The sequence below is a fragment of the Anabrus simplex genome, chromosome 1 (assembly GCF_040414725.1).
Source record: "Anabrus simplex isolate iqAnaSimp1 chromosome 1, ASM4041472v1, whole genome shotgun sequence".
Taxonomy (NCBI): domain Eukaryota; kingdom Metazoa; phylum Arthropoda; class Insecta; order Orthoptera; family Tettigoniidae; genus Anabrus; species Anabrus simplex.
In genome coordinates, this window is record NC_090265.1 from 216,011,028 (window position 1) to 216,155,206 (window position 144,179).

Genomic DNA, 144,179 nt, shown 5'->3' on the forward strand with positions numbered 1-144,179 from the left:
TGATCGACGACCCTCAACCTCTGATCGCCAAGGGCATCAGACAGTTACCCATTATCTTCACTAGGATTGGGAACTTAAAGATACGCTCACTTATTGATACAGGCGCTAGCATCTCCGTAGTTTCACAAAATTTCATGGATGAATTAAAATCAAAATTTAATATCCCTATTATTCCAGTTTCGAATATCAAAATTCGAGGGATAGTTCCGGACAAAAATGTCATTTGTAAGCAGCAAGCGTTATTAGAAGTCGAAATTGGTCAGTCGACCTTTCCACACGCATTCGTGGTGATGGCTAAGATTAACTACAACCTTATCATTGGAGCTGATTTCATGACGGAGTATCACGCTTTGATTGACATGGGAGACAATACAATCAAGTTCAAGTGTGAAGATAGTATAGAGGACGCATCAATGGACACTCAGGAAGCGACAAATAATAATGAAGAAACTGTCTGGAATACGGAGGTTCAAATTTGGGACAACGAACTAGTAGACGCAGCCGGCGTTGAAACAGAAGAAATCGTCGGAACTGTGGGAGAAGATGATGGAAATTGTGAGAAGAACATTGAGGGAAAAATTAATGAAGCAAACATCGATCTAGAGGGCAAGGCAAAATTAGCGGACATTTTGAGAAAACATTGGGACACATTTGGCGCGAAACCGGGGAAGATACAAAATTTTGAATATGAATTAAATGTTAACGACTGGTCCCCGTATAAGAGAAAGGTATACCCTGTCGCGGAGAAATTCTATCCGCAAGTCAGGGAGGCTATTAGGGACATGGAGAAGGAAGGTCTTATATCTAAGTCCCCGACTCCATTCTTGAACCCGTTAGTGGTGGTCAGAAAACCCGATGGTTCCGTGCGCATTTGCCTGGACGCACGGGCCATAAATGAGAGACTGGTACCAGAATATGAACAAGCGCCAGCCATTAAAGAAATTTTAAAGAAATTTACGGACATGAGGTTCTTCTCGACGTTTGATCTCACCTCGTCCTTTCATGACATAGTATTAGAAGAGAAATCAAAATTGTTGACTGGATTTTTGTTTGACCAGCAAACATATGTGTTTAACAGGCTCCCATTTGGTATTAAGAACGCTGGATCAGTTCTTATCCGCGCTCTTGATCGAAACCTCAGCCCTAAAGTCAGAGACACAACCATTCGGTATGTGGATGATATTTTGATAGCCACAAAGACTCTAGAGGAACATTTAGAAATCATCGACGAGGTCCTCACAGATTTGGGGAAGAATAACTTCAAAGTAAATCTACCTAAGTCCCATCTGTGTCAAGAAGAAGTTCTGTTTTTGGGTCACTTAGTTGACGGAGAAGGAGTACGACCGAATCCTTTGAAAATAGAGGCAATCAGGTTATTCCCAAAACCTACCAAAATTAAACATATCAGGCAGTTTCTCGGTATGTGTCAATTCTTCGCAGATCATTGCCCAGAGTATACATCAGTCGTGGCACCATTGCAAGACCTTCTCAGAAAGAACAACCGTTGGAAGTGGGATTCAGCATGCGAACAGGCTTTCGATCAAACCAAGCAAAGGCTATTGCAGAGCGTAAAATTAGGATATCCAGACTACGAAGCTAAATTTATCATTCAGACGGACGCTTCCACCATAGGGATCGGAGCGGTCCTATTGCAAGAAGAACCAGAGAACAATAGCAAGAAAACATACATTGCGTTCATGAGCCGAAAATTGCGGAAACATGAGACCAAATACACCATCACCGAGTTAGAGATGTTGGCCATCGTCAATGCCTTGCAATATTGGAGGAAGATAATCTATGGTTTCCCGATTATCATTCGCACGGATCACAAGGCATTGACATTCATAATGAAAACCAATATGGCAAGTGAGAGGGTCAGCCGTTGGGCTTTCTTTGTTCAACAGTTTGATCTTACCGTTGAACACTGCCCAGGGAAATTGAATATCTTGGCGGATACATTAAGCCGTAACCCGAATCCGGATGATTTCGCGATACACCGTTTGGAATTGGTCGATGAGGATCGTGAGGTACTTGAAAAATTGAGAGAAATCGGAACGCTGCAGAAGAGAGACGATTTTACCAATTTAATGATTGATTTCTTTACCCAGAAACTTCAACCTGGCAGTCCCGAATTTGTTAGAGCAGGAAAAATGGCTCCAAATTACCATTACTACAATGGGACCCTGCACAAGTTCGTGGACGAGAACCATACGAAGCTGAGGATAGTCGTGCCTTCGGAGATCCAAAAGGCACTTGTTAATCACGTTCACCGAGTCATAGGCCACGGTGGAATCGGGAAGGTGTTATCCACGATCCAAGAAACTTTCGTATGGAATAGAATGAACAAAATTGTCAGAGATGTATTGCGAACATGTGACATTTGTCAGCGCATTAAGCCGAATCCATTCTTGCTCAAACAATCACCGCGTCCATTGTTACCAACGGAGCCAAAAGAGATGTTCGCAATGGACCTATACGGCCCTTTGCCAAAGGCCCGCAGGGGAAACAAATTCATTTTAGTAAGCTTAGACGTGTTTTCCAAATTCGTGGCTCTATATCCCATGCAGAAAGCAAATTCTAAACTGGTATTGAGGGGGATAATATCTCACATAATCCCAACCATGGGAAAGCCGAAATTCATCTTGACTGACCATGGAAGTCAATTCACATCCTTGGCATTTGCAAACGAACTACGCAGGCTAGACATCAAACATGTACTGAGCTCGATACGGCATCCTGAAGCCAACCCGTCAGAACGAATCATGAGGGAGATCGCCAAATTCTGTAGGATTTACTGCTCAGAAGCACACTGGCGATGGATCGATGTGGTGCCGATAATCACAGAATGTATCAATACCACTATGCACGAAGCTACGGGACGGATACCTTCGGTGGTTCACCATAACCAATTTCCAGCCAGACCATGGCATGAAGTCGTCGATTGCCCGACGGATCCGCGAGAATCACAAGAAATGTGCGTAACTAAGACACGTGAGCACCTGCAAGCGCAAGCTGATAGAAGGTTGAGGAGGCTGAGGAACAAGCGGTTTCATCGCCCATTGAGGGTAGGCAAGCTTGTATTAGTCAAAAAGCCGACGCCATCGAATCCAGAGCAAAAGGTATACCACAAATTTTCTCGACTTTATGTGGGACCATTCAAAATTATTCATACTTACGAGAATAATTCCTACAAGGTCCAGAGCATGGATGGCACCACAGAAAGTGTGTACAACGCAGCAAACCTTAAATTGTACCACACTCCAGCCGAGGGTATGGAAGAAGGCGGAGAAGACGAGGCAGAAGAAGAGGGGGAAGGAGATGAAGAAGAAGATGCCGTAGGAGAAGAAGAAGCCATGGAAGTAGATGTAAATATGATCCGGCCTACACCAATAGCCAGACCATGTTCAGAATGTGGAAACCTAGACAGCGACGTCCTGGAGTTCATAGCAATGATTCGTCAGATAGAACAAGAGAACGAAGCACTTCGAAAGGAGAATCATCAACGACGGAACGAGATTGATGAAGCCAAGGAACTGCTTGAGCTTAGAAGGATGTCAGAAATTAATTGATGACGCTATAGTGATTCCAAAGTTATTAAAAATTTCATGTATGCACAAAATTTTTAAACGTAGCGTGGGAAATAATGCACCCTGGTGGGGGTATGATAAGCGTCATGCAATTGAAACTATGAGGAATTAATGAGGAATATATATTTCATTTTCAGAATAAATAGTATCTTACTGTACGTACAGTAAGAACAGGCCAGGCCGAGATGGCAGGTTTCACCATACCACAGACTCTTGTCTCCAGTGAGATTAACAAACACAATGGGGGGACAGAATTAGGTTTCTCAGAATTTGTCACAACAAGGAAAGAGAGAGGCTAGCTTGTTGCCAAAGTTTTCCTAGCCCGGGGCGGTCTTGGTAGTAGCAACAGCGCAGGGAGCCGTGTGCAAAATTCGGAGAAATGATGGCGAGGTATCTCCATGTAACTAGCCGGAGTGGGACACGGGGTTGGCACTAGAAGAAAAAAATATGAGCCTTCCCGGTCACGTGGGTAAGGTGGACCAATGGAAAAATTCACTTGACCAAAGCAAGGTGACAACTTCGTATTGTCAGAAGCACTAGCGAGGCTAACTCCGTGGATTAAACTTATAGAAAAAAGTGAAGTATCGATTCAGAATAAAGTGGAATTTAGGAGCCTTACTATACCATAAAACTTATATAAAGTTAATAATTGCGGGAGATTGCATGGTGTAATTCTGAGAATTCATGGACGCTATTCGTTGATTGGCTGAAAGCAAAGGACGCCACAATAGAGCGCGAAACCCCGAGCCGGGTTACGGCAGCTAAATTCGCGAATATATCCATTACCAGCGAACGATGATAGTTGAGAATTGGTATAGAGCATTTGAGAACATAATTACATCATTGGATCATATATTTAAGCCACCGGCCAAACCGCAAGCTGTCGTATGAAGATATCGGGACTGTGCGTTCCAAGATGACCTCCGTTGAACTCGGAAGAGAGGGGATACAAGTATAAATATGAGGTCGTACACTAGGACGGAAGTACTTCTGACAAAGTGTTCGGGCGGATACCATGCCCGTGGTACGTGACTACTTTTGACAGTGTGTTCGAGCTGATAGCACGCCAGTGCTGCGAAAGTACTTCTGATATTGTGTTCGAGCAGTGACTACGCCAGGGGTGCGAGTGTGTACTTACTCATGGAGTAGAGTTCGAAGTATTATATTGTTACATAGTACAGTGATTCATGACGTGATGTAGCTCATAGTACAGTATGGAGCAGTATACTAGTATGAAGTGTTTCAAATAGACAGGACTCAGTAAAGCATAACTTACGGAGTGTGAGATTCTACCAACAGATTAGGAAGTGCGTTACATGAGAACGGTCACGAGTGTTTATGTCACCTAGTAAACAGTCGATTCTAAACTGATACCTGGTCAGCTACACGAACGTGAGACGGGAAATTCAAGTGCGCGCACAGGCCGAGGTATCCCACGTTCCTAGTGTCCGGGAAAGGAATGAAGAATGTAAATTTACATTAAGTGGGCTAGATACAAGGCCGAGAGTGTAAAATTTGTGAATAGAATTTAGGGTGGAATTTATTCCAAAGTGCAACAGTTAATTTATTTGTTTTTATTCAGAATGTGTAAAGTTGGAAAGGGTCAAGGATTAATTCTTCAAGCTGGCATGAATACCAGCGAGATGCATTGCTAAAAACCGGAGGGGCTATGGCTTCTCGTCCGGTTTTAGCAGACTACAATGGCAGAGTTGAGTACCTTTTAATGTATTAATAGATAGCTATCGTTAGGGGGAGGAAATCATATTTTATCATGGTAACTTGATTGTGAAACGAGCCGTTACGGCTCGTATAAATTCAAAGATAGATAGACAAAGGGACAAATTAATATGTAGATTAGATCAAGCACTCATCATAATTTTGATTATTAGATAGAGTATAGTAGGGTTGAGTTGTTCATTCAAGTGCTTGAGTTGTTTGCCATGATTATGGAGCACGTTTCACATAAAGATAATGTAAATATTCATTTAGAAGTGCTTCCAAAGTGGGTTTCCGTTATCGGAACTTTTATAGATATTAAGGCATGTTGTTAAGATAATCCAGAGGTAGGATTGCCAAGTGATTTAAATTGTTGTGGGACGGAATGAAGTCCATTGATATGTGTGTAAATATCGCGAAGTTCGCCAGTGGACAAAATAATAATAGTCTGTACAAGTGTCGAAGTAGGACATTAGAATTTGGTAATGTGTAAAGGCGTGTTTAATAATAATCTTTGAGAATAAAGGCACGGGCCTAGTTGGATAGTATGATTGCAAATTAAAGTAATTTAAATGTGGAGATCACCTGTGCCGTGAATAATTATAATTTGTGCAGTGAATCCGGTTTTAACACTAAATGTTTGATTTAACGTTTTTTTGGACTCCATAATAATCATAAATAATTTTGGTAGAAACGAGATAGGCACTGTTATAATATGGTCACGCTATGTTTGAGATCCAGAGGGATTTGAGCCAAAGGTTGAGATTTGGAGTTTTGTGGGACAGAAATCCGGCCCGAAATGAAAGTGAATTGTACTGGTGTTGATGAAGAAATAGATGGATCTTAAGGCCCACATAGAGGTTGTATTTATATACCGGTGTATTGAGTGGTAGAATAGAGTCCACACACCGAGGGTTAATTGGTGAAAATGTTTTGAAGAGTTCCAATGGATAAATGGACTTCAAAAATGGAAAAAGGAAGGAATAATTTAACACGTGCAGAGATTGGAGGTATTTGCCCAACTGCGAGGTGTTATGGGATTTGAGAATTGTCTTAGGAGCATATGGTCTCCATGAATTAACGGCAGTACGAAAATGAGGTGGCGGATTCGAACACTAGTATGTCCTGACCGATGTGAATTCGGATCTTGGTGATTTCTGTTTGGGAGAGAACGTATGTGACCAAATTATAAAGATGGGGAATAAAAATAAAGATTCTCGAAAGAAGTAATAATAATAATAATAATATTCCAAGTAAATCATATCTGGATTGATTAGTGCCAAAATAAATAGGAATTGTAAAAGGGGTTATGCGTTAAACAGATTAAGGGTGGACTACCGTGTAACAGGCGAAAATAATATTTTTTAAATAATAATAATAATAATAAAAATAAAAAATAGGTACTTTTTTTTTAAGAATTTACTTTTTTTAAATTTGAACATAATTATGATGTTGGGAGTTGAAATGAAAAATTTGAGATTTTTAACTAATAATAATAATAATAATAATGAGAATATTTGAAGAAGGAGAAGAAGAATAATCAATGAAGGTACTTTTATTTATTTCAGATAAAAATAAAATAAAATCGCGAAAAGTTGAAATATTAGTCCGAGGATGATTACGGGTTACGATAATCATGATCTCCACAGATAATAATAATAATAATAATAATAATAATAATAATAATAATAATAATAATAATAATAATAATAATAATAATAATAATAATAATAATATTTAATAAAATATTTTATTTTTTTATTTATTTTTCTTATTATTTCGGATGCTGATGATGGATGATACTAGGGAAGTCAGCTGGCGAATTAACGGAATAATGTCAATTGGTTGTAAATAATAAGTTAAGTTAATATGTGTAAATGAAGGCAAATCCATACATCTGGACCATTAGGTTAGAGTCCCTTTGTCGTATTCCTTCAACTAACGATTAGCATATCTTGGTTAGGAACCCGGGGAGAGTTTGTAGTTTCCCGGGTTGGTCTCATCTCAATTAAAGTAGAGGCGATAACATGGTCCATGTGATCGCGCCTACTTAGCCAACAGGTTCTCGGTCCATGATCAAATATGGTCATGGTGTTAACGAAGGTAAATCTGATACCTTCAGATATCAACGGTTCTACCACCAAAATGGGAGGGTGGTCAAAAGTGACAAATATTATGTAATCATTTTTCAGGAATAATTTGCCAAATTACCGGCAAATCAAGGGTCAACAGATTTTGATTTGATTACTTAAATAAAATGCTCCTTTAGCATTTGCAAGGAAACAGCTCCAGGTTCTTGTTCTTGTAGAATAGTAAACCCTTGGTGACCGTTTAAATATCCGTCCCCATTCCTAGGACGGAGCCTTCATAATTTCCCTTTGATCTGAATATATATATATATATAAATTTGTGTGTTTTATGATGAGCCTTAAAGATAAAGATTAGAGTGTCCCGTTCAACCCTGTAGTACTGATTGGATGGCGCCCTTACATTTAGTTTGAGATCTTATATCTCAAAACATTATATTTTTATTGAGTAGTAGTTGCGATGGATTCGGACCGTAACACTCCCTGAGATAAATGCTGGTTGGGACTCAGGCTTTGAGCGGGTACAATATACTATCAAGTTTACAGTCGTAGTTACTGGTACGTCGCACAGCTTGCACTACAGGAGGATCGGCCTCGAGACTCTCGCGAGCCGTTGCCCTTCACTACGGTATACTCTCTGGCATGACAGGTAGTAATCAAACACGGCTGCTTGCTATGATATTACCAAAGGTGAAAATCACATATATCACAAGATTAATGAAAGTGTTCGTCACTTAGCAACCTACTAAGTACAGAATGTATTGTGGGTTAGGATAAGCGTTCACCTGTAATTATTGGGGTAATCATTTAATGATTTGATTTTATGATTAATCAAAGTTGGCTGAACTTAGAGACCTATCCATGTCTCATGACTCACCGGCGGGTAATTTCGGAGAGAATAAAACAAGCATGAAGGAAATCGGTCGAGTAGAATGGATGGACAGATTTGCCAAAGCTGCTTTTAATAAACTATTTTAATATATGGACATCAGTCATTGGCAGAATGCATAGTTCATTGATAGGGCATTGTAGTACCCCTTCACAATCTTAACAGTAACTACTCGATAAAGCCCATATGATCATTGATAGTGATGGGCAACACTCTCGCTCGAGACTCTCGAGACTGACGTCGCAGATCTCGAGACTCTCGCGAGAATCTCGAGACCGATCCTCCTGTAGTGCAAGCTGTGCGACGTACCAGTAACTAAGACTGTAAACTTGATAGTTTGGCATTGGCAGTTATTGCATGAAATAACGTTCTCATATAAAAACTTGTGAGCCAATATATTTTGTCAAAAGCCTGGAAAAGTACTGCATGTTCAACTATGAACCCCTTAATACCATTAACGAAAGTGAAAACAGAATGTCAGTATCTTAAACTGTTCACGACATATTTGGGGTGGGCATCTTAGCTGAATAACCATGCATAATTTGTGAATAACTGTAGATAGGATGCACACCTACTTGGATAATAGCGGCGTGCATTATTCGAACTTGGGACGGGGAAGATGTGCTTTGTAACATATGCAACCCCCATTACACATGAGTGGAACGTGTAATCTAAAATGCGCGACTATGCTCCAATTCTTTCAGCAGGGGTGATGGGCAACGCTCTCGAGACCGATTCTCCTGTGCTGCGAGCTGTACGACGTCCCAGTAACTACGAGTGTAAGATTGATAGTTATCATCAGCAGTTCTCATATGGAAACGTGTGTGACGATAAATTTTGTCAAAAGCCTAGATAAGCACTGCATGTTGAACTATGAACTTCTTAATACCATTAACGAAAATGAAGACAGAATGCCAGTATCAAACTGTTCACGAGTTATTTCAGGTGGACTTCTTAGCTGAATAACCCGTATAATTTGTTAATGATTTTTATTAGGATGTAAACCTATCTGGATGCCTCACAATCGTTGTCGGCACGGTAGCTTCTTGTGATTCAGACCAGGCCGGAGGTGTTCTGTGACAATTCCTCTTCATTGATAGTATGCGTTTGTAAGTGCCTGATCATCCCAGAAGTATTTCTGCCGGCGTATTTTACTTCTTTTGAACAAGCAACACAGCAGCCTGTGCTATGTGACATCTCTTCAAAATAACCGACATCCACGACTTACGTTGCGTTTCGTACATCGTCTTCACGTTGTCGCGTACAACTAGACACAATTTCACATTGCACCGTCATATATCCAAGTACCTAATAATGACGGGAACACACTATAACACTGTAAGGAATTATTTCGTTCGTCACCAAAATATCGGTAAACACAAGGAGTGGTCATACATTATTGAATGTGGGGTCTGATAACGATGTACACCTACTGTACCTATCGAAACTGGAGCAAACTGAAGCATTTTAGATTATACATTCTACTCATGCGTAATGGTGGTTGCATATGCAGCAAGGCGCATCTTGCCTCGTCTCGAGTTCGAACAATGCACGCCTCTAATATCCAGGTACGTGTACCTACAGTAGCCGCCGGGTTCTGTACTTAAACCACTCATTCGTGTACCTACCAGTGAATACAGCGCCAGAATGCGTATCCTTTATAATGACGTTATACTGCGTCAAAATAGACCTCGGTAGAAATGAAAGCCCTAGTCGCTTGTTGACACGTATTTACGAAATGGAGAAGGCCCGTGGTTGGCTATTCGCATACTCGGCACAAACAACATTCAGCTCCGACAACCTGTAGGCCTACGACACGCTGCTCGCCGCACAATGCGGGGACAACGCTTTCGAGATCTCTCGAAATTTCTCGCGAGAAATAGTGCCTGCGCTAGTCTCGAGAAATCTCGAGACCGCGTCTCAGACTGCCCATCACTCTGGGACAGGAATGAGCTAGAAATGGGAAGGAAGCGGACGTGGCCTTATTTAAGGTACAGCCCCAGCATTCGCCTGGTGTGAAAATCGAAAAACCATCTTCAGGGCTTTGGGTTGGGAAGTCTCAGGAGTAAGAAGACGAGCTGCTTGACTATGTAGTACCGGTATGTTCCTAGCTGTCAGTGGGGAGATGGCCTGGAATAACAGTAGACAAATAAGCTCGGGTGGAGCTTTGAAAAGTAGGAAATATCATGATATGAAGATAAAGTTGGAATTCAAAAGGACGAATAGGGGAAAATATTCATTTATAGGATGAAGAATAACAGATTGGAATAATTTATTAAGGGAAATGTTTGATAAATTTCCAAATTATTTGAAAATATTTTTAAAAAATTTAAGGAAACAATTAATAGGGAATCTGCCAACTGGTCAACAGCCCTAAATGCAGATGATTGATTGATTGAGTGAGTAAAGAAGTGGAATCACAGCGAAGCTGTTTTGCAGATGATGATTTATTGAGTAATAAATAAGTTACAGGATTGTAAGCAACTGCAAAAAGACCTTGATAATTATGTGAGATGGACACCAGAAAATGGTATGATCGTAAACAAGGTTAAAAGTCAGGTTGTAAGTTTCACCTCAGTTTTAATGACCCTGTTGATGGGGTGAAAGCACCTCGTTGGGATCACTGCAAGTACCTAGATGTTAATATAAGGAAAGATCGCCCAGCAAATTGGCCATGCAGTTAGTGTCGTGTAGCTGTGATCTTACACTCGGGAGATGGTGGGCTCGAATCCCACCATCAGCACACTTGAAGATGTTTTTCCATGGCTTCACACTTTCTTACCAAGAAAATGCTGGGCCACGGTCACTACCTTTCCAATCCCATTCTTGTGTTGCCGAAAACATTTGATGAATTAGTACTAAATGTTAAACAACAAGCAAAAAGAAATTAAGTGGGAAAGATCTTTGTTGGGGTAATCATTATACAGAATTGTAACATAATTGTAATATAAAGGTTACAGATCTCTTTGTACGGTTATGAGGGGGGTATTTACTTATTTTAGTAAGGATGTAAAGGAAAGTGTGTTCAAGTCGCTGTTAAGATCCCAATTAGAGTATGGTTCCAGTGTATGGGACCCCTCACCAAAATTGTTTGATTCGAAAACTAGAAACAGTCCAAAGGAAAGCAGCATGATTTATTCTGGGTGATTACTGACAAAAGAGTAGTGCTAAGAAAATGTTGGGAACTTTGGGTTGGGAAGACTTGGAGAAAGGAGACGAACTGTTAAACTCAGTGGTATGTTCCCGAGCTGAAATGAGTGGACTATTGAGCTCAAGTGTAGTTTTTGAAACTAGGAAAGATAGTAATTTGAAAATAAAACTGGAATTCTAGAGGACAAATTGGGCCAAATATTTATTAGAGATTGGAATAATTTACCATGGGAGATGTTTGATAAGTTTCCAACATCTCTGAAATCAAGTAATGAACTTCTTTCCGGTTCCGTAATGACTTTAAATATCTAAGATAAAATTATAAAAGAATTTAATTGTATAAAGCCCACACGTTCAATACACGTTTGCCATTTAATAAATGGTCTGTCTAAAAGGCTACATAGTAGTGATGGGCAACGCTCTCGCTTGAGACTCTCGAGACTGACGTCGCAGATTTCAATACTCTCGCGAGAATCTCGAGAACGATTCTCCTGTAGTGCGAGCTATGCGACGTACCAGTAACTACGAGTGTAAACATGATAGTTATTGCGTGAAATAACGTTCTCATATGGAAACGTGTGGAGCGAATAAATTTAGTCAAAATCCCGGCAAAGTACTGCAGGTTTAACTATGAACCCCTTAATACCATTGAAATGAAATGGCGTATGGCTTTTAGTGCCGGGGGTGTCCGGACATGTTCGGCTCGCCAGGTGCAGGTCTTTTGATTTGACATCCGTAGGCGACCTGCGCGCCGTGATGAGGATGAAATGATGATGAAGACAACACATACACCCAGCCCCACGAGCCAGAATAATTAACCAATGATGGTTAAAATTCCTGACCCCGCCGGGAATCGAACCTGGGACCCCTGTGACCAAAGGCCAGTACGCTAACCATTTAGCCGTGGAGCCGGACTTAATACCATTAAAGAAAGTGAAAACAGAATGTTAGTATCTTAAACTATTCACGACTTATTTGGGGTGGACATCTTAGCTGAATAACCCTGCTCGTCGCCGTAAGACCTATCTGTGTAGGTGCGACGTAAAACAGCTAGCAAAAAAAAAAAAAAAAAAAAGAATAACCCTGCATAATTTGTGAATAACTGTAGATAGGATGCACACCTACTTGGATACTAGAGACGTGCATTATTCGTACTTGAGAGGGGGAAAGATGTTCTTTGGTACGTATGTAACCACCATTACACATTAGTGGAACGTTTAATCTAAAATGCCCGAGTTTGCTCCAATTCTTTCGACACGGGTGATAGGCAACGCTCTCAGACCGATTTTCGTGTGCTGCGAGCTGTGCGACGTCCCAGAAACTACGAGCGTAAGCTTCATAGTATATCATTAGCAGTTCTCATATGGAAACGTGTATGACAATAAATTTTGTCAAAAGCCTAGGAAAGCACTGCATGTTGAACTATTAGTTCCTTAATATTATTAACGAACGTGAAAACAGAATGTCAGTATCTTGAACTGTTCACGAGTTATTTCAGGTGGACTTCTTAGCTGAATAACCCGTATAATTTGCTAATAACTGTAGATAGGATGTACATCTACCTGCATACCTCGCAATCGTTGTCGACAGGGTAGCTTCTTGTGATGCAGACCGGGCCGGAGGTGTTTTGTGACGATTCCTCATCATTGATATTATGCGTTTTTAAGTGCCGGATCATCCCAGAAGTATTTTTCTTATTTTGAACAAGCAACACAGCGGGTTGTGCAATGTGACATCTCTTCAAAATAACCGTCATCTACGACTTACGTTGCGTTTAGGACATCGTCTTCAAGTTGTCGCGTACAGCTAGACACAATTACACATTGCACAGTCATATATCGAAGTACCTAATTATGATGCTAATTCTCTATAACATTGTAAGGAATTATTTCCTTCGTCACCAAAATATCGGTAAACACAAGCCGTGGTCATAAGTTATTGAATGTGGACTCTGATGACGATGTACACCTACCTGTCGAAAGAATTGGAGCAAACTGAAACATTTTAGATTACACATTCCACACATGCGTAATGGTGGTTGCATATGTAGCAAGGCGCATCTTGCCTCGTCTCGAGTTCGAATAACGCACGCCTCTAGTATCCAGGTACGTGTACCTACAGTAGCCGTCAGGTTCTGTACTTAAACCCCTCATTCGTGTACCTACCAGTGCATACAATGCGTATCCTTTATAATTATGTTATACTGCGTCAAAATAGACCTCGGTAGAAATGAACGCCCTAGTCGCTTGTTGACACGTATTTACGAAATTGAGAAGGCCCGTGGTTGGCTATTTGCATACTCGCAAAAACAACATTCAGCTCCGACAACCTACGACACGCTGCTCGCCATACAATGCGGGGACAACGCTCTCGAGATCTCTCGAAATTTCTCGCGAGAAATAGTACCTGCGCTAGTCTCGAGAAACCCCGAGAAATCTCGAGACCTCGTCTCAGACTGCCCATCACTAATCATGGATGAACGTCATTGACAAAGCCTTTCTTCCACCCAAGTGGCGGAACATTATCTTCCTTGATGACGACTATAGACCCCACCATGAGATTTGCTTGCATTTGTGACCATTTATTTCTCTGTAGCAGTTGGCAGAGATAGTCTGATGACCAAGACTCCCATAAATGTTTTACCATCTGTTGAACATACTACCAGTGAGGCAGGAGGTTAGGTTTGGAATCAATTAAGTTGTGGTCCGGGACAGACAACATGGATGATCCAATGAGAAAATGAGCAGGTGTCAGAGTGTCTATGTTATCAGGATTGGTGGACAAGGGAACAAGTGGCCTGCAATTCAGAATAGCTTCGGTCTGACATGAGTCTTGAATTATTTGAGGTTCAAGTTGGCATTGTTAGTTGCAAGTGAAACTTCACCTGCCTCCCATGTGAGGGGAATTCAGAGGAATAAGATGAAAATTAATGTCTTGCTCCGCAGCATAACTGGTGATGTCAGTTTCCAAGTCCAATGAACCTAATAACTCTGTTAGTTCATTACGTACTACAATAAAGTTAGTCCCATTATCACTGAAAATGTCAGAACATAGTCCTCTTCTCGCGACAAAGCGTCCAAGGGCTCCGATAAATATTTCAGTTGACAGATCAGTTACTTAAGGTATAAGGTCTACACACTCAAGCATACGAATAGAGTCATGTATCACTTGGTCTTCATTTTGCTTCGTCTTCCTCCTTGTTTAATATAAAATGGACCACAATAGTCAACAACCGTATTGGTATAGGGCCGTGAAGGTTTGACTCTTACCTGACCCAGGAACAGCTCCGTTGTTGTAGCCTTCTATCTGAAACAAATTCCGCAATACAATTTGCCTTGGAAGGTTTCTAGCATCGGAAATCCAATACATTTGCCTGAGAATAGAAAGTATTTTCCTCTTGTATGCTGATGTTTCTTGTGAGTGTACTCAACAATGAAGCATTGAGGGTAATATTAGAGGATGTTGTAGCTTGCAGCATAAGTTTGAGTGTTATAGTGTACCGCCACCCTGAGCACTAGTTTTTTGTCAACAAAAGAATTCAGAGATCTTGGTAGATAGTCCTTTGTTTTTAGTCGAAGTTTCTACGTCTTGTTTGAAGAAGTCCATTTTAGCACACACATCATGGTCCGTGTAATCTACTCTCCTTTATCCGACAATTATGAGTAAATCTTAAGCAATAATGCTAGAGCACCATTGCACTCATGATAATGGTCGTTGCTTCCAACTTACAATTTCTGTTCTTCCTTCAGAGGATTCTGTTGGCTTCTGCATTTGTGGCTAGTGCGACGCCTGTTTTCTTAACCAGTCTGGGCAGTTCCACCGTAAGCTGAAATCTTTAAGTTTCCTAGGATCAACTACAACTACGTATAGGAAAGACAGAATCATCAAATTCGACACGCACATTGACACGACCAGTGGCCATATGACTTACCGTTTAGGAGCAGTAAATCTCGAAATGAAGGTTTGCACTTATAAACGTACTCATGCTTAATATACAGGGTGAAGCGTAATTCGCGCACTCGGGCGTCGCAGCGCGACTCCTCACATGCCAGCAATAAAAAAATGTATCTTACAAAATTTCGTCTTGCGAGTATATCCGGTAGAAAACGGACGTTAAAGAGTAGCAATCTGGCAACACTGTAACCATATGTAGGGTAACTACCGCTGTCAGCACATCCACGTCGTGCTGTACAGTTGGTGCAGTGGGTAGAGTTTTTGGTTGGCATGCAGGAGGTCGATGGTTCGATCCTGGGTTGAGGCGCATTTTTTATTTGCTAATTTCCATCTGACATTACCTACTGTGATACAGAAAGGCACCGTTTCTGAGGTCACATGTATCCTACATTTACAACATAATAATAATAATAATAATAATAATAATAATAATAATAATAATAATAATAATAATAATAATAATAATGATGGTTACCAGACGCAACACGCAATGTTGAAAGGCAGAATTATTGGGACCATGGTGGTAACACATACAAATTGTAACCGAGTTTGGACATTATTCGCAGAGCACGTTGCTTGGCCTACTGGTAACGTAAGGCCCTAACGAAATGTAATGGACCTGAACGAGGAAAGAATAATAGTTGGTACTAATCTATGGGACCATTGGAGGTGGGAAAGAAAACAGGTTTCACATCTAGTAGATGAAATGGTGCAAATAAATTCACGCCCACGACGTGGAAAGGGCGCCTTTCAAAGCTGACCAATGAAAACGATTGTTCGTCCATTTCTAGGATCGTAGTATGTAAGTGCAAATGGTTTCTAGAGGACCCACTGCAATCGCTGTTGACGATTAAGATGCCAGATGCCAGATACCATACCACCTGTACTACATTTACGAAATAAAAAACATACGCCTCAACCCAGGATCGACCACTCGACCTCCTGCATGCTAACCCAAAACTCTATCCATTGCACCAACTGTACAATACGAGTAATGTCTGCTGACAGAGGTAGTTACCCTACATGTGGTTACAGTGCTGCCAGATTGCTAATCTTCAACGTCGTTTTCCTGCCGGATATACTCGCAAGATGAAATTTTGTAAGATACATTTTTTTATTGCTGGCATGTGAGGAGTCTCGCTGCGACGCCCGAGTGCGCGAATTACGCTTCACTCTGTATATATCTTACTGTATATAAAAATGGATGGGGATTTATAGGTGAAAAAACAATCGATAATAGTGTCGAATCCATTCTTTTCGGGGTCGCTGAGATTAATATTAAAACTCCAGATTTTTCAGTCCAAGATCCGCCTCAGTTTGCATAGGGGGACGAGAAAATGTGAAAAAGAATATTTCAAAAATGACCGAGATAACGGGTGTATGTGTGTATATTCCAGCACAGCCTTCAACCAAAACTGATAAAAGTACGACTTGTTATCTGGAAAAAGTATTGTGGGGGTAAGAGACCCCTAGCCCACTAGGGTAGGGGTGACATGTAAAAATAATAATAATAATAAATTAATATTTGAGTCGAATCCATAGTTTTTGGAATTGCTGACATGAACTGCGACACTCTGGATGCCGTTTAAGACAAATTTCAGTCCCAATCGGCAGGGGAAGGGGGTAAGGGGTGAGAACGGGTGAAGAAAAGAAAATGTCCAAAGTGATCAAGTTTACGGATGTATGTGTGTATGTTCTAGCAAACCCCTCAATCATACTTGGTACACATATGACTTATTATCTGTAAAAAAAATATATATCATGGGGGATAAATATAGCTAGCACTGTAGGGGCAGGGTTAAATTATAGACAATACGGAAAGGGGGTGAAGTAATAAAATAACAGACAAATATTTATCTACTGTCCATAGTTTTCGGCGTCGCTGAAGTGAATTAATGACACTCCAAATGTCATTAAAGGTCATGTTCAGCCCGCATCGGCACGGAGATGAGAAGGGGTGAAAAGGGCAATCTTCAAAATTACTGAAATTACTCATGTATGTGCGTTTCTTTCACCATAGCCCTCATACAGTAATCTATTGGTACACATATGCAGGGGCGAAGCGTCAGGGGAGACAGGCTAGACAGCGTGTACCCTTAACATTTTGTGAACGAAATACTGTCTAGTTAATTCAGTTATTTTTAGGACATTAGTTATTTTCACATTCATGACATTATTATAATATCCGCTTTACTTATTTTCGTCTCACTTCGACAATGTTAGGGCTCGCGTCAGTTACACGAAGCACGTAGGCGAAGGTAGACGCTGTCCATTCTGTGTATGGTCCCTTTGATTTCAGATAGAGCAACACTAACGCTATCTGTAGGTGCTGACTGTGGAACTATGACTTTCCTATAGCGAGATTTCTCCGCCCAGTAGACAGACTTGCCAGCGTCTCTTCTTGCTCTCATTGGCTAGTATTTGGATCCCAGGTATAAAGGTGCTCTTATTGGCTATCATCTCAGACATGCATTTAATGTAGTTAATTTGAATTTATTTTATTATAAGACAGTCTAAAAATAAAATAATCATATTCGAATACGAAATATAGCAAACTTTTTTTATTTATTTATTTATTCAGGATCAGCAACAGCATAACGCCGAATTACAACGATCTGAGCTATGTACAACAGATATGAATCTAAAATGAAAGATATATAAATACTTACAAAGGACACGAATATACACAATAAAAACTGTACAATCATATATAATACATATTTACATAAACAACGTTATTAACAAAGAAAAATACATTTACAGTAAATACAGGAGCAGAACGGGAAAGAACAAGAAGGAAAATTAAGTTATATGATAAATATCATGACAGAAGGAAGGAAACGTTACGAAGAGATCTAGGTTGTTGTTGATAGATAATGTATTAAACAATGCTGGAATACGTACCGAAAGGGACCTTTGGGTGAGAGAAAGCCGGGAGTAAGGAGTATGGAATAGGGTCTTCATTCTGGTATTACGGGATGGGACGTGGAGGGGAAATAAGGAAGCTAAATCTGGAGACCTAAACAGACCATTAACTGCTTTGTATAGCAGCTTTAGGTCGGCTACTTTCCTCCGAACAGAAAGAGTCTTGACTTCAGTTTCCCAAGCACTTGGATAGTGCTTAGATTGCGACATGCAGGGACCCTGGCTCTGACGATAGCACAGAAAAAAGATTGTACACGGTCAAGGTGGCAGAGGTTTGAAGAAGCAGAAATGGACCAGACTGGAGAGGCGTATTCAACAATAGGTAAGATACAGGAAACGTAGAATGCTCGGAGGGCATTCACATCTGTGATGTCAGAAAACCTGTACAGTAAACCAAGGAGTGACATAGCACGTGAGGTAACCCTGTTTATGTGCGAGACAAACAACAATTTACTGTCAAAATGCACTCCTAAGTCTTTTTGATTGTCAACAAGAGCAATCGGTTGGTTCAGTAGGTGATATTGTTGTAGAACGGGGGATTTACGAAGTGTGAACGAAATGGTGGAACACTTGGAGGGATGAGGTTTAAGACGCCATGTAGTACACCAACCTGATAGTGAATCAAGTGCATTTTGCAATTGGATCGTATCTGTAGGAGAATCGATCTGCTTGAAGATTTTACAATCATCAGCAAAGAGCAGTATTTCACATGAATGGTGGGAAACAGTATCGATAAGGTCATCAATAAACAGGGCAAAAAGAAGTGGACCAAGGACACTACCCTGCGGGACACCAGAGAGGGTGGTGGTGAGAGAAGAACTGCATCCATCAAGAACAACGCGCTGTAGTCTTTCGCTCAGAAAGCTATTAATTAGAGCTAGGAGTCTCCCATGCACGTTAAACCGTTCAGAAATTTTGTGCACAAGAAGGGAGTGATCCACGGTATCAAAGGCCTTCGCGATGTCGATATAGCATACATCAAGTTGAGAGCCCGCGTGGATGGCAGACGTGGCATGATGGAGGAGGATGGCCAAGTTAGTTACGCAGGAGCTTCCAGGAAGGAAACCATGCTGCTGAGGGGATATATAGGGATTTGTAAACGCAAGCAAATGCTGATGGATGATCCTTTCACAAATGATTGATAAAGCAGGTAATATAGAGACCGGGCGATAATTTGCAATATCCGACCTCTGTCCACCTTTAAGAACTGGTGTGATATACGCAAGTTTCCAGGAGCTCGGAAAGTAGCCGACTGAGAATCACCGATTGAATATCACACTAATAGGGTATGAAAGACTTACTGCTGTATTCCTAAGGAGGATAGGACTGAGACCATCAGGACCAGTGGGTTTATTTTCTGACAAAGACGAAAGTAGGGAGTACACTTCAGATTCAGTGGTAGAAATATTACTGAGGCTATGGGAAGTAACAGGTTTACATTTAGGAAACTCAACATATTGCACAGGTTTAACAAAATTAGAGGTAAAATATTCATTAAATAATTCAGATCTATCTGCTCCACTGGCTACAGACTGGTCCCAGGTTACTACTTCCGGTATTCGTTTATTGTCTCTTGTTATTTATAAGTGACCAGAACCTTTTACTGTTGTGTTTTACTTCAATGCAGGCTCCGTTAATATAGTCAGAGTAATCCCGCCTTAATAAGTACTTGTGGTGTTTGCGAAGGTCCGAGAATATTTTATAATTACTCTCGGAAGGTGCATTCTTCCATTGTCTCCAGGCTACCGATTTTTGTAGTTCAGCACTTTTAGTATCACTCTTCTTCCATGGAGGGAATTTTCTGGACATCGAACGAGTAGGAATGAGGTCCCGAATCACAGCAAGCGTCCAATCATAAAATAAGTCCACCGCATCTTGAACTTCACCCACATGCAACAAATGCCATGGTAACAGGGACGGTACGATTCACAGTCTGCCAGTCAACTTTACGCCACACAGGCACAGAGCTCCTAAGGACAGGTCGATGACATCTCGGAGCACGGGGAGGGGTGAGAGTGAAAGTTGCTTCAAAGGACTTGTGGTTGGATTTAAAAATATTTCGTCCCACAGAAACAGATGAGGGCTCGTTATAGGAAAGCAGGTAGTCAAGAAGACTATTTCCGCAGGTGTTTTCCAAGACATGCTGTTTGAAGTTCAGTCCAGTAATATAGTGGTCCATATACCATTTGTCAAGGCTATTAGAAGGCTGACCTAATGAAGGGGAAATCCAGGAGACAGACAGATTAAAGTCTCCTAGTATGACAATGTTATCTTTGGAATGAACGGCTTTAAGCACAGAGGAAAGAAAAGCTTCAGAATAGCCGAGATAAGAACGAGGTGGTCTATAGAAACATGCAAAAAGATATTTTATGTTATGAAATGTAACTTCAACCCAAACAGCTTCACAGTCATTCATCAGGTCGGAGCGCAGGGTCGCATGCCATTTAGATTTGACAGCGATTAAAACACCCCCTCCCCGGGATCCTGTTCTACGATCGGCACTGAATAACGAAAACTCTTTTGAGAGTGGGATTTCAGAGTCTAACACAAAATCCGTCAACCAAGTTTCACTTAAGGCGATAACGTCGAAAGCAGCTAATTCTTGAACATGAAGTTCACAGTCTGTAATCTTATTTTTTATGGACCTGATATTTTGACAGTACACGGAGAACTCATTATTCATTGTCGGCCCAGGATTAATTTGCACATCACCAGACAGTAGTAACAGTGTTAGTAAGAAACTTAACGGGGAACGGCGCGCATGACAGCGTAATTTCAACGAATCGTGGGTCGATGTTGGGACCTTAAGAAAACAAGACAGGTTAGCCGTCGGTAAGGAAGGAAAATAAAACTTACGATCCGAAGTTAACCAGACTCCTGCCTGTGAGAGGGCGAAGGAAGTTTCCACGTTCCATTGTGTACCTGCAGGCCCTGAAGGCGGATCACTCGCAGCAGTTGAGGACGCCGGCCCCGTAGTGTGCGTAAGCTTGTCACACCCCGACCACGTGGCGCACAAACACAATCTCATTGTTTTCACCATTATATCGTCACAGATCGCACACTCACTACACTCCACATCATCACTAAATTCCTCGGAAGAAATTCCAACACAATTCGAGACAGCAAATCCTTGATTAACCACACATATTACTAAAGTAGCACAGAGGACACCCACACTGAGATATTCGCTCGCCGCCATCTTGAATTGCACCTAATAAATGAATGACAGCATGAAAACCCTTCAAGTACATGCACTTCCTTGCCCGCCATTATTAGTTAAGGTATTTTAACCCCCACAACTACTGGCTTACATTCTGAATAATGAACTCCAGCGTGTGCCAGTGGCGGCGCGTGACTTTCGTCACTGGGGGTTCAACAGAAGGAAATATCCCCCCTGAATATCTCCTCTCCCCCCTGTCACCTGTGCCATGACTAAGTTCATAGAATGGGCATAACGGTGCACATAATGTGCATGCCTAAAATCTTCCCTGATTAGAACTTGCACCCTGAATGGTGACCACTCATTACATTTGCTCCATCGTAACCTTGTGAAATCAACTTATCTCTATTATCCACAACTTCGCTCAAAGAAAATTTTAAATACTCTGATATTGTCTTAGCATCATGACTAGAGGGTAGAGGAAACCCCAGAATCTTTCAACTGGCTTACCGTTGGGAAGAATGATAACAAATTGTGCTGTAGTTGATATATCGGTGGTCTCATCTGCGATTACCGAAATGAAGTGCGCTGTGGTGATTTTTTTTTTTCCTCACGACAGATTTCATACCTGCACGAAAGCAAATCATTCTGAATGTCTTTCGAGGTGCCTTTGAAAACAGTAGCTTTGAACAGATGGTCTCTTAATGCAACGTCAATTTCAGAATTAAAATTGACGAGGCCTCGAAATATGCCAGGATTCCATGATTCACTTGTTTCGTCATGCCCGCGCAATGCCATCTCAAACGCGCCACATACTTTACACAGCACATAACGAATTTTTCGTACTTGGTCGTTGTCTCTTTCCACAGACTGCCTGTAAGCACAGTCAAATTACTGACGGTTATCGTGTATTCCCAGGAGATCGAATTGTAACTGGGCAAGCATATGAGATTTAGAACTTCTGTGCTTCTTTATTATTATTTTTTGGGCAGATATCCTATATCTACCACTCCGACTTTGGTCCAAGTCCCTTTGCTTTCATCACTCATGAATCATAAAAAAGGAAAACAAATCAACATGTTAGTAATTTCGCACCCACAGATCCATTCGATTATTTTATACGGTATAAATCCAATCTGAAATTTACGCACGATTTCATTACTTTTAGGATGCCTCGTTATATCAAGATCAGGCATTGGGCGTCCGGCATCCTTAATCTTAAGTTTACGCTCAGAGAGAGAGAGAGAGAGAGAGAGAGAGAGAGAGAGAGAGAGAGAGAGAGAGAGAGGGGGGGGTTGTCTTCTTAAGTGTCATATCACTCTTCAAACTTATTATGTAGCTCCTTACCTTTCCCGGGAACAAAAATTATGGACGCAACTACAGTGCACAAAAATACACACACGGAGAAAATATTGTTACTTCTTTATGTCCTAAAAATTATGTTTTCGAACGGCACAACAGTGCAGAAAAACACTCACACGCTTGTACAGCGTACAATAATATTACGAATTGTGATAACTATTGCAAACTGTTGTAAACACTAGCATCACACTTGAAAAACAGAGTAAACTTTATGGATGCATGTTCGCAATGTTGGTACCGTAACTTAATTTTAAGAACTCCTGTGGCTAGGCAGTTAGCGTTTTCTTTGGTATTACATTCCCGCTACTCTTTGCCTCGGTGATTTTTAAGTTAATTTTCTCTCCAAAAAGTAATTATTTCAAAGAAGGCAAAATTTGGGAAAATACATCAATTGGAATTTGGCAGTTTAATGTGACTGCTGGCAGTAATGATGCTCTTCAGCACTAGCGCTAATTATGTGCACTATTTTCTGTTACGTAGTTGAAATCCTGTAAGGGCAACAGATGGCAGGCACATGCCCCAACACCCCCCCGACAACACTAGAGAGAGTGGCATATTGCGCATGCGTAAAGCAAGGATATCTGTTTCTGCGATATCCTGGTCTTGTCTACGTGCCGGCCGATGTCCCCCCCGCACCTCACCGCTAACTTCACCCAGGTACGGACGGAGAGAGCGCCTTCGAAGGGGGTTCATTCCAGACAAGTATCCAGCCACGGAACGTGCGCAGTTCACATGAAATGAAAGCCAATACGAGTATATTACGGATAGATGGGCTAAGCAAGAGCTTCGAGATTGACAAGGGAGTTATGAATATTAAGTAGTTGAATAAAATTTGATATAAACTGGACGTTCATTGCTCCATTGCGCTATACCAGAAACCGCCACTGGTGTGTGCATACGGAAACAACAAAATTGCTTAACTAGATGCCGTATATTCCGTTAACGTCAGTTTCTAGTGAACACGCTATTAATGCCTTGAAACGAATTAAAACCTATTTAAGGAATTCGGTGACCGATCAGAGACTTCAAGACGAGGGGTAATAGATATATTTGCTGAAATGAAGGACAGGCGGATTGAACTCATTTACAAGAATATTGTTTAAGGTGACTTGTACGAAAATCTATTTATTTCTCATTTCTGTTATTAAATCTACATAGCAATATATGACAACTCCCACTGCCCATTTAGTCTATACATACATTACATACATTATCATTATAGACTGTTATGCCTTTCAGCGTTCAGTCTGCAAGCCTCTGAGAATTTACTAAACGTCGCCACAATCCTCGATTTGCAACTAGTGTTGTGGCCTCATTTAGTTCTATACCTCTTATCTTTAAATCGTTAGAAAAAGTCTGACCATCGTCGTCTTGGTCTCCCTCTACTTCTCTTACCCTCCATAACAGAGTCCATTATTCTCCTAGGTAACCTATCCTCCTCCATTCGCCTCACATGACCCCACCACCGAAGCCGGTTTATGCGTACAGCTTCATCCATCGAGTTCATTCCTAAATTAGCCTTTATCTCCTCATTCCGAGTTCCCTCCTACCATTGTTCCCACCTGTTTGTACCAGTAATCATTCTTGCTACTTTCATGTCTGTTACTTCTAACTTATGAATAAGATATCCTGAGTCCACCCAGCTTCCGCTCCCGTAAAGCAAAGTTGGTCTGAAAACAGACCGATGTAAAGATAGTTTCGTCTGGGAGCTGACTTCCTTCTTACAGAATACTGCTGATCGCAACTGCGAGCTCACTGCATTAGCTTTACTACACCTTGATTCAATCTCGCTTACTATATTACCATCCTGGGAAAAAACACAACCTAAGTACTTGAAATTATCGACCTGTTCTAGATTTGTATCACCAATCTGACATTCAATTCTGTTGAATTTCTTACCTACTGACATCAGTTTAGTCTTCGAGAGGCTAATTTTCATACCATACTCATTGCACCTATTTTCAAATTCCTAGATATTACACTGCAGGCTTTCGGCACAGTCTGCCATTAAGACCAAGTCATCAGCATAGGCCAAATTATTTACTACATTTCCACCTAACTGAATCCCTCCCTGCCATTTTATACCTTTCAGCATATGATCCATGTAAACTACAAACAGCAAAGGTGAAAGATTACAGCCTTGTCTAACTCCTGTAAGTACCCTGAACCAAGAACTCATTCTACCATCCATTCTCACTGAAGCCCAATTGTCAACATAAATGCCTTGGACTGATTTTAATAATCTACCTTTAATTCCATAGTCCCCCAGTATGGCGAACATATTTTCCCTCTGTACCCTGTCATATGCTTTCTCTAGATCTACGAAACATAAACACAACTGCCTATTCCTCTCGTAGCATTTTTCAATTACCTGGCGCATACTGAAAATCTGATCCTGACAGCCTCTCTGTGGTCTGAAACCACACTGGTTTTCATCCAACTTCCTCTCAACGACTGATCGCACCCTCCCATCCAAGATGCCAGTGAATACTTTGCCTGGTATACTAATCAATGAGATACCTCGATAGTTGTTGCAATCCTTCCTGTTCCCTTGCTTATAGATAGGTGCAATTACTGCTTTTGTCCAATCTGAAGGTACCTTACCAACACTCCACGCTAATTTTACTACCCTATGAAGCCATTTCATCCCTGCCTTCCCACTATACTTCACCATTTCAGATCTAATTTCATCTATTCCTGCTGCCTTATGACAATGGAGTTTATTTACCATCCTTTCCACTTCCTCAAGCATAATTTCACCAACATCATTTTCCTCCTCCCCATGAGCTTGGCTGTTTGCAACACCACCATGATGATTTCCTTTTACATTGAGTTGATGTTCAAAATATTCCCTCCACCTCTCCAGTGATTCCCTGGGATCTATTATGAGTTCACCTGAATTACTCAAAACACTGTTCATTTCCTTTTTCCCTCCCTTCCTAAGATTCTTTATTACTCTCCAGAAAGGTTTCCCTGCTGCTTGACCTAGCCTTTCCAGGTTATTACCAAAATCTTCCCATGACTTCTTTTTGGATTCAACAACTATTTGTTTCGCTCTGTTTCTTTCATCTAAGTACAAAACCCTGTCTGCCTCGGCCCTTGTTTGGAGCCATTTCTGATAAGCCTTCTTTTTACGTTTACAGGCTGCTCTCACTTCATCATTCCACCAAGATGTTCGCCTTTTCCCATCTTTACACACAGTTGTTCCTAGGCATTCCCTTGGTGTTTCTACTACAGCATCCCTGTATGCCACCCATTCACTTTCTATATCCTGAACCTGCTTACTGTCTACTGTTTGAAACTTCTCACTAATCATATCCATGTACTTCTGTCTAATTTCCTCGTCCTGGAGATTTTCTACCCTTATTCGTTTGCAGACAGATTTCACTTTCTCTACCCTAGGCCTAGAGATACTTAGTTCACTACAGATCAGACAGTGGTCTGTATCATCGAAAAATCCCCGAAAAACTCGTACATTCCTAAAATATTTCCTGAATTCAAAGTCTGTTAAGATATAGTATATTATGGATCTGGTACCCCTAGCCTCCCATGTGTAGCGGTGAATAGCCTTATGCTTGAAGAATGTATTCGTAACAGCTAAACCCATACTAGCACAGAAGTCCAGCAAACGCTTCCCATTTCCATTAGCTTCCATATCTTCCCCACATTTACCAATCACCCTTTCGTATCCTTCAGTTCTGTTCCCAACTCTCGCATTGAAATCGCCCATGAGCACTATTCTATCCTTGCTGTTGACCCTGACCACAATGTCACTCAATGCTTCATAAAACTTGTCAACTTCATCCTCATCTGCACCCTCACATGGTGAATACACGGGCACAGTTCTAGTCCTAATTCCTGCAACTGACAAATCTACCCACATCATACGCTCATTTACGTGCCTAACCGAAACTATGTTGCGTGCAATGGTATTCCTGATAAAGAGCCCTACCCCAGACTCTGCCCTTCCCTTTCTAACACCCGTCAAGTACACTTTATAATCTCCTATCTCTTCCTCCTTATCTCCCCTTACCCGAATATCACTTACTCCTAGCACATCCAGATGCATCCTCTTTGCTGACTCAGCCAGTTCTACCTTCTTCCATAAGCCCCATTAATATTGATAGCTCCCCATCGAATTCCATTTCGTTCGCCAAGTTGTTTCCAAGGAGTCCCTCGCCTGTCAAATGGGAGTGGGACTCCATTACTCCCATAGGTCCGAGGCTTGCTTAAAGTGTTCTGAGCTCGGTAAATTCATGAAGCAGGATGCTGCCCTACTTGCACATAGCCCAAGTGAGGATCTCTCCTCTAACGGGTTATGGACCACCGGTGAATTGTATAGTCCTAGCCGCCTGAGCACAAGGAGGGCCACGACTCAGAATATGTCCGAGATGCCCACTCCCATTCCATAACAACTGGTATCCCGACTCTCAGGACCACTTACTAGGCCACTCAGCCGTTGCCCATGGTTCACGAACTAGGACGTGACTACAGTAACCCACAAAAATATTTAAAAATAAAACGAGTGCATATAGGATTATAGGTTGTTATAGCATTTGTCTTAGTTTCAGTCATTAATATAATATTGAATGTAGATCTGTATGCGTCGAAAACAAAATTCCATATATACACTAATGTCATTAAAATAGTTTTTTTTTTTTTTAAATCTGTCTCCCCCCTTACTTAGTTCACGCTTCGCCGCTGCACATATGACTTACTATCTGAAAAAAATACTATTGGAGAAGGGGTTAGGAAGGGGGTGAAATATAAAACTAAACTATAACAACTGATATTAATGTTGAATCCACATTTACAAGGTCGCTGAATTGAACTGTGATATACTGTATGCTGGTTAAGTCATACTTCAGCTGCAATCAGCATGGAGGTTAAGAAGGAGTGAAAATTAATGTAAAAAAGACCGAGATTATTGATGTATGAGAGCATGTTCCAGATTAGTTATCAACGAAACCTGGTACACATATGACTTACCATCTGAAATATATATATGGAGATGAAACATCCCAACCCACGCTAGGGGTAGGGAATGGGAGGGGATGACATGTAAAAATAATGGGAAATAACCTCTTTTAATGTCACATCCATTGTTTATGTGTTGCTGTAGCTACCGTTTAAGTACACGTTGAGCCTCCACTAAGACGTGGAGGCTGCGATGGGCTTAAAAGTAAACAGCCTGAATTAACCAAGATTAGAGTTGAATCCACTGTTTTTAAGATCGCAAGGCTAATTGGTGACAATCTCAATGACAGTTGAAATTGTGTACATCATATCTATATTGCGACTTATTTTTTCGACAGGATCAAACACTTCCCAGTCAATTCGAGCTCCTATAGGACAAAGTTTTACTAAAAAATTAAATCATCTAAAACTTGAAATCAACCACATCTAAATAACTCTGAAACTACATAACAGATCGTAAAAAGCAATCAACATGTCGAAAAGGGATTCTATAAAAATTCACTTCAAACATAACTGGTAAAACTAATCTTAAAGGTAAACATTCAAAAATTATCCGGGCAACGCCGGGTTCTACAGCTAGTATGTATGTATATATATGTATACTAGCAAGGTACCCGTGCTTCACTACGGTATTATACTGGAATTTATAATTGAATGCTTAACATTTTATATATAATCCACCAAAATTCACGATCTGACGACAAAGTACCTCCCATTCTTCAATCTTTCCTTCCAGCAATCAACTTCCTACTTCCCGGGCTAGCTCAAGGTATTCTGCCCGGTCAGTTGGGTCCCTAAATCTTTGCCACCTTTTCCTATAAGCATTCTTAATATGGCCAAATCCTTGAGGAGATCCGGCGTGGTGTCGTCTTGGGTGCCATGGCGGTACTGAAACCGCGGCTGGACTGCATTCGTAGTCGTTACGCGATCAGGACCCGTTCCCAGCACGGTCCATACCTTTTGATGACGGTTCAGTGAAATAATATTATTATTATTATTATTATTATTATTATTATTATTATTATTAGGGTGGGTGATATTAGTTGAATTTAGGTTATTATTATTATTATTATTATTATTATTATTGATGTTCTGGACGCCGTAGGAAGATGCAAGACCGCTACCTAGCGGTAAATTACATATGCTGCCATTGTCATTGCTGACAATGTGACCAGCACCATTGTCACACGTAGGCAAGTGCACGGGATTTCTGGCGATACGAATTATAGACTTCTGTGAATTATTGACCTTATTATAGAGATGAACAATTGTACGATCAATATCATACCTATCATTTATTTCAAATGTGTTTAAATTTTTATTTATGTGCCAGGAGAGTCTACTATAATCTAACCAGGAGAGTCTACTATAATCTAACTTTAAAGTTCTTTAAAGGAAAAAATGGCTCTTGAAAACGAACCCAGGGAAGATTAAAAATTATCGGCTTATGATCAGAATCAAGTACATTATAAACAATAAAATCAATTGGTCTCAACTCCTTTTCCACCCCACCGCCGTTGATACCCCCCCCCCCCCCAAAGGAAAAAAGAATTGTTTCTTTATGCTTAAAGGAGATGCCAAATACAAATATTCACGTCTGTTACCTTCAGTTTTCAGATATAACTTACCCCATAAAATGAATTCTCTTTCTTTACTTCCTTTCACACTCCCCCACCCCATTAAGTGAATTTTCCAGAAAAAGTACTTGTTTCTTTGTTAGTAAATTATCTTCTAAATACCAATAATCACGACTGTAACATCTTCAGTTTTTGAGATACGTGTCCTCATAAAAGGAATTCAACTCCTTTTCACCCCCGTCACCCAAGATGATATATGCCCAAAAATGAGTTATTATTTGTTTTTAAAGGAAATCCAAATACGAATTTTCACATCTGTAACAACTTTAGTTTTTATTAGATGTGTATCCTCATACAATCAAGTCAGTTAATTTTTCAATTCTTTCACTTCGCCCCCCACCACCATTGGATTTTCCGAAATCAAAGGAATACGTGTTTCCTTACTTTGAAAGCAGATTCCAAATACCAATTTTCACGTCTGCAATATCTTTTGTTTTTGAGATAACAGTTACTTCATACAAATAATTCAACCAATTTTTCAATTCTTACCCCCGTCAGTTAAGTGGATTTCGGAAAACAAAAATACGTATTTCTTTATTTTTGAAGGAGATTCCAAATACCAATTTTCACGTCTGTAAAATTTTCAGTTCTTGAGATATCAGTATCCTAATAAAAAGAACTCACCCCCCCCCCCCTTCCCAAGTGTTTATTTCTGATAAAACAAAATACATTGTTTCTTTATTTTAATAGAGATTAAAAGTACCATTTTTCACTTCTGTAACATGTTAAGTTTTTGAGATATACTGTAATATACTGTAATATTTTTACGTCTGTAACATTTTACATTTCTGAAATATACTGTAGATGTAGTCTTTCTAAAAATTCACCCCATTTGTCACCCCTGTTTAACCCCCATTAATTGGATTTTCCAAAAAAAAAAAAAAAAATGTTTTTCTTTACTTTTAAAGGAGATTATATATACCAATTTTCAGGTCTGTAATATATTCAGTTTCTGAGATATAAGTATCCTTATTAAATGCATTCAACCCCTTTTTCACCGCTCCTATTGGGATTTTCCGACAACAAAATATGCATTTCTTTATTTTTAAAGGATATTCGAAATACCAATTTTTACACCTGTAAACTTCTAACGTTTTGAGATATAGATACACTCATTTTAAAAATTCACCCCCTTAGCGACGGAACAGCCAAAAATCCTCCCTTCGCGAGCACCTACATTCCAATATAAATGTATCCTCAAAATTTCATTTCTTTATGTCCAGTAGTTTTGGCTGGGCGATAATGAGTTAGTTAGTCAGTCAGTCAGTCAGTCAGTCAGTCAGGACTTTGGAGTGATTTATCTATATAAATAAAGTTGTAGGGGGTCCACTGTCTTTAATTTCTTTTGTTTTACCAATTTTTCAGATATTTACCTGTTTTAAGTCAACTCAAGACCGAATCGGTGGTTTTTACTTCTCGTGTCTGTCTGTCTGTCTGTTCCACCGCCACGTCGAAACGGCTGGATAGATCTCAATCAAACTTCATATTTAGCGTATAATCATCCTGGGGAAGGATTCGATATGCATATCATTTTAAAATCTTTGAATAGACAGGGGGTTTATAGGAAAACCAGAACGGATTTCCTCCATTTTCTCTTATACTATTGATTTTCTGTAAATTCCGTGGACCGTACTTGAAAAGTCTCTTCATTATAAACAACTTTCGTCATGTTAATAATTTACCTTACTCTTCAAATGACTGAGAAATATACTATTTTCTGCAGGTATCCTACTCTGCATTCAGTGACCAACAATGAACCTACAGGTTACCATGGCAACGTCCGACTGCTTGCCAGCAGGGAAATAACATATTGCCATTTTCATCATCATGTTTTTAAACTCGTGGTTGTTCCTTGGGTAGAAGGCAAGAGAGGTATCAATCGGCCTATCTGCGGGATATTGGCGGAATATCGTTGGAGTTTATAACCGCCCTCGAATAGATTAAGTAATAACACCATTAGTCATCATCTTATCTGTTTACCTAAGAATCACTGCACCTACATTTCTCCCGTGTTACCGCTTTATTATATCCATAACTCACACCAGCATAATTTATTGAGGGGCATTCGATTTTCCAATACATTCACTTGGCATTTACATATTTGTCGTTATCCGGCTGTCCTGAGTTATAATCCATTTTCTAATAATTTCAACTTTCTTAACTGTATTATTTTCTTCCTTAATTACTCCGTATGTATTTGAGTGTTAGAATCTACTGGATATATTTCCACCAAACTTCATATTTAGAATCCACCTGTCCTTCGGTAGGTCTTAGGGCAAATATTGTTTCTAAATTGCTGAACTGACTGGGGGTTTATACGAAACCGAAACTGTGATTTTGCACTCCCACAAAATATACACAACCGAACTTAATGGAAATCTACCTACCTTAATGGAAATTAATTTCTAAACCTTTTTTCTCATGTGCATCATTCCAGTACGAGGATTAATAAGGCAGATATCATTAACAGACCGTTTTTCGGTACAAGTCCCATCGGACTTAACTCAAGAGCGGGTGCGTGTAAAGCGTTCTTCTTACAACTTGAAAACTACTGAAGATATTCGAACCAAACTTTACATTTAGCATCCACCTGTCCAAAGGTAGGTTTTTAAGGTCAATAACATTTCATGTTCCCGGAATGGACTGGTGGTTTATAGGGAACCGAAATGGTGTTTTTACTCTTCCACAATACATACAGTACAAGACCAACCTGACTGGAAATCGACCAAACGTGATGGAATTCCATCTCTAAAACTTTATTTTTTTCATGTGCCTTTTTTTGTCAGGAGGATTAATAAGGGAGATATCATGAATGGTCAGTTTTGCAGGTTAAGTCCAGCGGACATAGCCCAAAGGGTGTTGTACGTGGAGCAGATTCCTTATCTATATAAATAAAATCTTAACGACTGTGTGCCTCTACATCGACTATTTTGGTGGCATTTTCGCACAGCTATCCGTTTAAGGGGTAATAATAACCATCTGCATTTTTTTTGGTTTAGTTTCCTGAAAGTCCTAACTTTTACCATCTCCGCCTAAAATCCAGATTGCGGCATAATCTGCCAGACGAAAAAGAAAATTGAAATTTGACAAAATTATACGTTTTAGCCTGTAACGGACGGAAAACTTCCAAGATCTTTAAATTTTTCACTTTTTATCCACGAACAATATCGAAATACGGAGGCAATTTTAATGACGGTGCAGACCTTCGGGAAGTCCTATTACATAACGGATTGCACAATCCCCGTTCACTTTGGAATGATCTACAACCTTGGTCTTATGAGTTTTTGTCATATCTATATCTCTTTTACATTTGATTTTTCTCTATTAATCGATGTTAAGTAAATTTGGACTTTTCACATGCATAATTCATACTTTCAATCATTTATAGGAAATATAGAAACATCAAACTCTTCACGAAATTTGGCCCACCCAGCAGCCATATGCAAGCCAAATGCTATGTATGTAGCTGTCACATAATTATCTGAAAAGTAATGCAATGTGAGATAATCTTGCAAAAACTTTACCCTGTTCAACGTTTCTAACTCAATCTGACCCAACAATAGATGAGATATCATAGGACCAGCCATTTAGGCCACTAAATCCGGCGTCTTATTGTACAATCCTTTTTCGATATGACGTACGTTTAGCAGCAGTTAATCTTTAAATGAACGTCTGTAATATTGTAAACACGCATATACTTTCATATGTCGATCTATGTATATTCACTGATGTCGATTTGTAGTGATCGAGAAAGGGTGTGTCTGATATTGTAATCATTACTCCCCACATCGACTTTGACTGGCAGTAGGAATGGGGTCATTCTCCAACTGTGTAACTGGCATTAGTAAGGAAGGCATACCATTGTACTTCTCAATTTGACTTGCAGAAGGCAAGGGACATGTAGTTTTGTTTAAAACTCCCCTACCCAATTGTGTTTGGCAGTAGGCAAGGGTGCCCACAATTATAAACAAATGTCACCATATAAAATGTGACCGACATTAGGCATAGTGGCCTGCTATTTTGATGGAATTTTGACCGCGCAGTAGGCAATGGGGCCTGCAATTATAATGTGAACTTCCCAACTCTATTGTGAATGGCAGTAGGCAAGTGAGCCTGCCGTTATATAACAAATCCGTAACAAACACTTTACATTGGAAAGAGCGTGTGGGGACCTCCTCATACTGTTTCTCGGATTACGCTAAAAGACATGCAATTTTAAAACAATCTTATTTACTGCATGTACAGTATTTACTTCGATATTCGAATGCAATGTAGAATACCGTAGCAAAGCATGGGTACATTTGCTAGTTAAGACATAAAAATGAAAATAGACATGAATTAACGAGGTGCTTGAGGCATCTTAGAAACTTAAAACCAAGTTCGATAGTTGCAGTCGTTTAAATGCGGCCAGTATCACTGTCGGCAACCCTGAAGATTTCCATGGTTTCCCATGTTCACACCAGGCAAATGCTGGGGCTGTTCCTTCGTTAAGGCCACGGCCATGGCATTAAGGTACAGGCCCAGCATTTGTAGGGGGTGAAAATGAGAAACAACGGAAAACCATCTTCAGGGCTGCCGACAGTGTGGTTCAAGCCTACTGTCTTCTGAATGCAAGCTCACAGCTCTGCGATCCTAACAGCACCGCCATGAGGCGAAGAAGTGATGATCTCGAAACTGCACAAGTTTGATTGTAGTGTAGTGTACTGTACGGTGATAGCAATAGTGAATGTGAAAATATCGTAACTATGTCCATGGCCAGCTGTGTGGACAGACAGTGACATTTCAGTGTAGTATGCTGTACTGTGATAGCAATAGTGAATGTGAAAATATCAACTGTGTCCACGTCCAGCTGTATGGACAGAGTGACACTTTATTAACAATGGTACATTTACCAGTAATTCTAAAAATTAAAAAAAAAAAAACTGATATGACTCGCGTAAGTGTACCATTCTCTCTTTCTCAAAATAATCCTAGATTGGATTTAGTAAATGCAATCGCCATGGAAACAAATTACTATGCATGCAACAATTGCTCAGTTTACGCGAGTTATCTTTTGACTCACATGATCATACTTATGGGGATGTTGCAAGAGATATAATAAGGTCATACTGAAGAATTGTGTTTATGGTAAGAATGAGCCAATGCGCTGACACTGTTCCGTAAGGCCCTTCTTTCATGCGTGTTACAAACAAATCTATTTACAGCGACGTCAACGATAGCAAAATTTATTTTTTGGATACGGTACTCAAGCACAACCAACTGAAAAAATACTGATCAGAGAGAGAGAGATTTATTGAAGAACTAGCTGATGTACCCGTGCTTCACTACGGAATACTACATTGTATACAGAATTGTAGGTTAGGTAGTGTACATGTGAGCAAGATTGTATTAAACTGCATAGTTCTTAACATTACCCTAGAAACACAACGGGGAAGTCACTTAACGTCTATGATCCCGTATTTCGGACGCCACGGGTGTAAGCAATTCAACCGCGGCAAACCAATTTGTTTCGGCTTCAAAGGCTGGGTAGCCGCTCAGTGGAGAGGCTGCTGTCTCCAGGCTGGCATTTACCAAGGCTATAAAGGAGAAAGGAGGGAGAAAGTGGGATTAGGTGAAGCAGTAGTGATGACATTTGTGGATATTCTTCCTGAAGCATTTCCTGGGACTGCTTTTTCTATTTCGACAACTTTTTTACGTCAGCTAAGCTATGTAGGATCTCTGAAAAAGGTCATCATGCTACAGAAACTCTCAGAAGCAACAGAATACTAAAGTGCCCTACTTCTGGTAAGCCTGTCATTGAAAAGAAAGAGTGTGGTTACTTTGAATCTTGTTTTGATAAAAAGCATGGTGTGATGGAAAGACAATGGTGTAGTGAACATTATGTCAAATCAGTCTGGTGTAGCTCCCCTTCAAGAGGTCACAAGATAGTCAGCCAACAGGGGAAAACAGAAGTCAAACAGCCAAATGTTTTCCGTAAGTACAACCAAAGCATGGGTGGAGTTAATCTCACGAACCATTATGGTATGTCTCTTGATGCACTCATTTTCCGTCGGGAAGTAACCAAGGCAATTCTCTGCAAATATGGGACAGCTCCTAAGGGAAGAGGTCGACTTACATCGCTTGACATTATCAAGGAATGCCAGAAGGACCATCGAGGGCACCTGCTGATAAGTCAACAACCTAGACACTGATGAAAGATTCATTGCAATAAAACAGTGAAGGCCTGTGCGAGGTATAATATTCCTCTTCATGACAGGAGTTTTGTAAATTACCATGAGCGAGTCTTAGTTCCACTGTCAGTTATGGAATCTGAAGTTACGTGTTTTGGGTACTAAATATTATTATAATTAAAAAGACCAAGGACAATTATTGCTTTTTGAGTTATTATAATAGTCGTTTCTAAAGGTAAGTGAACTGTAAGTCTGTAGAAATAAAGTATAGCTAAGGTTGATGTTCAGAATATTCTCTTTCCCTGTTTCCCGAGCAAGTGCTTAACGGGTCGTTAACGACCCATGTGTTTATACGGGTTCTAGACAAGTAAATGTGTTTTCATTTGTACATGAATAATGGGTCATGTTAAGTATTTATATATACAAGTTATCAATAACAGAAGAAAATAATTTGGGCATAAATGGGTTAATTGTGATTTGTCCACTTCCAGCCTTCTGCTGGCTTCGCGTGCGATGCGATTCGGCCGCGTCTTTACCATCTGACCGTCCTCGCGAGCAGGTGTGCTCCAGGACTAACTCCGTCGGAATCTCCAGTTCCTCACGGTAAGCGCTAATTTTCTAATTCTTTCGTATTTACTTCAATTTAAATTAATTCTTATGTTTCGGCCTTTGTCACCTTTAACGTAACTTTCCAAGAGTTTATTTTGTGCACCGGAGTTTCCTCTAGATTACCAGATTCACCAGTTTCTGTAGAACTTTGCTGATAGACTAATCCGTCACATGTTGTCTTCAGAGGCAAACCTTTTCTGGCTCCATGTTTTGTTATTACAGGTAAATGTATCATTCTCTCTTGAATAACATATTGTGTTAATTTTGATTCTTTCGAAGATGCCTCCATTCACTATGAAAGTTTAATGCATTTATTTTAAAAATTTATTGTCAACTACTCTGCCATTTATTCGTGTCTGATTCGTAACTGTATCGATTTGTCAAATGTATATAAACTCCTCTGCCTTTATTAACTTTGCTTCTTGTAATTTTTTTTTGTTATTTTTAATAATATTTGAGTAGAGGGTGATTTTTGTAAACCTTTTCTTTGTTATAACAGCATACTTTCCCATGGATCTCAACAGGGCTCCTTCACGTTCCACTCCTGTCCGTAGTAGTCATTGTTAGGCCTATAAGTTGATTACCTTGTGTTTGATTTTGCATGATATGTTAACCATCACGTTTCCAAGCTTAGATGAGAAATCGCCGCTACATGTTATTTTTCTGTTTTCCCTATTTATTTTACTATTATTGTGTGTTCACTCTCATTGCCTAATGCGTGTTATTAAATTCTTTATTATTACTATTAGTTCGTGTATGTGTGATAATTTACTCGAGTGCAGCTACAAGCTTGAATGTGGAAACATCATTTAGCGGGAACACGTGATTCTGACAACATTAGTTACAAAAAGTCTTAGAAATGGATGTGCTCTGATTAATTTGCAAGCTACTGTATCTGCTAAATAAAGAGTGAAGGCTAGAGGTGAGGTTTGCTCACAGTAGTATGCAAGCACACAGCACTGGAAACACAGTCTCAATGTCGGCGTTTACAACAAAGAGAAAGCATTTCAGAAGATACCGTAGTGTTAGATATACACAACACAATCTCTGACAGAAATAAATAACAGAACAAGTCCACTGCTGATACCTCTTCTAAGCTAAGAGAAGCGAAGGGGTTGAGCAAGGAGGGGTAGCTGCGATGACCGTGGTCAGGGGGCATGTTTCATAAAACTACATTTTGAAACCAGTGGTACATGCTGTGAGTTTGTCCTGAGGTCATTAATTACAAATTATGTCGATGATATCTTCTACATTACTAAATTAACATGCCACTAAAGATGTCAGGTGGCCTACGTTGCACAAGCTGTTATAAAATAAGAATCAAATCAAAAAATACACAGAAGTTTTTATAGGCATAGAAACATAAATGAACTAAAAGAATAAAAAACAGTTATATACAAGTTTTGTAATTATCTACATTACAATACAACACTTTATACAAATTTAGTACAGGAGATACACTTCATGATTTTAAAATCTATAGTACAGACAAAAGGATATGTAAGCACTAAAAGAACATGCAAATCACAGTTGTGAAACATCTCCTTCCGATACAAAATTCATTATGAAATATTTCAATAGATTAAAACTTAATTTTCAGTAACTAACTCAAAGTTATGAACACTGTTGAAGAATACTAGAAATAGTAAAACTTCCAATAGGTGAGGACCCACTGAAGGTAAAATATAAAATATATAAAAGAAATACTTATAAACCTGCCTAATACAATGCAAGATGAAGTTAGAATAAGAGATGCATCTTGTTTCAATACGAAGCATCAACCTCCGCCCCACTTTTCATGATACATTCTTAACTATAAAATCCTGACAACCATCAGGACTGACACAAAGTAGGTATGATATTTTGTAGCTAGATGCTTGGGTATTTGCATAATACCAGAGGGATTGGAAAATATATGTACTTGCTTCTCGGTAGTATGTTATGATGTATGCTGAGGAAAGTCAATGAATCAGTTAAGTTCTAGATTAATTATAAACAAAGCAAGGCACGACAAGATAGGCTTCGCTGCATGTCATCCATTGGTCTGTGACAGTAAGGTTCTGGTTAAACAAAGATTGTCAATTCATGGCAGAAGAGCAATAGGTCCCCACCTATCACAAGTTTTACCCTAAAAAGTAAAATGACAATAATTTCAGAATGACTGATAAAAGACGAGATGCAAGCTTTTCATTTGTAACATGTTCGAAGACAGAATACAAGTAAGTTTTATTCATACAACATGAGATCATTTAGTCTTTCAAGACTGGATGAGGGGAGTAACATGGAAAAAAATTCTCATTGCTGAAGATCACATTTTAAATACGAAAAACTTGTTTCAAGGAGAGGCATGACCTAGAAGTTGTGAAACGGTCACAAATTATTTTCTCACAATTATTTTCATGAATGTCCCAGAAAAAAAAAAAAAAAATCCACTTGGAAAGTAATAGCACTGATAATTTTTAAGTATACATTTAAACTGTTTGAACACACAATTTGGCTTTACTAATAAGTGACATTATAGCTAATCATCATAAAGGAAAACTGATATGCACTCACAGAGGTAATGCTGCCATCAGACCGTTTTTCAAGTGTACTTAAAAATGAGAAACTGTCAATATTGGCCAAATAAACAGAACAGAATATAGTACCTCTTAGCTTGATTTACCTTCAAACAGCTATCACTCAAGAACTCTTCATAGCATGATTGTTTGAACATTCTTAGCTAAGAATGTATAGATCTCACAAAACATGGACATTTTCTCCAGGAAAACTTGTATATAATAATCATGGTAAAAATTAAACAAAACGCTTACCAGTTATGAAGAATCACAAGAGGATAAAACTTTACTGAAGAACACAGCATGAAATTTATGTAAGTAGAGGTTCTTTTCTATCAAGTAACAGCTCCCATGAAGTGGGTTATCTCCCCAAGAATGGAATATTAGAATTCACAAGCAAAAAAGAAAATTCCCCATAAATTAAGGACACTGCATAGATGAAAGTCATAGGATTAAAAGGAATGATTGAGTCAGCCAAAACGAGTATGGCTAGTTCTTGGAAAATAAGAATATTCGCATCTGTTTTTTTATTAATTGGTCAGGAAAGAAAAAAATTAGAATGTATTACCTTCACAAATCAAAATTAATATCTTTACAATAATCATTAAGCTCCTACTGTTTGACTAAGACAATGTAAAGACAGCAGTTTCAAGAATGATGATTGTAACTTAAAGTGAAATGATCTAAACGTGTGCAAGACAAAGAATTATATCTCCATTTATTAAGTGCCTCCATTGTTTTCAGTTTAGAATAAATCAATTTTATGATAGTTGTGTCATATAACACAGATGAAGATAAAGAATAATGTTTCACATCTAAGAGTGTAAGATAAATTATATGAAAATACATAAAATTACCAACTAAACCAAAGGTAGAGAGAGAGAGAGAGAGAGAGAGAGAAGGAATTCATTATCAGTCAGCAAAGTAGGATTCGTTGACATGAGGCAAGATGAGAAAGTTTCACTTAACCATTAAACCAATTTTAAAACTGCGAATGAGACTCGTGTAATCAGAAGAAGAACCAACAGAAAAACAGCAAAGTACAAGGGGAAGGGGGGGGGGAGAGTGTGTGTGAGCCCCAAGAACTAGTGTATGTCAAAATATACAGCCTTTTTTTAAATGGCATTTGAGCTAATACATGTAATTATTTTTTTGAATAAGTGTCCTGACACTTGGAATACAATGCTATTTTAGTTCTTTCCCAGAAAAATTACACTCAAAACAGTTGCAGTTCACACCTGGATTTGATTCTCAAGTTTACATACATTATCTTATGATATTCCAGTCTTGTCCTACCTCAAGGCATGATTTATTACATTCAGCTAAGAAAGTAGCCTTTTATGACAATTTCACACCGGGATATGTTGTGCGATAGTTAACGCATGGAAATTGAAGCTGCAGACTCTTACAGATCTCAGTACGATATCGCACAACTTTTCACATTCACTATGTATCTAGAAACACTCGCACTAAGGTTTAAAAACAATTCACATAAGAGAATTTCTCAACAATGTAACAAATTAAATATAACTATAATAAAACCAAACATACCTCAGAAAGAATATTATCAATATTCTATCTCACTACCTCTATGCTCATCTTTACAAGTAATGTACAATTCATAAGACGAACTCTGCTGCAAACTACAGATAAATACAAAAGCAATTACAAAAACAAAAACAAAACTTTATTACCATGTAAGTAGTTGAAGATCAATCTGTACAAATGTCCTCTCTTATCTTCTATCAAATTTCATTTACCGTGATCATTTTGATTTTTTCCCACCTCCCTTCTTCCTACCACCAGAATCCTTTTTCTTGGGAGCATACTTTTCAGCCAAATGGTCAAGGAAGGATCCAATTTGATCAGCTCGTGCTTCTTGACGACTACGGATCAACGCTTTCAGGTCGTTTTGAGTGTCTAATCCCATCTCATCTCGCATGCGTTCAGCTTCCTCAGCTTCTTTCTGCCACTGAAAGGTCAAACATACAAATTGAAAATATAAATACATTACATTAGTTGCTCAAAACTAGAATGAGTGCATGGTATTGTATGTTGCTCGAATTTAATATTTTATCACACTTGACTTTAATTACTATCAAAATATAATTCACCTCCCATGAAGATCACAAACCCTGTGGATATCCACAACAAACATATCTGCAGGTTCAATCATTTCTGAGAAAAGTATACCAGAGAGGAACTTATACAATACCATTCACTCATTCTTCTTATCAGCGATTGTATATACAAATTTCTGATGATTAAACATGGTAGTTGTGAATGAAATGCTGATATTAAACACTCCTTTAAAGAGAATTTTAAGGACAAACTAAATTTACGGAAAGTATAAAGCAGAGATTATTAATAGTCCTATCACTATTCGTCATATTCAGATATTACAATAAAGTCAAGACATATAGAATAGTCAAGAGTTAAATGAAATGGCGTATGACTTTTAGTGCCAGGAGTGTCGAGGCAATTTTGGCTCGCCAAATGTAGGTCTTATTTCATGCCCAAAGGTGACTTGCGAGCCATGATGACGAGGAAATGATGATTAAGGCAACACATACACCCAGCCCTCAGGTCAGCAGAATTAACCAATTATGGTCAAAATTCCTGACCCTGCTGGGAATCGAACCCGGGTCCCCTGTGATCAAAGATCAGCACGGTAACCATTTAGCCACATTTAGCCATGGAGCCAAACAGTCAAGAGTTGTAACTATGGCAACATACAACTGCTGAAAGATAAGCCTAAAGTATGACAAAGATAAGCAAATTCAAACCCCAACACCTCTATCATTGTTGTCATGTTGACTACTCAACACTCCAAAGTCAGTAGACCATCTGGCTGGGCAGCAATCGTCTTGAAAGACCAAGATCTTAAAAGCAGAACCCGAAGTTCTGCTTGTTTAGTTTTTAAGTTATAATACGACTCTTACATTGGGTTATAGTCTAAAATATTGTTTGCAATCTCTCACCCATGGTAGTGGCATTAGCACATTCAAGGGATAATATCCCAAATATGTGCACTTCCTATTACAAAATCTAAACAAACACTTACATAGAAGAATCAGCTTTGACTTTTGTGTACCTCGCCCCATATTAAGGTCATTCAAAATAAAATGTTTCTTGTCTTACTCTTTAATACATATCTGTCCAGGACATACTTCGACAATAAACTTGCATTTATAAGAAATAAATTAACAAGAACGTCCACCTTTTTAATATTGTATTTATGAAATGTATAGCTTATTATAAACTTGCATAACCCTATTAAAAAAGAAGTATAAATAACCACCTAATCGATACTTTATTAATGCCTCAGGCAAAATTGAATAATTATTAAAACTTACAGGACATGTTTCGACCACTTAGTGGTCCTCTTCAGCTGTATAAATAAAGAACTGAAAAGAAAAACATTATGACAATAAGCACAAATAAAAGTTCTTTGGAGACTCCTTTGATAAAAATGGAGGTCATCAGAATAGGTCATCTTGCCTCTCGTTCTTGTTTGGAAAAGATGTTTATTCTGCGCTGTCTAGAGGGTCTGTCTTTGAGCGCGACCTGGTGAAGTAACGATGTGATACAGTTTGACAGTTCATGGAAAGCTCTGGAGAGAAGGGAAGTAGAGTTTTATCGTCATCTAAAATAACATGTGAGGGAGGAGGGAGATTGGGCTGTGCTTCTGCGATGTCGTGTTTGATTATATCTCTTATATCTCATTTTGGTTCTGACCAGGGGTTTACGATCGGATGCCCTTCCTGACATGTGATTTTTGAGATGAAAATCTTGACCCAGAATTTTTTAATAATTGGCTTCACGTCGCACAGACAGATAGCTCTTATGGCAACAATGGGATAGAAAAAGGCTAGGATGGGGAAGGAAGTGGCTGTGGCCTTAATTAAGGTACAGCCCCAGCATTTGGCTGGTGTGAAAATGGGAAACCATGAAAAATTATCTTCAGAGCTGCCGACAGTGGGATTCGAACTATCTCCCAAATGCAAACCGACGGCTTCGTGCCCCAAACCATGCGGCCACTCGCTAGGTATTAACAGCTTTTTGACTGACTTCAGAATTTTTCTTAGTGTATTTCCTAACAGCTTTCCTATTAACATCAGGTTTTCTTTCAGAAATTTCCTTTGCAGACTACCTATGTTTTTATCAGAATTCTATCACTGAATCTAGTATGATGCCTTTGTTCTCTTTATTTTTCAATGGATGATGGAACTTTTGAACTTCTTTATTCAAGTCAAGAAGGAGAATTTAGATCATCGTAAGGCACAACAGAAAGACACTTGTTTTTAGGAAGAGGATGGTAAGTGAAAAGAAATTCATTGTCGATTTTGTCATTGGCAGGGCACTGGACAAAAAACCTACAGGGCTGATTACATTAAGTGATAGCAGGTGGTTGCTGACGAGTAGGGCTCAGATGTTTAAGACCTAAAAATAGCCCAAATAAGCAAGCAAATATGACCTCAAAAATGACGAAAAAATTACAAAATATGTCCCAAAAATGGTTAATATAAATATGGCAATTTTAAAATAAGTTATAAGTCGAAATGGGAATTCCTTTGATACATATTTGTTAACTAACTACTTTATTCTTAGTTTCATATTAATTTTCTGAATATACATGTTTAGCAGTTATTCACAGTCTATTATCCTTCATTCACTTATCAAACATTTGCGAATACATAGGTATGTACTTATAAAGTACTAAGTTCACTAAGATTATCAGATCACACAACATTTTAAAAGTCCATGTGATTGTTGTACTGAAAGTTCAACACTTCTCACAATTTCAATACTTGCATGAATTTCTAAGCTAGCAGCTCCTAAACGAGTAATTGCACTCAATATAATTCCAAAGTTCGACTTAGTATATGCCAGAATTTCTGACAAACTGTTGGAAAACAATTCCTGCACAATGTTGATAGGAGAGGCAGAGTATTCCACTTGTATTAACTGCAGATGTGGTACCGAGAAGCAGTTTAGTGAATACTAGTTAGCATTCGATAAGTTGAAGATGATTTTGCACAGCTACAGCTGTCGTCGAACCGCCGAAATATGACATTTCTACGAAAATAGCTCAAAATATGACCTCATGACAAAAAATAGCCAAAATATGCACTTATATGACAATTAAAGATCACTTAATTGTGACGATAATCACCTAATATGCACTAAAATCCAATCAGGCAAGAAAATAGAGACAAAGAAAAAATATGACTTTTCCTAAACATCCGAGCCCTACTGACGAGCAAGGACAGAACACTTAAAACGTAATATGACCCTTCCATCAACAGACTCTTCAGGCTGTATACCATATTCCCTTCGAAATACACCACCAGATGGTAAGGGTATATTTCACCAGCAGCCACAATTTCAAAGTGGGTGGTGTATGGGACATGTAAGCCTGGTACTCAACCATGGGTCTGTACAGGTTTCCACACGGCATCACAGTGAACCTGAAACCGTTGCCAGTTGTTATAAATGTGCTGTACGACACTAACCCTCACCTGAGGATGGGGGCAGTAAAATAACATGTATGGTATCTCCTCCCTGTCTTAAGATGCAACTAAAAGTGGCCTCAGGGGGTCTTAACTTGGGAGCATGGGTTGGCAACCATGGGGCTCTTAGCTGAGTCCTTCCACTTCCTTCTTCTGCCAGGCTCCTCACTTTCATCTATCCTATCCAACTTCACTTGATCAGCTCTTGTTCTTTTCTGAACCCGAAGGTATCAGGTTTGCGAGGCCTAGGAAGTCTTTCATCTTCATGCCCTTTGTGACCCTCGCCCTTTTTTGGCCAATACCTTCATTTTAAGTGTCAGACCCCTTCCATTTCTTCCCTCTGATTAGTGATAATACATACCATCATCAAAGTCATAAAGTTAAGGCCAAAATTAGTTTCAAATATATGTTATACTAGCTGTAGTACCCGGCGTTGCCCGGATAGTTTTTGAATGTTTACATTTAATATTTGTATTACCAGTTAGTTAAGTGTAAAGTGAATGCTTATAGAATTCTTTTTGAGATGTTGATTTTACGACTTATCATGTAGTTTTAGAGTTATTTAGATGTATCTGACTTCAAGTTTTAGATTATTTAATTATCGAGTAAACACTAATCTCGGTCATTTTATACTATTTACTTTTAAGCCCTTCTCAGCTCCTGCCTCGATGGAGGCTGAACGTGGGCTTAAACGCTATCCACAGCGTCACAATTCGTATCAGCGACACATAAACAATGGATTTCGACATTAATATTGGTTTTTTTCCTTATTTTTGCACATCAGCCCCTCTCATTCCCCAACACCAGCGGGCCTAGGTGTATCTGACCTCCACAGTAATGTTTTCTATATAGTAAGTCATGCGTATACCACGTTTGATTGAGAGATATGCTAAAACATACACACATACATCCTTAAACTCTGTCCCTTTGGACATTTTCAATTTTTTGCCAGTTCTCATCCGCCTGCCGAGTAGGACTGAGCTTTATCTTAAACGGCATCCAGAGTGTTACAGTTCATCTCAGCGACCCCAAAAACTATGGATTAGGCACAAATTTCGGTCGTTTTCGGTTAATATTTACATTTTGCCCCTACTTTAGAGGCTAGGAGTCTCTTACCCTAGACAGTAGGTCCAGTATACACACATGCGTCCATTCTCTCGGTCATTTTCGAAATTTTACTTTTCACATTTTCTCACCGCTATGCGAAAGGAGGCAGAAACTGGACTTCTAAAAAAATTGGAGCGTTACTATTCACATCAGCGACCCCGAAAAGAATGGATTCGACACTATTTTCGATTATTTCTACACCTCATCCCGTCGTAGGTGTGCTAGGGTTGTCATACCTCCACGCACTTTGTCTCCTGATAATAAGTCATAAGTGACCAAGTTTGTTTGAAATTGTTCCCGTAGTCCCGAAACATATGGATTCAACACTAATATCGGTCATTTTCAGTCTTAATTACATTTCGTACCCTTATCTAAGGCTTCGAGGGGTGTCTTTCCCCCTTAGTATTTTTTTTCAGGTAGTAGGTAATATTTGTATTAAGTTCTGCCAACAGTTATACTGGAACGTACAAAAAACATCCTTAATCTCGGTCATTTGGATATTTTCTGTTCTTGACTCCTTCTCACCCGCCTGGCAATTGGGGATCAACTTGGACTTAAACGACAACCGGAGTGTTACTCCTCATTTAAGCGAAACCTAAAACCATGGATGTGACATTATTTTCGATTATTTTATATCTAACTCCCTTCCTAACCACTCACCACAAAAGGGGCCTTAATTTGGACTTTAAAAGTCCAGAGTGCCACTATTCATCTTAGCGACCCTGAAAACTATGGATTCGACGCTATTTTCGATAATTTTATATACCTCCCCCCTTCCCCGATGGGGGCTGAACTTGGTTTAAAAGATTCCGGAGTTACACTTCATTCCAATGGCCCCGAAGAGTATGGATTGAACAATACATTCGATGATTTTTATATATCAGCCCCATCGCCCCCCACCCCACCCTCCTAAGGGCGCCTGGGGTGTCTTACCCTCGCGTGGTTTGTCTCATGATACTAAAATTCCGGACTGCCGCTATTCATCTCAGCGACCCTAAAAACTGTGGATTCGACATTAATTACGATTATTTTTATGTATCACTCCCCCTTGCCCCCACCCTAAAGGGGGCTGAACTTGAAATTAAAAATTTCCAGGGATGTCATTGTTCATCTAAGCGACCCCGAAAAGTATGGATTCGACACTATTTTTGTTTATTTTTATATATATGATCCCCCTTGCCCCCTGACCCTAATGATTCCTGGGGTGTCTTATCCCCACGTGGTTTGTCTCCCGATACTAAAAATCCGGAGTGTCGCTATTCACTTTGGCGACCCCGAAAACTATGTACTCGACACAATTTTTTATTATATGTATATATCACTTCCCCCTCGCCCCCACACCAAAGGGTCTGAACTTGGACTTAAAAAAAAAAAATTGGAGTGTCACTATTCATCTCAGCAACCCCAAAAAGTATGTATTCGACACTACTTTGATGATTTTTATATCTCAAGCCCCCCGCCCCCGCCCCTAATGGTTCCTGGGGTGTCTTATTCCCACGTGGTTTGTTTCCAGATATTAAAATTCCGGAGTGTTACTATTCACCTCGACGACCCCGAAAACTGTACATTTGACACTAAATACTATTATTTTTATATCTCAACCCCCTTGCTCCCCGCCCCAAAGGGGGATGAACTTGGACTTTAAAAAATCCCGGGGTGTCACTATTCATCTAAGCGACCCCGAAAGTATGCATTCGACACTACTTTCGATGATTTTTATATCTCACCCCTTCGCCCCCTGCCCCTGTAGGTTCCTGGGGTGCCCTACCCCCACGTGGTTTGTCTCCTGATAGTAAAAATCCGGAGTGTCAGTATTCATCTCGGCGACCCCGAAGAGTACTCTACATTCTTTTCGATTATTTTTATACATCACTCTCCCCTTGTCCCCCACCCTAAAGGGGGCTGAACTTGGAATTTAAAAATTCCCGGGATGTCACTATTCACCTAAGCGACCACGAAAAGTATGGACTCGACATTAGTTTCGATTATGTGTATATATCACTCCCCCCCTCGCCCCCACCTCAAAGAGGGCTGAACTTGGACTTTTAAAAAATTCGGAGTGTAACTATTCATCTCAGCGACCCCGAAAAGTATGGATTCGACACTATTTTCATTTATTTTTATATATGACCCCCCACTCCCCCCGCCCCTAAGGGTTCCTGGGGTGTCTTAACCCCACGTGGTTTGTCTCCTGATACCAAAAATCCGAAGTGTCGCTATTCACTTTGGCGACCCCGAAAACTATGTATTTGACACTATTTTCGATTATTTGTATATATCACTCCCCCCTCGCCCCCACCCCAAAGGGGGCTGAACATGGATTTTTAAAAAAATCGGAGTGTCACTATTCATCTCAGCGACCCCGAAAAGTGTGGATTCGACACTATTTTAGTTTATTTTACTTATGACCCCCCTCGCCCCACGCCCCTAAGGGTTCCTGGCGTCTTACCCCCACGTGGTTTGTCTCCTGATACTGAAAATCCGGAGTGTCGCTATTCACTTTGGCGACCCCGAAAACTATGTATTCGACATTATTTTCGATTATTTGTATATATCACTCCCTCCTGGCCCCGACCCCAAAGGGGGCTGAACTTGGACTTCAAAAAAATTGGAGTGTCACTATTCATCTCCGCGACCCCAAAAAGTATGGATTCGACACTATTTTCATTTATTTTTATATATGACCCCCCTCGGCCCCCGCCTCCAGGGGTGTTTGGGATGTCTTACCCCCACGCGGTTTGTCTCCTGATACCAAGTCATAAGTGTATCAAATTTGGTTGAAATCGCTCCAATGGTTTGGGAGGAGATGTGGTACAAACCCACCCACCCACATACATACAATGACTTTTATATATATATATATATATATATATATATATATAGATTTAGGTTACAATAAATGAGTATTGTCCGGCTCCATGGCTAAATGGTTAGTGTGCTGGCCTTTGGTCACAAGGGTCCCATGTTCGATTCCCGGTAGGGTCGGTAATTTTAACCATCACTGGTTAACTTCGCTGGCAGGGGGGATGTGTAGTCTTCATCATCACGTCATCCTCATCACGACGTGCAGGTCGCCTACACGTGTCAAATCAAAAGACCTGCACCTGGCGAGCCGAACATGTCCTCGGACACTCCCAGCACTAAAAGCCATACGCCATTTCATTCAATGAGTATTGAATAGGTGGAAAACTTTTGGCTCTTTTTTTACATTATTTGTTCCTTGTGTTGTAAGACTTAAAATGAGTTTTGTCTATATGAGCCTATGCTACTGTGGGATAGAGGTCTAAATTCAAGGCGGAAGCAGGGAAGCAGGAAAAGTGGAAGGAGAGAAAGAAGTGAAGGAGGCTTGTTAACCACAGCCGAGTGACTGGAGAGGGACACTGATGATGATGGTGGATGATGACTTTCTTAGTGCACCTCTAGGGCTAAAGATGTTCCTAATTTCAGCTTTCCAGGTTTCTGGACCTGGAGATTTTGTGGTAGTGAGTGGTATTTGGCTTTTATATAGATTGAAGCAGACTGCCGATTTATTATTAGAGATGATGATGATGGTGATGATGATGATGCTTGTTGTTTAAACAGGCCTAACATCTAATGGAACGAGATGGATGACATGATATATTTAAAATTCTAAAATGTATTCAATGACTGGAGTTTACAAAAATGGTGATGAAAACTGATTATGAGATTAAAACAATCAGTGGATCTAATTTGCAATGCCTTATTTTCTAATAAAATAATAGAAAATGCAGGTGACAAAGGAATAAGGCATTGCCTGGAAGTCAGGGGCGTATTCTCCTTGAATGCAAGGCATTCATTGCATGCCTTATGATAACACAAAGAACTGTCTGATGTACGATTTTAGGTTGTTTCAAGTCAAATATTAATGATTTCATCTCTCAGAAGTTCACAAGGTCCGTGCTAGTTCCGTTGCTTGACTACGTGTGGTGCTGGTGTAGTCTCGCCGTCTACTCCACTCTAGGAAGAAAAAGACAGCAAATGGAGGAGTTAAGGATGTAAGGCATTCAATCTTAAAATTGCATTCGGTGGCAGACGTAGTTCTGAAACCCTCCGAACGATGTCGCTGCAATTGAAACTTGGTCAGAATTTGTCAACCCATACCCGTGCTACCCTCTGCCATCTGTTAGCAACTGGGAGAAAGTCAGCATGTTTACAGCGAACGGGACCCACAGTTTACCTCCCAGCGGGAACCCAACGTGACGAAAGTAACCAATGCCACTGGGGTGACTTACCTCCAGTGCTTCAGTTGTGGCTAACTAGTGAGTTAATTCATTGTGTGTTTTGCTGATTAGCGAGTTCATTCTGTGTGCGCTGTTCCTGTGCTATTCGTCAATTTCGGTGTTTTATTATATTTTGCGCACATGTGGTATTAATGAAGGACGAGTTTAAAACGGATATAATTGTAAATCAGTTCGAAAAGCCATTAAATGGCCGTTCGTTTGATGAAAAGATTCAAATAGTTAAAGCCGGGAGACCTCTACCTTCCCTCGTAAATTTCTTCTTCTTAATCTGCTTAACCTCCAGGGTTGGCTTTTCCCTCGGACTCAGCAAGGGATCCCACCTCTACCGCCTCAAGGGCAGTGTCCTGGAGCTTCAGACTCTGCGTCGGGGATACAACTGGGGAGGATGACCAGTACCTCACCCAGGCGGCCTCACCTGCTATGCTGAACAGAGGCCTTGCGGGGGGGATGGGAAGATTGGAAGGGATAGACAAGGAAGAGGGAAGGAAGCGGCTGTGGCCTGAAGTTAGGTACCATCCTGGCATGTGCCTGGAGGAGAAGTGGGGAAACTACGCAAAACCACTTCCAGGATGGCTGAGGTGGGAATCGAACCCACCTCTACTCAGCTGACCTCCCGAGGCTGAGTGGATCCCATTCCAGCCCTCGTACCACTTTTCAAATTTTGTGGCAGAGCCGGGAATCGACCCCGGACCTCCGGGGGTAGCAACTAATCACACTAACCACTACACCATAGAGGCGGACCCTCGTACATTTAAAAACAGAAAACAAGAATTGTGTACGCACGTTCAGTCCAGAAACTTACAGTAAAACTGTTTGGCTCGAGTTCACCTACATGTAATTAGGGTGAGTAGAATTGAAATTTACTTAATACATTGTATTAACTGCGTGGTTACTAGTTGCATGCCTCAGTAGAGATTCCAGGATACGCCACTGCTGGAAGTACAGATATCTACATATATATAAAATAAAGAGTTTTGTCTGTACATTGCTCAGAATTTTAAAAGGATGGTATTTCTGTATCAGTCGTATGTATGTATGTACAAGCATCATGAGAAAACGGCTGAAAAGAATTTAATGAAAATTGGTATGCAAAGTCGGGGAATAAGTCGCTACAATCTAGGCCATAAATAACTTTATTCGCGCTGAATGAAATGGTAGTTTAGAGGGAGGCCTAAAATGTAATTCTCAAATATTTATCTTATTAGTGGTTGTATCTCATAAAAAATTTGTATACAAAGTCAGGAAATAAGTCCCTACAATCTAGCCCATAAATAATTTTATTCACGCTCAGTAAAATGGTAGTTTAGGGGAAGGTCTAAAATTTAATTCTCAATGATTTATGTTATTAGTGGTCGTATCGATAAATACTACATAATTAAAGTTATTTAGTATTAAATTTCCAATAATTTATGTCTTATACATTGTTACAGTACCGGCCATCATCACAGAGATATTCATGAATACAGCAGAAGCCCGTTATAGCGAGTACGGCATATAACGAGAACACCGCTAAGGCGACAAACATTTTATGTCTCTTCAAAATTCCTATATTAAACTGTGTATCGTCCTTCGGTTACAGCGAGAGCCCTATCACTGTGACATCCGTTATTACGAGCGATTAAGCACGCGCGATTTTTTCCATTACCGATATCTGTACACCCCAGCGATGATATTGCATGTAACCGATTACCTTCGGCATCGTTTCCTCGCTACGTGCACTAGCGAGTTCTCTCGTCGACATTCTAAGGTGATGTCTGAGTAGATTAGTAATACCCGTCGACTGCTGTTCTGTAAAGAAAATTCTAAATGTAAGAGACCATATTTTCGTAATAAATGCATAGATAACGTGTCCAATAACGGTTGTTAACTCTTTAAAAATTAAGGCTGACTAAACAACCACTTAATTTTGAGGCTAAATACTGCAATTTAGTAAGAATGGGATACACCTCGAGATATGGCAGAGTGCTCAATTGATTTCAGAGGTTAGTTTATATTTTCTCGCGTCTGGTTAAATTACAGAAAGGCTATTATAAAAATTTATAATGAGAAGGTTATAATTTCTCTACTGGCACTTTAAGTGTGTTTTCATCATACATATAGTACGGTTAAGTTAGGATAGGTGACACTGTTTGAATAAGAAAACAAACGTTTGCAACAAAATGCGATAGATCATCTTCGGTACAGTATACTGCATTTGCGAGCTCTCTCATCAACATTCAAAGGCGATGTTGGAGTTGATTAGTAATACCCGTCGACTGCTGTTATTTAAAGAAAATTTGAAATGAAAGAGTATAAAACATTTTCGCAATAAATGCGTAAATAACATGGCAGATTACAGTTAACTCATTAAAAATAAAGACTGAAGTAAACGATATCTTCATTTTAATGTTGTATACGGAAATTAAGTAAGAATGTGATACACCTCAAGATATGGCAGAGTACATCACTGATTTCAGAGGATATTTCATATCTTCTCACGTCTAGTTAAATTTTGGAAAGGCTATTTACAAGTAAATTTTTCACGAGGAGGTTATCATTTCTCTACATGCGTTTCAAATATGTTTTTATGATACATATAAGGTTGGGTTAGGTGATGCCGTTTGAAGGAAAAAACTGATGTGTTTGCCACAGAAACCTCTGGAGTGATACCGTATTTCTCTGAATCCAAGACGACTTTTTTTCAGTATCTCATGTGAAAACTCAAGGGTTGCGGCCAAACAGTAAGTTAATGGATACCACTGGCAACTACCCCAGTACCCACGCTGCTTCTTTTCACATGCACATGCACACACAAAACTCGTTGACAATAAACGACCGCTTCTTTTGTACAGTGCCTGTGTGTAACGTCACTGGATCTCAAGAAATAGTGAAGAGAGAATGGCGTTCTATTAGCCTCAACAAAAACGTTTCTCAAATCTGCAGAATGGCATCAAAACATGCCAGCCTTCGAATTCTTAGAAAGGCCATGGCTACTCAGTGGCAGAGTCCAATTAGTGCTGTTAAGAAACTTCAAGATATTCAACTTCTTGGTGCACTGCAATTTCAACTGCCGCACACGTGGCTCCTACGATAATTTGCTTTCAAAAAGGAGCCCAAGAAATCGGTGTCAACTACAGGAACAGCAACATTCCCTAAGAAAAGCTCAGGATCCGCATGAAGGGTGCACTTCCGGCAAAACTGGACTAGAGTGGTCTTCTCACTTGAAAACCGAAAGCCATGTTCTAAAGTCCACCATTCTATTCTCCTAATAGCATGCTGTAATTGCCGCTCTGCGACTGCCATTTATGCGAACTATAATGCAGAGCAAAATCGCCCACATATAGCGACGGTATTACTGCTGAACCATCAGCAGCAACAATACCGTTTATGGCAATAGCAAAAAGAGTGACACTAAGTGCAACCTTACCAAGAAGTGCACAAAACAACACAAATGCACGAACAAGGAACAAAATGAAAACAAACACAATACTTACCGTAAGGGCAGTAGCACAAAACACGAAGCGTGGAGGGAAAGGCATGAATGAAAGGGCAGGATCTTATTAACGGTTGACAGGTTGCCAGGTCAATATTACTAACTACCAAATAAGAGACCAGATTAAATTTAAAATGAAGAAATTTTACTTAATAAATAAATATGAAAAACAGTTAAATTTTACATATAGGCCTATTCCTTTTTTTTAAAAAAAAACCATAACGCAATTAAAACTCAAAGGTGAAACACCATTTTATAATGAATTTTAAATTAAGGTAAAATGAATCTGAATATGGAAGGATAAAATATTAAAATTAAAATAGGTTGCAACCTTTTCATATAATTTAAACGATAAACACTAGGTAATTAGTATATGGAAATTCATTATTATTTTAGATTGACGATCATCAGTATACGGGCCCGCAACTACAAATATAGCTTAAAATTGAAATTTGCTACACTACTAAAATAGTTAATTACAAGTTACACTCAAGGACACACGAATAAGGAAAATTAGTGGCTCCAACCGCGAATAAAAATTACACAAAATAACCGAACAAGGTGAAAACACAATGAAATAATAGCGGACAGCAATCCCAACTAAATGAAGTATATCAACGGAAAAATTACGATTAATGTTCCGCACATAATAATGATAGAACACGGAAGCGCAGCATAGGAGCTACCAGTTACTGACGCCAAGCCAAAATCCAGTAATAGTCATCAAAGCCACCAAAATAATAGGTGTCCATCAGGTAAGATAAGGGATGACATTACATAATAAAAATAAAGGCAAGGAGCCCCAAATAATGAGCAGAATGTGACAGGGAAACGTTAGGAGATCGGCATAATTTAAGCTTAATATCGACCAGCAAATTCCAATTTTAAGATTTCACACAATTAATAATAATAATAATAATAATAATAATAATAATAATAATAATAATAATAATTTATGCAAGAGGTGATGGTACCAATTTACATTAGCTTTAGTTAATCAGTTTGCCTACGGCTTACATACTTCAGAACTGAGGGGGCTTTGGATTACGCTACAATACGTGCATGAGGTGTCATTAATTAACATCCCGAACAATGCAAATAATGGTCACATACAAATAATCAGCCACGAAGGCAAGAGGAGCACAATCAGACAGGAAATACAAGCAGTGAAGGAAAATTAGGGAGAAAAACACACATCAAAATGAAATATCAAAATAATAATAATAATAATAATAATAATAATAATAATAATAATAATCCTCATCATGAAGAACAGTAGGCAAAAATGCACGACAAAACAATAAGATTAAACAACTTACACAAAATACCACCTCATAGACGCATAACTAGCGATCCCAAACTCCCCACATTACATTTGTTTGTTTTTCCTACGGATTCAGCCCAAAGTTGATACCAGATTTTGCTTACAAAGTTACACGATACGGAAAGGGTGCGTTTATGATGTTGGTCAAATCCATGATGAAATTACTCACTTTTAATGTCTGGTCATACGAAATCCCTTCAATTAATTATAATTTCCAGTACTTACTTGGAGTTAGGGTATCCAACTTACAACACATTTAAACCTTTCAATACCGGTAACGGTTAATCACACAACACGAAGTTCACATCTTACATTAAAGAAATAATCAGGTTGGAGCACACTGGAAAACTTTCAAAAGAGTAAAGGGCATAGCCCTAACATCCTCACTTTTCCACCAGAGTCAGGCTCCATTACAAACGCTCTCCCTTTGCGCCAAGGAGTCCTCTTACGAGCTTCACTTAACATAGACATCTTGGACCGTGGCAGCAAACACACTGTCCTAGCTCACACGGAGCAGGCGGAAGTAGCAACTTCCCATGATTCAAAGCGCGCACCCTGTAATGTTAATAAACTTAACCATGATAGGTTAATATTGTGTTTGGTCCGTATTGACTGGTCTGAATGTATAATATAACTATTTATAATAGTTTACTTAAATCCGCCTTGATCAATACACTCATTAAATGAAAGAAACATTATTAATTAAACCATACATGTTTCGGGAAATCTCAACCATTCCCTTCATCAGTGGTTAGATCAAAGAATAACACAATATGACACAATCTTTTGTTTTACAATTTGAAGGAGTATTGTGTCCCAATACATCATATCAAAGAGTAAAGAGAACTTATGAAATATTATAAAAATGATCAATACATACAATTTTGGTTGAACTGAATGAGAACACTATACAAATTTAGGATCTTCAAGTTTTTCTTCTCTTCTTCTTCTTTTTGTTCCTTAAATGATTATATGCTAGCCTAAACAATGGGTTATCTTCTGTACTTTTCTCATTTAAACTTGATTCAGAATTACATTTTTGTGTAAGGTAAATTTCTAAATTTTCCAAAACATTCATCAGTTTTCCCTTTTTGGTCGAATGTAATAATTTCATGTCATTGGAAATGTCTGTAAATTTATGATTCATTTCAACCATATGTTCTCCCATTGCCGAATATCTTTTATGTTTGACCGCATTAACGTGTTCTTTGTACCTTATAGCCAAACTTCTTCCGGACTGTCCTATGTATCGTTGTTTACATGTTTGGCATGTTAATTTGTAAATTCCTGATTTATTAAATATACATTTATTCTCTATTTTATCTAAATTGAAAATTATCTTATTAGTATTATTATCCGTTTTGTATGTGACATTGATGTTCTTTTTCCTGAAAATTTTAGCCAGTTGATAAGAGTGCTTATTTCGAAAAGTTAGAACTACGAATTTCTTTTTCTCTTTTCGCTCTGTAATTAAAGTTGTTTTAGGTTCATTTTTCACTTTATTTATCATTCTATTAATAAATCTGTTGGAATATCCGTTGCTACGAGCGATTTGATGGATTATATTTATCTCTCTATTATGATTCTTCTTAGACATACGTATGTTCATAGCTCTATTAATTAAACTGTAAAATGTTGCCTTTTTATGTCAACATATTACATTCGACCAAAAAGGGAAAACTGATGAATGTTTTGGAAAATTTAGAAATTTACCTTACACAAAAATGTAATTCTGAATCAAGTTTAAATGAGAAAAGTACAGAAGATAACCCATTGTTTAGGCTAGCATATAATCATTTAAGGAACAAAAAGAAGAGAAGAAAAACTTGAAGATCCTAAATTTGTATAGTGTTCTCATTCAGTTCAACCAAAATTGTATGTACTGATCATTTTTATAATATTTCATAAGTTCTCTTTACTCTTTGATATGATGTATTGGGACACAATACTCCTTCAAATTGTAAAACAAAAGATTGTGTCATATTGTGTTATTCTTTGATCTAACCACTGATGAAGGGAATGGTTGAGATTTCCCGAAACATGTATGGTTTAATTAATAATGTTTCTTTCATTTAATGAGTGTATTGATCAAGGCGGATTTAAGTAAACTATTATAAACAGTTATATTATACATTCACCCTGTAATGCGCGCAGCAATCAAAACAATAATCCCGCAAATCATATTGATCCAGCAAATGCGTAACAATCGGGATAAGGTATTTGAATTAAATTTGCCCGGTAACTTCCACAGTTAGGGAACAGTTCCAACAATGGCCAATAATGTAGATAACGTCTCAATACACAAGCAGACATGCCAGATAAATAATTAAATACTCTTAGACGCTTTCATGTTAGAATTAAATTATGCCAAATAAATATTAGTTCCCATTGTCACGTCACACTAAGAACCGATCCCTGTGGGACTCCATTTTCTTGAACGTGGTATTGCGAATATGCCCTCCCAACTCAGACATGGAATAGACGGAGGGACAAAAAATTTGCAATAAATACCGGCAAGTTACCTTGGAATCTCCATTGATGCAGGACTGGAATGATACCATATCGCCACGTGGAGTCATAGGCCTTTTCTAAGTTGAAGAAAACAGCCACCAAATGCTGTTTGCGGAGAAATGCATTCTGGATAGAACTCTCCAGGTGTACCAGGTGGTCGAGCAAGTGGCTCGAAAACCACACTGGTATTCGGACAAAAGTTCTCGTTTCTCCAGACACCATACAAGTCTGCAATTTACCATCCTCTCCAATAGCTTACACAAACAGTTAGTGAGACAAATAGGTCTATAACTTCCTGCACACTTAGGATTTTTGTCAGGCTTGAGGTGTTTCAACATCTGGTTATGGACACTGTCTGGCCCAGGAGACGTGTCCTTGCAAAGCACCAAGGCGCTGCAGAGTTCCCGCTCCGTAAAGGGCACGTTATAGTTCTCTGTGAAGCTTGAATGGCAAAACTAAGGTGATGACGTTCCGCCTCTCACTTCATAGCGAGGAAATCACTATGATAATTCCCGGAGCCAGACACATCCGCGAAATGACTTTCAAGATGGTTAGCAACCGAGAGTGGTTCAGTGACGATACTGCCTTCAATGGAAATTCCCAGTACAGAAGATGATCCTTGGATACCTGAAATATGTCGAAGCTTAGTCCACACTTGAGATGGAGTATGTGACGCCATCTCCCACGAAGCTTTCTTACTTTGGTGAATAAGAACTCGCACCTTAGTGCGGAGTTGTTTAAATGTTACCAAGTTGGCCACAGTAGGCTGCCTACAATAACATTTATGATCGCATAGGCACTCTTTGATAGCTGCTGCAATTTCTTCGTACCACCACAAGAAACAAGTTTTCGGCAAGGAGACCCTGAGAAGGAGGGAATGGACTCATCAGCAGCAACGGTAACTTGTGTTATGTAAGTTATTTCACCGTCTGCGGTCCGCCTTATCTCATCGTTAAAGACAGCTAGGGATGTGAACTTTGGCCAATCAGCATGTTTAAGAATCCATCGAGGAGGAGCCTAGATGGATTTTTGTTTCAACAAAGTAAGAATAATTGGAAAATGGTCACTGTCACAGAGATCATCGTGTGTATTCCACCGAAACAGCGGAAGCAACGTTCAGCTGCATAGGTTTAAGTCTATGCGAGAGTATGTGCCGTAACGTACAATGAAATGCGTTGGTTCACTTGTATTCAAAATACATAACCCCAGCTCTGTTACCAATGTTTCCAACTCCCTTCCCCTGGGGCAAGGTGCTTCAGAGCCCCATATGGGGTGATGGGCGTTACAATCGCCCAATAAGTGGAAGGGGCGGGGAAGATATATACGATCAGTAACATCATTTATGTCGAGAGGCTGGCCTGGTGGAAAATAAACATTACACACTGTTGTTACGACAGGCAGTGAAACGCGAAATGCTACAGCCTCCAGCGGAGTTCTTAGTGGAATCTCTTCGCTGTAGGTAACAGAACGGACAAAAATGCCAAGGCCACCGGAAGCCCGGTCAGCATAATGTGGTTCTGTCGAGTATAGTCGAAAATTTCTCAAGACTGTATGATGACCTGGTCTGAAATTTGTTTCCTGAATACAGACTATACTTGCCGAATACTCGTCAATGAGCTGGCGCAGCTTAGCAAGATGCCTACCGTAACTTACAATTTTATTGTAACAGTGCCATAGTGTAAGTGTGGACTTCTTAGGTTTAGGTTAGAAGCAGCGTAATGCTACCTAACCTACACTCACATCCCCATCCGAAGATGGAGATAAATGCTCCATATGCGTCACTTCACCAGACGAGGTGATGCATGTCTTGAATTTCTTTGACGTAGTCCAGGCTCCTGGAAAGCCCACTGGTGCAGACTCAGACCCTCCAGGTGGAGGGTGTGAGACCCCATCCATAGTAGAAGTGGAAGAATGCCTTGTTAAGGATGCTCTTCTTTCCCGCCAATGATTCTTGTTTAGATGGGCTGGGAGGTGATTTCCTAGCCCTCGTCGACGATGCCACCTCCGCTGGCTTAGGCGCGGCATTCGCTGACCTCGTGAGGGAAGGAGACATTGTTTTCTACCCCATGCTGTACCAGCGTAGGTTTCATAGCCGGCACAGGCTTGTTGGTGGTCGAAGGCTGAGATGAACCTGCCTTCGAGCTCTTTCTCTTTGTGGCGTTGCTCACAGGAGCAACTGCCGCCTTGGGCACAGCGATCTTCTGGGAAGGTGTTCCAGTTGTAAATGACGAACCTGGGAGAGACTGTGCTATCATGCTGAAGTCTAGTGTCTTGGCCGGTGCATTCAGAGAATTAAACTTACGGCGTGCTTCCTGGTAGGAAAGACCATCCAGGGTCTTAATCTCCTGGATCTTCTTCTCACTCAGGTATACCGGACAGTTCCGAACTCTAGGAGAATGAAGACCAGGGCAGTTAATATATAAGTAATAATAATAACAACGTAAACGTTTCCACCTTTTCAATACTAAAATATATTCACAAAATTATAAATTACACGGTACTAGTTTCGACCCATTTAGGGGTCATCATCAACCGTATTGGAGGCAGGCGGAAGTGGTTTCGATACCATGCCCGAAATCATCCTCCTTGAATGCCACCCAGTCTGATCAGAGGTCTCTGTAGCCGAACCAAGCAGCCAAGGCAAAACCAACCTAGTCGTAGCCAGTATTGCCCGGGTTCCGATGTTAGGCGATGCCTAATACGGGATGACTGAGGCAATGAGCATTAGGACTCCCTTCCTCCAATCACACGCAATAGCACCCCATAGCATGTACAGAGCACTAAATATAGAGAAAAAAAAAGAAAAAACAATGAATAATATGTCCTCCTGGCATTTGGCTATGAGGGGACCTGTGTTGTCAGGCGGATACTACTTCAAGGGTACACGACACTCCCAACCCCTGCTTCCTGGGTGGTTACTGCACGGGCTTTCGAGTGTAATCGCACAAGTAGGAGGACCATCTCCAAGCAGTACACACATTAAAAATTTGTAATTGGTCTACAACTAACCCTCAAAAAACAATAAAAAATAAAGAGGGAACCATGGCCACATGACCTTTTTAGTTGACTTCTACGACAGGCAGGAATTACCTGTGAATGTATTCAGCCCCTCCCATCCACAGGAAGTCCAACACATGATATCAAACTGCAATCAATGTCCACACCTAGGTCACCCCTTTTAGTCGCCTCTTACGACAGGCAGCAGATACCGCGGGTGTATTCTACACGTGCGTCTCCCACCCGTAGGGGGTTATTATTAGAGAAAGTAAACCTGTAGTTTTATGTGACTTAATATCACAATCATAGCCACAGAACCACAAGTTTTATGTTGAATCCACACTAAAGGGATATAACTTTTCATTTCAAAAATTCAGCAGGACTGGCAGGGTTTCAAATCACATCCATTGTGTGAGAGGCCAGAGATGATGTCACTTGGCAATCACACTTTCAAATATTTATTATTATGGGGCATTGATTTTCTTTTCAGCCGATGATGAGCTCGTTTTCTGCTTCCCATTTTCATCAGGATGGCAAACACCTGCATTCCACCAGCTGTAATAACCTCGTCTCCTTAGCCCCTCCTGTATTTTTCCCCATTCTAAATTTCACACATTGACAAACTAGAAATCTCAAGAATGGTCCCCTAAGTGAATATGCTCCTTGTCGAAGTAATACACAAACTTCACAATAAGTAATGGAAAGGAAAAAACAAGAGACAAAGACAAATGGACAGGAACATTAATGACAGTCGAAATCATACCTTTCTCTTCCTGCGCTCTCGCTTGCGAGGCGTTTCATTCACAAATGCTGAATATTCTGGGACTTCATTATTTTTTATCATCTTCAGTATCAGCTCTCGCAGTCTACCTTCTTCCTCTGTGTTACTGAAAGGAACAGCTTCCAGAATGAAGTCCATGTCCCCTTTACCATCCAAGTAAGCACGCTTCAGGTCATCCTTTTCTTCCTGGGAACCTAAATCATTCACATCATTAGTACATTAAAGCATTCAAATGCCACAAATAGTGCAGAAGATATTTCATATGTTCAATATTTCACTATTCTATGAAAAAAGCAAGGATCATTATCATCAATTGTCCACTCCAACAGGCTGGGTGTGGGAATGAACAAGCAACATCCCAAGGCTTGGAAGCTTGTTCTGTTATTGTTGAAAGCAATTACTCCTTTCCCTCTTCTGCTTATTCGCTACGCCTAACACAAATGAGGGATTTCCTGTCCGGGTGAAATTCTCTTAGCCTTTAATAGTCCCCTACTTCTTTTATAATGCAACAGATCGAAATTTGGAATGCTTCACCTGCAAACTGCATCCTTCCGAAAGTCTCCTCCACCGAAGAAGCCGTTAAGTACTCCACTGTAACCCTGGCAAGGGGCCCTTACAATGTGCCACCTGCCCAGCCAGCATGACCAAGGTTTCTTAAAGAGGTGTTACACCTTGATCACTCGCCTTTTGTCCTTGCTTGTAACAGGCAGATTCTACCCACCATACATTGGGCCCAGGTTGGCAGTTGTTGACCATCCATTTTCTTGTTCAAGAAAAAATAGCAATAAACTTATGACTTCAACTATAGACCTTCTGAAGTGGTGTTTAAGCAGCCTGCCTATCTTATTTCACATTCCAATTATGCTGCAGTATAGCAATGAAAGCGTAATTCTACTGGACAGCTCCTAAGGTAAAAATCAATTTAATTTTGTCAGGTGACACTAAGTGCACCACCAGAGATCTTCAATATGCATAAGTCGACATGGAGCGACACAATTACTGCCCGCCCTTCAAAAATTTACCTAAGCTGAAATCAAACCTGTGAACTTGGGACCATGAACTGGACACTACCACTCATCCACTGAGGCAGCTACTTATTGCATAGTGGTCAACACTGAGATGTGATACTCCTCCTTGATTAACTCTAGAATTGCCACATGTACTACTCTGTGCTGCCAGATGAGAAGTATCAAATCTTTAGTTCTATTTAAACAACTATTCTTGTCACTGATAATTACTACAGATATTTAATTCATCAATTTAAAGAAACTTATCTATGTCGGAGTATGTCATACTATGGGTTTAATGTCACATCCACACAGACAGGTCTTATAGCGACGATGGAATAGGAAAAGGTTAGGACTGGGAAGGAAGCGACCATACCCTTAATTAAAGTACAGCCTTGGCATTTGCTTGGTGCGAAATTGGGAAATGACAGAAAACCATCTTCAGGACTGCACAGACAGTGGGGTTCAAATCCACCATCACGGACTGCAAGCTCACAGCTATATGACCCAAACTACATAGCCAGCATGGTCGGGATGGAAATATCCATAACAATGAAAACTGTACTGGATTCTAAAAAGACTGTGTTTAAAGTAAAGAAACGTGTGTTTAGCACTAGGTCAGGTGGAAATTTAGTTTACTGAACAATCTGTACTAATATAATAACCCACAAAAAAACTCAGGAATGCTCTTCGTGTTGTATATAAAGACCGCTGACGCAACTGAATTGGCGAAGAACATCTTTCTTTTCAAGAAAATGTGGTTACTTCGTTACTTCCGGGCGAGCGATTCAAACTGACAAACTCACCACATACTGCTGCCGTGCTCCATGCGAATGCACAAGTTTCTTCGACTAGCGTAGAACTGTGTCTCTTAAAGGCGATACCCATAGTTTGTTTATTAAGCAGCCGTAATTCCACACAGAGCATAAGATGCATCCCTGCAGCCACACAATCAGGCATTCATTTATTCACAACATTGTAAAAGGAATGAAATACTGAACGAAAGAAACAATATGCCCAATGGTGTGATTACAATAAATGTTCAATATTCCCCCCCTTCTACTTTGCAGCATCAGAACAAAGGCAACTAGTTCACATCACAAAAGTCGAGGGGATCCTTCACTACAAAACCCTCAACAGTCGATTTCAACATTCAAGCTATAGCCAACATCAAGCATGAGCGTCCCCATTTGACTAATAGCACAAGAGGAAGCAATCACATCAGCTAGTAAAGATACACACGGCAACACAGTCGTGAACCTTTTATCACTTCTTCAACAAAAATAAGAAGACTGTGGACTCACCTGGTTTAATAACAACTCCATCAGTACTATAAGCTTCCTACAAGAGTCATCTTTAAATGATTATCTACTTAAGGTTCATGGTAACCATTCTAAGACTTCAAATTGGGTTGCCTTTAACCAGATTCCATTCATACTTTGAACTTGTAATTCGAGGCCATAATTTCAGTCATAGACTTTATCGTTCATGTAAATAAGGACAGTTTGGTTATATTTAAAAAATGTTTTAATGACCTCAATGTAAGATTGTACCAACATTAACCATTTTTCTCATACATATTTTTAGATGTGTTTTAATTGTAAAAATTGTCATTTGAGAACTTAAAACAAGTTTCCTCATTTTTATAACACGTATGTTTCTTTAAGTAACACTTTGACTAGAGTAATGAGGATCCTGATCTTTATTCTTTAGGCATGAGACTACAGCTGAAGATGCCCCATGCAATGGGCGAAACATGTCCCGTAAAATTAGTATGACAAGATATAAATCTTAATTTTAAGAACCCAATTAGGTGGATCTCAATAAACTTTTGTAACTTGTTGAATTAATGTACATACATTTCAATATGAACCAGTCATGAGATTTGTAACATGTAAACTGAAGGTTCCAAAATATCTACTTCAGAAGTGGGAAATGGCAGATCGAAATAGTTTCGTGAAAGGAGTGCAACATGACAGTTTACTGTCTGCCCTATTCTTTATGACATTCATGGGTAACATTATCAAGGAAATTAAAACAATGGATACTGGTGATTTGAACAAATTTGCTTCTGCAGAATGAGTTATCTGGAAAGAGAGAGAGAGCAGGAGGGTGAATTGTTGGAGCAGCAATTTAAAGAATACTGTATAAGTGTGTGCAAGCAAAATAAACAGTGGTAATGCAAATCCACTCAATGTAACTGGAGGGAAAGAGAAGTGAATGTGTGAAAAACCTCAACTATTTTGGAAGTGTTGTTTCGAGTAATGGAAATGTTAACCTAGCAATACAAAACAGTGTGTCCAAAGGATCAAACTTCTTATACAAAGTATCATCTAGTGTAGGACAAAACAGGCAATGTTGAAATCATACCTTCAAATCAACTGATCAACAGCTTGGAGAGTTGTATATCAAATACATGAGACATAATAAACTACAAGGATATGAAATGAAGTTTCCACGATCAGGTATGCAGAAGATGAGACGGGACAGAATCAGAAATGATTGTCAGAAGAGACAAGAAGTTGAAAGAATTAAAAAAAAAAAAAAACAGTTCCACATAACCGTTGTATTTTTTAATTCTCGTAAGTGTATAACACTGATGCGGAAAATGCAGATGATTGCTTGCAACATGAAAGTGAACTCTACAATGACGGAAAGACGGAGCTGCATGATAAATGGTTTGGCCATGTAAAGCAAATGCAGGAGACTCAGATTCCAGGAAGTACAGAGACCAGTCGGATGTCACTGAAGGAGATAGTTTGACCAAATTAAAGATGAGCTAACAAAAAAAGACACAAACATTGAGAGAAGTTTACAAAGACAGAAACAGATGGAAGTATATTGTTCATGTAAATCCCACCCAGCCTGCCGGAAGGATCCACAGATGTTAGTTGTCATTTAAGCAAGCACATATTTCATTGTTGATCGGTCTAGTGACAATTACATGAGGATTTCCAGTCTTATGTGCTGTCTTGCAATAATTAATACGTTGCAAGAAGGCTTTCCATTTTGATCAAAAGTAGCCCAGGCCTTCGTATTTTCTTGATAAAAATATTGCCTTTGTATTTTCTGCAAGTAATGCTGAATATGAACCATTCTAACATTTATCATCTTTACAATGGTGGAAAAATGAGTGTATCCTCCTTATTCAATACATTATATATTCCATCATTAGACGGAGTAATCAAATTCAAACATGTTTCGGCTCGTTTGAGCCATCTTCAGTGGAAAAAAAGGGTGGGTGAAAATTTACATACTATAAGCTAAAAAATGCCAAAAAACATAATGAAAGAACAAATGAAAAAACAAAAGAGAGCCTAGACAGAAACTAAATTAGCACAATATACAATATTTACTTCAATGTGGAGCAAAAAACAACTCACTGCGACAGAATTCAGTGAAATAGGGGTTAATATAAAAACATAATTAAAACTAAAAACTGTGTTAACCTGAGAAGAAAAGAAATGAAAACAAATGATACAGATGGAAATGAACAATAAGTGCACATAGTGAGGTTACTTTACAGAAGAAACATTTATTAGGTACTTAGGTAGACGTATAGCATAACTTGTGGAAACCAAAGAATCTTTAGAGCCGTGTATCACTCGTTATGAAGTTCTAACAGCTGTATGTCATCAAAGGTAGCAATGATGTTAAGAAAACAATTTACACACACGTAGTGAACAATGTAGAAAGATGGTACATAGATGTCATTCAAAGAGATTAAAGTCCTTAAAAACCTGAAGGTAAAAGTAGCACTTGAAAGTCAAAACATCTGTGATGTAGGTGGACAAGATTCGCAGTTCAATTCGGAAATAAGTGAAATAAATAATATTGTTAGTAATAAAAGCCAAATTAGTAAAGGGGGTGATGAAAAAAGTGGACAAAAAAGAATAAAAGTAATGAAAATATGTTAATGTGTAATATGTGACTCACCTTGCGCTGTGATGTGTTGGACGTATTGCATAACTTATGTGACGGGAAGTAAGAGTAAGGAAGATAAGGGGGGGGGGGGGGGGGGGGGGGGGAATGGGTAGGACAGATTAGAGAATTTGTATTGAAAAGGTGGAACAATTGTACTTTTAATTAAATTGTAATCACAGTTCAATACGGACCATTCACAATGAAATTTATCTCTCAATAGTTTTGTACTATGATGCACAGCAGGTCGCTTCATACCAATGCCAGATGGCGAAGACAGCTGAGGCATAGGTAGACATACACACACGTAGATCCAAATATTTAGAATTCGATTCCCATTCAGGATTTTATTTATGCATTTTAAAGACATGTTTCACCGCTCACCTTCGAGTTGTTGCTAGTTAAATTGCTTATAGTTAATTTATCTTAGTCATTCCATTCTTTTGTGTTTGTTATGAAACATGAACCAATTTCTTGTTCATTCTTAGGATGTCCAAGGAAATATCATGATACCTTTTACTACCTGCAGTCCAGTATTCTTGTATACTATCAGTTGTGCTGGCATTGTTGAGGGCTGGTTTTTTATCAACAGAAGCCATTCATAGGAACGGGTGATGGGCCGACCTATAATGGGAACATGATCAAGAAGCAAAGAGGCATTCTACAGGCTGCCCACTCATCTGTACTAGAGAGCAAGATGTGGCCCTCTTGGCAGCACTAGAGGAGAAACCCATTCTCTAAGCTGTTTGTGCATGTTTAAGAATGAGAAAATCACGCAAAAATGATATGAAGCAATACCTCAAGTAGCAGGGAGGAGAGATCTTTCCCTTATGCTTGCTAGGTACCCACCAATCTGTCCCTAGGAAATATTCTTACGCATAGAAAAATAGACAAAATTAGACAGATTTACACAATCTGGGAAATGCAACCATTCTCAGTGTTCCTATTGGCTGGAGCAGTTTGCTATTGCCCCTGATAGACCTTGCAACATGTGACCACAGGTCTGCCACAAACAAACAAACAAACAAACAAACAAACAAACAAACAAACAAACAAACAAACAAACAAACAAAAAACTGCAAAGTTTCAAAGTGTCACAGCATGTGCACAACATGAACTATTAAATACAGGAGTGAAATTCACAGTCACCACTGATCTGCATTTAGGGCAATCACCCAGGTGGCAGATTCCCTATCTGTTTTATACCTAGTATTTTCTTAAATAATTGCAAAAAATTTGGAAATGTATTGGACATCTCCCTTGGTAAATTATTCCAATCCCTCTTCCTATAAATGAATATTTGCTCCAATTTTTCCTCTTGAATTCCAACTTCATCTTCACACTGTGATCTTCTCTACTTTTAAAAACACAACTCAAACTTATTTGTCTACAAATGTCATTCTACGCATCTCTCCACTGACAGCTCAGAACATACTGTTTAGTCGAGCAGCTCATCTCCTTTCTCCCAAGTCTTCCCAGCCCAAAATTTTGCAACATTTTCATAACGCTACTATTTTGTCATAAATCACCCAGAACAAATCGAGCTGCTTTTCTTTGGATTTTTGCCAGTTCACTAATCAAGTAATCCTAGTGAAGGTCCCATACCCTAGAACTATACTCTAGTTGGTGTCTTTCCAGAGACATCCTTACTACAACCCCTAAATACCCTCATAACTAGAGACGAGAATTATAGGTACTAAAAACAGTTAATATAGGCAGGCATATAGGCTCTTAAATTAGCCAAAATAGGCACTAACGTGTAAAATAAGCAACATAATAGGGATGAAAAAATACTTATAACAACACGCTCAATTACTATCAAAGGAATTTACAAGCAACGTTTCAATGTTTTCCGGTAACAATCTTGTTCTCCTGTCGGGAAGAATGTTTTGTACTGAGAGAAATCTCTCAACATCACAGGAAATGATTGGACAAAACTTCAATGAAGCCACTTCATCTGGTTTTAGTTCAACTGCTTCATCTACCTCACCTCGTAGCACCCTGGCTACTTTTACAGTCTTTTCCATTATGGATTCTGCTGCAGGACTCTTATGGATCTTTTTGCTGACATCGGCTACGTTCCCAGAGGTTCAGTCAAAATTTCTCCTGACTTCTTCCAAAACCCTAAATGACTCCACCAGGAGAAAGCCACTCTTCTCCAACTCTGTGATTGCTCCTGGAAGCTTGTTGAATTTGAAGATGCTCCAGTTTATGCAGGGGGATATTAGCTCCCACCATTGCAGTGCACAGGTCTATAGAAAATTGTTGGTCGCTGTTCACAGTGGACTGGTAGAAGAGCTGCGATGACAACGCTTTCTGTACTCTTGTCAAATGCATCGCAGTATTTCTATGTTCATCTATATGGTATCTTTACACATTTGATCTGAAAAATAATAAAATTGACTTAAATTACAATGTTTTTGTATTTCTACAGCTGGACTATGTAATTGGCAATAATGCTTAGTATAAACATAATAATGGCGTATGGCCTCCGGAGAGGCCTGTTGCGGGTCTTTTTCTCATAGACGGCCTATTAGGCGACCTGCATGTATGTGAAGATGAGGGCCCTACCTAAGATGATTTCTAATGCTGAAAACGCCTCACACACCCAACACCAGAGCCATTGGAGTTAACCAATTAAGGTCAAAATACCCAAGCGTGAATCGAACCCAGGACCCTGTGAACCGGAGGTTAGTACGCTGACCATTCAGCCTACGAGTTGGACAGTATAAACATGCATTTGTTTCATAAAAAAAAGAGAAAGACTATTAGAGGTGATGCTTCTTTTTTTTCTAGTTGCTTTACGTCGCTTCGACACAAATAGATCTTATGGCGACTATGGGACAGCAAAGGCCTAGGAATGGCAAGGAAGCGCCCATGGCCTTAAGGTACAGCCCCAGCATTTGAGAGGTGATGTTTCTAGAAGTAAAAAACTTTAAAGTAGGAACAAGAGAATTCGTAATTTACATGGAAATATGTCATCAAAACTGTTTGGTTATAATCTGGCAGTTTCCTGTCGAGTTCACCGGGTGGAAAAAAAAACCAACATAAAAATGACGTGAAACAATACCTGAGTAGCATAGAGGAGAGATTCTTCCCATATGCTTGCCAGACACTCACCAAGCTGCCTCTAGCAGTATTTTTACTTATATAGAAGAATTAAAACGGAGGCAATATAAATCTCAGATGTGTGAACATTTTATGTGTTGCTATTCGCCGGCTTTGTTCAGCCGGGTCAGCTGTCATGAAGACTATTTTCTGTTGCCTGCAATAGATCCTGCATCATGTGTGCCCCCAAGGCTGCCACCCTCGTTGAAAAATAGAAAACTGCACGAATTGAAATTGTTGTGGCATGCGCCCATAAACTTACTTTTTGTCATAATTTAGCAAAACTCAAGATGGGATGCTAGAGCTTACGCACCCCACACTCTCTTTGCTTGCCCCCCCCCAGCACAACGGTTACTAACCGGACCTCACCAATCTAGACCAACGGTCTTTTCACTGGCCTGGTCTTGTACAGGTAGTCTTTGCAGCCTTGTAAATCACGCTGTGACATCGTCCAAGCCGGGCCATCTTGTATGTCTAGCCTCTGTGGTATCATCCTAGCTGCATCACATTCAATCTTCAACCTATGTTTCGCGAAGGCTTAGCGGAAGCGTAATAGAGTTCACTAGAGCCTACACATAGCGCTGGTGAAAGATACTCATGATTTTTTTAAAAAAACATTTCAGTTGTAGTCCACTTCTATGGGGTAGTAGTTAGCGTGATTAGCCGCCACCCACGGAGGCCCGGGTTCGATTCCCGGCTCTGCCATGAAATTTGAAAAGTGGCACGAGGGCTGGAACGGGGTCCACTCAGCCTTGAGAGGTCAACTGAGTAGAGGTGGGTTCGATTACCACCTCAGCCATCCTCGAAGTGGTTTACTGTGGTTTCCCACTTCTCCTCCAGGAAAATGCCGGGATGGTACCTAACTTAAAGATGCGGCCACTTTGCCTGTCTATTCCAATCTTCCCATGCCTTCACAAGGCCCCTGTTCAGCACAGGTGAGGCTATCTGGGCAAGGTACCAGTCCTCCTCCCCAGTTGTATCCCCCAACCCAAAGTCTTACGCTCCACGACACTGCCCCTGAGAAGGTAGAGGTGGGATCCTTCGCTGAGTCCGAGGGGAAAATCCTCCCTGTATGGTATAAGAAAGAAAATTTTTCAGTTGTAAATTTCTATTTTCATGGGAATTGAGTCAGAGTTCAAAATACCGATTTTTAATTTTCATCCACTCTGTGACAAGAGACCACCGGCGTTCTAACTCCTCGTTGAGTAATAATTAAATGATGATTTACATTTTTATATTGCTAAAAAGTTCACGACTAATACAGCATTGCAACAAAACAACTTTCCACAATACATAAATTAATAGGCCTATAAATGCTACAATGAAATGCGATCGTAGTTCAGTCACAAAAAAAGATAAAAGGAACAAACGAACTTACCTCCTTACAGCAAGCTTGGCAGAAGACTACTTTTCCATCTGTAGTGAAATTGAGATCCAATGTGATCCACTGCTTCAGCCAGTAGGACTTCGACGATTTTCTTTGCAATTATATTTTCTTAAAGTCACGCTGACATAGATAGGTCTTATGGGGACGATGGGATAGGAAAGGCCTAGGAGTGGGAAGGAAGCGACCGTGGCCTTAATTAAGGTACAGCCCCAGCATTTGCCAGGTGTAAAAATGGGAAGCCAAGGAAAACCATCTTCAGGGCTGCCGACAGTGGGGCTTGAACACACGAACTCCCGGATGCAAGCTAACAGCTGCGCGCCCCTAAGCACACAGCCAACTAGCCCAGTGATTTTTCGTTGGGCATTGCCACAGACACACTACTTCTTCACAATAAATCACAACATGTTCTAAAGGTAAAGCGTACGCGTACAACAGTTCACATTGAGAAGGAGGTATAATGGTTCGACGTTGATTGGTTCTCGCATATGTCTTAGAAGGTTGGAGGGGTTGCAGGCTTCGAGGTCAAATTGTTCCTTGTTTCTCTTGACGGAAATTTCCCAAGAACTATTTCTGGTATCTTCCAAGAATTCCCATTTTTGTTCATGGGGTAAACAAATCTTCAGAAATTCACTGGAAGAAAATCAGCTTTATAATAGATTCAAAAGGCCAATAGGCAATTATACTCCAAATAGGCACAAACCCCTGAAATAGGCATTTATAGGCACAATAAAACCAACGAAATCTAGCTTAAAGGATCCTAAAACGGATTTATATCTCAAACGCCTACGTTTCTGAACACAGGAATAAAATAGGCAAATTCCCGTCTCTACTCATAACCATGTGCAGAGATCATCAATCACTACTCATCTGCATTTAGGGCAGTCGCCCAGGTGGCAGATTCCCTATCAGTTGTTTTCCTAGCCTCTTCTTAAATGACTGCAAAGAAATTGGAAATTTATTGAACATCTCCATTGGTAAGTTATTCCAATCCCTAACTCCCCTTCCTATAAACGAATATTTGCCCCAGTTTCTCCTCTTGAATTCAAACTTTATATTCATATTGTGATCTTTCCTACTTTTAAAGACACCACTCAAACTTATTCATCTACTGATGTCCTCCAACGCCATCTCTACACTGAAAGCTCGGAAAATACCACTTACAATATAGATGTTGATTCCCATAGGGAATCTGAAATATTTGTTCCAAATGAGTAAATTTATAATACCAATTGGTAGGTGTGCTACGTACCAACTGATGAGCCCAGCCTAGCACACGGGGGCAAAACACTGGCAACCAGGAATGAGTTACCTGGAAAATATATAATGTCCAATTACATACCACTTAGTCGAGCAGCTCGTCTCCTTTCTCCCAAGTCTTCCCAGCCCAAACTTTGCAACATTTTTGTAACGCTACTCTTTAATCAGAAAACACCCAGAACAGATCAAGCTGCTTTTCTTTGGATTTTTTCCAGTTCCTGAATCAAGTAATCCTGGTGAGGGTCCCATACACTGGAACCATACTCTAGTTGGGGTCTCACCAGAGACAAATATGCTCTCTCCTTTACATTCTTACTACAACCCCTAAATACCCTCATAACCATGTGCAGAGATCTGTACCCTTTATTTACAATCACATTCATGGGATTACCCCAATGAAGACCTTTCCTTATATTAATACCTAGGTATTTACAATGATCCCCAAAGGGAACTTTCACCCCCATCAATGCAGTAATTAAAACTGAGAGGACGTTTCCTATTTGTGAAACTCTCAACTTGACTTTTATCCCCGTTTATCATCATACTATTGCCTACTGTCTATCTCAACATTATCGAGGTCATTTTGCAGTTGCTCACAATCTTGTAACTTATTTATTACCCTGTACAGAATAACATCATCTGCGAAAAGCCTTACCTCTGTTTCCACTTCTTTACACATATCACTGATATATATAAGAAAACAAAGGTCCAATAATACTGCCTTGAGGAATTCCCCTCTTAACCCCTTAACTGGGGTACAGTTTCATAACGTCAATCAGACAGTGGGTAATTATTCAGCGCAATGTGCACTTTTGGAATGGGTGCAGTAGCATGCGGCAGATGTAATTACTGAACCCAAAAATAATATTTTTCTTGATTTATTTAAATTATTAGTGTTATAGTAGAAATTCAATAGCATTATATTATTAACGTTTTTCTTGTAAACCCATAAATATATACATATATACACAGTGTGTTCATACAAAAGTGAATATAAAAAGAATTCCTTTCATTATTATGGTGACATTTTTCAAGTTTTCATATATGCATCAATAGGTTATACTGTACATATTTTGTGATTCATAGGTCATTCAGAAATTGCGCACAGTGTGGTAAATACGGAAGCATAGGCAAGCACTAAGTGCCACGTCACATTCCTCACAGCAGTAGACAGTTTCCCGTCGCCTCTGGTTTGACAGACAACAAAACGTTTTCTTGAGTGATTCCTACTTCTGGTCGGTGGGTTCTCAGATATGAAGTGATGTGCGGTTAGTCGTTGAACTGGATCTCCAGAAGTTCTCCCTGGACGTTTTGAATTCACTGTCGAATCACAATACTTCTCTGTCAGTTTTGATACCAGATTAAGATAAATTGAGAATCAGTCCCACCTTTCTTTTTGAACAGAACAACTGAATTGACAACAGAAATGTCAAATAAGTGCCAGAACATTTTCATATACACAAATAAATTATTTATGAAGAAATTGGCGCGGACCGCATGAGGCAATACGAGACAGCTGTCGGACTGCCACCTAGGCGCAAACTACCCGACTGGCGTGAGACCGGATAAAAATTAACAGGACAGCAATAATCACATCCAATACGAGTGGAATTAGTTTTAAATTATGATAGTAGATGGCAGAAGTGATTAAGAATAGCCAGACACCTGTAGGCAGCTAACGCAACGTAACAACACGTTTACAATTACAAGAACGCCTAAAGGCGTTAAGCCCAATAGTTATGCGACAGGTGTTGACTCCTTTAGGCGTCAAACCCAGTTAAGGGGTTAATTATTACAGGGACAGATAAAGTTTCACCTACTCTAATTCTCTGAGTTCTATTTTCTAGAAACAGAGCCACCCATTCAGTCACTCTTATGTCAAGTTCAATTGCACTCATTTTTGCCAGTAGTCTCCCATGATCTATCCTATCAATTGCGATACAGTCCAATTGACCTCCTGAATCCAGGATATCTGCTATATCTTGCTGGAATCCTACAAGTTGGGCTTCAGTGGAATAACCTTTCCTAAACCCCAACTGCCTTCTATCAAACCAGTTATTAATTTTGCAAACATGTCTTATATAATCAGAAAGAAAGCTTTCCCAAAGCTTACATACAATGCATGTCAAACTGACTGGCCTGTAATTTTCAGCTTTATGTATATCACCCTTTGCTTTACATACAGGGGCTACTATAGCAACTCTCCATTCATTTGGTAAAGTTCCTTCATGCAAACAATAATCAAACAGGTACTTCAGATATGGTACTATATCCCAAACCATCCTTTAGTATATCCCCCAAAACCTTATCAATTCCAAATGCTTTTCCAGTTTTCAACTTTTGTATCTTACTGTAAATGTCATTGCTGTCATAGGTAAATTTTAATACTTCTTTAGTATTAGTCACCTCCTCTATCTGGACATTATCTTTTTTTTTTTTTGGTAGGGGCTTTACGTCGCACCGACACAGTTAGGTCTTATGGCGACGATGGGATAGGAAAGGCCTAGGAGTTGGAAGGAAGCGGCCGTGGCCTTAAGGTACAGCCCCAGCATTTGCCTGGTGGGAAAATGGGAAACCACGGAAAACCATCTTCAGGGCTGCCGATAGTGGGATTCGAACCTACTATCTCCCGGATGCAAGCTCACAGCCGCGCGCCTCTACGCGCACAGCCAACTCGCCCGGTCTGGACATTATCCTTGTAACCAACAATCTTTACATACTGCTGACTGAATACTTCTACCTTTTGAAGATCTTCGCATACACACTCCCCTTGTTCATTGATGATTCCTGGAATGTCCTCCTTGGAACCTATTTCTGCCTTAAAATACCTATACATACTCTTCCATTTTTCACTAAAATTCGTATGACTGCCAATTATGCTTGCCATGATGTTATCCTTAGCTGTCTTCTTTGCTAGATTCAATTTTCTAGTAAATTCCTTCAATTTCTCCTTACTTCCACAGCCATTTCTAACTCTATTTCTTTCCAGTCTGCACCTCCTTCTTAGGCTCTTATTTCCCTGTTATAATATAGCGGATCTTTACCATTCCTTACCACCCTTAAACGTACAAACCTATTTTCACATTCTTCAACAATTGCTTTAAACCCATCCCAGAATCTTACATTTTTATTTACCATTTTCCACTGATCATATTTAATAAAAACTCCCTCATGCCTGTTTTATCAGCTATATGGTACTGCCTAATAGTCCTAATTTTAATCTCTTCCTTTCTTTCACATTTATTTTTAATTACCACAAAAACAGCTTCGTGATCACTAATACCATCTATTACTTCGGTTTCTCTATAGAGCTCATCTGGTTTTACCAGCACCACAACCAGAATATTCTTCCCTCTAGTTGGTTCCATCACTTTCTGAATCAGGTGCCCTTCCCATATTAACTTATTTGCCATTTGTTGGTCATGATTCCTGTCGTTCGTATTACCTTCCCAATTGACATTTGGTAAATTGAGATCATCTGCTACAATCATATTCCTTTCCTTATCATTTCCCACATAGCTGATTATCAAATAATTCTGAATAAGCATCTGTGCTACCCTTTCCTGGTCTGTACACTCCAAAGACATCAAGTTGCCTATTATCTTTAGAGATGAGCCTTACCCCTAGAATTTTGTGCTTGTCATTTTTAATTTTTTTATAGCTTACAAATTCTTTCACCAAAATGAATACTTCCCCTCCTACCATTCCTATCCTATCTCTACAATACACCCTCCAGTTCCGTGAGAAAATTTCTGCATCCATTATATCATTTCTCAACTATGATTCAACTCCTATTACAATATCTGGTAAGTATCTATTAAATTAATTAATTGTATTCCTTTCTATACAATACTTCTACAGTTGAGCACTAATAGTTTTATGTCATCCCTACTTGATTTCCAGTTCCCTGTTCCCTTAACACTGCTCCCTTGGCCAGCCTGTTTCCCTGAATGTACCGCCCTATAACCCTTCTAAACAAATTTCTTAACTTATATGTACCACTGCGGTTCAAGTGAAGGCCATCTAAGCGCAGATCCCTATCTCCTACCCACACATTAGGATCTAGAAATCTCACTCCCAGTTTCCCACATACCCACTCCATAGTCTCATTTAAATCCCCTATCACCCTCCAGTCAGTATCCCTCCTACACAGCATTCCACTGATAATCTCCGCTTCCTTAAACTGCATCCGTGCTGCATTTACCAGGTCCCTCACATCCCCAACTTTGTTAGTACTTATACCTGCTTGTCTTACATTGTTAGTACCAACATGAAACACTACCACCTTCTCCATTCCCTCCTCCTTCTCTTCTAATTTCCTCAACATCTGCCTTTACCTAATTCCTCGATAACACTCTACCCTGGTACCCTTTCCTCCACACACTTTCCCGACATGTCGAACGATAGAATCACCCATAGCCAAAGCCTCAACCCTACCCACCTCACTTGATCCCCTCCCCTCCTGGTCAGTCCTATCTCGACAGCTGCAGAAGCTACTTCCTCCCCCCATCTTCTCTATCCCATGCCCTGCTCCACCTGTCTTTTCCTATCCACTACTCCACATTTGCCTTTCCTACCTCTTCCCTTTCTCCTACTTCCACACTTCTCGGCAACAGTTCCCTGTTCCTCATCTTCCCTCGGTTGTTCTACCTGCAGTGACTCGTACCAATTTCTCACCAACACCTGTCCCGAATTTTGATCCTGAATGGATCCCTTAGCCTGCTATCTCCTTCCCCTTAAAACATTAGACCACCTGTCTTCTACAATTCCCCCCTTTCCTTCCTGTCCCTCTATTACACCTACTGTATCCTGTACATTGTTTGAGGGAGGCCTACTTTCCTTCCTGTCCTCTGAGAGAATCCTAATTATCTCCCTCAAGCTCTCCAACTCCTCCCTCATACTCCTTAATGCCTGGCCACACCCACAGTTCCTACACTCGCACTCCTTAGCCATTCTTTACTAAATAATGAAAAGAAAAGGAGAAATAAGGTAACTTATTCTGTGCAAAATAAAAATGAAAGGAAAGAAATATTGAAAATATTCACAGATTTTTTAATTAGACCAATGGTCTTGTCACTAGTTAATACTATCGCAGGATGAACTAGAGGCCTGTGGAGTACTTCACAGCTTTAACCTCTGTGCTTATGCCCCCAGTCCCCTCTGCTTGCCCCCAGACCAATGGTCTAACCTATCCAGACCAATCGCCTTGACTTTAACCAATAACCTAACTAAACAGTCTTGTCACTAGCTGCACCTAAGCAGGGAGTCTTGTGCAGCTTGTTATGACAATGTGCAAGTAATGTTACGTTGGATTCCTAACACTCTTTTGCACCCCCATTAATGTTTTATCAACTGCACATAACTGAATTAGGAATGTGGGACTCCGAAATTACTTCACTACTAGGAAGGTTAACTCGACCGAAGACCAAAGAGTTGATCAGCACATGCCATGATAGTGCTGAACATTGCATGAAAAAATGTAGTCTTTGGCAATGAAGTTACATTTTCCTGCTGAGATGCGGGGAAGATCCACGTATGCCATGAACCCAATGACAGGTATGATGCTAAATACGTTACCACCTCTCACATAAGCGCTCGTTTTAGTGTTCAATGCCGGTGTTTCCTTACCTCACACAGTGCCAAGATGCTGTTGAGAACTCTGGGAACACTCAAGGCCATGTTTTATGAATAACTTTCAAATGTGGTGGTGATTATTTTAAGAGGAAGATCAACTGGGCAACAATCCTCTATTAACCGTAATTGGAAGGAAAATTGAAGAAAAGGTCTGACACTTTGAAAACAAAAGTATTGGCAAAATCAAGACAAGGGCCACAAAGCGTGTTAAAATGACTGTCATACCTCGAAAACCTAATACTATCGGGGTTGGAAAAGAACAAGAGTTTATCAAGGGAGATTGGATAGGCTAGATGAAAATGATGAGCCTAGCACAAGTAAGTGGAAACAATGCCAGGAATTGGCTAAGGGTCCCGTGGTCACTTACCCACACTCCCAAGTTAAAAAAAACCCTGGGCCCGTTTTTAGTCATCTCTTACAACAGGCAGGGGAATCTGTGGATAATTTTCTACTGCCCCTACCAACGGGGGGGGGGAAGAGAAACTTTTGAGTCTACGGCAGATTCCACTATTGGACAATTCATCCTGAAGGGCAGCTTGTTTGCTTCCAGCAGATAATCACCCTCAAAGACAGTGAGCAATGGTTTATTTAGTAGACAAGGATCAAGGCAACACATTGGCCTCTGTATAGTCCTGATCTCAACCCCACTGAGAATGTCTGGGTTCTAATGAAGAGGACTCTGCAGGAATGCCGTTGTTGCCTGATCAGAACGGTTCTTCCTGGCACTCGCTGCTTCTGTGCTCTATCAACTTTGAGCGGTCATAGAGCCTGAGGGTCAGCAGACCTGATACTGATTTGTTTCTCACCAAGTCTCAAGACACATTTTTATTATCTTTCTTGTTTAATCCTCACATAAAAGGACAAAACTCCACAGAATGAGTAAAAATACTCATTGATAAATATGATACTATCCATCTACGGTAATTTCCACATCTCTCCTAGCAACGAGAAATCAGTATAATAAACCAGAAAGTTAAAAATCCTGCTAGGAGGATTTGAACCTACGCCAGCTCTCAGCTACACCATCAAGGTAGAAATTCAGTATGTGCAGCGTAAGTTTTTTAACATCATAAGGGATTGGAAATGATACAAATCTGATGTGGAATATCTTGTAGAGGAGACGTGTGTTCACAGCAACAGCCAGCAATCCACCCACCCGTCCCCCGAAGTACATTCACTTTTATAACCTAATATAATTTATCACACGCCATTATTCATTGCTCAAACATGCTATAGCATTTCCATTAGCTAAGATACAATCGGATACGATGTCATTCCCAGCAATCAAGTAAAATGCATTTCGTTACCAACCCCCCACACAATAAAAACACAACTAAATGCAATCTGTAACAGAACAAGTACAATAAAGAACAAAACTAATTTTCAATTGAACTATTACTAGGATAGAGCACGCCTGCAGCCTTAAAAAATTTGTGCACCCTCGTGTCTGCGGGAAAGTTCATCTTGAACAAGAATTTTGCCAAGTACCCAGCAAAGTGAGCTATCTTTCTCCTGAAGCCAGGAATGGAGTAGGATCTGTGCTTTCAATGCCTCCACCTGTTCTCTATATTTTGTATGTGTACTGGCAGTCTGTTCCTTGCCACTCCTGTTGCTATCTATGAATGGAGCGACTGACATGAAGGTGCATGAATGCTTCGTGCTACAGGCAGTCTTATGCCTTCCATCAATCAGAAATAATGATTGTGCCCGGCAACACCACACTTTAATGACTGCGAGCGATGTATTGTCGAAACCCTACCTTCCCAGAATAAATTATTCCTTTGTAATTAGTTCCACGTAACAAACGACTATGTCAGTGTCGGCTTTTCGCCACTGTCCATCCAAAATGCGCTGCTGTTACCGTACAGAACACTAGAATCCTAACAGCCGCTTCGCGCCCCTAACCTGGAGACTTACGTCCCCTGACCCCCTTTGCTTGATCCCAGTCCAATGGTTTTGTCACTAACCTAACCAATCTCGACCAATGGCTTTATTACTAGCTGGACCTAACCAATCCAGACCAATCGTTTTGTCACTAGCTGGACCTGAACAGCTTTGTCACTAGCCGGCATGATAAATTACTTCAGCTTTTTGAATGTGTTGCTCTCACAGTACGGAATGCTAGAGGCGTAACAGCTGCTTCGCAGCCCTAACCTAGGGGCTTACGCCTCCAGATCCCCTTTGCTCGATACCAGTCCAATGGTTCTGTCACTATCCGGACGTAACAAATTCAGACCAATGGTCTTGTCACTAGCCAGACCTAACCAATCCAGACCAAGTACAGGGTTTGAAACAGTAAAAAGTTATCAATCTCTACTGTAAGGACTATATCAGGGCACAGATGAGGTTGTATTATAGCAGCCACAACAAAAAAAATTATCAAATACAGGTTCAATGACAGTAATCTACTGAGAAGTAAAGTCCAGAGCAGATCATGTTATGAACCACCAAACCTGACAATGAATGGCTTCCCTATGAGTAGTCTGGTATGATTTACTTTAAGACAATATTAATAGCATTAACACATGAATAAAGCAAAATGTTTACCTTTGTATGATTTCTCACTAATATCTTCAACAGTTATTTTTTTAAACAGTAATCGCCAATATTCAGTCCAATCCTGTTCTACTGCCTCATCACCATCTTCGTCATAGACACCTGCAAAATTAACACTCGAACCGTCAGTTACTAACCAATGCCTCTACCCACACAGCTAATACGTGACTTCGTGATTCACGTTGTTCCTACCATATTCCAATTTGTTTTTAATAGTAGAGACTGAATTTAAGTCTCAGGGCACATTTCTACTTTTTTGTTTACTTCTTGAGCCCAGAACTCAAAGGAATGACTAGAATTACTTTGCAATGTACACTTATACTCTCCAACATTGCTGTAAAAGTTCGTGTGTAAACTCATAACAGGGACTCAGCCAAAACAGTTATCAAGATTGTGCTCATTCTGATTAAATATGATAATATCCATTTACGGTAATGTCCACATCTCTCCTAGCAACGAGGAATCAGTAAAATGAACCAGAAGAAAAAAAACCCTAGCCTGCTAGGAAGATCTCAATCTATCCAGCTGTCAGCTACACAGTCAGTTCCTACCCACTGCCTCTACCTCCGCTCTATCGACTTTCAAGCAGTGTCTATAAACTTATGAATCTTTACTGTAAAAACTATATTAGGACAGAGATGAGGTTGTGTTACAGCAGCCACAACAATAATGATCAAACAGAGGTTCAAGGGCAGTAATCCACCGATAAATAAAGTCCAGGGCAGATCATGTTACGAGCCACCAAAAAAAACATGTCAATGAATGACATCCTTAAGAGGAGTCTGGTATGGTTTACTTTAAGACAATATTGATAGAATTAGCACATTGATAAAGCAAAACTTTTACCTTTATATGATTTCTCATAATTGGTAATATCTTCAACAGTTATTTTTTTAAACAGTAATCGCCAATATTCAGTCCAATCCCGATCTGCTGCCTCATCATCTTCATCATAGACACCTGCAAAATTAACACCCAAATCAAATATAGAGCACAATAAAGAGAAGTTGGGTTACAGGTTAATATTTTCAAAAGTTCAAATTTTACAAAAATCTGCAGATAAGCATTAAACTTTTCGGTCTAAAAAATTAGGCTTGGTTCTTTAATTTTAACTACAGTAAGTTGCATCTTCATGGCCAAAATAACTGTGGTGATATGAAGTAATACCATATGCACTTACTCCTAAAAGTCTATATATGAATTTGAAATTCTAAGGGCATACGTGCAGATGATTGGAAAAAAAAAATTGAACGAAATTTATAATGTGGATTTCAACAAACATTGCATAAACACCCAGAACACCCCACTTGTCAAATACGGTACATGATCAAGCGTGACAGTCAATAATAGGCCTACCTGTTTCATCATATATTGCTCTCTTTTCCTTATCGCTGAGAATAGAATGTACCTTCCCTAGTACTTTAAATTTTTCGGTAGCTTCTGCTTTTTTATGTTCTTCTACTCTATCCGGATGGACAAGAAGAGAGAGTCTATGATATGCTTTACGAACTGGAAAGAAAACAAAAAATAATGTAATATCAGAAAAAAATTCATTACCGGTACCAGAAAGCTTAAAATTTCAAAGTATCAAACAGACGTTACAGAAAATTCCTCAGTATTAAAATGACACACAAATAAAGTAAGAGAGGTTAAACGAACATAATACCTTGCTTCTCATCGGCATCTTTAGGAATTCGCAAGACATCATAGAGATTCCTATGCCCAAAATATTTATCACACAGATCTTGTAAAGAGGACATATTCGCTGAAGAAGAAATGAAAACTCTTTATAGAGAAATGCACACTTCGGATTTTGGGCGCCAAATGATAACGAGCCTGACAGACAGGCACGGTACACTTATCGATCGAGATCTGCCGACCAAGACCGACTCCGGTCTTGTGCCGACTGCACTCTGTCCGATTCTCGACTCCGACATTAGGTTGATCGAGATATACTAGCGATGAAGGGTTGCGGAAAGGGAGGAGGAACAGGGCGTCCCGTTTGTCAATCAATCAATCAATCAATCAATCAGTCAATAATGATCTGCATTTAGGGCAGATTTCCTACCTGTTGTTTTCTAACCTTTTCTTCAATTATTGCAAAGAAATTGGAAATGTATTGAACATCTCCATTGGTAAGTTATTCCAATCCCTAACTCCCCTTCCTATAAACGAATATTTGCCCCAATTTGTAATCTTGAATTCCAACTTTATCTTCCTGTTGTGATCTTTCCTACTTAAAGACACCACTCAAACTTATTCGTCTACTAATGTCATTCCACGCCAAATCTCCACTGACAGCTCGGAACATTGAAAGTTAGAAACTTCATTTTGTTCCGCATTGAACTGGGATTACAGTAAAATGAAAATGTTAAAGGTCCACCTTTTCAATACAATTAATATTTATTGATGTGAGTATATATCACATAACGTTTAAAGAAGATTGGTACTAGTTTTGACGCTCATTGCGCGTCATCAGCCAACGAATCAATTGAGCAAAATACAACTTATCAAATAGCAATATATAACTTAACACATGATAGCACCTACGAGACAAATGTTAAACTATGACTAGTTAAAATATCATCGCTCGACCGGTAAAAGGTTGTATTCCACAAAGCTCTTCTTATCAATTATTCTCCTTAAGACTGGTCACACCTCCCAGCCACGTATGGATATGCAGTCCATCAGAACAAATTTTGTTGTGTTTATTTTCCTATGCCCATGTGTAAAGGAAAATGAACCTTACAGTATCGTACTGTAGGAATGTACGTTTGCATTACGTATTTACACACTCCTAGTGTACAATGCATGTAAGGTTCATTTTCGTTTAATCATCGACATAGGAAAATGAACACAACGGACACTGTTCTGATGGACTGCGTATCCATATGTGGCTGGGAGGCGTGACCAGTCTTAAGGAGAATAATGGATAGGAAGAGTATTGTGGGATACAACCTTTTACCGGTCGAGCGACGATATAAAACACATGACAGCAAATACAAGGACTAATGTTAAAAGTTAAATTGTAACAAGTTAAAACAATGAAAGCAAATCAGAGAAGGTAACACAATTGTTAAGGTACGATACACGAGAAAATAGTCTATCTTGAGGTTTGTAGAACTGTTGCCTACAAGATATATATTTAACGTGGGGATCGATGCTGTTAAGATCATGAAGGGTAGATGCCGCGTTCTTAATTTCTTCGTTCATAATTACAAATGTAATTAATTTACACTTGAGTCTGAAACAAACAGGTTAACATTTTTTTTAGATTTGACAACTGATAGACACCCTTCCTCTTTATCTTACAAAATCTTCAGGAAACCCACACAAACTGCAACTACCATTCGTCAAGACTCCACACATCCCCAAGCACACAAACGTGCTACCTATAATAGTTTAGTCCACCGTGCCTTCACAATGCCCATGTCAAAGAAAGACTTGAACAATGAACTCAATACTATTCGTGCAATCGCCAAATTTAATGGTTACAATAAGCCCTTTATAGAACAGATTATCAACAAGTTTAGACACCGACCTAAGACCACTCTTACTAAAGAAAAATCTAAAGACGCCACTTCTCCCACCTTTACTTTCAACAAAGATGTCTACAAAATCACCAGTCTCTTCAGAAAACATAATGTAAAAATTTCCTTCAGAACATATAACAGGAATTCTGAAATTCTGCACAATTCCCCATCAGTTAACATATCCAAAACTTTCTTAAAGTCTGGAATCTACAGATTCGAATGCAATGACTGCAATTCCTCATACGTTGGGCAAACAGAACGCAGTTTCATGACTAGATATTCAGAGCATGTCAACGCTATAAGATATAATAGGTTTTCAGCAATAGGTCAACACATCTCTGACTCCAACCACAAGTTTACTGACATTGAACACGATTTAGAGATCCTTCAAATGGCCAATAAAGGGCCTCTCATGAATATAATTGAAAATTGTTTTATCCCTTTCGATCAATACTTTAATCCTAACTTAAATGAAATTTCTGAGAAGCCTAATATCCTTTTCGATTTCTTAATTAACTTGTTTTAAAATATCAGATTTCCAAACACTAGCGCTATCTTTCAAGCCATGTGCAATAGGCATCCCCGTCACTTACCCCCACTACCTCATCCCTCTGCCCCACCATAGCCCTACTCCCCAGCTTTAGCTCCTCCTCTTTCCCCTTCCCCTCCTCTCACTCTCCCTTCCCCTCCGCTACTCGGCCTCCATTATTGCTCTCTTCATTAGCCTATACTAGACTTAACTAAAGTTGGCGTCTGACAGGTAAGGTTGGAGGGAGGAGCACTGTACGTGCCATTTCACGATGTTGCCACATTCCAGCATTCCTTTCTACATGCTCTTACCCCTCACTTCCGGCTCACTTGTTCCCTCCTTCATTCTGACCGCTGTGATCTGTTGTAGACTACCTGACCAGGCGGTGTCGTCCCATTTGCGATCACTCTTATACAAACAATCAGGTTCTTATCAGTGACAGTGAGAGGTTTGGCAACTCCCAGAAAGACGAGCTGCCCTGAAGTTTTATCTCCATGGCAACCGCAGTCGCCCCACCCTCGTTTCCATGGCAACCACACAGCCACTCCCTTTATCCCGCCTCAGCAGGCAGTAAACGGACCTCCCTCAAAGAAATGTCAGACGCCAACTCTTATTATTAGCAGTATAGCTCCTCTCCTTTCAACAACTTGCCATCACGCTGCTCAAGGTGAGTTCTCCCCTTTTCCTTTATCTTTCTTTTGGCTATGTACATTTACATCACGCCTAATTTGGCTTTCAATCTTTTCGTCAGGTCTCCACGTTTCCATACTGAACTGGGAATCGTGATGTTCATTCAAATTATGATCTTCACACGACCACATTGTTGGCTTCGAAACCACCTGAATTAAGCCTGTTAATTACCGCAACTTAAGAGAACAAGGTTTATTCTTCCCACTGATAACATATGATACCTTATGTTCTATGCGCCTCAAGCTGAACTATTCTCTTATTTATGAAGACTCAACAACTGGGGTACCTTTTCAAAAATTTTATATTTTACGGTCAGACGCACCTCATCATTTCAACTGGTTATAATCTAACAGTGACTTCATAGGTGCTGTCATGTATTTTAGATGGTCATATGCACCATACCCTCATCATTTTAACGTTACATTTAAAATTTGCCTTAGTAAGTGCATTCAAGTGTTGTATATAGATACACCTTGTCCCACAAACCGCAAGCTGGACTATTTTCTTGTTTATCATACCTTACCAATTGTGTTACCTTCTCTGATTTGCTTTCATTGTTTTAACTTGTTACAATTTAACTTTTAACATTAGTCTTTTTATTTGCTGTCATGTGTTTTATATTTTAACTAGTCATAGTTTAACATTTGTCTTGTAGGAGGTGCTATCATGTGTTATATATTGCTATTTGATAAGTTGTATTTTGCTCAATTGATTCGTTGGCTGATGATGACGCACAATGAGCGTCGAAACTAGTACCAAACTTCTTTAAACGTTATGTGATATATACTCACATCAATAAACATTCATTGTATTGAAAAGGTGGACCTTTAACATTTTCATTTTACTGTGAGCTCGGAACATACCACTTATTACATGTTATAAACCTTACAGTTCCCGTACAATACGAGACTCAGAGCCAACAGAAGGGCGGTTACTAACGCAACGGTAGATAACAAGTAATAACTTACAACAAACACTGAACATTATTCCAGAATCTACCAGCATTTCTCGACAAAGGTCTCTGACAATATTTCCTGCCTGTACAAAGGGCCACTTCTTCTATGATAATTCAACTGATGTTTCAGTTTCGCCTTTACGTATAACTTATCTACCTTTGAATGTTTTATTACCTTCATGCTTGCGACTTTGTTAGCGCCCTTGAACATATTGTGTACATAACATACGTTTTTGTGCTTATGTTTACACCCTTTGTTGGCAACGCATTATCACATTGGTGAATCCACAAACATTTTTACTTGAACCGTTTTAATTGGAACTACGTATTTTTAATGGAGGAAGTTTTAGTCTCTGACAAGAGAGTTTTAGTATGATCATTGACAGTGTTCCACTAACACATTTTTATTAATGTATCAATATTCACATTGTATGTACCTAATTTTAGAAACTAGCTAATCTTTTAGCTTCTATTTGTATTATTATATGTACTTTTGAAGATTATTTTAGGCTGAAGATGCCCTAAATTAAGGGCGAAACATGTACAAATAAGTGTTATTGTGTTTATGTAACCACTTTAAGTAGAAATAAAGTATTGAATAGGTAGATTAGTAAACACCTTTATTATTTTTTAACATACCACTTAGTCGAGCAGCTCGTCTTCTTTCTCCCAAGTCTTCCCAGCCCAAACTTTGCAATATTTTTATAACGCTACTCTTTTGTCAGAAATCACCCAGAACTTTTCTTTGGATTTTTTCCAGTTATTGAATCAAGTAATCCTGGTGAGGGTCCTATACACTGGAACCATACTCAAGTTGGGGTCTTACCAGAGACATATGCCCTCTCCTTTATATCCTCACTACAACCCCTAAACACCCTCATAACCATGTGCAGAGATCTGTAGCCTACCATTTATTTACAATCCCATTTATCTGGTTACCCCAATGAAGAACTTTCCTTTTTTTTGCTAGGGGCTTTACGTCGCACCGACACAGATAGGTCGTATGGCGACGATGGGATAGGAAAGGCCTAGGAGTTGGAAGGAAGCGGCTGTGGCCTTAATTAAGGTACAGCCCCAGCATTTGCCTGGTGTGAAAATGGGAAACCACAGAAAACCATCTTCAGGGCTGCTGATAGTGGGATTCGAACCTACTATCTCCCGGATGCAAGCTCACAGCGGCGCGCCTCTACGCGCATGGCCAACTCGCCCGGTGTACTTTCCTTATATTAACGCATAGATACTTACAGTGATCCCCAAAAGGAACTTACACACCATCAACACATTAATTAAAACTGAGAGGACTTTTCCTATTTGTGAAACTCACAACCTGACTTTTAACCCTGTTATCATCATACCATTTCCTGCTGTCCATCCCACAACATTATTGAGGTCATTTTGCAGTTGCTCACAATCTTGTAACTTATTTAATACAGAATAAAATCATCTGCAAAGAGCCTAATCTCTGATTCCATCATATCATTTATATAAATAAGAAAACATAAAGGTCCAATAATGCTGCCTTGAGAAATTCCCCTCTTAATTATTAGTCCAATTACTCACATTTTTGCCACTAATCTCCCATGATCCACCCTGTCAAATGCTTTAGACAGGTCAATCACGATACAGTCCATTTGACCTTCTGAATCCAAGATATCTGCTATATCTTGCTGGAATCCTACAAGTTGAGCTTCAGTGGAACAACCTTTCCTAAACGTGAATAGCCTTCTATTGAACCAGTTATTAATTTTGCAAACATGCCTAATATAATCAGAAAGAATGCCTTCCCAAAGGTTACATGCAATGCATGTCAAATCTACTGAACTGTCATTTTCAGCTTTATGTCTATCAACCTTTCCTTTATATACAGGGGCTATTATAGCAACTCTCCATTCATTTGGTATAGCTCCGTCATGCAAACAATAATCAGATAGGTACTTCAGATATGGTACTATATCCCAACCCATTGACTTTAGTATATCCCCTGAAATCTTATCAATTCTAGCCAGTTTCCTAATTTTCAAATTTTTATCTTATTGTAAATGTCATTGTTTTTGTTCTTCTTTTTCTACCACTTTTTCCCACATCTTTGGGGTCGCAGGTGCGAACTATGTTGCCACATGTGGCTCTGGCCCTGTTTTATGGCTCGACACCCTTCCTGACGTCAACACTATGTGCAGGGAAATAATCAATATTGTGTGTTTCTGTGGTGGTTGATAGTGTAGTATGTTGTCTCAATATGAAGAGGAAAGTTTTGGGACGAACACAAACACCCAGTCCCCGGGCCAGAAGAATTAATCAGACAGGATTAAAATTCCCGACCCAGCTGGGAATCAAACCCGGGACCCTTTGAACCAAAGGCCTCAAGGCTGACCATTCAGCCAATGAGTGGGACTGTAAATGTCATTGTTATCATACGTAAATTTTAATACTTCTTTAGCATTAGTCACATCCTCTATCTGGACATTATCCTTGTAAACAACAATCTTTACATACTGCTGACTGAATACTTCTGCCTTTTGAAGATCCTCACATACACACTCCCCTTGTTCATTAATGATTCCTGGAATGCCCTTCTTGGAACCTGTTTCTGCCCTAAAGTACCTATACATACCCTTCCATTTTTTATTAAAATTTGTCATCATCATCTTCATTTCCCATTTCCAGCTTCCTGGGTCGGGTTGTAAATCAAGGACCTCCATTGCTGCATGTCTCTCCTCCACTCTCCTCCTTTTTTAAGTACATCTTCTGGTTTTCCTTCCCTCTTCTCTATGCACTCCCACACTGAATCTGTCCACCTCTTTCGGGGTCTTCCTCGTGTTCTGTTTCCTGTTAACTTGTCTGAAAACATTTTTTTTTTTTTTTTACACTTTTCCCATTCTCATCATATGCCCATACCATTTTAGCTTTGTTGTTTCTATCCTGTCTTGAAGTTTCAAGATTCCTGTACTTTTCCTTATCTCTTCATTTCTAATTCTATCCTTTCTGGTCTAGCCCTCTTTGGAATTTCATCTCCACTGGCTGTATTCTTCTCTCCTCTCATTTTGTTGTAGTCCACGATCCAGATGCATAGTTTAGTATCGGTTCATAATAGGTTGAGTATAATATTTTCTTACATTTCTTCAAGACATCTTGGTTCCACAAAATACACCTTACACTCTGGTAGGGGCGAGTTGGCCGTGCGGTTAGGGGCGCGTGGCTGTGAGCTTGCATCCGGGAGATAGTGGGTTTGAATCCCACTGTCAGCAGCCCTGAAGATGGTTTTCCATGGTTTCCCACTTTCACGTCAGGCAAATGCTGGGGCTGTACCTTACTTAAGGCCACGGCCACTTCCTTCCAACTCCTAGGCCTTTCCTATCCCGTCGTAGTCATAAGACCTATCTGTGTCGGTGTGACGTAAAGCCACTAGCAAAAGACACTCAGGTAGAAGCTGTTCACTTGTTGTATTCTTTTCCCAATTTACTTGGTGATCTTTCCATCTTCTGTGACAAAAATTTGTATGACTGCCAATTATGCTTGCCATCATGTTATCCTTAGCTGACTTCTTTGCTAGATTCAATTTCCTAGTAAGTTCCTTCAATTTCTCCTTACTTCCACAGTCATTTCTAACACTAGTTCTTTCCAATCTGCACCTCCTTCTTAGTCTCTTTATTTCACTATTATAACAAACTGGGTCTTTACCATTCCTTACCACCTTTAAAGGTACAAATTTGTTTTAACTTTCCTCAACAATTGCTTTAAATCCATCCCAGAGTCTGTTTACATTTTTATTTACCTACCATTTTCCACTGATCATAGTTACTTTTTAAAAACCTCATGCCTGTTTTATCAGCCATGTGGTACTGCCTAAAGGTCCTATTTTTAAGACCTTTCTTTCTATCACATTAATTTTTAATTACCACAAAAACAGCTTCGTGATCACTAATACCATCTATTACTTCAATTTCTCTATAGAGCTCATCTGGTTTTACCAGCACCACATCCAGAATATTTTTCCCTCTAGTTGGTTCCATCACTTTCTGAATCAGCTGTCCTTCCCATATTAACTTATTTGCCATCTGTTGGTCATGCTTCCTGTCGTTTGCATTACCTTCCCAATTGACATTTGGTAAATTCAGATCTCTGGCTACAATCACAATCCTTTCCATGTCGTTTCCCACATAGCTGATTATCTTATCAAATAATTCTGAATCAGCATCAGTGTTATCCTTTCCTAGTCTGTACACTCCAAAGACATCAAGTTGCCTATTATCTTTAGAAATGAGCCTTACACCTAGAATTTCATGTTTGTCATCTTTAACTTTTGCATAGCTTACAAATTCTTCTTTCACCAGAATGAATACTACCGAGCTCGATAGCTGCAGTTGCTTAAGTGCGGCCAGTATCCAGTAATCAGGAGATAGTGAGTTCGAGCCCCACTGTCGGCAGCCCTGAAGATGGTTTTCCGTGGTTTCCCATTTTCACACCAGGAAAATGCTGGGGCTGTACCTTAATTAAGGCCATGGCCGCTTCCTTCCAATTTCTAGGCCTTCCTATCCCATTGTCACAATAAGACCTATCTGTGTTGGTGCGACGTAAAGCAAAAAAAAAAAGTTTGAATACTCCCCCTCCCATCAGTCCTATCCTATCTCTACGATACATACTCCAGTTCCGTGAGAAAATTTCTGCGTCCATTATATCATTTCTCAGCCATGATTCAACTCCTATTACAATATCTGGTAAATATATACCGGTATCTATTAAATTAATTCTATTTCTTTATTTACAATACTTCTACAGTTCAACACTAACATTAACCTGACGCCAACCACATCAGAGGAGTTAATGAGATTAATGACGTTATATACGATGGTAGGAAGGGAGAGGGTGAAACCCGGTGCCTACTCCTGTCACATAGCACCAAGAGATCTGCTCAAGGCTTAACATCTCTTTACGACAGACGAATCATCATCAACAGTTTCATAATTATGTCCTTACTCCATTTGAATTTGCAAGACATCATGGAGATCCCTATGCCAAAAATATTTATCACATAGATCTTGTAAATAGGGCATACTCGCTGAAGGAGAAATGAAAACTCTTTATAGAGAAATGCACACTTCGGATTTTGGGCATCAAATGAGAACGAGCCTGACAGACAGGCACGGTGTGCTTATCGATCGCGATCTGCTGACTGCACTCAGGCTTTTGGCATGCAATCTAGAGATTCAAAATTGTATATCACTACCTCTCCTACCCTGCCAGCCAACATGCTGATGATAACATTGTTTTGCTGAGCTGAGTTGCTCAGATGGTTGAGGCGCTCACCTTCTGACCCCAACTTGACAGGTTCGATACTGGCTCAGTCTAGTGGTATTTGAATACTTTCAAGCACGTCAGCCTCGTGTCGGTAGATTTACTGGCACGTAAAAGATCTCCTGAGGGACAACATTCCGGCACCTCGGCATCTCCAAAAACCTTCTAAAGTAGTTAGTGGGACATAAAAAAACAACATTACCGGTACCAGTATGTATTTTTTTTTTTACCAACGGGACTTGAACCGGCTAACCACGATGTCGGACAATATAGACTTGATGTCTTAACGATCATGGCCACCAGGTGGGCCTTTGTTACATAATAGTATTTGGATTTTTGCTTTTATTTGTTGTTATTGATTTGCATTGCACCGGCTCAGACAGGTCTTATGGCAACAATGAGATAGGACTAGCAAGGAAGTGATCATGGCCTTAATTGAGGTAAGTACAGCCTCAGCCTGGTGAGAAAATGGAAAACCAAGGAAGACCATCCTCATGGTTGCTGACAGTGTGGTTGAACCCATTGTCTCCCCATTACAAGCTCACAGTAATGTAACCCACACCACAAAGCTAACTTTGGCACCCAGCCTCTCATAATACTAACACTAATCATAGAAGAAAGAAAAAGGACTGGATCCTTTCAAGAATGAAAGTATTGGCTAAAGAGAAGGAAAGACCATGAAAGACATCAAGATCTGCAAGCAAGCTTGTTGATATCATAATCATAGCGATGATGAAAAAGAGCTCCATGGGCATTTTTCGTTATGATCTCACCCAGATACGGTACTTAAATTTTGCTACTCCGTTGATCTTCCCGTATTTTGTCTGGAGTTTTGCTGGGACATCTTTGATGTTAGTCATTACTTCAGTTGTTTCAAAAGATATCTGCAAGCCAGACTGTTCAGTGATTTCTTTTAGAATGTTGATTTGCATTCTAGCAGTATCTACATCATTGGACAGAATGGCGATGTCATCAGCAAATGCCATTATTATTATTATTATTATTATTATTATTATTATTATTATTATTATTATTATTATTATTATTATTATTATTATTATTATTATTATTATTATTATTATTGTTATTATTATTATTATTATTATTATTATTATTATTATTATTATTATTATTATTATTATTATTATTATTATTATTATTATTATTATTATTATTATTATTATTATTATTATTATTATTATTATTATTATTATTATTATTATTATTATTATTATTATTATTATTATTATTATTATTATTATTATTATTATTATTATTATTATTATTATTATTATTATTATTATCTTGTGCTTCATCTTCCTTCTTCTGCTTTACTATCTGTCGTAATCGTCCAGGTCCTTCTTCTTCTGACGCAGAATATTTTCTACGTAGACTGCCACCTGGTCCCAAGATTCTCGACTTCGTAGCATTACTGACACGATCCCTTCTGGCGTCAATTCTCCGTGCATAACTTCTAAGCATCTTCTTTGTGGCAGCCAATGAACACACACAAAGAAAGTATGTGATACGTCATCAATATCGCCGCAGTATATGCACACCGGACTAGTTGCTAGCCCTAGCCTATGAAGAAATTTTCGGAAGTATCCATGACCTGTCAGGAACTGTGTGAGATAGTAGTTCACTTCACCATGATTTCGGGCAACCCATACGCCCAGAGAAGGTATCAGTCTTTTCGTCCATTTCCCTCTGGAATCATCTTCCCATCTTGTTTGCCATCGTTGCATTCTGCGACTATGAGCCAAAGCCTTTGCCCTTTTCCTTCCTAGCTCTTCTTGTGTGAGCCAAATTTCTTGTCTTTCGAAGGCCAACAAGTCAATGGGAGCTACTGCTGCTACTACTAGAATCGCAGGTTCTGATACTGTGCGATATGCGCAAGCAATTCATAAAGCTGCTCTCCGTTGTACAGCCGCAATTCTTCTCCGATATTTCACAATTTTTAACGATTCAGCCCAAATTTCCGAACCGTATAGCAGTATCGATTGAACAATTGACATGAGAAGCCGCCTTTTACTAGATATCGGTCCCTTGATATTTCCCATGAGTCTGCTCAGTGCAGTCATGGTTTTCGCTGCCTTATCTGTTACCTGTTGGATGTGGTCCCAATATGTAAGCTTAGTATCAAGCGTTACACCAAGATATTTTGTGCTCCTAGTTGTTTCGATGGCTATCTGTCCGATCTGCATCGGTACAACAGTATTAATCCTTTTCCTCGTCAGGAGGACAATTTCCGTTTTGTGATCTGCGAGTTCTAACTTGTGATTTATCATCCATTCTTTGACACGTCGCATCACCTGATTCAATTTAAATTGAGCCAGCTCTAGGTTACGGGTTACTATCACAGCAGCCACATCATCAGCATAACCCACAAGTTTTACATCTTCTGGCATCTCCAGCCGTAATAAATCATCATACATGATGTTCCAAAGGTGTGGTCCGAGAATTGAGCCTTGCGCTGCACCAGCTGTGAGCCGTTTTCTTCTCTGACCGTCTTCCGTGTCGTATAACAATGTACGGTCTTTCAAATAGTCTCGCAGTATATACATGAGATATTCTGGTACCTTGAAAGTTTCTTCTAGAGCTTCCAAAATATCACTCCATCTTGCCGAGTTGAAGGCATTTTTAACATCTAGAGTCACAAGAAGCGTCAGTTTCCTAGAATAATGATTACCCGTTTGAGCTCGTTCTGCTGTCTTCACCACTTCCTTCACAGCATCTAGCGTTGAGTGACCTCTGCGAAATCCATGTTGTTGGTCGGATAGGTCGCCAGCTAATCGGACTGCTGCTAGTATTCTCGGTTGTAGAAGCTTCTCTAAACCTTTCCCGGCAGTGTCCAGCATACATAGAGGTCTGTAACCCCCAGTTTTCCCTTTACTGATCAGAACCAATCTAGCTATCTTCCAACGAAAGCTAAAAATTCCCGCTTTCAAACAATGATTATACATTCTCAACAGCAGTTGAGGACATAATTCGGCTGCCACCTTTAGTACTTCTGCTGGAATACCATCTGGACCAGGGGCATCCGCCATCCGACATCCGCCCTGAAGTAATGCGAGAGCGGTTCCGGGGCGGAGATAAACGTCGTGGGAAAAGGGAGTGTGGTTTTTAGTGGGTAAGAATCTCCACACACTTGTTGAGTGCGGACCCTCACAAGCGTCTTATGAAAGATTTTCCACACTCCCTCGCAAAAAAAAAAAAAAAAAAAAAAAAAAAAAAAAAAAAAAAAATATATTATTATTATTATTATTATTATTATTATTATTATTATTATTATTATTATTATTATTATTATTATTATTATTATTATTGCTTGCGCATATCGCACAGTATCAGAACCCGCGATTCTAGTAGCAGCAGCAGTAGCTCCCATTGACTTGTTGGCCTTCGAAAGACAAGAAATTTGGCTCACACAAGAAGAGCTAGGAAGGAAAAGGGCAAAGGCTTTGGCTCATAGTCGCAGAATGCAACGATGGCAAACAAGATGGGAAGATGATTCTAGAGGGAAATGGACGAAAAGACTGATACCTTCTCTGGGTGTATGGGTTGCCCGAAATCATGGTGAAGTGAACTACTATCTCACACAGTTCCTGACAGGTCATGGATACTTCCGAAAATTTCTTCATAGGCTAGGGCTATCAACTAGTCCGGTGTGCATATACTGCGGCGATATCGATGACGTATCACATACTTTCTTTGTGTGTGTTCATTGGCTGCCACAAAGAAGATGCTTAGAAGTTATGCACGGAGAATTGACGCCAGAAGGGATCGTGTCAGTAATGCTAAGAAGTCGAGAATCTTGGGACCAGGTGGCAGTCTACGTAGAAAATATTCTGCGTCAGAAGAAGAAGGACCTGGACGATTACGACAGATAGTAAAGCAGAGGAAGGAAGATGAAGCACAAGATGCATTAAGCACGACATCCGCCCTGAAGTAATGCGAGAGCGGTTCCGGGGCGGAGATAAACGTCGTGGGAAAAGGGAGTATGGTTTTTAGTGGGTAAGAATCTCCACACACTTGTTGAGTGGAGACCCTCACAAGCGTCTTATGAAAGATTTTCCACACTCCCTCGCAAAAAAAAAAAAAAAAAAAAAAAAAAAAAATATTATTATTATTATTATTATTATTATTATTATTATTATTATTATTATTATTATTATTATTATTATTATTATTATTATTGCGTCTAGGATAACTGAATGGCGAGTAATTGAAGAATATACTGGAAGCGATCATCAGTATATCACTTTTCGTGTACTTCAAGAGACTCCGAATCTAAGGATTACCACGCCCAAGTCAGAAAGATGGAACATAGCCACTATGGACAGAGAAAAATTTCATGAAGTAATACAGAATGGAATGGATTGTATGACGGATACATGTCACGGAGGCAAAAGAAGCATTATTGCTAATAAATGCGTGGAACACACCATGAGACTCCTTCAGCAAGCATGTGACGCATCAATGACCAGAATCAAACAACGGAGAGGCAAGCGTCCAGCATATTGGTGGAATGAAGAAATTGCTGAGTTGAGGAAACAATGCCTGCGACTCAGACGAAGGACACAAAGAGCACGACATAACGACGCAGCTCTCTCAATAGAGTATAAGACTATGAAGAAAAGACTGCGAAATACAATTAAAAAGAGTAAAGCCGACAAGTGGTGGGAAATGTCCAAGGAAGTGGATGAAAATCCATGGGGATTAGGGTATAAAATTGTCATGAAGAAATTCGGGATGCTACCAAGCCCTATCATGGATCCACGCACCATGGAAGAAATAGTACACACACTATTCCCTGATCACGCAGAGAGGATTGATGATGAGGCCGAGAAAGAACTAGACAATGTACCACCTTTTACAATTGAAGAATTGATAACAGCAATTAATTCCCTTAGAAATAAGAAAGCCCCTGGTCCAGATGGTAATCCAGCAGAAGTACTAAAGGTGGCAGCCGAATTATGTCCTCAACTGCTGTTGAGAATGTATAATCATTGTTTGAAAGCGGGAATTTTTAGCTTTCGTTGGAAGATAGCTAGATTGGTTCTGATCAGTAAAGGGAAAACTGGGGGTTACAGACCTCTATGTATACTGGACACTGCCGGGAAAGGTTTAGAGAAGCTCCTACAACCGAGAATACTAGCAGCAGTCCGATTAGCTGGCGACCTATCCGACCAACAACATGGATTTCGCAGAGGTCACTCAACGCTAGATGCTGTGAAGGAAGTGGTGAAGACAGCAGAACGAGCTCAAACGGGTAATCATTATTCTAGGAAACTGACGCTTCTTGTGACTCTAGATGTTAAAAATGCCTTCAACTCGGCAAGATGGAGTGATATTTTGGAAGCTCTAGAAGAAACTTTCAAGCTACCAGAATATCTCATGTATATACTGCGAGACTATTTGAAAGACCGTACATTGTTATACGACACGGAAGACGGTCAGAGAAGAAAACGGCTCACAGCTGGTGCAGCGCAAGGCTCAATTCTCGGACCACACCTTTGGAACATCATGTATGATGATTTATTACGGCTGGAGATGCCAGAAGATGTAAAACTTGTGGGTTATGCTGATGATGTGGCTGCTGTGATAGTAACCCGTAACCTAGAGCTGGCTCAATTTAAATTGAATCAGGTGATGCGACGTGTCAAAGAATGGATGATAAATCACAAGTTAGAACTCGCAGATCACAAAACGGAAATTGTCCTCCTGACGAGGAAAAGGATCGATACTGTTGTACCGATGCAGATCGGACAGATAGCCATCGAAACAACTAGGAGCACAAAATATCTTGGTGTAACGCTTGATACTAAGCTTACATATTGGGACCACATCCAACGGGTAACAGATAAGGCAGCGAAAACCATGACTGCACTGAGCAGACTCATGGGAAATATCAAGGGACCGATATCTAGTAAAAGGCGGCTTCTCATGTCGAATGTTCAATCGATACTGCTATACGGTTCGGAAATTTGGGCTGAATCGTTAAAAATTGTGAAATATCGGAGAAGAATTGCGGCTGTACAGCAGAGAGCAGCTTTACGAATTGCTTGCGCATATCGCACAGTATCAGAACCCGCGATTCTAGTAGTAGCAGCAGTAGCTCCCATTGACTTGATGGCCTTCGAAAGACAAGAAATTTGGCTCACACAAGAAGAGCTAGGAAGGAAAAGGGCAAAGGCTTTGGCTCATAGTCGCAGAATGCAATGATGGCAAACAAGATGGGAAGATGATTCTAGAGGGAAATGGACGAAAAGACTGATACCTTCTCTGGGCGTATGGGTTGCCCGAAATCATGGTGAAGTGAACTACTATCTCACACAGTTCTTGACAGGTCATGGATACTTCCGAAAATTTCTTCATAGGCTAGGGCTAGCAACTAGTCCGGTGTGCATACACTGCGGCGATATCGATGACGTATCACATACTTTCTTTGTGTGTGTTCATTGGCTGCCACAAAGAAGATGCTTAGAAGTTATGCACGGAGAATTGACGCCAGAAGGGATCGTGTCAGTAATGCTACGAAGTCGAGAATCTTGGGACCAGGTGGCAGTCTACGTAGAAAATATTCTGCGTCAGAAGAAGAAGGACCTGGACGATTACGACAGATAGTAAAGCAGAAGAAGGAAGATGAAGCACAAGATGCATTAAGCACGACATCCGCCCTGAAGTAATGCGAGAGCGGTTTCCGGGGCGGAGATAAACGTCGTGGGAAAAGGGAGTGTGGTTTTTAGTGGGTAAGAATCTCCACACACTTGTTGAGTGCGGACCCTCACAAGCGTCTTATGAAAGATTTTCCACACTCCCTCGCAAAAAAAAAAAAAATAAAATAAAAAAAGAAAATTATGATTATTATTATTATTATTATTATTATTATTATTATTATTATTATTATTATTATTATTATTATTATTATTATTATTCACTCTCTCACTCTCCTGGTGCTTACAGTCCATGCGGGACCCTGGCCTCTCCAAGTCTCGTAACAAGATTCTTTTCACGTGGCTGGGGGGTTAGCCCTGCGCACAACCCCCAACCTGGAGGACCAGGGAACCTTCTTTCTGGGTTACCATACCATAGCCGAGAACATCCCGTTTTAAGGTGCCGGATACTCACCCTCACCCGTCTCCTTAGGGAGTAGGATTTGCTGGTTACGTCGGTAGACGAACCCTCCAACTCGAGCATTTCTCAGTATTTACTGTAGACACCCACTGGGCATTGGTGCCCACACTAAGACTCAATAACCAGCCATTGACCCTCCTCCTTTGTCCAGGCTTGGGACTGGCGCTGGGATTTCCGTGGTATCTCCCGGTGGCAGAGTTATTACTATTATTATTATGGAGGGTAAGAGAAGTAGAGGTAGACCAAGACAGTTTCTAACGATTTAAAGAAAAGAGGTATAGAAGTAAATGAGGCCACAACACTAGTTGCAAATCGAGGATTGTGGCGACGTTTAGTAAATTCACAGAGGCTTGCATACTGAACACTGAAAGGCATAACAGTCTATAATGATAATGTATGTATGTATGTATGTATGTATGTATGTATGTATGTATGTATTTATTATTATTATTATTATTATTATTATTATTATTATTATTATTATTATTATTATTATTATTATTATTATTATTATTAAATCAAATCAAAATCTCTTTATTTGCAAATGAGGTGTCTACCTCGGTGGCAAATGGTACACTAAAATACATTATTGTCAAGCACTAAATTTTAAATTAACAAGAGACGAAGAAAATTTTCCTAGAATACAATATTATACAATTTACGCTAATAATCATCCTTAATAAATTTATATTTACAAAATTCTACTTATATAATATCTTACAAACATAGACAACTCATATACAGTATGTGAAATTACTTCTAATAATAATATCCCTTTCAGACCGAGTACGCACAATTGTGCGGGTTCGTATTTTAGTTATCCCTGACCGTATTTGATGTTTTCTCGGCGCTACACCGGACTGCAGTGATTGTGCAGGGCACGTGGCGTGTATTTCAATTGATTTTAGTATGCGCTTGACCGCTAGGGCGAAGGAAGAAGAGTTTAAAAAGCACAGTTGATCGGCGAGATGGCAGGAAGCAGTAATGCCGAAAGTAAGTATTTATTTACTGCGTTTATATTAATCTAGAAGCTTTACTGAATACCGGAATATATTCAATGAAGTGTGTACATTGGTTAGTGAACGTAAATTTTGAAGCTACACCATCGTACGTGATACGAGGTTTTGAATTTTGATACGCACCATTGTGTGGGTCCTGTTTTTCGGATGTTAGTTTTTATTTTGTAAAATAAACTATTAATATGTGTATTGAGCAGCATTTTAGTCAGTTCTTGATGTACAAACAAAAATTCACACCTCCAGTTTTCTTTCAGGTCTGAAAGGGATACACAACTGGTATAAGATTAAAATTAACATTGAATTTATTTACATATTTATATTTTACCCATTTTGGAACCTAAGTAGCATAACGACCTGCTGCGTCTTAACCAGAGCCCCTTTTGCCACCACTTTTCAGAGTTCCTGAAGGGCCTTCACAGCTACCGTAGCAGTCCCAGGACCCTCGAAGTCCCCACTGTACTTCACCCCTACAGGCAGTCCCCTACTTGGGCTGTCCAAACTCCATAGACAAGGGGATGGAATTAATTTAATCACACACATTTTTTATTTACAATATCCTGCACTGGTCGAATGCCCTCTAACATTTCATTTATTTTCTCTGTTGTTGTTTATTCTCTTCTTGAATATCTGTACAGATTTTGGAAAAGGATCAAACACTACCCCTGGTAAACTGTTCCACTCCTTCACACCCTTCCCAATGAATGAAAATTTACCCCAATCGCTTCTGCTAAAATTCCTTCTAATTTTGTACTTGTGGTCGGTTCTACCAATATAATTATTTTCCAACTGAAGCCTCTCACGGATATCTCTCCATGCTTCTTCTCCTGTATAGGCTCTATATAATCCTATAAGTCTAGTTTTCTCCCTTCTCTTACTTAAAGTTTCCCAACCAAGTTCCTTTAACATTTCTGATACACTACTCTTTCTCCTGAAATCCCCTGTTACAAACCTTGCTGCTTTCCTCTGCACACCATCTAGTTCTTTTATTAGGTATTCTTGGTGAGGATCCCAAACACTGTTTGCATATTCCAATAATGGACGAACCATACTTAAGTAACTTTTTTCTTTTAATTCTTTGTTGCATCCTTTAAGTAGCCTCATTATGACATGTAACGATCTGTATGCTTTCCCAACAATGTCATCAACATGACCCTTCCAGTGCAAATTACTTTCAAATCTCTCACCTAAGTATTTGCACTTGCCATCTTTAGGGATAACTACCTCATCCAAAGTATATTCAAATTCAGTTTTAAAGCTCCTGTTTGTAAATGTTGTAACAGTTGATTTGCCTCCATTAATCTTCATATTATTTTCTTCAACCCATTCTTGGATACTGTCAAGGTCCCTTTGTAATTCTGAGCAATCTTCAATGTTATTTTTTTCCCTATAAACAATTATGTCATCTGCATACAATCTTATTTTCGATGTTATATTGTTCCCTAAATCATTTGCGTATATTAAGAAAAGTAACGGACCGATTATACTACCCTGTGCAATTCCCTTCCAAACTTTCTCTTCCTGTGATATATTATTTCCTACTTTGACTTTCTGAACCCTTGAATTTAGAAATGTTCTTATCCAACGTATAACCGTTACGTCCAATCCTATTCCCTCCAATTTCTTTAATAATATTCCATGTTCCACTCTATCAAAGGCTTTAGAAAGATCTATGGCTATGCAATCTAACTGGCCTCCTGAATCCAACTGATCTGATATGTCCTGCTGAAATCCCACCAGTTGTGCCTCACAAGAAAATTTCTTTCTAAATCCATACTGGCTCCTCATGAACCAATTTTTATCATCACATATCCCTCTGATGTACTTTGCTATTAAACTCTCCAGTATTTTACAAACTATACTGGTCAGGCTGATTGGTCTGTAGTTCTCTGGTTTCCTTTTATCACCCTTTCCTTTATAAATTGGTATTATTATAGATTCCTTCCATTCCTTTGGTATTACACTATTATTTATGACATAGTCAAAGAGAAATTTCAAATAAGGCACTATATACCACCCCATTGTCTTTAATACCTCCCCAGTAATTTGATCACTTCCTGCTGCTTTTCCTTGCTGAAGCAGTTGGATTTCTCTGAAAATATCTTCATTTGTGAATGAGAAGCTTCTTGTTTCCCTATGTGTCTCTCCCTCTCTATCTTCTGTTATGGTTTCCAAGTCCTGACAATCTTCTACTGAATCTCTGAATTCCCTACTGAAGAGGTTTGCTTTCTCAGTATCTGTTAAATAGTGTTCACCCCCTTCTCCCACCATTGTAGGAATTTGGATTCCTTTTCCTTTTTGATTCCTGATATATGAATACAGCTTTTTCCATTTCCCTTTGTGGTCATTACCCTCTTGAAGAATGCCATTCATATAATTCTCTTTTGCTTCCTTTTTCACTCTATTCAGTTCCCTCATTAGCTGTTTTCTAGTTTCTCTATTCTCCCTACCTTCTTTGATTTTCCTGTTTACTATTCTACATTTTCTTTTTAATTTTCTTATTTCCCTTGTGTAATAAACAGGGTCTGAGGTCATTTTACCCTTCTTAACAGGTACAAATCTCTTCTCTCCTTCCCAAATGATTCCTTTAAATTTAGCCCAAAGTGTATCCACATTACTCCCTTCACTTATCCAACAACTGAATTGTGATTTAAGGTGAGTCCCAAATTCATCAACTTTAGTTTTTCTGTATAATTTCTTGTCTTGTGTGACCCTCTTATTAAGCCTTTTTGGTACCAGTCCTACATCCATTATTACAGCCTTATGGTCACATATTCCTTCAATTACCTCAGTTTTATCAACAATTTCCCATGGTTTAACCAGGAATACATCTAGTAAGTTATTGAGACGAGTCGGTTCTTGTACTACTTGTGTAAATCCTCCCTCCCAAATTAACTTATTTGCCAGTTTCTGTTCATGGGCTTCACTTGCAGCTCCATTCCATTCAACTTCAGGCAAGTTTAGATCTCCCCCAATTATTACCATATCATTATTATTGTTTTTATGAGTATAATCTATTATTTTCTCAAATATTTCCATGTCTCTTTCCTCTCTTCCAGGCCTGTATGTTCCTATAATTCCCACCTCCTTCATATTATGACAAACTAATTTTATCCCTAATATTTCATCCCTTTCATCGGTAAACCATTCATGTGAACAATAAGTTTTATTCAAACATAAAAGGCAAACAAGATACTATTTACTAAAAATAGCTAGACTACAATTCTGAACTGCACAGGTTAACAGGTTTGTAGGTATTTAGGGGATAGCTATATAGGAACTATTACTACCAGTATTGTCTGATTACCAGTACCTGGTCCCAGAGCTCTGCAGTACCTTATGCTTTGCCTAATTTGATCTCCATGTACGGCCATGGCTCTTGCAGCATAGGACATGCTACCATATTTCCAATGCTATAAAAATAATCCTAAACCATTTCAGGCTTTTCTCTTACAATGTCTAAGTCCTGTTCTAGTGAGACTTTTGAAGACATTTGCAGCATACCATGTGTACGTTCATCAATGGCTGGTCTTGCTCTGTAACTGTTATAAAAAATACTGATGTTGTAAAGTGACAAGTCAATGCTATATAAAGATGGCAGATATATCTATAGCTCCTCCCTTCCTATCTGCATCTTGTTCTCCTAAGAAACAGTCCTGGAAGTCAAGCAACACAATAGAAACATTTTGATATTGCTTACCTGAAACTTGTAAATGATTTTCATCAGAAAATTACAACTTTCTTCCAGTCCTCCTTGTTTCAGTTTTGATGATGTTTTGCCCACATCAATTACTTTTCATACATCACTTCTGTCAAGAACTGCCACTTTGCAGGTCTGTATGTTCTTCCAATGACCATGAGTCTATAGCGAAGACCATGAACTCCACTTTGATTTATTTTACTCTCCCTAATCAATAAACAATATCCTTTCAGTGAAATCTTGCACTTCCAAACACAATTTCCTTTCTTCAGCAATGTGAAACTTTCTCCGAAGTTCTCTCAAAATCATGCTGCATAAACTTTGCACTGTAAAGTAATGTCTTCTTGTAATATATTGTTATTTTCAGCTAATGTCTCAATAGAGTGGTATTTTAAAGTTTATACCAAATAGAAATTCAAGTGATAACTGTATTATAAAGAACATTTATGGATTCAAGTTCCATTCAATGCCACTGTTTCATCTGAATTTACATCTGCAGAAGAAAAGAAAGTTATTAAGTTGTCTTGTGACAATATATTGATTGCAAAATTCATGAACATGGATTTAGCTGAATTTTTGACATCAACAAGCAATGAATACCCTTTTCTGCAAAAAATCAGTGAATTTTAATTCTAGTAACAACTTTAGCAACTTGTTTGTGAGAAGATGAGTTTTGGGGGGTCACCATATTAAAAAGGAAGTAATAAGCAAAACTCAATGTGATAAAAGAAATGAAGGTGCCTGAAAGCAGTTTGATTTCAAGAGTTGAGAAAATCAATAGGTTCATCTATCCCACTCTCTAATTCTTTCTCTCTTTGTATTATTCCAGCAAAGTTGCAAGGCCAATTATTATAAAGTGAATTTGTTCATTGTATGTTGACTAGAACATTTTGCAACATTCATTACATTTGATATTAATTTTTACCTATTTAACAGGTTTTTCTTAATTTTTCTATTTGTTTTATGTTGCACTGACACAGACAGGTCTTATAATAATTATGGGACTGGAAAGGGCTAGGACTGGGAAGGAAGCAGCCATGACCATAATTAAGGTACAGCCTGGTGTGAAAAAGGGAAACCACAGAAAACCACCTTCAGGGCTTCTGACAGTGGTTCGAACCTACTAACTTCTGAATGCAAGCTAACAGCTATGAGTTGTTGATTGCATAGCCAACTCACCCAATATCTAACAGCCCCAGCAAAGTGTAATTTTTAGACACGTTTTGACTTAAGGTGCCATGAGAAAACCTTGATTTAACAAGGGCATTATAACTGAAAAAATAGAATATGGGAAGTGCTAAGCAAAAAAGAAAAGCACTATTATGAGAAGTGTTTTAGGAGAACATACTGCCCCTATTCAGTCAGCAGTTGTTGCCGTTATTATTATTGTTGTTGTTGTTGTTGTTATTGTTCCAGACTTCCCGAGGAGCATATAGGTGTGGGTATGAATGGGTGGACAGCTGGGTTGAGTGGCTCAGACGGTTGAGGCGCTGGCCTTCTGACCCCAACTTGGCAGGTTCGATGCTGGCTCAGTCCGGTGGTATTTGAAGGTACTCAAATATGTCAGCCTCGTGTTGGTAGATTTACTGGCACATAAAAGAACTCCTGTGGGACTAAATTCCGGCACCTCAGTGTCCCCGAAAACTGTAAAAAAGTGTTTTGGGATGTAAATCAAATAACGTTATTGAATGGGTGGACAGAGAAAAAATTGAATCTTAATTAAAAACACTAAAATTTGAAATTTTATTTCTTCCCTTGTTTTTTGTTTCTTCTCAGATTTTAAACTTCATTAAACAATAACAAATAACAGTTGGATAAACAGAAGGGGAGCTCTTCAACTCTTATAACAATAGTTATTGGAAACCTAATAATTAGAAGGTACAACAGTTTTTAAGAGATTAGTCAGGTAGCTCAAACTTTACACTATTACCAAAGCACTACTGCTCTAATCAATTATAAATAAGGAGATGGGGCTCCGAAATGCATGCTGGTTTTCTGAGTCAGACAGTCGGTGCCGCGTCGGCATAAGTATATCCTTTGTTGCTAAGCGAGCCCGGCCATAATGCACCTGCACGCAGGAAGGTAGTCTGACTCAGATGTTTACCGGAATGATTAGTTCATTCTGGTTTCAGACAACCTGCTGCGCAGGCTGTTGATTTTCGTGTTGAGTGTGTCTGACATGTCGTTAAGGATGGATATCAAGGAAGAACAGGGTTTTTGTGGTAATTCCCCCAGTTCTTCGTAAGCCTGTGTTCAATTTTTAACAAAATAAAATAAAACGTATCCGAAACCATTCTGAAATATTTAAAAAATCTCTTTTCATCAGCAAGTAACTGTGGAAAAAGGTGTTTGTTCTCCCCGTAAATAGATCTTAATTCATTAATTGGATATATATCACTTCTCATTCGTTTTAACTTGGTTGTAACATTGTCACTTAGGAGCAATAGGGGTGCAGCCTGTTCTCTTGTTAGTTCAATGCTACACTGATCAGTTGTATCTCATATCTTTTCTTTTGTGGCAGCTCTGTCTGCGCTGACAACCAGCTTTCATAATGGCCACATCCCACCTGCCGCTCGGAGTAGGACAGTCAGCGCTGACTGTCTAACTGAGAAAACCAGTGTGCATCTTGGACGTACCCTTAGACTATTACATGGTTAAAAGATGTCTGCCATTACCTTGAGCTGGTTGGCCTTCCAATGATGGGCAAGGCTAGTCCCCTGTCTCCTCTATGAACACACTCTAAACCTTTTGACTGGAGCGATCGAAAGACAATATGGCCCAAAAGGTCCCAGTTTTTATAGTGGAGAGGACAGTTCCAGAATTCCCTGGGCCAAAGCTCTATTCACACTCACAAATCCTATTGGTTAATTAAATAAATATAAAAAATTCTTGATTGGTTAAAATTTTAAGCAGGCGGGAAGAGATAGAAGTGCTAGTAACCTTGAACACAAAAAAAAAATCTCCAAACAATTCAGTTTTAAAAACCTATGAATACAAAAATTCTCTTGAAATTTGATTATTCATCTTCCCACAAAAGGGGGTACATAAGTCAACAGTAGAGACATCTGACGATAAACGTCCAAACTTCTTCCACTACACAGTTTGAAGTACACGTTACAGATGGCCTTCTAAAAGGTGCTCACTTTAAATTAATGGAGTTGGTGTACCTCCGGTACTATTATCATCATCATCATCATCATCATCATCATCATCATCATCATCATCATCATCATCATCATCATCATCAATATCATCATCAATATCATCATCATCTTGGCTAGCTGTGGCTTTCAGCTACTCAGGGTACAAAGAAGAGGAAGGCCTAAAAACAACTGGGTCCAACAGATGAGGTGGCAACAAGAACAACTTTACAGTTCCACTGATGTTGAAACACAATCAGTTGTCAACAACAGAGTGCAGCTGTGTTCCACTAACCCCGGAAGATCTGCAGCAGCAGTAGCTCCACAACCAGGATGTCATCAGTGAAGATAGATCGATGACAAAGTGAGGAAGAAGAAGAGGCGAGCTGTGGACCATGTGAAGTAACTTAATGATTTTCTTCCTCTCTTTGCCAGTATCTACTTGTATTACATTGTGTCCTTCTTTCCTCTGTCCAGACGGATTTTCTTTGCTTCTTCTCTTTCTCCTGGAACCCTCCAAACTTCTTAATCCTTTTTCTGAAAATGGCTCTATCTAATATCTTGTTTCTTGTGACACCCAGCTTACCATATCCTGTTTAACTTCGATAAATCATCATATTCGTGTTGTGGGATTTTTATCAAAATGATTACATATTTTCTTCGTTATCCTCTCTGGATTTATTTGGATGAAATGGCCATAAAATGCTGTTTGGAGGAAGGTAAACTGATATTAGTATCACTAAGCAGGCTGACTGGCAGGCCAGAAGTGTGTCCTACTGCTAGACATAGCTTGTCTATCAGCTACCCAGTTAGGCAAGTACTGATTCCTGAAATTTTACTTTAAATAATAAATTTCCTATTTTGCAAATATCATTTTCTTCAGTTAGGCCTACTGTATAGCCAGGGGATGGGGGGCAACAACGGACCACGATGGACGCTGCCCATACTGGCGTCATATGCACTTGAACCACCTCAAATGCGATTAGCTAGATATTAAAATATAATAATGTGAATGTGAGAATATGGTATTATTGTATGTATTCATACCGCTGGTTGCCATTTCTTGATGGATGCAGTATTTATGACTCTGTCCCGTGGCACAGGCCAGAGTAAAATGTAACTTCCACCAGTCCCAGTCTTATTCATGGCTGTGACAATATGGAAGCTCTTGAGGTACGGGTGGACTGAGTAATGACATTGAATACTTGTGTATCCGAGTGTTATAAAAGTTATTACTCATAGGGTCAGTCATACTGACCCAACATGGAAAGCAATGGCAAACTATTGGCTGATAACCTAACAGGCATATGTATTCATAGCATTGTACAAAATTACAAAGCACCCATTATGAGTTCAGGACCTTCTCCTACAATCCTCTCTCCATTTCACTTCTGTCTTCCATCTACTTCCATTGTTGGTGTCCTCACCGAATGGCCATCGACTTGAACTGACCTGTCCACAAATTGCCTCTTATGAGTCCCAGTCCTGCTCCCACCATCCACTTTTACTTCAGTCTTCCATCTGCTTTCATTGTCACTTCCATATTGAAGTGGTGTGTTTAAACATTTATAATTTCACTTTGGATTGTAAATTTGCGCCAGCCCTGTGGGGTAGGGGTAGCATGCTTGCCTCTTACCCGGAGGTCCCGGGTTCGATTCCTGGCCAGGTCAGGGAATTTTACCTGGACCTGAGGGCTGGTTCGAGGTCCACTCAGCCTACGTGATTAGAAGTGAGGAGCTGTCTGACGGTGAGATAGCGGCCCCGGTCTAGAAAGCCAAGAATAACGGCCGAGAAGATTTGTCGTGCTGAGCACATGACACCTCGTAATATGCAGGCCTTCGGGCTGAGCAGCGGTTGCTTGGTAGGCCAAGGCCCTTCATGGACTCTAGCGCCATGGGATTTAGTTTAGTTTGATAAATTTGCCCTTTCTTTTGCCTTTATAGCAATCAGGCAAAATCGGCCCCATCAATATATATATATATATATGATGAATAATTATCAGTACGGAGCACGTGGTGTAGGTGTAACATAGCACAAAATTCTGCTCTCTTGTGTTTGCCATATTTTTATATAAGACTAGCTGATGTACCCGTGCTTCACTACAGAATTCTACATTGTATACAATTGTAGGTTAGGTAGTGTACACGTTGTGGGCAAGACTGTATTAAATTGCATAGCTCTTAACGTTACCCCAGAAACGCGAGAAGAAATCACCAAAAGTCTTTTATTGTGAAGACTGCATTAGGGAATTTTCATTGCCTACCATCAGTCACAATCGGGTTGGGGAATTTCATTATAATGGCAGACACTCACTCTACACCTGCCTTTTTACAACCTCAGAACGACTGTCTTAGTGGTTTTCCCAAATGAAATGAACATAGGTCATTACAATGACGTCAGTAGGAATAACCAAATCAAACCCCACAGCACTTAACGTCCTTGAAAGGGCCTTGGCCTGCCCAGCAACTGCTGTTCAGCCTGAAGGCCTGCAGATTGCGAGGGGTCCTCTCAGCTGTTATTCTGGGCTTTCGAGACTGGGGCCGCAAATTCACCGTCAGATAGCTCCTCAATTCTAATCACGTAGGCTGACTGAACCTCGAACCGGCCCTCAGGTCGAGAGAAAAATCCCTGACCTGGCCGGGAATCGAACTCGGAGCCTCTGGGCGAGAGGCAGGCACACTACCCCTTCATCACAGGGCCAGCTTGTCAGTAGGAATGGCGCGAGTAAAAGCAATGATTTTACATGAAATACTCGGTCAAATGAAAAACCACACATTTTCTCAATTTTAACGAACAGTACTATGCTGCCAATCTAACAGTCCAAAATTCCAGAGCTGGAATGACCAGGCCGCAGACAGCCGCTATCCATGAACACTCTTAGTCTTTTTTTTTTTGGTGGGGGGTCGAATAGTGGAGAGTCCAGGGGCAAAAACTATGCCCTTTTACTAATCTGTTCCTAGGAATACCCGATGAGTCGGAAAATCTCAGTTCACTACACTGGCGGTAGAAAAATCTATCTGATTTGGAGGCCTCCAAGCCAGAGGAGAAACCCCCTCTTCACTGCTAATTTTGAAGTGAAGAGGAAGCTCTTTTTAAGAAACAGCTCTTTTCAGGGTTAAATTTTGAGTTATTTAGTGAATTGTGGTGCTATAATTTGGAATATGCCTAAATTGTAATTCTAGATCAGGTCATACTACTACTACTACTACTACTACTACTACTACTACTACTACTACTACTACTACTACTACTACTACTACTACTACTATAGTCCTGACGCTCAACGCATACCCAAGCGGTATCTTCTGATCTCCAAACTTGGCCCACCCTGGTAATAATGAGGGTTGTCAGTCTGCCCACCCTAGTGATAATGAGGGTTGACAGTCGGCTCCTTTCCTCTGGACACAAGAGGCGTGTGTCGTTTAAAAGGCAAGTGAGCTCTGTCAAAAGCAAGGTTGTCATATTTTGCGTTGATTATTTAAACATGTTAACATTTAATTTATTCTAAAGTCAAAAAATAAATATAAAAACTTGATAATGAACCACAGCACAAACCAATATCGCAGAATAATTTGTTTCGTGCTTAACCCGTGTGGTGGTCGCAGATGTTGAAAGAAAGAAAGAAAGAAAGAGTGAAAGAAAGAAAGAGAGAGAGAAAGAAAGAAAGAAAGAAAGAAAGAAAAAACAGGAAGAAGGCATTGGCAAATAAACTCAACAAAGACTAAACTTAAATTGATACCAAAGTAGGCCCATTAAAATATTAATTTTATGCTGCTAATATCAGTGCCTCGCTTCCAGTAAAGAAATGAAAAGTGCAACAATTTTTTACAATTTGTTTTATGTTGCACCGACACAGATAGGTGTTATGGCGACTATGGGCTAGGAAAGGTCTGGGAATGGGAAAGAAGTGCCCGTGGCCTTAATTAACGTACTTCCCCAGCATTTGCCTGGTGTGAAAATGGGAAACCACGGTGAACCATCTTCAGAGCTGCCGACAGTGGAGCTTGAACCCATTATCTCCCCGATGCAAGCTCACAGCTACGCGCCCCTAACCGCATGGCCAACTCGCCTGGCAAAGGAAAAGTAAAATCACGAACTAGGGACTAGAATAATAATAATAATGATGATGATGATGATGATGATGATGATGATGATGATGATGATGATGATGATGATGATGATAATAATAATAATAATTGTCCGCCTCTGTGGTGTAGTGGTTAGTGTGATTAGCTGCCACCCCCGGAGGCCTGGGTTCGATTCGCGGCTCTGCCACAAAATTTGAAAAGTGGTACGAGGGCTGAAACGGGGTCCACTCAGCCTCGGGAGGTCAACTGAGTAGAGGTGGGTTCGATTCCCACTTCAGCCATCCTGGAAGTGGTTTTCCGTGTTTTCCCTCTTCTCCTTCAGGCAAATGCCGGGATGGTACCTAACTTAAGGCCATGGCCACTTCCTTCCCTCTTCCTTGCCTATCCTTTCCAATCTTCCCATTCCCCACCAAGGCCCCTGTTCAGCATAGCAGGTGAGACCGCCTGGGCGAGGTACTGGTCATTCTCCCTGGTAGTATCCCTCTGAGTCAGAGGGAAAAACCAACCTTGGAGGGTAAGCAGATTAATAATAATAATAATAATAATAATAATATTATTATTATTATTATTATTATTATTATTATTATTATTATTATTATTATTATTATTATTATTATTATTATTATTATTATTATTATCGGAGTATGTAGTTCGGACAAAAAAATAGCCAGCAAACTTAGCTACTTTTGAAACAAATGCAGTATTTACCTTACCTCTATTCATCGTCCTCGTCATTGTCTGTTAGGTGAATTACAAATCTATCTTGGTTGCTATTCGTGTCGTGTTTCATGTACTTCTCTTCTGTCTTAATGGTGCTTCGAACACAAGCAGACCACCTCTCAGGACCGATCATTCCAGCTCCTTCACGAAGAAGTTGACACACACTAGCACTCAAAGTTGGCGAAACATTATTTTTCCTAACATACGTCTTCAGCTGAAACCAGATCATTTCTAGGGGGTTTAAAATACAGTGATATGGAGGGAGTCGCAAAACTTCGTGTTCATGTGAGGCTGCAATCTCCTCTACAGTGTACCTTTTACTGATATTGGCTGATTTGATTTCCTGGAACATAACTGCCTTGATGGGTACAGATTTTGGCACGGGAATGTTATTGTACTCCATAAACTTAATAATGTCCTTAATATTAGTGTTCATGGAAGGAAACCTGATCAGCTGCCGTGAATGATAGCTTGCGTTGTCCATCACGATTACACATTTTTGGTCACGTGGTAGGTTCTCTAGAAGATGAGACCTAAACCAGTTTTCAAAAAACTTGAGCTGTCATTTCGTCATGGCTATCAGCTTTGCAGTCTCCAATGTTTTTAGCCGATAAATAAAGGCAATTCTCAACCCAGCCCTCACTGCCTCCAGCATGCAATACCATAATACGCTTGCCTCGCGATGTTGGTGCTTTCAGTATGCAATTACGAGTTCCATCATCCCACACTTTCTTCACAATGTCACAAGTATCGTACCAAGTTTCATCTAGATAGACAACTCTGCATCCCTCGGAACGCAACTTCCAGAGACGGTCTATGAATTTATATCGCCAAGCTACTATTCCAGCAGATATTTCAATCTGTTTTTTCTTCAGAATACGAAAACAAAACCTAAGTTTTTTCAACAGCTGTCGTAGAGTAGTTTTTTCATAAGGAAAGCCACACATATTTTTCAAATGTTTTAACAGTTCCTGTACGGTTGGTGACTTACCTTTAGTAAAGAATGCATATACCTCGCGTCTCACCAAGTCACAGCAAAAATCATCAATTTTATTAAAGATAACCCTATTATTACCACACTTTTTTGGAGTTGTAGGTCCCCTCTTTATTATTTTACTTACAGTTTTCCGGTTAAGTTTCAACATTTTAGCTGTCTCAGAAATATAACCCTTGCGAACGCTGTTCTTCATAACATATTCGTATGAGTTACATACCAGCCGTTGACTTTGCTTACTTAAAGTTTTAGTTGCCTTTCTTTTCTCTGCGGAACGACTACTACCAGGCTGAGTATCACTCGCGGGCGTGGAACCACTGCTGCTCGGCTGAATATCAATCGTGGGCACAGAACCACTGCTAGCCGGCTGAGTATCACTCGCGGACACGGAACCACTGCTGCTCGGCTGAATATCACTTGCGGGCACGGAACCACTGCTGCTCAGCTGAGTATCACTTGCGGACACGGAACCAGTACTACTCGGTCGAATATCACTGTTACCGGTGCTCGGTTGAGGATCATTTGCCCGCACTGGCAGATTTAATTCAGGATTTTCTGATGCGATAATTTCCAGGTGTGAATCCCACGGCCTCCACATTACTGCGTGAAGCGAAGCAAAAAACAACACACTTCACAAATATTAATTAATGAAGTAAAGAAATAATCCAAAACTTTCAAACGGCGAACAAAGCAAGTGTGAATTGTCTGAGCTGAAAAGAGAGACTGACGTCTAAACAAGAGGTGCATTGGCAACAGATCTGTGAGGATTTCTGAAGGGGAATGCGAACTTCCGTTTTAAAGCCCACTGCTGTCATAAATCACCCCCTACTAGGCAAGTGAGTGGCCAGGGAGATCAAATGTTTGCCGAACTCTTTGAATGCCGCTGGGTACGCGTAGCCCGTCTCAGCTATACTACTACTACTACTAAGTGAGCCTCTGCCTTAAGTGTGCACACTCTCCTTCAAAACAGCACTTCAGAGTAGGGATCGAATAGCTGGAATACTATGATGAACCAGTGTGTTACGTACCAACAGTACGGTATCAGAAAATGTATAAACCAGAGGAATGACATGCTAAAGAAGAAAGTTTTCTAACTCTCCAGCTATTTCCCGCCAATATTCAGTCAGGCTGTTGTACTTGTTATGCAGCAGTAATCCCATCTATCAAAGTTGAGTGGCAGCATAAGAGACAAAGAACATCACAACAAACAATGGTCAATGTACTGTTATTGTTGATCAATGTTATGCGCTTTCAGTATTGTAGGCCTTCACATTTAATTTTCTCCCAACTTTGAAATACCACTCTTATCATAGTCGGTAGGGTAAAACTGCATAAAACATAAATGGTTGGAAATTGTATTCTCTGTAACTTTTTATGTAATACTTTTCGATAGGACCAATAACATATTTAAAAATTAAATTTTAGGCGCCTTCCCCTAAACTACAATTTCATCCAGGGTGAATAAAATTGTTTATTACTTGGACTGAATTTTCTTATTCCCCGACTCTATATACCAGCTTTCATTAAATTCTGCTAACCCATTTTCTCGTGGCTCGGCATTGATATGGACTTGGCAACAAACATACAAATTCATGAATATCTGTGTTATCAAAGCTGGTACGGTAACAAAGTATGACAGAAATGATTGGAAATTTATTTCCATATAACTTTAGTCATGTAGCATTTATCGATAGGACCAATAATAATATAAGTATTTGAGAATTAAATTTTAGGCCTTCCTCTAAACTACCATTTTACTCTGCTTGAGTAAAATGATTTATAGCCTAGATTGTAGAGGCTCATCCCCCGACTTCACATACTGATTTTTATTAAATTCTCTTCAGCTGTTTTCTCGTGATGCGTGTACAGTACAGACAGACAGACAGACAGACAGACAGACAGACAGACAGACAGACAGACAGACAGACAGACAGACAGACAGACAGACAGACAGACAGACAGACAGAAATTACGGAAAAGTAAAAAAGTGCATTTCCTTATTACTATGGACGTGACCAATACAGAAATGCCATTCTTTTCAAATTCTGAGCAATGTACAGACAAAACATATATATATATATATATATATAGATAGATAGATAGATAGATAGATAGATGATAAGCTGGATGAAAATAATGCAGGATATAAAATAAGTGGTGCAAAATGTTTTCATTTTGGTTAAAATAACACATACAGAGGGGTTTTTAAGGAGTTTCGTTCCCTTTGACAGGGGCATAGCTAGGGGAGGGGGTTTACTGGGGATTAGAACCTCTCACCATGGAATTTTTATGAAAAGAAAATATACAGAAGCTAACAATAAACAATAAACTAAATAAACATTCAGAGACATAATTGCAGAACCAACAGATCTGTAATTTTCTTTTATCAGTGTCCTTATTATGACAAGCCATTCATGCACCTTCATTGTGTTCTACAAATACCATCATTTTGTAACTATAACACTCTCCCCCCCCATCAGCTGATCCTGGCTACGTTGCTGCCCTTTGCATTCTATATATTCTGTAATACATAACATATACTTCTACATCTGACAACATTGGGAACACTATCTCTCTCAGCAGCACAAATCCCTCATTCTATTTTTACAGTATAACAACATTCTGCAATGCAAATTAGTGGTGTGTGTAACATGGGGTGGAAGCAAAGAAAATGGAAACTGCTTACATGGAAAATGGTTTCCAAAACTGGAAGAATGGCCTGATTGTGGTCGCTAATTTCGTAAACATGAAAAATCAGAGGCCCACGTCAAACCATGGTAATATAGAAAGAAACAAAACTACATATTAGCTCAGTACATCTGACTCACAATTAATAAATTAAAAGATAATGGTAAAACATAGATACTGCATTAAATACATAGTAGAGGTTATGAATAAATGGCTGTAAATTAACTTACTTTTTGCAGACTATGCATTTGATGACCATGTTGAAAATGAGCTTGTTCCTTAAGCTGTTTGTGTTCACTATTAAGACGGATAAAATGCTCGATGAACGTGCTGCTGTTATTCCAAAGAATGTTGCCTGTCCCTCTTGTGAAATACAGCAGCAAAAGTGTTTTGAGAAATTGTTTCAGTGACTTAAGAAATGTAGAAGTTCCATTGTTTACAGTTCTAGAAGATGGCACTAGAAACAGACAGAGAATATATTGCTATTGCTGTTAAGAACGTAAAATATGATAAACCAAAAGAGTCACTACTTGATTTAATAATTACTGCTAAACTAGATGCACAAATTTTTGCTGAATCCACATTAAAGATTCTTGATGACAGTGGGATTGTTAAACCTAAACTTGTGAGTCAGTGCTATGATGGAGCTAAAATTATGAGTGGCTAAAAAAAATAAGTTTCTACACTGATACAGCAAAATCCGGAGAGAAATATTCCAAATGTATAATGAACTGCATAAAAATCAACTGTTGCAAAATTTCCCAAATGAGATTGACCCAAAGGTTATTCCATCTGAGTGCCTAGCCCCACAATACAAACTGCTAGTCACTGATTTGAATATCTAAAAACAACAAAGTGGTGCAGTGAAAGGCTCAGCAACTATCAGATGATGGAAACTGGAATAGAACAAGATGGCAATGCTAAACAGCATCAACCTCCCTATGATAAAACCTGAAGCAATCAATGATATTTGGACTACTCTATATGACTCCATTACCTGTGCAACAGTCCGACTCGTTGGCTGAATTGTCAGCGTACTGCCCTTCGGTTCAGAGGGTCCCGGGTTCGATTCCCGGCAGGGACGGGGATTTTAACCTTCATTGGTTAATTCCAGTGGCCCGGGGACTGGGTTTTGTGCTGTCGTGAACATTCCTGCAACTCACACACCACACATAACACTATCCTCCACTACAATAACACGCAGTTTCCTACACATGGCAGATGCCGCCCACCCTCATCAGAGGGTCTGCCTTACAAGGGCTGCACTCGGCTAGAAATAGCCACATGAAATTATTATTATTATTACCTGTGCAACAAAGACCATTCTTGGAGTGAAGAAACCTGGCTGTCAGTGCATAGACAAACAGATATAGCAAATGTTATTTGCAATTTCACACATTTTATCACTTTGACTCCATCTCCAAAGGATAATGTAGGGTTTTGGTAAAATATATCAGCCAGATGCAGAAGTCATAAATATTCTTTGAGTACAGCAGTCTAATTAATACTCCCTTGCTCATGCCAACATATTCTCCATCCTTGTCTTCTGGTACGGCATCTAGAACTTAAACTATCTCTTCATAGTTTTAAAAGATTATATTTGTAACTATCAATCAATCACTACTGATCTGCATTTAGGGTAGTCGCCCAGGTGGCAGATTCCCTATCTGTTGTTTTTCTAGCCTTTTCTTAAATGATCGCAAAGAATTGGAAAATTATTGAACATTTCCCTAACTCCCCTTCCTATAAATGAATATTTGCCCCAATTTGTCCTCTTGAATTCCAACTTTATCTTCATATCGTGATCTTTCCTACTTTTAAAGACACCACTCAAACTTATTCGTCTACTGATGTCCTCCCACGCCATCTCTCCACTGACAGCTCGGAACATACCATTTGTATTCAAGTGGGACGTGGTTTGTAGGACTGGTTTGAAACAAAGAGAGGAGTGCAGCAGGGTAGCTCATTGTCACCACTTATATTTATTATTGTGATGGATGTAGTAATGAAATCTATTAAAAGGAAAGAACATGGAGATATCAAAGCCTTCACATCTGCAGATGATGTTGCAATCTGGAGTGACTCAGAATAGGAACTCAAGTCTTCCCAGCCCAAACTTTTCAACATTTTTGTAACGCTACTCTTTTGTCGGAAATCACCCAGAACAAATCGAGCTGCTTTTCTTTGGATTTTTTCCAGTTCTTTAATCAAGTAATCCTGGTGAGGGTCCCATACACTGCAACCATACTCTAGTTGGGGTCTTACTTGAGACACCTAGGTACTTACAATGATTCCCAAAAGGAATTTACAATGATTCCCAAAAGGAACTTTCCCCTATCAACACAGTAATGAAAACTGAGAGGACTTTTCCTATTTGTTAAACAACCTGACTTTTAACCCCGTTTATCATCATTGTCCACCGTCCATCTCACAACACTATCGAGGTCACCCTGCAGCCGCTCACAATCTTGTAACTTATTTATTACTCTGTACAAAATAACATCATCTGCAAACAGCCTTATCTCTGATTCCACTTCTTTACACATATCATTAATATATATGAGAAAACATAAAGGTCCAATAATACTGCCTTGAGGAATTCTCTTCTTAATTATTACAGGGCCAGATAAAGCTTCGCCTACTCTAATTCTCTGAGTTCTATTTTCTAGAAATATTGCCACCCATTCAGTCACTCTTTTTTCTAGTCCAATAGCACTCATTTTTGCCAGTAGTCTGCCATGATCTACCCTATGAAGTGTCCGGCACATCTCTGCTCTAAAATTTCCTTTTGTGTGTAGCTGCCACTTTCCTACGCTTAAAGAAAAAATGCAACATCACACATTGTTCAAAGAAATGCTTGCCTACAACTTTTTCAGAAATTGTATTCACTACTAAATGCATACGATGATTGAAACTACACTCAACTGCACAAAAATTGGCTGGCAAAGAATTATTTAATTTTATACATTCTTGAAATATGGGGATATATATAAAGTGTGGATAGCCAGTGGCTGAAGAGATGATATTTGGAATCCTACCATCTGCACAATATTGTTACTTATAAAACTCCCGTCTAAGTAATGAACGTAGGTTTTCGTGGCTCATAGTATTAACGTAAATAAATGAATGATTACTGGATTAAAGCCACTATGTTTATTTAATGAAGCCGAGCTTTCAGCCAAATTGCATTGGCCTTCATCAGGGCAAGTTCAATTCTGCTTCTGACAGTGAGCAAAGAAATTCAAAGAAACGTGGAAGTCATGGCCGTACTATTCATGGCCTACCCCACTAATAGGTCTCAAGGATCGTCATGCTGTGATTCACCGCCCTCTGTTGACGGTTTCATGAGCGCGTCCCGCTGTTCCATGGTGGTGTTATGCAAGTATTTCTGCAGTACAGGTCTCCATGTATTTGATAACTTTAAGCCGTCTTCCCTGTTGATGTTATCTGGGCGCAGCTCTATCTCTATGGCTTCTCTTACCAGTCGAGCATAGAAGTCGTTTACAGGCGCAATTACCTTCGCCTAGTCAAAGAGGATTTCATGGTCTGTACTGTAGAAATGTTCTGCTATGGCAGACTGGCTTATGGCATTCTCCGTGGAGGATGAAAGAGCGACATTCTTTACCAACCTAATGTGTTCTTTCACCCTGGTACTGACAAGCCTTGATGAAGGCCAATGCAATTTGGCTGAAAGCTTGGCTTCATTAAATAAACATAGTGGCTTTAATCCAGTAATCATTTATAAATTTACATTAAAACTCCCGTCTGTTTCATAACTCCAATTTAGTTCAGGATGACCCATTAAATTCGCACACATAATTCTAATCAGCTATGAATGGACGCACTTACTAATTACTGTCTATTTACAAATTGCTCTTCCATATGACACAGCAGGCGGTCCAGCTCTTTACTCTACCTGGGGATACTTAATCCTTACTTTCACTTCCCCAAGTCCAGTCACCTCATACAGCAGCTGTGTGTAGACCGCTGGATATGAACACAGGGCGACGGGCCACTCGACACACGACAACTGTTCGTTGGTTCGACTCCACAGGTAGTCCAATAATTCAAACAGTCACATGCAGCAAACAACTAAACAGCTTAACATTATTCAACAGCAGGACGATACTCACAACAGCAAACATTAACACAGGTCCGTTTATCCTCGCACTCACAACAGCGGGTTTCCTTGCTGGCTCACAGCAATCCTCAGTCCACAGAAATACACAAGCACACAGTTCTCACAGATAGTAAACTTCTTCCGTTCCATCGTCTCCAGCCCATCTACTCACTGGTCTCTCTGACACCACAAAAACCTCGTTTAGACCTTGGTGGGACAACCTCTGTCACCCTCAGCCCAGTCACTGTATCCCTACTTATCGAGTGTCATACTGACTCCACCACGGAGTCCACCTCTGACTCCAAGTCCAGCACTGACTGACTGTCCGTGGCTAGCCTCCCTTTTTATAGCTCGAGTGATTTCAGCTAGAATTTTTGCGAGGTGGCTAGAGGCAGAACATTCCTGTTGAATCTGCAAGAAACTCACAGGTAAGCCGGCCGAGAGGAACAATACACAGAAAGGTTGGCCCTACCTACATGCTTGCTGAAAGATCCCAGGTCGTGCGAGTCACTAACCCCTTCTTGGAAGTACTGAAATGGGCTACCAACACTTATGCAGTACGAGAAATCAATTTGGCTGCGATTATTACCCCTAGTGCGCATGATCGGATTACTCATTATCATCATCATCCTAAACCATCTCCAGTTTCCCGGGTGTGGTATATGAGCCTCCTCCATCTCATCCTGTACTTGTACCATTCCTCCTCCACCAACTTGTCCCAATCATGACCTCTCACCAGTACATCGTTCTTAACTAAATCTATCCATTTCCTTCGTGGCCTTCCCACGGGTCATCTTCCTTCTACTTTTCTGTCAAATTCCTTCCTTGCAGTTCTGTTAACTGGCATCCTCTTTATGTGACCAAACCACTTCAGTCTTGATATCTGAATCTTATTGAGGAGAAAATCATCTATTCCTACTTCTTCTCTAATTTTCTCATTCCTAATCTTGTCTTTTCTGGTTTTATGGATCATAGTGCATAGGAATTTCATTTCAGCTGCCTGTAGTTTGGAATTATCTCTATTGGTCAGTGTTGTGGTTTTGAGACTGTATGTAAGAATTTATGTATAATAGGACTTGTACAATGTCATTTTTTGTTTTCATAAGTATTTGCTCATCCCACAGCAGGTGTCTTAACTGGTGGTAAAATTGTGTTGCCTTATTGATTCAATTGGTCACCTCATGTTTTGCTAGATTGTCATGTGATAGAATGCTACCCAAGTATTTGAAAACTGGAACGCTGTCCAGTTGGGCTTCATTTAGCATGACTATTGGTTCTGCTCCTACCCCATACACTCCTACCACTGTCTTGGTGTTAATGATGTTTAAACCATATATCTTATACTCCTCAATACAGGTTTGCATTCTCTCTCCCATTTCCTCTTCTGAGTCACTCCATATTGCAACATCATCTGCAAATGTGAAGGCTTTGATATCCCCATGTTCTTTCCTTTTAATAGATTTCATTACTACATCCATCATAATAATAAATATAAATGGTGACAATGAGCTGCCCTGCTGCACTCCTCTCTTTATTTCAAACCAATCCGACAAACCACGTCCCACTTGAATACAACTTCTATTCCCACTATACAACATTTTCACTTTATCTATGAGGCTGTCTCGCACTTGAAGTTCTTTCATGCATTGCCAAATTCTTTCTCTTGGTACACTATCATAGGCTTTCTCAATGTCCAAAAATTAGAAATAAAGGCTTGTTCTTCTCCCAGTATTTTTCCATCAGCATCCTAATTGCAAATATAAGGTCTGTAGTTGACCTTCCTGGTCTGAAACCATACTGCTCTTCTTCCAAAATTGGTTCAACAATATCTCTGATTCTGGTCTCTATTATGTTTTCAGGACATGAGAGTAGTGTAATACCACGATACCACGATAATTAATACATTTTTGTCGGTTCCCTTTCTTGAACGGAGGTACAATGATGCCCATTTTCCAATCCTCAGGAATAGTATTTTCCTCCCATATCTTGTTGAGCAGTCTGTAGAGCCATTGGTTTCCTGGAATTCCCGCTGCTTTCAGCATATCTGCACTTAGTTCGTCTATGCCCACTTCTTTTCCTTTCTTCATGCTCTTGAGCGCATTTTCAACCTCAAGCCATGTAATTGGTGGTTCAGTTGTGGTTGCTCGACTTGGCTCTCCTCTATCCGTTGTTATGTTTTCTGTATCTCCATTCAGCAACTTTTGGAAATAGATTTTCAGTTCCTGTTTAATTTCTCCCTCTTCTTGTGCCAGAGTTCCATCATCACGTTCTATTGCTTTTGTGGTCTCTTGATCCCTTTGCTTGTTTTTCACTACTCTGTATACCAATTTCATATTTCCTCTACTGTCCTCTTCCAGTTTGTCTGCAAACTCATTCCATTTCTTCTCTTTTTCTTCTCTTACAATTTTCTTTACAGCAAGTTTCTTGTTCCTGTATACTCCTTAGAGTCTTTGTATTTCTTGTTCATTGCGTTTTTGTCCTTGTTTTTGTTTTTCCTTGTCCAGTGCCTTCTTTACTTGGTTTCTTCTTTCACCGCTGTTTTCACTCTATCATTCCACCCTGGTGTCTCCTTTTTCCTTTTGATGGAACTTGTAACACCACATAGGTGTTTGGCTTCTCCCACAAAGGTGTCTTTGAAAGCTTTCCACTCTTCACAACATTGGTTACTTCACCCTTCGGCAGACTCTGTTGAATCCTTAGTTTGTATTCTTCCTTTATTTGGACTTCTTGCAATTTCCAAGTTTTAACCCTTGGTTTTTCATAATAATTTTTGGCATTTCATTAGTCTTATGTTTGAAGTCTACTACTAGCAATCTGTAGTCACTGTCCATGCTTTCACTAGGGATGACCTTTAGATCTGTGATGAATCTACCACCATCTTTATTTGTGATTACGTAGTCAATCAGTGTTCTATAGTGGCCATCCCAACTGTACCTTGTTACTCTGTGACTGTCTCTTTTTTTGAAGGATGTATTTTTTATTATAAGATAATTTCTTCTGCACAGATCTAACAGTTGTTCTCCTTCTGGGTTCCTTTGTCCAAATCCATGTGGACCAATGATGTTCTCATACTCCAGTCTGTCTACCCCAACTTGCACGTTTAGATCTCCAATAATAATAATAACGTTTTCCTCATTAACTGTATCTTCCAGGTCTTGCTGAAATTTATCTTTGTCTTCCTCACTGCAGCCTGTCTGTGGAGCATACACTTGTATGATGGTGTACTTAGTGTTCTCGAGTTTCATGAGCATTTTAATGATTCTATCACTTTTGCAGATAACTTCAGCTGTAGCATCAGTCCCTTTGTTAATTAAGAATCCAACACCATTTTTCGCTACCTTCTCCTGCCCACTCCAGTATAATTTGTATCCTCCATGAAGTGCCATACTTCCAATCCCTTTCCATTTGGTCTCACTTAATCCCAATATTGATATTTTTCTTCTATCCATCATGTCTAGGAGTTCTTCTACCTTTCCAGTTAATGACAGAATGTTCATAGTTCCAATTTGGTATTTGAATCTCTTATTTATTTTTGGGTGTTCTTTCAGAACATGGTATATCATCAGCCTTACGGTCATCATACTTTACAATTGTCTGAGAGGATGTGTCAGTCCGGTCTATAATCTTCTTTCCGAGGCTCTTTTTCTTATTAAAAGCAACTGTACTCAGTACTCTCCTGCTGACTTGCTAGGCCTAACACATAAGAGGATTTTCTTTCAAGGTTTATTCCCTTAGCCTTTGAGGATGCCTTCCTCATCCTACAAGGCAGTAGGTTCCATCTGTACACCCCCAGAAGGATGGGTTGCCTCTTCCGCCATCTCCACCGTACCGAAGTCCATCTTCTCCGCCATAGATGCCGTTGAGGTCTTCACCCTTAACCCAGGGTAAGGGCCCTCCATATTTATGCCCCCTGAAGAGAAGGTGCCCCAGTATTCTAAAGCCCCCAGGAATTGGGCTACCGGTAGGTCCGCGGGTTGTATTGGTTATTTCAAACCAGCCCTACCATGTTTATTGAAGAAAGTGTTGTTGATGACAAAACCACAGGCTTCAGCAAAATTGGGACTTCGGTATCCATCATTGCTGCATGTGCCCTTTCTTTTGTTCCCATGGCAAATGTACCCATCTTTACTAGTTCCAACATATCCACTAAGGTCACCACATAGCGTCAGTAGATGTTCAGCCAGGCATTTTGCAACTTGATGATACAATTCTTCTTAGAAAGTTTCTTTTTCATCTTCGTCGCAGCCTATCTGAGGCCCTATGTAGAGAAGGTGGTGAGCCCCAATGTCGATGACTGGTGACATAAGGCAATCTGAATGGTGATTAACTTCAGTAACTTTGTGACACGTTTCATCACTGACGATGGCCACCTTACGCTGTCTGCTTGTGCTATAGAATATGATCTTGTTGCCATCACCAATATCTCTAGATGACTGTTGTGCAGTGTTTCAGCTTAAGATTTTGTAACAGGCATTGCTGCTTTTATGTGTTTTGTGTTAGTTGATAGGCCAGTTCCAGCAGAGATAGCTGTTTCCTCTGACAAGCTGGGTTTATTTCAGCTGCCGAGGTACTTACAATTCTCCACTCGCTTGATTTTACCCTTTTCTAGAGACATCTCTCTGTTAGTCACTTTGTTGTTAGTGAAGTACTTGGTCTTCTCCAGTGACACTTGACCTGGATCACTGTTATTTCCAGAGATTTAGTAATCAGTGCCATGTCGTCAGCAAGGGCCAGACAGTCTACTGTCAGCCCTTCTCTCTTGTAGCCCAGGTAGACCCCACTCTGGACACCCAAACTGACCAGTTCCTTGTACCATTTTCTCACAACTTTTTCAAGGATCAATCAATCAATACAGTCAATACTGATCTGCATTTAGGGCACTCGCCCAGGTGGCAGATTCCCTATCTGTTGCTTTCCTAGCCTTTTCCTAAATGATTTCAAAGAAATTGGAAATTTATTGAACATCTCCCTTGGTAAGTTATTCCAATCCCTAACTCCCCTTCCTATAAATGAACATTTGCCCCAGTTTGTCCTCGTGAATTCCAACTTTATCTTCATATTGTGATCTTTCCTACTTTTATAAACGCCATTCAAACTTACTCGTCGACTAATGTCATTCCACGCCATCTCTCCACTGACAGCTCGGAACATACCACTTAGTCAAGCAGCTCTTCTTCTTTCTCTCAATTCTTCCCAACCCAAACATTGTAACATTTTTGTAACGCTACTCTTTTGTCGGAAATCACCCAGAACAAATCGAGCTGCTTTTCTTCGGATTTTTTCCCGTTCTTGAATCAGGTAATCCTGGTGAGGGTCCCCACTGGAACCATACTCTAGTTGGGGTCTTACCAGAGACTTACATGCACTCTCCTTTACATCCTTACTACAAACCCTAAATACCCTCATAACCATGTGCAGAGATCTGTACCCTTTATTTACAATCCCATTTATGTGATTACCCCAATGAAGGTCTTTCCTTATATTAACACCTAGATACTTACAATGATCCCCAAAAGGAACTTTCACCCCATCAACGCAGCAATTAAAACAGAGGACTTTTCCTATTTGTGAAACTCACAACCTGACTTTTAACCCCGTTTATAAACATACCATTACCTGCTGTCCATCTCACAACATTTTCGAGGTCACATTGCAGTTGCTCACAATATTGTAATTTATCACTCTATAGAGAATAACATCATCCGCAAAAAGCCTTACCTCCGATTCCACTCCTTTACTCATATCATTTATATATATAAGAAAACATAAAGGTCCGATAATACTGCCTTGAGGAATTCCCCTCTTAATTATTACAGGGTCAGATAAAGCTTCACCTACTCTAATTCTCTGAGATCTATTTTCTAGAAATATAGCAACCCATTCAGTCACTCTTTTGTCTAGTCCAATTGCACTCATTTTTACCAGTAGTCTCCCATGATCCACCCTATCAAATGCTTTAGACAGGTCAGTCGCGATACAGTCCATTTGACCTCCAGAATCCAAGATATCTGCTATATCTTGCTGGAATCCTACAAGTTGAGCTTCAGTGGAATAACCTTTCCTAAAACCGAATTGCCTTCTATCAAACCAGTTATTAATTTCACAAACATGTCTAATATAATCAGAAAGAATGCCTTCCCAAAGCTTACATACAATGCATGTCAAACTTACTGGCCTGTAATTTTCAGCTTTATGTCTATCACCCTTTCCTTTATACACAGGGGCTACTATAGCAACTCTCCATTCATCTGGTATAGCTCCTCCGACCAAACAATAATCAAATAAGTAGGGTACTTCAGGTATGGTACTATATCCCAACCCATCGTCTTTAGTATATCCCCAGAAATCTGATCAATTCCAGCCGCTTTTTTAGTTTTCAACTTTTGTATCTTATTGTAAATGTCATTCTTATCATATATCATATCTCTTATATATATATATATATATATCATATATCTTATCATATATATGCAGTTGAAGAGGAATGAAGAAGTCCATTACCTTGTCTGACTCCTGTTTTGATTGGGAAAATTTCAAGATTTTGTCTCTGTACAGTATTTAACTATGTAGTGTATGTCAATCAGCATTTATAGAATGAGTTTTTGGGTTACTTTGTCTAGATATAGTTCCTTGAGAATTTTGCCAAGGGTTTCTCCACAGAGTCATAGGCCTTTCTAAAATCAACAAAGGTGACTATCACCTTACAGATTCTAAACTTGGAATAGGCTAGTACTGTTTGGAAGTTGGGGATTTGCTCAGCATAGGATTGACTTTTCCTAAAGCCTTTCTTGTATTCCCCCAGTTGACTGTCCATTTGATTTTCTGCCCTTATTAGTAAAGGCCTTAGATAGGACCTTGTATGTTATTGGAAGGAGGGAGATCCCTCCATAGTTATCTGCATCTCTAAGATCTCTTTTCATGTGAAGTCAGATCAAGTATGATGGCAACTCTTCCATTTCCCAGATATTCTGAATAATCTTGGTGAGCTTGCTAACACCACATTTCTAGAGTTCGGCCACAATGGAGTCCTCTCCAGGTGACTTATTTATCTTGACTAGCTGGATGATTTAGCTAACTTCTTCCATTAAAGGAGGTCGTGAGTCTGGGTTTGGTGTCATTTGCTGGTAATCAAAGTCTTCATTGGGTGGATCACATTTGAGCACGTTATTGAAGTACTGGGCTAGTAGCTGGTGGTTGTCCTTGTTGATGTAAACCAACTTGCCCTGTGAGTCTCAGGGACTGTATTTACTAAGATTCTACAGTATAAAAGTTCTGTAAAAGTCTCCGGAATTACTTTTAGTGAAGTTCTCTTTCAATCTGGGTCGGTTGATTGAATCTAAAATTATCATGTCTGTGAGCTTCCAGGATGGTGTCTCTCAGTATGTTCATGTTTTGTATTTCCCTTTGGGACTTTTTCAAGATAGCCACATGCTGTATTTAGGATTCACCCAGATTAGTGTTAGGAGAGGATCCATGTCTTCTGTTTCCTAGGTAGGCTTCTGGAGACTGTGGACTTCACGACCAAGCCAAACATTTGACACAGTTCCACCAATCTTTCTCTATTGAGTTAGTTCACTTGTGTGCTGGATAGTTGCCCTCTCAAGATCCTGTCTAAGGCCTTGCTAAGAATGGCAGAAAATCAAATCGGCAAATACAAGGAAGGCTTTAGGAAAAGCCAATCTTATACTGAGCAAATCCTCAACTTCAAAACAGTATTAGCCTACTCCAAGATTGGTTCCTCCTGTTATTCTGATTGGTTTGAGCATATATATACACTAAATTATTACCCTTGTTAGCATACTTGAGGGAGAGGATGGATACTTGACTGTTTGGCGAGGTAAAGTCAGTGATTGAGTTGAGTATTTTGTAGCTGATAATAAATCCTGTACCTGCATTACCTGCTGGTCCACTTTTCCTCCATAGAAAGTCAATTTATTTGCCTGGGGAGACTGATTACCTCGGGTCGAGTAACAATGCAATTCGTCCAGGAAATAGAACTAAATAGTAATTTAACTAAGATTATTTTCAACAAGTTCCATAACTCATTTGCTTTTTGTGTTTCATTTCTTGGTAACTTTTGTATGACCAGGTTTTACAAGGCCCTCCTATTATCTTCTTATTTTAATCTCCACTCCTTTATTCTGGGTATTTTTATTGTACTTGATGTACATGCAACCCAGTAATAGCTCCTGAAGTTTGGTGATGGGGTTCACATTTTGAACTTGTATCATTTCATTTATCACCAATTCATACTTCATTAATCACCTTTCCAGATCACATCTGGAATTGTAAAGCCTGACTTCGGTCTGAAATGTTTCGATCAAAAGATCAGACAATCAATGATGATGAGTCTTCTAATGAATAAATCCACCGGTGTGGACAAACAACAACAAGGATCTGCACAAAGACACCACTCGGAATCGGTGGGGTGTCAAGTAGAAGACCTAGGCAAGTCGGAGTGCCTGGAAGCCCAACAGACAATTGACAGACAGCTGACAGACAGTGGACAAACCCAACAATGTAATAGGAGACTTAAGTTCAACAAATCAGGAAAATTTTCATATTTTGCAACATTAAACATTAATTCACTAAGTAAGGTGGGGAAGTTGAAACATTTAACTGATGTGATGGACCAACATAAAATTTTAATAATGGCTTTACAAGAACTTAGGAACACAGACCAGGACCCAATTGAATCAGGAGGTTATCGTCTCTACAAAGGACCTCCAGGACAAAGAGTAATGAAGAATGTCCCCCAATTTGGTGTAGGTTTTCTTGTTCATAGTAGCATAATAGACTCAATTGAAGATTTTTCTTCAAACTCTTTGAGGATGGCACTTCTAACAGTTAAAGTAGGGAATAAAACTTAGACTTTAATAAATGTCCATGCACCAACAAATGACAAAAACAATAAAGATAGAGAAGGAGTTGAAAACTTTTGGGAAGAACTTGATTACATATTATCGAAGATCCCTGATGAGCATATAAAAATCTTACTTGGAGATTTCAATGCTAAAATAGGCAGAGAAAAGAAGTATCGCACAGTTGTAGGAAAATGGCCTGCTCATAAATTAACGAACAAAAATGGTCAAAGATTAATTGAACTTTGTGCAGATCATGGACTCATTTTGGAAACCACCAGATTCATGAGGCGACCACATAAACTTATGACATGGAAATGCCCTAACGTAAAATTGGGAGAGTTTCAGATTGATCATGTTGCTATGGATAACGATTATCATAAAAAAATTTATAATGTCAGAGTCCTCCGTGGGGTAGACATTGACTCGGATCATTATATCTCAAAAATAAAAATCAATTTCACACCAAAAAGGAAACACAAACGTAATCATCTCAAAGCAAGGAGAAATTATGATCCCAGTTACTTAATAAATAATAAAATATATTTAGAGAGATCCAAAACACCTTTAAATGACAAATTAGAGACAATGATCAACAAACTTAAAGCCATAGCTGAAGAAATCGCTCCAATTAAAAGGAGAAAGAAACATGGTGGTGGAACAGGGAATGTAATAAAGCAATTCAAGCAAGGCACAAGGCATGGTTAAACGATCAACAGAGGAAAACAGAAAAATCTTGAGAAGAACTAATTAATGCCAGAAGACAAACAGCTAAAGAAATTACGACAATTAAAAGACATTATCAAAAGGAAATGCTTAGCACTATAGAGGAAACATACAATCAGCATAAAACAAGAGACTATTACAAAACATTCAAGCAATATCAATCTAAGTTTACCCCTCCCACACTTATGTTAAGAAATAAAAATGGAAAAATGGCACACAATAATCAAGATAATGCTAACATCCTTGCAGAATACTTTAAAGAGTTACTTAATTGTGAGGATCGTGTGGAACATTTAGAATTTGACCCTAACCCAAAAAATAAAACTCCATTACAAAAGATTATACCACCAGTTTACAATGAAGTGAAAACAGCAATTAATGCACTACAAAGCAGCAGGAGAGAATCAAATAGTAGCAGAAATATGGAAGAATGCTAATGATCAGACTATTCAAAACCTACATAAGTACATCATTGATATTTGGAACACGGAGAAGCTTCCCGAGGAATGGAATACAGTGATAATCCACCCGCTGCATAAGAAAGGTGATCGCTCCGATCCAAATAATTATCGGGGGATATCCTTGCTTGATATTATATACAAGATTATATACACAAGAATCCAAGAACAACTCGACCAAGAACTAGGAGAATATCAGGGAGGATTTCGACCAGGTAGAAGCTGTCCAGATCAAATCATTAGTTTAAAATGGATAATGAAGCACCAAAGAGTTCGAAGTAAGGGTCTAGTCATCACGTTTGTAGATTAAAAAAAAGCATATGACAGTATTCATCGTGACTCATTATTAAAAAGCCTTAAAGAATTTGGATTACACCAAAAACTTGTTAACCTCATTAGTATGACTTTTAAAAATACAAAGGCAAAAGTTAAATTTAGAGGTGAATTATCAGAATCATTCACTATAAGAACTGGACTTCGACAATGAGACGGACTTTCACCATTGTTATTTAATTGTGCATTGGAGAAGGTTATGCGTGAATGGAACAAGAAATGCCAACCAACTATCAAGTATTAAACTCAACTGCCTTGCTTTTGCGGACGATTTAGCATTACTTGCAAATACAATAGAAGAGGCTAAATTTCAAATTGAACAACTAGAAATTATAGCCAAAAAAAATGGGATTACAAATAAATGATGCCAACTTTTAAAGTTGATTTACCAGTTATTCAACTGAACAGTAATAAAGAGATTAAAATTGTTCAGAAATTCAAATATCTTCGGGAAAGAATAACATGGAACAGAAATGAAAAATAAGCAATAGAACACAGAACAACTAAATTTAAACAAGCACAAAGACTTACCTGGCCAACCTATAAAAAAAAACTCTTTCGATAAACGCTAAGCTGAAACACTATAATTCCAGAGTTAAACCAGAGGCAATGTATGCTAGTGAAACTTTATTCAAATTAAATGTAAAATCTACAACAGACAAATTACAGAAAACTGATAGAAGAATTCTCAGAACAATTATTTTTAAAAAACACCAAGTTGATGGACAGTGGAGATTGTTGCCTAACAACATTGTCTATCGTGAATGTGAATCAATAATATCTACAATGCGTAAAAGAAGAATTTCCTTTTTCTGTCAGATATCAAGATTACCAGACACCAGGATATTGAAACAACTATTTGATTACTTTTTGAAAAATAAAATCAATAATAATTGGTTCAAAGAAGTTCAGGATGATTTGGAAGAATTGGGTATAACTCAGCAAAAAATCAAAGGCAGAAAAGAGAAGAGGATTTTGAAGAACAAAAGCATAAGTCTCAAACTAAAAACAGTGGAACGGAAACAATATACTATATCGGACACACAAAGGGCTTCCAGGTCGGAGAGGATGAGAAAGTTCTGGGAGAAGAAAAAGAAGAAATTAACTCAAATGTATTGATTTAAATGCTCCAGTGTGGGCGTAAAATATGTAAATAAATAATAATAATAATAATATAGTATTTCTTCCCATGGATATTAATTTGTTCTGAGAGTGGTGGTGGAGGTGATTACTGTTTTAAGAGGAAGTACAACTAGGCAACCATCCTCTATAATCAGAGTGAAACAAATGGAAGGGATCTGACACTTCAAAAAATGACGGTATCAGCTAAAGGAAGACAAGGGCCAGAAAAGGCATGAAAAGGAAAGACTCCCTAGGCCTTGAGTTTTCTAATACCATCGGGGTCAGAAAAGAACAAGAGTTAACCAAGGGTGGTCGTATAGGATAGATGAAAGTGAGGAGCCTGTTACAAGTAAGTGGAAGCAATGCCAGGACTCAGCTAAGGGCCCCATGGCTGCCAACCCATTCTCCAAAGTTCAGAGCCTCTGGGGCCCCTTTTAGTCACCTCTTACAACAGAAAAGGGATACCGTGGGTGTTATTCTACTGCCCCCACCCACAGGGGTCTTGTTCTGAGATAAAGTAAAATCAGATCATAAGGATTAAATAAACACTTAAGCCAGAAATGTGGTAGTGGATGTGTTGCTGCTAACTGTTTGTGGCAAAATTCCACCCTTCTCTCCTTCTGTATTACAAAAATGTCAAATCACCCTCTCGCCGAAATCCATACATTGAGTAATCATGGATTTTTTAATGGAAATTTTTCCTAATGGAGGACTAAAAAGGTTTGTTTTTTCTTGGAGAATACTAACACTTTTTCCTGCCATTATAAAACACATTCACAATAACACAATAGCATTGGTAACACAAGTAAACAGAAATCTGCACCACTGGTAAGCCACCTTGTAATGTGTAGTGAGAGAAAGTTTCTCAGAAATCTACAGCCCCATCCTCATCCTCTCTTAAGTGTTAAAAAAATAGAGGCAAAATGTGCTCTGGTCCAGGCAGATTTGGAGAGAGAAAGGTAGTGTGAATGTGAAATAGAACAATAGTCTGAGTGACACAGAGGTGTAATGAAAGAGAAGGGCAGTGTGACAGAGATGTTTTCCCTACATCTCTTAACACTTTGTAGCCTGCCCAGCATTAGTGTAGGCAGGATCGGCCAATGGGGGGGTGGTTACACAACCTGTGACAATAAAGTTCAGTGAATAGTCCTGTACTATCAACATAGATGAACAATGCATGACAGTGACCTTACTGTCCTTCGAAATAGTCCCCTCCCATAACTATGCAATGCTGAGATCGGCGATACATGTCCTGGAAACTTTCAAGAAGGCTTCCTTTGAGATGGTGTTCGAAAGCCTCGTCACGTTTCGTTGGATGTCAGGAATATCGTCAAACCTCTTTCCTTTCAAAGCGAGTTTGATGCATGACTTTTCGGCTCTGACCTGTTTTTGATGAGGGGATCCCGGAGAACGCCATTTCATGCTTTGCCGTTTCATTTCAGGGTCGTACCTGAAACACCAGGTTTCATCCTCATTGACAATACATTTCAAGAAATTTGAGGTCGCGTCCGCCGTTTCGACAAAATCCTGTGAAGCCTTTAAATGTGCCTGCTTCTGATCGTGTCAAGTGAAGTGGCATAAGACGAGAACACATTTTCCTCTTCCCTAAATTCTGGGCAACGATTTGTCGCACGGATTCACAGTTAATCTGCAGTTCATCCGCTATCATGCGCATAGTTAATTGCTGATTGTTCATGATTATATCCTCATCTTCTCAATGTTATCGTCACTGACGGCGGTTGCCGGTCTTCCGCTATGGTGGTTGTCAGAAACACTTTCCCGGCCTCCTCAAAAACGGGTGAACCGCTCGTACACACACTTTAAGGACAGTGCTTGATCTTCATAAACATGTACCAGCATCGCATGCATTTCTTTTGGTGTCTTGCCAAGCTTAAAACAAAACTGTATATTGATCTTTTGGTCATTCATGTTCCTGTTCAGAGTTCAGAACCAATGCACTAAACACGCACCGTGTCAAACAGGTCTTACATGGCACACACACGATGCTCAACCGAACAACGTTGGGAGTAGGTGTTCAAAACCTGCTGCTACACAGGTGCAGCGTTGTGTGTCACAAGAGTTGCTGGATCGACCGTTCTGACTTCGTTCACCGAACTTTATTGCCACAGGTTGTAGTTACTGTTACAGAGTATTGTGGATGTGCAGAGGTGAAAGAAGGTGCTGGGGTGAACGGGTCTCAACTTACGAAATTAAAGTTAAGATAAAATTTAACAAGGTTATATTTTCTTTGCAAAATCAAGAAATAACAAGAATGGCAGATACAGAGTAGCAAAGCAACCAATCGAGAATGTACAATTACAGTGTTACAGGATTTGGGCTCCGAGAGCCAGGCACATAATTCTTGAGCAATGAGCCCAACTTTACTTATACATAAGGTTTAACAAAGGGGCCGAAAACCCCAATCATGCCCAGGAGCACTCGCTCCCTATTACACAGAAAAGCCTGCTCGAGGCACACAGAAACCAAATTTTAAGAAAGAGCAACACGCTCTCAAAGTTCAAGCCTATCAAAGGCCACACCAAATTCTACTTTCAAGCTGTCCTCCAAGTACATGAAAACAGGGGTAAAAATACCCAACCTACTGAGGCCTGTTAAGTAAAGAAACAGGTCAATTACATGGCCTCCAAAATACCAACTTGAGAGGAGGCGTCCTTGCACTCCTAATACACTTTATTTAAAACCTACTTGGCACTAGGCCGTTAATGCAAGGGCTAATCCCATCCTAAAGAGGTGACTTATATAAGAAAACGATTTACATTACATTAGAAGGGAAGAAACGGTTGTGAAAATAAGTTCACCTCAAAGCAATATGAGTGGGAGCTCGAGAGGGTTAAGCACTCTCTATCCCAATTTGTAGTTTAAAAAGATAGAATAGATACCAAGTGTCTTTACATTTTAGAGGTAAGTTACATGGTAAAAGGCTTCGGACCTGCCCCGAGAGTTAAACTGCTGAGCTAGCAAGAAAAGAAGTTATTAAAAGGCCATTACCTGGTGGTTGAACTGCTGCCCGAAGAACGAGGCGCTTCCCGCCCCCTGCTACATAATTTACACAATGATAGATGTTACTGAAGTGGCGCAGAGACCCGAAAATCAGCAGTTTATATACCCTCGTGGAAAGTTCGAGGCGTTTCGTGAATGATAACACCCGCCCACAAGCATTTTATTGGATAATGGCAAAAACTACTACACTAGACGAAGAAGAAACACCTTATTGGTGGAAAATTAATTACAGAAATTCCTTATTGGTCAAATTCAAAACTGGCGGAAAGAAAGGGTTAATATTGCCAACTTAAACAATGACTGAAAGAAATTTAACAAAGAACAGACTTATGAACCCAAAATTTCTCCAAAAACACAGTTCGTTCACTTCACACTAGGGTGCATAATTGTAGTCCTTCAATAGTGCCATCTAGACGAGAATGTCCACACTTCTTACTACAGGCAAAACAAAAATACATCGAGAACAACACAGTTCAGAAAACTTCAAAATTTACAAGTAGGGACATCTTCTGAGAAACTTGAGAATTAACACAGTAGTTAAAGTTCAGGCTTCCCCCAGTAGAGGAGTTTCAACAGGCGCAATGTTTGAATTAGCGGAGCGGAGGTGTACCGCCCGGTACAGACCTCCCCCCCCAAAAGTCCCTCCAAGGGGTAACACAGAAGAACATAAACTTTTGTTTTAAAATACGGTCCAAGTTATGATGTTGAAATAGAAGTTAATTGCAGAAGTATTTACAACCAAATTTTCTTAAATGATTGGATCCAGTTTCAAAATTCTTTGTGGTTACTTTTGATGTAATGTCTTTATGCTTGTAGAAGTTGAATTCTGAAGGAAAAACTTTAAATTCTTGAAAGTGAAGAAAAATTTTCTAAGTCCACCAGATATTGTCGTTGAATTCAAAAATGTAGTAATTGTTGATATTAAATATCCCTATAGCTGATTAAGTACATTTAATGTTGATAAGGTTGGATGGCCAGACCGGCCGCTGCTGCTTGTGTCCAGAGGGGGCCGCTCGGACCCCTCAAGTACCCTGAGATACCGCTCGCCCGCACTATGAGAGGAGTAGTAGTGGTGTTGAAGCACGCCGCACCCGCGGTGAACATATACAGGCCGCGGGCAAGTAGCAGGTTGTGCGCCGCACATCAGCCTTGGCCGGGAGGAGGGCTCCGGCTCGCCGTACACTGGTTGGCCTCACTGAAGAGAGGCGGGCCCATACCCCACCTCAGTGGCGGTACGGCGCCGCGCTGCTGCGGGGGCACTGAAACATTAAGATCTCGGCGGCAGAATTTTGTTGGACCAGAATGATTTTAGGGTACATTCATTGTGGTGAGGTTAAGGGGCCAGTGGCTTGGAGATATTTATTTCTGATTGTTCATGATTATATCCTCATCTTCTCAATGTTATCGTCACTGACGGCGGTTGCCGGTCTTCCGCTATGGTGGTTGTCAGAAACACTTTCCCGGCCTCCTCGAAAACGGGCGAACCGCTCGTACACACACTTTAAGGACAGTGCTTGATCTTCATAAACATGTACCAGCATCGCATGCATTTCTTTTGGTGTCTTGCCAAGCTTAAAACAAAACTGTATGTTGATCTTTTGGTCATTCATGTTCCTGTTCAGAGTTCAGAACCAATGCACTAAACACGCACCGTGTCAAACAGGTCTTACATGGCACACACACGATGCTCAACCGAACAACGTTGGGAGTAGGTGTTCAAAACCTGCTGCTACACAGGTGCAGCGTTGTGTGTCACGAGAGTTGCTGGATCGACCGTTCTGACTTCGTTCACCGAACTTTATTGTCACAGGTTGTAGTTACAAAATGATGATAGAACACAATGAAGGTGCTTGTGCGTGTGTGGTGCATGCAAAACTTGTCATTATAAGGACACTGACGCATTGATATTCAGCTTGCAATAGCCTACACTACAAAATCTTACATTAAAATACAGAACAAGAACAATACAATCAAGGTCAACAGTTTTACAGCGAATGGTATGCTCAGATTACAATCTAAAATCCAACTTTCGAGGCTTCTTAGAAAATAGATTCAACAGATATATTGGTTCTACAATTATGTCTCTGAATGTTTATTTAGTTTATTGTCAGTTTCTGTTTAATTTATCTTTGTAAAATTTCCATGGGGAAGAGGGGTTCTAACCCCCAGTAACCCACCCCCCTGGCTATTCCGCTGCTGCCCAGAGCTATTCTAAAAGCTTTTGTGTGGTTTACTCAGCACAATGAACTAAGCAGCTGGACTGGCTATTGCTCCCATATACTCTAAATGAAGAAAGTCATCATCATCATCATCATCATCATCATCATCATCATCATCATCATCATCATCATCCCACTCCAGTCGCCCGGGTGTGGTAAATAACCAGAAATATCCTCCTGATTTTTCTCTTAAAAATACAATAATCGGGAGAATAAGTGGCTTTTTAGTGACAGGTGTTCAGTGAATCATTGAACCTAATGAAAAGCCATGCCTGGTGTAACTTTATAATTTAGGTCAGCCACAAAACACTTGGGATTGTGTCTCTCATTCCTCCAATTAGTTTATCCATTATCACATTATCAAAATCTGTCTTGATCTTATATCCTTGTGATATATATATATTTAACTTACGACTGTCTTGTTTCTTGAAGGAAGTATGATGCCAGGATGAGTAGCTCAGGCAGTAGAGTACTGATCTTCTGAGCTCAAGTTGGCGGGTTCGATCCTGGATCCGTCCAGCCCTTTTTTGAAGGTGCTCAAATTCGTCTGCCTCATGTCGGTAGTTTTACTGGCATGTAAAAGAACTCCTGTAGGTCAAAATTCTGGCACCTTGGAATCTCCAAAAGCTGTAAAAGTAGTTAGTGGGATGTAAAACAATTATTATTATTATTATTATTATTATTATTATTATTATTATTATTATTATTATTATTATTATTATTATTATTATTATTATTTATTAGAAGGTTATTTCTTACTGAGGAGTTTAGGACATATTCACCTTCGTTATTTTGGTATGTGGTTTTATTTGTAATAATACTGCTCTTGGATGACAAATGAATCTGACCATCAATATGCCTTGTTTCTTTCATTGCATATTGGCATTATTTTAGCATATTCTTTAATTTCCATCTGTACCAACTGCTGACTGGTTTGATACTAGAAATATACACACATAATAAGGTGAATTACCTTTAACATAGCTTCAGTTTTACATGAAATTGTTTTTTGTTTGTTCACCCCTTGTCCCGTTTATCTACGGGGTCAGGTATGAGGTGAGATGAATCTGTTGTGGCGTGTTTTTATGACCGGATGCCATTCCTGACGTCAGCCTCATCAGAGGAGTTAGTGAGGTGAAAATAATGAATGACATGATATATGACTAGAAAGGGAGAGGGTGAAATTCAGTGCCGGCACCTACCCTACTCCTATCGAATAGCATCAAGGGATCTGCTTAAGGCTTAACAACTCCAACCGACAGATGAATCACCATCAACAGGGTCCATATGCCTCAGTTTTACATGAAATATGTCAGTATTTTAAATTTGATTGCTAGGACCTGGTTATTCAATTATCCAGCTCCTTGGCTGAATGGTCTGTGTAGGCCTATTGGCCTTCAGATCCAAGGGACCAGGGTTCGATTCCTGTCCAGGCTGAGGATTTTTATTGAGTGTGGTTATTCCCCTGGCTGAGGGACTGGGCATTTGTATTTCTCTTAATACATTATCTTCTCTTCATCTGGACAGAACACATCACACTACCAACCACTACAGAAACATGCAGTAGTGAGTACATCCCTCCACATAGGGTTGACACAAGGAAGGGCATCTGGCCATAAAACTGGGCCAAATCCCTATCAAGAAACAATTCCAGTAAACTGGAAGAAGAAGAAGAAGAAAAAGAAGAAGAAGAAGAAGAAGAAGAAGAAGAAGAAGAAGAAGAAGAAGAAGAAGAAGAAGAAGAAGAAGAAGAAGAAGAAGAAGAAGAAGCTTATCCTTCCAAAACACAGTGTGTTGATGGACAATTTTTTAAAAAGAATGTATTCTTATTTAATATAGGTAGGTGTATTGAAGTGTTGATGCCGTTTCTGAAAATAGCTTTTCCAATGGCTCCCACCCCTAAACCATACGCCTTGTTATGGGCCTATTTTCAGGGTGCCATTAGTTCTTTCTAGTCTCAGCTTGGTTGTGTTGAAACAGGTTCATGGTTGTAAGGCATTAAGTGCTATGTTGTTACTACTTAATTTTCAAAACATAAGAATTACAGGAAATTTCAACAGATGTTTTGCTTTGGTAATTGTACTTCAAAGATATCAAATTCAACAACCTCTTCAATTTCGGTCGGTCGGTCGCATAAAACAAGAGAGATACTGCAAGATCTCAATATCACAATATCAGTTACAAATCCAAATCCAGATTGGAAATCCACTGGAGTGCAGTCTGTATGGATGCGTGGTTCATGCTAGAATTGGCTTGTTCAGTCATCAGAAGTACAAGCACAAACAGCATTGAGTGCTAGTGGATTGTAAGCAGGAGAATTTGTATACTCCAAAATGAGTAACAGCTGCCACTGATGATGATGATGGTTATTGAAGTCCCCTACAATAACACTTGGATGTTGTTGGGTTGGAAGTGGTGGAATTGGCCAGCTGATACTAGGTGTGTAACGACTAACTGTTATTAGAATGGCCAGCTCCATGACTAAATGGTTAGAATGCTGGTCCGGGTTCAATTCCCGCCAGGGTAGGGAATTTCAACCATCATTGGTTAATTGCGCTGGCACGGGGGCTAGGTGTATGTGTCTTCAACACGATGCGCAGGTCACCTACGGGAGTCAAATTTAAAAAAACATGTAGCTGGTGAGCCGAAGACATCCTCGGGCACTCCCGGCACTAAAAGCCATACACATTTCATTTCTTTCTTACAATGCCACTATTGTGATTAAGAATGGCTGCTAGCTTGACTCACACAATTTTCCCTCATGTTTGCAACTGGATATTATCTGCTACATGGGTTTCCTGAAGTGCTATAACATCAACTGAATATCCCTTCAAGGATTTGACTAAGTATTCACATTTTGACCTACTGATACCCTCAATGTTTTATTGATATATTTGTAGTGATGGTCGATTATTTCAAAAGTTTGGTTCCTGAGAAGGACCTCTTTGGTGTATTTCTGCTTCTATTTCTCCTTACTTGTTGACTGAGAGGTTTATTCAGACAATTCAGTCTCATCTTAGCATTGTCACTCAGTTGACACCACCCAGCAGACATATGTATACAGCTTAAGGTATGCTGTGAATGTAAGTAACTGCATCTCCCCCCCATCTCTTCAAATTATGATGCACAATAAACTGAAGGAGATCAATCTGAAACAAACATTACAGGATTCTGTAACTACAGCTTTAGTTAAGTCAGAACCAGTATGAAGTAAATCAAAAGTTATGCCCTTGAGCTTTAAATAAAGTGATAATAGGAATATTAAAGGAAAGGGCTGCTGAGAAATACAGGGTCTTTATTTATGCTTGGCAGGGACTTTCTCGCTCGACCCTGGCCACCGATGACAGGCCGCTACCGGCCACTGGCGCGCACGGTTTCCGGCACTTACTGCAGTTGCTGAGAGCTGAGCTCCGAGATAGTAGGGTGTTCAATGAAGCTACTGCATACTGTATGTCTTATTGTATTGTGTTTTATTGTGTTTTATTGTGATTATGTATAGCAGGATTATGTATAGTCACGTTCACGTGCAGGCAGTAGTGAGAGCCGATACTTTTCTGTGTGCTGTTGTGTGCTGTTTCAGTACAGTTGTGGCCTGGTGTCCGAACAGTTGCGATGGTGCCTAAGAAGCGTAAATATGAAGAGGAGAATCAAGCTTTTAATACCGACTGGGAGGAAGAATTCGTTTTTGTAGAAAGAAACGGTAAGCCAATGTGTCTTTTGTGTCAAACAACTTTGTCACAATTCAAGGCCAGTAATCTAAAACGCCATCATGACACTAACCACAGCGATTTCAAGGAAGATTTTCCTGTTGGCTCTCAGTTAAGGAAAACCAAACTGAAATCACTAAAGGAAAAACTTCATGGTCAGAGTAGGGTTATGTCAATTTTTACTAAGGAAGCAGATTTGACAACCGAAGCTGGCTTTGTCACAACCACAAGTAGTATCCTTCAAAGTAACCAGGTCTAAAAGTTCTTCCACCATCTGCAAGTGCTTTGACACATACCTCACAAATATGGCTAGTTGTGGTTTATCTTTGGTATCAGTAGACTCGTCCAGAGCCAGACTTACTGCTGAGCACTCGCTTGGATTTTTTTTGTAAATTATTTAAAATTTCCGCACTAATAACAGAAACTTGCCTCTCTATTGTGTGTAGCATTCCAACTGATGAGCCCACTGCTACACTAGGGCGAAACGCTGGTATTTTCACAATTGAAAAAGCCTAAAGACTTCAAGAGCTTAAATGTTTTTAACATTTGCAATCGATGAAATTAAATTATTGTTTCCTTCTAGGAACCTTATTTTTGACCTAGACCAAAGGCAGCCATTTATACAAGTGGAGGTACGTGCTTTCCCTAGTGCACCATCACTGCTTTGTCCTACATAGCAAACTTGTAGTAGTGTCTCAACGGTGCTCTAGCACCAGCGTCTTGGAGTGGTGTAGCAGCCAACTGATGAGCCTACTGCCACACTGGAGTGAAATGCTGGTAATTTCACAATTGAAAAAGCCTAAAGACTTAAAGAGCTTAGATGTTTATATAAATAGTATTACGGTACGAACAATGTATGTGGTTAGGGCATACATTTTCTAACATCCCTGTACAATTTACATATATAATGTTGCTTCTGGAAGTCTTTGTTCAAACCAGAGCAAACCAGAATGTGATCGAGATTCATAATTGCAGTGTTGCAAATAGGGCATTTGTTTGTTGGTGATATTCGAATTCTATTGAGGTGTTCAGCTAAATAATCTTAACTATTATTAATCTGAAGTTGGCCACTGCTTTCTTCCTTTGTTTTCTGCTGAATAACTACTAATTTTCTTATAAATTATCTGACATATTTCCTTTTGATTTATTTACTAATTCTGTTTCACAAGTTTAGTTTTTCTTTGAACAAGTCTTTTGTGCATTCCCAGCAGGATGGGTGTGTGGTTGAGTTGATAATAAGTCAGCTGATGCACTGCCTTCAATTCCTACATGAGAAGGTATCGACTGGAACACTAGATCTTTGTTTCTTCTCATGAGGGATTTTAGGGCTGGTTTTATGTCTGTTATGATTGCTGTCTCTGAAGAGTAGTTTAATGAGACAGCTTGAATGACTACTCTAGAATCAGTTAGTATTACAACCTTTATGTAGTCATTTTGATTCTGTACATAAGGTTATTAAGTGCTAGTTGAATTGTGCATAATGATGAAACTCGGAATTGCTGGTAGTATTAGCAGACTGTTTAAATGAGGAACATCTGTTTGGAGCTATAGAAGGAACAGAGATCTTAACTTTATCATCTAACTATCAAATGTGTTTCCCAACAGGAGCATATTGAAACAACAATACGGAGTATTTCCCAGCTCCAGTGGTATAATTGATTTGTGACCCACCTGTAGTATAGAATGGCATCCACCAAATTAGGTTTGTTCTTTAGTGGGGTATTAGTTTATAAGTGATTGCTTGGAAACTGACCTCAGGTTTAGTTTTAGTATTTAAAAGTGTTGTTCTTGCTTAGCTGTTTACTTTATATATTTTACATATGAATTTTTTTTGTGAACACATTGATACTTAGAAACTATAGTGTGATTTGCAGTATTTATCAATGAAGCTTGGAATTAGTAGTAACATCATACCTACTTGCTGTCGGTTCACAGATTTTTATGAGTGAAAATCTACGCCTTTCTGGAAGCTTTGAGACTATTCGAGTGGATACTACGTCACCTGTTCAAGACCTTCGTACGTCACCAGTGTTCTAGATTCTACGATGGCTGCCAATCCTTCTCCACCTGGCTCTCTAAGTATGGATTCAAAACAAATTAAGCAGGCTTGATTACTTTCTCCGGATAAGGATGCCGAAAGGAAAAAATGCTGCAGGGAAGCTGCTGGTTCTTTCTCTATGGGCTCCACGTACACTTCGCCTTCATATGCAGTTAACCTGGACTCAGCACCTACGTCTTCTTCTTTGGGTATCAAAACCCTCAACTATCTGGATGAGGCTAACGTGATTGCCCCTTTTCATCTGCCTCCTCCGGCTTCATCTTCTGTTGTGCCGTTCATGCCATCGAACGTGCGCAGCTACGCTCAAGCAGCCAAGAACCCCGCCTTACCCCTCCCCCCCACATCAGGCAATGCAGCATTGTAAATTCTCTTGCACTTCCACCGGCACCATTTTTCGTCACCAAACACATGCACGTTGATCCTGCCAAAGCCAACCCCAGGTCCATTCATCAAATTCTAACACGTTTCACTCGCAACTATTCTGAATACAACCTGGAAATCCAATGCACCAGATATGGCTATTTCATAAACTTCTAAGCCTTTTCACGCTCACCTTCTCACCACTATTGGCCTGGAGCACTTCGGGAAGCATGCTAAAGCAGTTGACGTTACCCAGCAGACTCCAGCACGGCAACTGGCTCCACCTTCTCGACCCACGCCCATCCACTCTGTCGTGGCTTACCAGGTCGACCGAAGTTGGACAGACGATGAGGTGGTTGCCCAACTCCAGATGGAAGGCCACCAAAACTTCAAGGTGTTCAGGATCCGGAATGCAGAGGGTCCAACTTCTCTCATTCGGATCCTTTCCCGTGATGTCGCTACCCTCGACGCCCTCCTCCGAGATGACGCCGTCATCTATGGTACCCGTCATCGCATGGAACCTTCCCGTTCTGCGCTGCCGCAGAAGATCAGCTGTGACTGGTGCCAGCGGTACGACCACCCACCCGGTACACCGTGTCTCCAGGTGCAGGTATGTGCTATCTGTAGCCAAGAGCACCCCACTGCTAGTTGTCAAAATAAGTCTGAACCTAAGTGTGTAAACTGTTCTCAGCCCCATCCTTCCTTTTTTCTTATAAATGCAAGTCACGTCCAGCTCCCAAACCCAATCACCCTGAAACCGTTATACCTGTCATTTCTCAAGACCTCCCCACCCCCGCCCCTTCCTCCTCCCTTCCCGCCCCATGTTCAGATAATATTATCCGTTTTCTGACCGTGGTCCTTCAGAATGCCCTTCCCTTTCACCGCCCCTATATCCTTCACCAGATTCAGCTGGCCTCCCGGTTGGTTTTTAACACCCACTTTGACGTCACATATTCAGGGAATAAAATGCATTTTGCATTTTTTCCCCTCAATGCCGTCACGTTGATTGTGGTTAAAAGTTGAAACTCTATTTTACTAATATACAGTCTGTCACTTCCAACTGGGATCTCCTGAATCTTTCCTTTGATCTGTATGACCCAAATATTTTTGTTTTAAATGAAACCTTAAACGACATATTACTAGTAAACTCCATTTTTATAACTTTCCTAATAACTTTTTTGAATATCTTATTCTCAAAATGTTTCCTCCTAATAATACTTCTCTCGCAATTGTCACCCTTTATTTAACACCCCGCACCCCTCCCCCTCTTAACTTCATTAAATATATTGATTCTAAATTCGATACTTATATTTTTATTGCTGATATTAATATTCACTCATATAACGTGACTCAATCTACTGCTTTCACTCACTTACTTTCTGAAATCTGGGCCATGCAGATTCCTTTCTCCTTCCACACCGGGTCCTATCTCCAATACCACCCATGATACCTTCATCCTTTCCCCTCCCCTCTCCACCCGTCTAACCATTAACAAACTTCTATCGGTTAATTCCGATCATCTCCCAGCACTTCTTACCCTTCCTATGGTTTCGTATACTACTCGATTCCAAACCCCCCCCCGTCCTTCTCCTACTAGAAGGTATTCCCAAACCATTGGCATAACTACTGTACCACGATCAACAATCTTCTTAATGATTCCCCTCCGCCACCTCTCTCCCCACCCTCCTTTCTCTCATTGCTAGAGTTGAACACGCTCTTCAAACTGCTGATACTCTTCACATACCTCGTCATTCATTTCATCCTACTAAGCCTCCTATCCCTCATAAAGCTCTCTCTCCCCTTAAACTTGCACATGATTACTATCATTCCTACTTACAAACCCGTGACCCCATGACCTTACTCGCTCACCGACGGACTCTTCAACGTGCTTGCTCTTTTATCAAAGCCATTAAGAAAAAGCGCTGGACTACTACTTGCAACAACCTGTCTGACATGCACGACCCGCGTAAATTCTGGACTACATTCTGCAGGTTGACAAACTGCTACCTGCTCCCCCACCTACTCCATCCATACATCCACCCAACCCCCTACCACAGACAAGGACAAAGCTGACGTTTTCGCAGACTATTTTTCTACTCTTTTTTCCCCTTCTTCCTCCCCCCATTATTTCCATCCTGATGAACCTACCATTCTCCAACACTGTGATTCTTTCCTCCCACATTTTCAACCATCCTTTCACCATTTTTGTGATGTCGATTACTCCCATCCTCTAAATGCTCCATTCACCCCACACAAAATTCTAACATTTCTTTGCTATAAACGTAACACTGCTCCAGGCTCCGACCATATCACCTATTGTCATATTCGTGAAGCCCCCCTTTCCCTCATCCACATTCTCTGTACCATTTATACTACCATGTTGTATACCGGCTTGTTTCCTGCTTACTGGGGTCAAGCTGTTATACTCCTCTTTCCTAAACCTAATAAACCTCTCTCCGACATCCGATCTTATCATCCCATTTCCTTCCTGTCTGTCCTTTCTAAAATTTTCGAAGGCATTTTATGCCAGAGAATGTCTTGCTACTTACAATCTCTCCATCTTTTACCTGATTCCCAAGTCGGCTTTCACGCTCACTTCTCCACACATGATCACCTATTCCATATCACTTCCTCCCTCGATATATTTCTTAGTCTGTCTTGATGTCAATAGGGCCTTTGATACCGTTTGGCACGAAGGTCTTATTTACAAACTCTCACACTTACCTCTACCTACCACCGTCCTATATATATTATTTAACTATCTGAAATGTTGCACCGCTACCATTTCTATTCATGGCACCCACTCTTACCGCTTTCCTATCACTTCTGGTGTTGCCCAAGTTTCTCCACTTTCTCATTTATTATATGTACTTTTCACCTACGATATTCCCCACCCCGCTCACCCTCTTAGGTTGTATCAATATACTGATGATCTTGCTGTTCTTGCTTTAGGACCTACCTTCACCTCTCTTTCCAATAAACTCCAATCTTATCTCAATACTCTTGAAACATGGCTCAATTCCTGGCACCTCTCCGTTAATCTTACTAAAACTCAACATATCACATTCCGAAAAAAGTCCCGTCTTCGCCCCC

General features: G+C 39.7%; 1 protein-coding gene across 1 annotated transcript; it reads right to left on the bottom strand.

The window, feature by feature from the left end:
- Nucleotides 1-37,613: 37,613 nt before the first annotated feature.
- LOC136864095 (dnaJ homolog subfamily C member 9) lies at nt 37,614-81,464 on the bottom strand. The gene is made up of 5 exons (XM_067140661.2): nt 81,285-81,464; nt 80,975-81,127; nt 80,465-80,578; nt 60,731-60,942; nt 37,614-40,753 (listed from the first exon to the last, which is right to left on the bottom strand). The coding sequence occupies exons 1-5, from the start codon at nt 81,376-81,378 to the stop codon at nt 40,547-40,549; spliced, it is 780 nt and encodes a 259-aa protein (XP_066996762.1). The 5' UTR covers nt 81,379-81,464; the 3' UTR covers nt 37,614-40,546.
- Nucleotides 81,465-144,179: the final 62,715 nt, after the last annotated feature.

Excerpts from the sequence above, each read along its gene's own strand:
- LOC136864095 (XM_067140661.2), bottom strand. The coding sequence starts at position 81,378 with ATGTCCTCTTTACAAGATCTGTGTGATAAATATTTTGGGCATAGGAAT. Across the intron at positions 81,128-81,284 it reads AGATGCCGATGAGAAGCAAG|TTCGTAAAGCATATCATAGA; the intron begins GTATTATGTTCG and ends TTTTCTTTCCAG. Across the intron at positions 40,754-60,730 it reads GAGAGCGCAGGAAGAGAAAG|TGGCAGAAAGAAGCTGAGGA; the intron begins GTATGATTTCGA and ends TTGACCTTTCAG.